The sequence below is a fragment of the Hyaena hyaena genome, unplaced genomic scaffold, assembly GCF_003009895.1.
Source record: "Hyaena hyaena isolate Hyena2069 unplaced genomic scaffold, ASM300989v1 scaffold_874, whole genome shotgun sequence".
Classification (NCBI taxonomy): Eukaryota; Metazoa; Chordata; class Mammalia; order Carnivora; family Hyaenidae; genus Hyaena; species Hyaena hyaena.
In genome coordinates, this window is record NW_024081504.1 from 252,363 (window position 1) to 396,541 (window position 144,179).

The 144,179-nt window shown below is 40.2% G+C and overlaps 2 protein-coding genes across 8 annotated transcripts in view; both read right to left on the minus strand.

Moving 5' to 3' along the window:
* The window catches only part of SDC1 (syndecan 1), a 25,055-nt gene extending 15,183 nt beyond the window's left edge, over positions 1-9,872 (minus strand). Inside the window, exon 1 of the mRNA XM_039220184.1 lies at positions 9,517-9,872. Within this exon, the coding sequence (XP_039076115.1) occupies positions 9,517-9,582 (66 nt within the window). The 5' untranslated portion in view covers positions 9,583-9,872. The remainder of the gene's footprint in view (positions 1-9,516) is intronic.
* Positions 9,873-23,950: 14,078 nt separating this feature from the next.
* PUM2 (pumilio RNA binding family member 2) lies at positions 23,951-120,944 on the minus strand. Of its 7 annotated transcripts, none has more exons than XM_039220187.1 (21): positions 120,835-120,944; positions 101,096-101,164; positions 92,931-93,039; positions 88,525-88,712; positions 87,797-87,966; positions 83,981-84,251; positions 83,171-83,264; positions 78,193-78,318; positions 74,831-74,973; positions 73,461-73,590; positions 61,568-61,711; positions 61,165-61,455; positions 56,748-56,984; positions 40,007-40,274; positions 38,814-38,943; positions 36,620-36,754; positions 31,382-31,519; positions 30,380-30,505; positions 30,017-30,138; positions 29,278-29,470; positions 23,951-27,205 (listed from the first exon to the last, which is right to left on the minus strand). In XM_039220187.1, exons 2-21 carry the CDS (start codon positions 101,144-101,146, stop codon positions 27,074-27,076), a joined length of 3,198 nt encoding a protein of 1,065 aa, XP_039076118.1. In that variant the 5' UTR covers positions 101,147-101,164; positions 120,835-120,944; the 3' UTR covers positions 23,951-27,073. The 7 variants fall into 7 exon arrangements, with proteins under 7 accessions (XP_039076118.1, XP_039076119.1, XP_039076116.1 ...); XM_039220188.1 differs by having other exon boundaries at positions 36,626-36,754; positions 61,165-61,458; XM_039220185.1 differs by having other exon boundaries at positions 61,165-61,458.
* Between the last annotated feature and the right edge of the window lie 23,235 nt (positions 120,945-144,179).

Below are 144,179 nucleotides of genomic sequence, written 5' to 3' on the forward strand. Positions count from 1 at the left end.
AGGGACCTCAATCATACCATGTACATTAGTTCCTGGGATCTTTTAAAAGCCCTCCGAGGCAGATGAAAAGCCCCAATTTACAGAAAAGGAAACTGAGACTTAGGGGCAGGTGAAGAAACATGCCCCAAGGTACACAGGGAGGATGCGATGGAGCCTGGTAACGACTTGGACTGGCCAATCTCCATGTCCTGTGCTCCTCCCGGCCCCCACATGACACCTCTCCAGTCCCCGTGACACCTACCTCTGGATCCCAGCTGGCCTCCCCAGGCCCACAGCTTCAGGACCTCAGACTGGGCCCTAGTACCTATCCCAAAGGTAGGCAGACCCAAGCAATCAGGCTGCCGCCCTCACACTAGGAGGAAAGGTGGGTCAGGGCGTCCCCGGGACACCCAGCCCCTAGATAGCGGTCTTGAAGAATGACCGTGTTCCCAGGCAGGTAGAGGGGAAAGGGATGAGGTCACAGCCTCTCTGCTCCTCCCACTGTTCCAAGGGCACAGGACACCGACCTCAGGACCTTACTACGACAACCAGGAGACCCCAGGGAAACTTTGCAAGGATGCCCCTCCTCCAGGCCCGACCACCCCATACTCACAGCTGCCTGTGAGGGGGCGGGGAGGGGAGGCAGGTGCAGAGCCTGGGGGGCTCCCTCTGCCTAAGTGCAAGTGTGCCCATTCTCCTAGTCTGGCCCACAGCTCGCAGGCCCTGGCCAGCCCGGAGGTCTGGCTGCCCAGACAGTGCCCACACCGCGCCCTGGAGGAGATGTGGTCACCAGAGATGGTGGTGCCGCACCCTAGCAGGTCTCTCTGCGAGAAGGTGGACTGACGTCAGCCTCTACAACAGTCTCAGAGGCTCCTGAAACACCCGCAGCCTGGGGCCCTGCGAGCCCAAACCTGATCACATACCCGTCGGGGACACTCCCCAGAGATGGGGCTCCAAGGCCCCGGATTTCCTGGGCAGCAGGGATGCTGACAAGTTGCAGAGAAAAGAGCCAATGCTGCCTCTGCACCCCCTGCCACGGGACTGAAACAGTCACATCCTTAAGCAGGCAAGCAAGGCCCTGGGCAATAGCGGCCACCATGGTGCGGGTGGCCTGGAAGCAGCAATCAAGTCCCCAAGCGGGCAGGTGAGGACCTGGGCATCAGTGGCCACCGTGGTGCAGGGGGGCCTGGAAGCAGCAGTCAAGTCCCCCAAGGCCCCCCAGTGCCCAGCACATGCTAGGTCTGGGGTCGATGATCACACCTGGCCCCCCAGAAGTTCCCTCCTTACACACCCAGGCCCCATCACCCCACCTCCTTGGTCTGCTATGGGGGCAGAGGGCCGGTGTGGCCACAGAACGGCAGCCCTGGGTGGGAAAGACTAGGAATTCAACATCACTTAGTGGGACAGTTCTCTTAACACCCCGGGAGATTGGTGGGGCCCAAGGGTCCCAAAGCAAAACTGGCAGGCTCTGCCACTCCCACCGCCCCCATCAGGGGACTCCCTTCCCTAACACTTCCCATGGCCAGAAAATCACCCACCTTATGGCCTGAGTTCCTGATTAGAAACTGCTGTACTGTGGGACTGGGATGAACCCTTTCTCAATGAATGACCGTTACAGTCACTGCCCCTCTGGCTTATCTGCATGGACCAACTCTCCTGTCTGGTCCCACTAATGGCCACCGACTCTTATGTGCGCTCCCGGACCAGGTGTGGACCACTCCCCACCTGCACAAGGCAATGCACATGGCAGGCACCTGTCTGGTCCCACTAATGGCCACCGACTCTTATGTGCGCTCCCGGACCAGGTGTGGACCACTCCCCACCTGCACAAGGCAATGCACATGGCAGGCACCTGTCTGGTCCCACTAATGGCCACCGACTCTTATGTGCGCTCCCGGACCAGGTGTGGACCACTCCCCACCTGCACAAGGCAATGCACATGGCAGGCACCAGGCTCTGGGCTTTAGATCCGGTCAAGCCACAGAGGGCTCATGACCCCCAAGGGTTGAAGCAGAACGCTTCCCGGAACAGAGACAGGCCAGGCCCTGATGCCCGTCAGTCCTGTGACACAGCCACAGGATATCACAAACACCCCAAGTGTGTGACTGTCACCTAAGTTCTCTGCTCCCTCCTCCCATTTCATGCGTGGGCTCACTGAGGCCACAAGAGGCCCTTGCACAAAGTCACTGAGCAGCAAGAGGAGGGCCAGGGCTGGAAGGCAGACATCAGAGCCACAGCTAGTCCCACCGGGCTCCCACCACCCTGTGCCCAGCACACAGTGGGCTCATTGTCAAGGCTACTTGGGTGAGTGTCAGGGGAGGATCTGTGGGCCTGGCACCGTGACTCAGCTGACAAGTGGAGTGATAAACACACCTGCCTGCCCCACTGCCCCAACCTGCCAGACACGGCTTCCGCTCCTGCTGATGAGCGGACCTGGGGCAGGTGGCCAGGATGCCTGGGTGTGTGCAGAGAACATCACCAGGCCTGACCTTGCCCAGCGTCCTCTGTCCACCTCTGGTTCCCACACTGAGCTCTGAGTCCACCTCTTCCAAGCAATCTGCCCTGACCCCCACCTCCACGGATGACTCCTCAGGCAGTGAGTGTCCCCTCGAGTCCCCAGAAGAATCACAGTAGAGGACCCTAACCCCGACCAAGTCTCCCATTACCACCTTCACTCTCCCCAGGACAAGGTCTCAGAGCTGAAGAAGAGGAAGGAAGCCCCTTGAACAGATGGGAGAACTGAGGCACAGAGGGACAAAGATCTACCCAAGCCAGTCAGGGGCCAACCTGGGACCAGGAAGGACAAGAGTCCTAGCTGCCCTTCTCTGTAGGAGTAACCTCTATAGACTTCTAATGCCAGGGATGGAGGAGCGTCAGAGTTGCAACTAAAAAGGGGAAAATCCACCAGAAAAGAAGAGAGAGGAAGACCGCTTCCCGGCTTCTGAAGGGGAAGTTGCAGACAGGTAGTGACCAGGTTTCCCAAAACACTCAGGCTGCAGCCTACCCAGCCAGAAGCCCAATGAGGAAACAGAGTCAAGACCACCCAGGCCAAGCTCAGCTGTAGCTGCGACCCGTGCTGGGGGTCTGCCAGCCAGCACACAGCCCCTGGCGGGGGGCAGCCCCAGGTGAGTCACGAGAGCATTCCCAGCATGGGAACAGCCTCTACATAGAGTCAGGCAACCCTTGGAGCCATAAACAAATGCCAGGAGGACAGAGACCCTCAAGGAGTTCCAGAGGCAGAAGGGGATGCATCTGGAAGCCTCCAAGTTCATGTGTCAACAGGAAACATCACGGGGCAGATGACTGAGTCCGGGAGCAGTTCCAGCCACCAGCCTTCCCCTCTCCTGGCCCAAAAGTCTCAGAACTGCCCACGGCACCCTCACCCCCACCCCCACCCCCTGCCATGAGCTTGCCTCCACACACCCGGCCCTTCCAGACGTCCTGGCTCCCCAGAACTGACAGGCAGCAGGACACTTTCCAGAGGGAGCTTAGTCCACCTCCCCTCAGCCCCACACCACCAGCTCATTCTGGGCCCCACAGCACTGAGAACAGGGAAGCTAACTAAGTCCCTCTGTCTCGGGCCTAGAAACGCTATTCTTCTGGGAACGTTCTAGTGCCTACTCAGTGTAAGCTTCCTGAGGATAGGCAGAAGCAGCTCCATCACGCAGACAGAGCCGGCCATCCCAGAGGCCATGCAGACTTCCCATGTCTCCTGGATTCGAAGTTGCAGAGCTGAAGTGACCCCGGAGGCTGGCTCTTGCCTCTGTGGCCTCAGACGTGCCTCCTTGTGTTGAGGGACGCATTCAAGCCTGCCCTCCCCCGGCATCATCAGGGCACTCACGGCCGGCTCCCAGGGAGGTTCCAGAATGCATACTCTCATCTAAAGCCCTGGGACAGCTGACAGGGAAATGACACCATGCTGAATGTGTTCCAGGGCACAGGATCCTGGCGCCAAAAGCCCTCTTTCCACAGACTCCCTTAATCCCATTCCCTTTCTCTAGACACACGTGGGCAGGCCCTCAAGGGGGGGATGGGCTTCCAACCCAAGACTCCAAAACTGGTTGTTGAAAAGAAGGAAGAAATCAGAAAATAGTTTGTTCTGTAAAACTCCCAGGGTTCCAGGACTAGAAATCATTTAATGACCAATTCCTCATGGGCTGTCCTACAGCGGGACCTAGTGCTGGAGAGGGCCAGCGGGGGGAACCCAGCCCTGGCACCAGGAGTACTGGGTATCCGGGCATCTGGTTGATACCATGGTGCCCACCTCCCCGGCTTAAAAAGGGATCTGCTAATTTTGAAAATGTTTCCCCAGTGCCTCAGATGAAAGTCAGTGCAGACTGGCTGCCACCCTGGGGATAAGCATGAAGCCACCATGCAAACGTGGGATGCCCTATCAGGCCTCTTGGCACAAGCCAAGAACATATATATGGTCCCTGCATGGGCATCAGACCTGGGAGCACACCTCACCCTCCCCTCATGGGCCTCACTCTCTCCTGACCTAAGCTCCAGGGAGCACCTCTTGCCTGTCCCTACGCCACTGAGTGAACCCAACCCAAGCCCAGGATGTGGCCAATGCTCAGGGTTCACCTAAAGGCATGGTTCAGGCCAGCTCGGTCCAGCCCAATGCCCTCTCCATCCAAAATATGCACACCCATGGTTCTCCAGGATGGAACAGCAAATACCCATAGGGCCTCACAAGTGTCAGCCAGCCTCACTGGGGAGACTTGACAGCCCATCAATTCATTAATGCCATACACATATGCCCACGCATATGTACAGATCCTGTTTCTTGGACACTGGCCCCTCAGAGGGGCTTACTTCTATAGGCCTCATCCACAAAATGAGGGCAATGACATACAACGTAAAGGTTTGGCTTAAAGATGAGATAAGAATGTAAGAAAAGCACTGAGCACTCAATAATAGGCACTCAATTAAAGGTGCCTCTAATTATATCGATAGCTAACTTTTCCTCTGGCACTTTCGTTTCCAAACACTTTCAAGCACTCATTATGAAATGAATATGCATATGACAAAGGACAAGGAGAACAGGTATGATGTCCGCTTTACAGAGGACATCAAGATTTGGAAGTGAAGTGACTCACTCAAGGTTAAATGGTAAATTAGTGGCAGAGTTGAGACCTGGTCCTGGAGCTCTACTTAATCCAAAGCTGTTTCTGGGCTGCCAAACAGTATGGGCGCACGAGGAAAGATGCACTTCAGCCCAAATAAAACATGGTGAAGCAATGGAGAGAGAACCCAAGCTAAGAGTAAAGGCCCTTCCAAATGGGATTTACAGCAAGTTAGCCTCACCAGGTCCAGGCTACCTGTGACTGGCAAGTCTCTTCCAAGTCAAGCCAGGCAGACAAACTCAGAACACAGGGTCATCAGGGGCCTCCTCGCAGAGGTCATCCACACCTGTTCACTGAGGGAGCCTGTAGGCATGTCCTTTGACAGCCTTGTTATCCTAGGTACTATCAGGGATACTGCTGAGGTTCCAGCATGGTCCATGGAAGCACGACTCCACACAGATCATGAGCATTACTCACAAGTGAAACTCTCACTCAGCACTGAAAACTCTCTTCTTAGGAATCATTCTAACAGATCTGATTAGTTTCTTCGTACTGCTGGAGAGCAGTGCAAATTAGAACAGAAAAGCTGCCTGCTACACTTAGGCCCACAATTGTCATTTTTGGCTACTGTCAGGGATGGGGGGGAGAAACAGAGCAAACCAGAATTCAAAAGATACCAACCTGGGGGCACCCAGCACAGGGGCAAAGTGCCCTTCGGAGCGCAACAAACCCAGGACAGAAATGCTTAACACAGTGACTACCATGAAGAAGACCCTGGCATCTAGAGATTAAATTATGCTTAGTAGTCTTTTTTTTTTTTTTTTTTTTTTTTGGTGGGTTTTTTTTTTTTTTTTTTGAGCCGATATGGGGCTCGAACTCATGAGTCGTGAGATCATGTCCTGGGCCGAAGCCGGACACTTAATCAGCTGAGCCACCCAGGTGCCCCGGTATTNCTTCGGAGCGCAACAAACCCAGGACAGAAATGCTTAACACAGTGACTACCATGAAGAAGACCCTGGCATCTAGAGATTAAATTATGCTTAGTAGTTTTTTTTTTTTTTTTTTTTTTTTTTGGTGGGCTCTGTGCTGACAGCAGAGAGCCGATATGGGGCTCGAACTCATGAGTCGTGAGATCATGTCCTGGGCCGAAGCCGGACACTTAATCAGCTGAGCCACCCAGGTGCCCCGGTATTCTTCTGTTAATATAGGAAAGAAAATAAATATTGTAGAGAGTCCTGCCCAAAGTAAGAATACTTTTGAGGTCAATATGGATTCTTAGCTCACTAAAAAAACCTGGATGCCAAGGATACCTCATTCCCAAGGGATTTCAGAATCCGAAACTCTGCAATAGGAAACATTCCTCTATAAAATACTACAAAACTCAAGCTTTTCACTAATTCTTTCCAGGCCTCCCTCCTTTCTCATCTCTCTCTCCACCAATCTCGGTTAATGAGGTTTTATTGGAACCCACCATGAGCCACAGGTAGAGACTTAAAGCGGCTCCACCCTCCCGGTGGAGCTGAAGCCAGGAGTGACATCACCTCTCAAAGGCTCTGAGCCCAGGAGGAGAGGAGGCACTTAACGCCTCCCCCAACCCCCACCCACCCCACCAGGCCTTAGGGAAATGTCTCCACTGGCCCCCATAATTAGGGCAAAAAGGGATTTTATGCCTTTCAAGAAAGAGAAAAGAGAAGGAGAGGAAAATAGCAAGTAACTATTCCAGAACAAGCAATTTTTCTGGCATGGAAGAAACAAAAGACCACAGGAAACACACACACACACACACAGAAATCTTTTTAGACAAACCTGTTCTTGTCTCTTGGGAGTGGTTTCAAGCAACCTTATGCCCCAGCAGCCTTCCCCTGCCCATTCAGAATCAGGTGCCCAGATCACACCCTACCTCACTGGTCCCCAGGGGGTTTCTGACCTGCTTCCCACTGGGACCAGAGTGAGCTCTGGGAGAGGACCAGATCTCTGCAACCTGTAGACACCGCCTCCTATTTTAGGCAAACCTCATTGCCTAATTTCTTTTAGCAACGGGGGAAGGGACGATGGTACTTTATGCCACCTTATGCCCCCACTTTTAACCCAACATGGACACCCACTGTAAAGAGGGAAAAGGCAGGGCTGGGAGAGAGAAAACAAATGAAACCTGATAAAAGGAAAAAAGAAAACCTAAGCTCCAAGCCAAAGTCTGACCCCAAAGCCTAGTGCTTTCAGGCTCCACTCAGCCACCCCCTCCAGGAAGCCCTCCTACCACCACATTCTAATAAGCCTCTCTCCTTCCCTCCATTCCCCCTTGAGATTCAACTGCCTCCCACCCCTCTGTAACATGCCAAAGTTTTTGGCAACTAATAAGGCTTCTTACTGCAGTATTTGCCCTTACCCGGTACACAGGAAACTCTGGGAAACACAGTCCGCAGAGAACCTCCCATCCCACCTGCCTCCCCCATGTTAACAGGCGCTCTGGGATCCCAGCTCTTAAGAATGCCAGCTTCAACCAAGGCAAGCAAAAGAACCCAAATCCGCACTCCTGATTTTGGCTGGAAATAGGTGGAGAACCCCACCTCAGCAGTCTCTGCTGAGGCCCAATCTTGGGCCTGTAGAGAGTGGAGTGGACAGGTAACCCTAGGTGGACCACCCAATTAAACCACACAGCTCCACTCTCTTCTCCAGAGTATTAACTGTGAGTCAAGGCACAATCTGAGTCCTACCAAGCTGCAACTCTACAGAGAGAAGAAGCCAGATGCGACTTCCTGGATCTGAAAGCCAGGAGTGCACTGGAGATGCAGCTCAGAAATCCCATCTGTCCCCATGGCTCCCCCAGATTTGGCACCCTTCGACCCCCACCTCCAACTCATCAGCAATGCAAGAGGCATCAGGGACCCTGTCCTTGTACTTCAAAATATAGTTCCAAACACAACAGTCGGTTGGAAAGCAGGGCGGGGGTTGGAGGGGCACTTTACAGATAAGCCTGGAAAACACCTCACCTGAGCCAGACCCTATAAAATACCCCAAAGGTCTCAATAGCTGGTAGCTTCTATTATTGTAGAGGGACCCGCTTACAGAGGGTAGGCATTGCTGAGATTTGTGCAGATGCCACATTACCCGCGGAGGACCCGGCACCCCCTCCCCCCCTTCTGCGATCCTTCCCTGCCCACGTGCCTCCCTCACCGAGAGCTGGGGAAGTCGAGCAGTCCAGATGTGGTAGAGAGAGACCGCCACTTCCGGAAGGGAAAGAGCCCCCCGCTCCGTCCACACCTCCCCTCTCCATCCCCGGGGATGGCCGCCCCAGCCCGCGGGGAGGGCTCCGGACTCCAGCAGCGGGTGTGGGGGCTGGGGGTGGACGTGGACACACAGCGGACGGCGCTGACACCTGGCGGCCGCCCAGGTCCCGGCCCACGGCGGGGCCGGCGCCGCGGGGCGGTTCCCAGGAAAGGGTTACAGGGGCTGAGAACAAAGCGCCCCCATTGGGGAAGGCGGGCTGGCGGACGGCGGCGGGGGCGGGAGATCACTTTCTGGGGGCCCTCGGGATGCTCTTTGTCGGCCAGGTCCCTCTTCAGAGGGGACCCACCCCTCGCCAAAGGTAGATGCTGCAGTCCTACCCGAAGGCCTCCCCCAGCCAAGGACTCCACATTCGTCCCTCTTTCCCCCCAGCTCCACTGGGCGGGCCAAGGGACCCGCCTTCCCTCCGCGCGGCTCCAGCACAAAGCCAGGCCGGGGGAGGGGAACAGCCATTCCGGGGTCCACTCGCGTGGAAGCCGCAGCCCTCCCCGGCCGTGCCCAGCCCCGCTCGCACCCCTCCGCGGGCCACACAACTTCAGCAGCCCCAAAGTTGGGTTCCTTCGGGGCTCTGGTGTTCGGGAAGCAACTTCCCGGAACCTCCCGCTGCCAGCTCTGCCTGGCTCCCTTAGGGCAGCCGACGGGAAGCTGAGGACCCCACCTCCGCGGCCACCACGACCCCCGCGCAGCCCTGGCCCGGGCTTCTCTGCCAACGCGCCGACCCCACTGCTCCCAAACTTGTCTCCGCCGAAGGGACCAGGAGCCCGGGCTCGGCGGGTCTGCGGGTGAGCGTTGTGGCCGCGGCCACTGCATCTTCCCGGGTCGCCGGCGGGGACCCCGGCTACTGCGGTTCCCGGGGTGACTGGATGAGAACCGGCAACCCCGGGAGCCGCCGCAGGCTGGTGGGCACCGACGCATGTGAAGCCGATTCACATAATTGAACGCGGAGCCCCGTGTGCCGGGTGCCCCAGCCCCCCGCCCGTAGCGGCGGAACCCGCGCAACGCCCACCGACGGCGGAGGCAATTGGAGCGGGACCCCTGTTTCGCGGTCACGGTCGGGCCCACCGGGCTAGCGCGGGAAGACAAGTCCCCACTTCCCCTCCCCCTCCACGTGCCGCCGGCGGCATCGGCGACTCTGCAAGCACCGGCTTCCCGCCGCTCCCCGCCCGTCCCCAGCCGCACTCACCGGGAGAGCCGGCTGCAGGCGCAGCGCCAGCGCGCAGAGCCAGAGCCAGAGCGCAACGCGCCTCATGCTGCCCGGACCGGCGGCGGGAGCGCTGCGGGCTGCGGGGATCGGGGTGACGCCGCGCGGCACGGACTGCGCGGGGCTCCGGGCGGGCTCCGCCGGGTCTTTGCGCGCTGCACCCTCGGGCAATGCCCCGCGCGCGGCTGTCTCTGGCGAGGGCTGCGGAATCCGCCGGCTACAGTCCGCTCTCTACCTCTGGATTCCTCTCCTCCCGGCTCGGCTCCAGCCCTCACCTCTCCCGCGGAGCTCCGCCTTATCATAAACCCACAGGCCCTTAGCCGTTGCAAAAACTAGCCCCCCACCCCCAGCTCGCCTAGTCTCGGGGCCAGCCCCAGGCCCCACCCCCTAGGACCCCGCCCCCTGAGCCACCCAGCCCGGCCCCTTGGAAAGCCCCACCCCCGGGGTCCTGGCCCCGCCCCCGCCCCGCCCCCTCTCGCACCGCCGCGCGGAACCTCGCCTTCCTCGGGAGCTGTGGTCCCCACAAGCTGTTGTGCCTGGCGTTTCAGCCCCGCTGCTCCCTGGTGGCGGGGTCGGGGCGCACCCCCTTCCGCCCTGCCCCAGTATATTGGAGCGCTGCCCGTGAGAGGGGCGGGAGGACCGGGCGCCGGTCTTCGACTGTGGGCGCCAATCTACAGCGCCCTCTGGGCGCGGGTACCCAGCGTCCTCCAGGTGCGTTCGACTCCCGAGAGCCTGGCGGCGACGGGAACGCTTTCCGGGCGGCGCGGGGCCTCGAGGTGACGGGGCCTCAGACCCGGGGGAGCCCTCCCCCGCCTCTGCGTCGACTGCCTGCCGAAGGGGTCCCTGCGTCCTCACTTCCCCAGGAACAGGTTCCCTCAGGCCCTCGCGTTCTACCTGCACGCCAGAAAGTGCTGGAAACGTGGGGCCTTACTTTGAACAGGGTATATGCTCAGGACGAGCTGTAAAAAAAAAAAGAAAGAAAGAAAGAAAGAAAAGTTTTATGTGCCTTTCGAGGAAAGACTGCCCTCTCTCTTCATGCTCTGAGCTAAAGGGAAAAATAAACGGCTTTCTCCCCAGGGCAGACCTCCTCAGGCCGGCGACCTGAGTGTTTCCTGCTCCTTCGTGATTCCCTCAGACGCCCTAGACCTCAGTGTTTCCAACGCCAGCCAGCCACCTCTGTGCAGAAAGGCTATGGAACGCGTCTGGGTGTCGCGCAAATGGCCTTGAGGGAAAAGGGGAAGAAGCTGCCAGGCCCTGCCTGCAGACTGGTAGGCAGGAGAGGTGGTGCCAAATGACCTTCGTACCTGGGCCTGGAGACCAAAGATGGCGTCCTCCTCACCCACCTTCTGCAGGCACTGGGCAGGGCAGGCCTCAGTTGGCCTGAACTGGGAACCAGGAAGGTGTCCTGGGGTGTTTTGGCCTCTCAGCAGTTTCCAGTGTTTCTCTTTAAATGATTGAAACGTTCCTGGGTCCTGGGCTATACAGGCGGGACCATCCGCTGTGGGCCCTGGGTTTTCCACCCACCCTAAGGTTTGCCAGGAGCTATGCAGCCTCCTTCGTCCCCATCTCAGCCACACTCCCCTGTCAGAGCCCGGAAAGGTGATGCCCCTGAACAGCACTCCGCCCTGTTTTTGCCCCTGCTCTGAATCTCTGTTTGACTTAGGCAACCCCCTGTGTTCCGATCTCAGTTTCTCCACGTTTTTCTTTGGGGGATGAAAGATCTTGATCAGTGTTCTTGGGGTCTACTGTGGGGTCCCCAAGTGCCTTGGCATCGTGGGTCATCCAACAGCACGGCACCAGGCAGGATCTCTCCGGGAGCTCAGCTCACGGAGTCCTGGTGCGTTAAAAGGACTTTTAAATAGAAAATGCATGTATCTCCCAGAGGCTGGCTCCACGGGTCTGAAGTTAGTTCTCTGGTCCTCTCAACCCAATGTGGAGGGGAAATAGGTCAGTTCAGATTCCTGCTTTTCTCTGCTGTACAAAATCAAGAAAGTTGAGGTCTGGGGGGCTCGATGGAGTCTTTTCAAAAATCACCAGTTTAGTGTTTCTTTCCAACAGTACATTTGCCCCAGATCAACGTGTATTTCTTTGGGCAGGCAAGGAAGAGGAGGGACCCAACAGAGGGACCCCAAAGACATGTGCAGAAAGAAGGGAACTGGAAGGTCAGGGCTTGCCTTTGGCCCAGCTGACCCCTGTTTTACTTCTCCTTCAGCTCAAATTCTGCAAGAAAGCCTCTTCCTCAGAGATACAGCCCTTCGGAATGTCACAGCAGCACCAGGACATATACACAGGTATGGTCCTCCATCCCTGCTGTACGCATCAGCCCCTTCCTTGGGACCCCCATCAAGCCTCCATAAATCTAACACCTAAAGGGTTAATGTCTGGCTGAGCAGGGGGCTTCTAAGGCAAGGTCTCCATCCTGACATGGGTTATCAAATATGTTCAGTATCATCCCTGGTGAACCACTAACTGCCTTGAATGTTTTTTCTTTTTGCCACTAAGAGAAAGAAAATTCTGGGAAGCCAGGGCCAGCATCTCACCCACCCCATTTCTCTCATTCTTCCCATGGCACCTGTTGCCACTTAGGGGGCAGGGCAGCCTGTGGCCAGCAGGCAGGAAGAGGCCAGCTCTGCGTGGTGTGTGTGGTACCTCGGGCGCAGGCTGCCCCCTTCACTGCCTTAGGCACCTGAACTGGCCAGCCAGCCTCTGAGCAAGCTGACATCTATCAAAGCTCAAAATGCACTGAGCCTTCAACTCAGCGACTCTGCCCCAGTGAATTTTTTCTTCAGAAGTATTTTCACCAGTGTCCCAGCAGGCATGTTTACATGTTCATCAGTAAAGAAAAGGGGAAATATATGTGGATATTCCCACACGATGGAAAACTATAAAAACACTTTTAAAAACAAAGCAGTCTTGATGTGCGACATTTTTCAAAGCTTAGTTTTAGGTGAACAAGACAAGTTAAAGAGTGATCTCTATATAGTATGGCCACAATTTTCTTAAAACAAAAACGTGTGTAATGTACACAGACTATCATATGTATGTAAAACATTTTTCCTGTAGAGGAGGAAAATGGGATGGGGACAGTTGTAGGAGAATTTTTAACTTTACTCAATAATATTAATTTATTAAATGAGAATACATACATATTACTTGTTTAATTCTTCACATTAGAAATTATTTATTAGGGGCACCTGGGTGGCTTAGTCGGTTAAGCGTCCGACTTTCGCTGAGGTCATGATCTCGCGGTTCATGGGTTCGAGCCCCGCGTCGGGCTCTGTGCTGACTGCCAGCTCAGAGCCTGGAGCCTGTTTCAGTCTGTGACTCCCTCTCTCTCTGGCCCTCCCCTGCTCACGCTGTCTCTCTCTCTCCTAGAAATAAATAAAACATTACAAAAACATATATTTAAAAAAAAAGAAATTATTAAATCAGTGGAAATGCTTTTAACCTCAACGAATAGCTTCCCCTCAAGCAGCTGGAATAATAGGACAGTCTATTGCAAGTCCCCTACCTGCGTGACTCATGGCACAACCCAAACCAGCACACTCCTGCAGCGTAAGCCCCTCCCACCTTTCAGTGCTGCCCTCGGGGTGTGGTTCCTCCCTCAGGCTGGTGACAAGATGGCCGAAGTGTTTCCAGCCATCTCAGCTATCACAGCCACCTCCAGAAATGAGGTCACCTTCTCCTACACTTCTTTTTTTTTTTTCAAGTTTATTTATTTATTTGAGAGCGAAGGTGCAAGCAGGAGAGGAGCAGAGAGAGAGAGAGAGAGAGAGAGAGAGAGAATCCCAAGCAGGCACCACACTGTCAGTGTGGAGCCCAGTGCGGGGCTCTAATCCAAGAACTCTGAGATCATGACCCAGGCTGAAATTAAGAGTGGAATGCTCAACCGGCTGAGCCACCCAGGTGCCCCTCAACATACACACTTCTTTTCCCGTCTCACTGGCCAGAATGGGTTCCACACACACATGAAGCCATGACTGGCAAGTAGAGCTTGAGTATCAGAATGGGTGCAGATTAACCTTCAAGGTGCTATGAATTTGGGGGAACCAATGTCAAGGACTTCCCAAAGAATATCAGATGTGTGTAAGGGCATTCTTACTTCAAGATGGTAGAAAACACAACTTGTTATTAAGAACCTCTTCTCATCATGAAACTTTTTTTTTAATGTTTATTTTTGAAAGAGAGAAAGATAGAGTGCGAGCAAGGGACAGAGAGAGAGGGAGACACAGAATCTGAAGCAGGCTCCAGGCTCTGAGCTCTCAGCACAGAGCCTAATGCGGATCTCAAACCTGAGAACCTCGAGATCATGACCTGAGCCGAAGTCAGACGCTTAACTGACTGAGTCACCCAGGCGCCCCTCATCATGAAACATTTTAAGACAGTTACTTATTTTATTGTGGACCATTTCAAATGTATAATAAAGAATAATATTCCTCAAAAAATTAAAAACAATTACCATATGATCTAGCAATTTCACTTCTGGGTATATACCTAAAAGAATTGAAACTAGGGACTCAAATATTTGCACACCTGTATTCACAGCAGCTTATTCACAACAGCTAAAAGGTGGAAGCCACCCTCGTAGCCACTGACAGATGAGCGGAGGAACAAAATGTGGTGTATACATAAAATGGGAATATTATTTGGCCCTGAAAAGGAAGGAAATTCTGATTGATGCTATAACGTTGATGAACCTTGAAGACTTTATGCTAAGTAAAATAAACCAGTCGGTCAAAAAGGACAAATACTACATGATTCCATTTATGTGAGGTTTCTGAGGTGGTCAAATTTATAGAGACAGAAAATAGAACGGTGGTCGTTGCTTGGGCTTGAAGGGAGGAGGGAACACTCCCTTGCTTACCAGGTATGGTGCCTTAGTTTGGGAAGATGAAAAAAGGTCTAGAGAGGGAAGGTGGTGACGGCTGTACAACACAAATATAATGCCACTGAGTTATACACTTAAAATTGTTAAAATGGTAAATTTTGCATTACGTATATTTTACAATAAAAAAGAATGCAAAAAAAGAAACCCACCTCAGTCGCAATCCCCCCAAAATCATAATATAACAAAGACCTATGCAACTACCACTCTGAGACATATCTAATCTTAACATGATCTTTTTTCTTTTCTTTTTATTATTTTTGTATAAATGTAACATTACAGATTCAGTGGGGTGAGTCTTCTCCATTTATGTTTTGAGCTCTGTCCATGTTGTTACATGTGGCTCTGGGGCACTTAACTTAATTGCTGTAGTATCACTTATAGTGTGCATATACCACAGTTTATTTATCCATGGACGTTTGGTTATTTCCAGTTTTTCAATATTATGCACGACGCTGCAATCAATTCTTGTATTTTGCTCCTTGAGTGCATGCAGAGACTTTCTCTAAGAGTAGATAGAGCTGAGTTTAAGGTGCAAAAATATTGAGCTTTCTTAGAAATTGCTCTAATTTCTCTAAACAAATTGCTCTCCAAAAGGGTCTGTAGCAGTTTATACTCTCAGCAGCAGTTAGGAGAGTGCCTATTCTTCTATATCCTTTGTATGATTTGGCAATTATTGGACCTTTCATATTTTGCCACTCTGATTGCAAGTAAAATATCTTCATTGTCGTTTGATTTTGAATGGCCCTACCATTATGAAACATTTTGCACGAGGCTTTTATTGCTGACTGCCTGGGCAGATACTACTCGTTGCTTCCTGTATTTGTTTTCTTCTCCTTTTTCAGTAAAAGAACCCCTAAATTTCAGCTGGCCCTTCGGCCAACGAAAATAAAGATTCTCTTTTGCAGCATCACTTACAGCTCTATGTAGCTGCCTGGTGAGGGTTTGGCTGGTGGGACGTGAGCAGAGATGGTTGTACATACAGGCAGGGAGTGTCAAATGGAGGAACAGATCCTTCTTTCCTTTTTTCTTTCATACTGGCTGGGATGCAGATCTACAGCTGGAGCAGTCATCTTGGACATGAAATGAACTTGAGAACAGAGACCCTACATAGCAGAAGACCAGGTTAGAAGGAGCGTGGGGTCCCCGGCCAGTGAGGCGGCATACCAGCCCCTCACTGCCCATGCACACGTGCGGATGATGGACCTCCGCGTTGCTTCAGACACTGTTATCCTGGATATTCCACCCCTCGCCAGGGAACCTAACCCTGATAATACTCTGGTCAGTTTGGCCTTCTGCATATAACCCAAGAGAGTGTGGGGAGGACAGTTGTGCACAGGGAGGAGGGAGAGGGGAATGGTTCCGAAGATGTTACCAGGAAGTTCCGAGATGCTGCCAGTGATACAAGCCCACCAGCTCCCCAGTCTTGGACTCTATTAAATTCTGGATTTGACTCAAGCCACCTAACAACCTTGGTCCCCAAAAGAAGTCTTGAGGAGAAGTAGGTTGTTCACATGATGGAGTATTTTCAGAGTCTGAAGCCCATGCGGTCGTCTGCTCTGCTCACGCCGCGGGGGACCACTCTGGGCAGGTGGCAGGAATGCCAAAGGGGCTCCGCAAGAAGCCCTCACCCCAGTCAGCAGTGGGGCTGTGCTGGGGTCCAAGGTGACACAGGAAGAATGAGAGGCCCATGGGAAATGTTTGTTTCTTCCGTGTAACTTACATGTTGTTTTCCTGGATATTGAGAACTGTGTCACTGCCTGTACTGGTGGCACCTTTGTGCTCAGGCGGCTCTAACACATCGGGTGCCTGGGGGCTTGCAAGCGTACTGGACTTTAAATCCTGCTTCTCTGTCGCCATCGCCACACCCTGCCTTTCCCCTGTGCTCCCTGCCCATTTCTGATGTATGGTTTTGCTTGCCATCGAAGTTGCCTCTGATATTTGCTAGGATGTCAGCGGGAGAAAAAGAGAATAATACATTCTCTGTAAATATCAGTGGAGTTTCCACGTCCGAACCAGAGTTCCTTCCCCAAAGCCGTCCCCTTGGGGGACCATGTTGATCATCTGATGCTGCCCACCCACCATGCTAGGGAGACCTGAGGACTCTTTGTCTCTCAAGATAGCTTTTTTTTCTTTTTTTTAGGAAGGTGGACTGTAGTTCATTCATTTGATAAACATGCCCAGAGCTGCAGTGCTGCCCACTACACCTCTGGTCTGGGGCAGCCTTTGTTGGAGGCTTGGACAGGAAGCTCTCCGGCAGGCAGGAATGCCAATGCCGGTCTCACTTTCCCAGGTGCCGCCAGACTGATTCATCCTGAGCCACTTCCTGGGGTGGGGCTGTTCTTCTCTGGCCCACAGCAGCCTGTCCCCGCCTCCCGATGACCTGGCATCTTGAGAAGCCGCAGGGCCTCCTCTGACTCAGCCCCGTGTTGGCAGGGGGCTCGTGCCGATGTTGTTCGGGCAGGGAAGCTGCACGCCACGTCTGTCTCGCTTACCCCCACTGTCTCAGCAGCCACCAGATGCAGTTCCTCCTCTGCATTCTTAGCACCACCTTAGCTGTGTGACCTTGAGCAAGTAACTTAGCCTCTCAGTGCTTTAATTTGCTCCTCTATGAATTGGGAACATGCTAAGTACCTACTCAGAGAGGTGCTGGCAGGGTAAAAGGATAGAAGCACCGTGAAGGATTTAGCATGGTGCCCCGCACACCTGGTGCCTGCATGTTAGCGATGTTGAAGCTGTGATGGTGTGTCTGGGAGAGGTGGGTAGAAACTCATCTTCACACCCCCCTTCCCTGCGACTCAGATCGTTGTGACAGCACTTAGCACTTCCCCTGGCACCAGGCCTGGTAAATAGAACTGTGGAGAAGTTAGGCATTCCGAGGCCCCAGGGGAGATGCTGGGGTGGGCTCTGAAGGGGAAGGAGCTCACAGCAGCCCAGCTGCAGGAGGCAGGGTGTGATGTGGGTGCAGGGACATGCGTGTAGCACCTGCATGTGGCAAGTTCACTCCACAGATAGAAGGTAAACTCTGTACAAATCAGAGATTGCAAACCAAATAGCTCCCAGGCCTGCATTTGGCCTGCAGGAATGTTTTGCCCTCACAGTGTTTTTCTAAAAAAAGAGATTTCCATAAGGAAATCACACATAGGAATCCAGATTTTGGATTTTCTAGCAGAATCAGAAGATTTAGTGACACTTGGGGCACCTGGGTGGCTCAGTCGGTTAAGCGTCTGACTTCGGCTCAGGTCATGATCTCAGGGTTCGTGGGTTCGAGCCCCGTGTCGGGCTCTGTGCTGACAGATCAGAGCCTGGAGCCTGTCTTCGGATTCTGTGTCTCCCTCTTTCTCTGACCCTCCCCTGCTCATGCTGTCTCTTTCTCTCTCTCTCCCTCTCTCTCAGAAATAAATAAAAAACATTAAAAAAACATTAAAAAAAAGAAGAGTTAGTGACACTGGACCCCCATTCCGTCATGGCAAGGACCAGCTAAAGCCAGGACTCATGAAGTGTACACATTTCTAGCGCATCCACCGCCTCCTGAACCCTGCTAGAGTCCGACTTCCAAGAGCCTCTACACAGTCCTGAGGTGTGTTAGCTGTGGCATGAGACTGCAGTTGACCTCTGGCCCTGCCTCCCTGGGCAAGTCATTCACGCCCTGTAAGCCTCAGCTTTGTCATCTGTAAAAGGCATAGAAGACTAGGCCCTTCCTCACACAGATTTTCGGGGGGATGGGATAATATATGACGCCTGGCGCCTAGTAAGTGTTCTATACTTTCCAGCTATTGCTGCTGTCATTGCTTCTGATACCAGCTCATGATTTCAGGATCAAAACTGACCTCTGTGGAGACCGGAAAGGACCTTCCTTAATTTGGACAGCTGCCAGCTGGAAATCCCTAGGCGCCACACTGGGGGAAAATTTTTTAAAATCCCCTCTGTTCCACCTGTTGATTCCTTCCTCCTCGCCCACCCCACCCCCAAAACTCTTGGCAACCTCTTACTTTCTTACGGTCTCCATAGTTTTGCCTTTTCCAGAAAGTCATATAGTTGGAATCATATCGTATGCAGCCTTTTCCAACTGGCTTCTTTCATGGAACAATATGCATCTAAGCTTCCTCCATGTCCTTTCACAGTTTGATAGCTCATTTCTTTTTATCACTGACTAATATTCCATTGTCTGAATGTATCCGTTTGTTTCCCCACCTACTGAGGGACATCTTGTTTGCTCTGACATTTGGGCAGTTATGAATAAAGCTGCTATAAACATCTGTGTCCCATCTTTTGGGTGGACCTGTTTTCAACTTATTTGGGTAAATAGCTAGGAGCGTGGGTCATATGGTAAGACTCCCTTTTAATTTCATGATATATGAATATAATCACATTGGATGAAACTGATTTACATCTGACCTAGGAGTTCTGCATAAATGAATATAGCTCATGGTAATAGCTTTGTGCACTATAGTTCTATTTTGTCTTCAAGGTTTAGTTTTGTAGAATAACTTGGGAAATTTTCATTGTTTTCCACACTCTGTAAAATTTTATATAAGCTAGGAATTCTATGTTCCTTAAAGATTTATAGAACTTGCCCCTTAAACGGTCTTAGCTCATGCCCGTATTTTAAGGGTGTATCATCTTTTTTTTTTTTTAATCTTTATTTTTCTTTGTGAGAGAGAGTGCAAGCAGGGGAGGGGCAGAGAGAGGGAGACACAGAATCCGAAGCAGGCTCTAGGCTCTGAGCTGTCAGCATAGAGCCCGACGAGGGGCTCAAACTCGGGAACTGTGAAATCATAGTTCAGCTATGAAGTTGCACGCCCAATCGACTGAGCCACCCAGGCACCCCTAAGGATATATCTTTGACTCTCTTCTTTTTTCTTTTCTTCCTTTCCCTCTTTGCTTTTTTTCCCCCCATCTTGATCATCTTTAGGTGTACAGTTCAGTAGTAAGTATATTCTCTCATTGTTATGCAGCAGATCTCCAGAACTTTTTCATCCTGCAAAGCTAAAACTCTACACCCATTAAACAGTAACTCTTCATTTACTTGTCCCCCAGTCGCTGGAAACCATTGTTTTGTTTCTACATATTCTATTAGATAACTTCATATAAGGGGAATCAGACAGTGTGTCTTTTTGTGGTTTCACATATCATAATGTCAAGTTCATTCATGTTGCAGCCTGTGTCAAAACCTCTTTCCTGGGGCGCCTGGGTGACTTAATCGGTTGAGCCTGGGACTCTTGATTTTGGCTCAGGTCATGATCCCAAGGTTGTGGGATCCATGCCCCACATGGGTGTGGAGACTGCTTGAGATTTTCTCTTTCCCTCTGCCCCTCTCCCTTGCTCTCTCTCTCCTTCCTTTGTAGGGCTGAACAATATTCCATTGTACGTACACACATTTTGTTTATTCATCTGTCCATTGATAGACACTTAGATTGTTTCTGCCTTTTGTCATTGTGAATGCTGCTGCTATGAACATGGGCATGCAAATAACTCTTCGCAATCCTACTTTCAATTCTTTTTTTTTTTTTAATGCTTATTTTTGAGAGGAGGGAAGGGTCAGGTGTGGGGGTGGGGGGGAGAGGATCTGAAGCAGGTTTTATGCTGACAACAGCAAGCCCGATGTGGGGCTCGAACTCATGGCCTGAGCCCAAGTTGGACTCTTAACCAACTTAGCCACTCTGGCACCCCTACTTTCAATTCTTTTAAATATATAGACCCAGAAGAAGGATTGCTGGGTCATATGGTAATTTTTAATATTTTGCACAATTGCCAAACTGTTTTCAATAGCAGCTGTATCCTTTGACATTCCCAACAGGGCACAAGGCTTCCAGTTTATGCGCATCCTAACACCTGCTATTTTCTGTTTGATAGTAGCCATAAGGAGTGATATCCCATTGTGGTTTTGATTTGCGGTTACCTAATGATTAGCAATGTTGAGCATCTTTTTTCATTAGCTTGCTGGACATTTGTACGTTTTCTTTGGAGAAACTCATTTCCTTTACTGAGTTTTAAATCAGGTTGGTTTTTCTCTTCTTGGGTTGTAGTTCTTTATATGTTCTGGATATTAACCCCTTATCAGATTCGTGATTTTCAAACTTTTTCCCCCATTCTGTGGAGTGCTTTTCTTTACTCTGATTATTCCCTTTGCTGCATAGATATTTTTAATTTGATGCAGCCCCACTATCTATATTGGCTGTGTTGCTTGTTTTTAGTGTCATATGCAAAAAATCATTGCCAAACTCAAAGCCATGAAGCTTTTCTCATGTTTTTTTCCTAGAAGTTTTATAGTTTTAGGTTTTTCATTTAGGACTTAAGTCCATTTTGGCCTTTAATCCAATTATTCTTTTGGTGTGAGGTAAAGGTTCAACTTCATTCCTTTGCAAGATGATATCCTATTTTCCCAACACCATTTCCTTTCTCTATTGCATGGTCTTGGCGTTCAATGTTGAAGATCATTTGACCACATGCAGTGTATAACATGCAGTATTTGTATATATTGCAAAATGATCAATCACAATGTGTAGTTAACATCCAAACACTGTTTTGATTACTGTAGTTAAAAAAAATTTTTTTTGAAACCTTTATTTTTGAGAAAAAGAATGTGAGCAGGGGAGGGGCAGAGAGAGAGGGAGACACAGAATCTGAAGCAGGCCCCAGGCTCTGAGCTGTCAGCACAGAGCCAACCCAGGGCTCGAACTCATGGACCACAAGATCAAGACCTGAGCTGAAGTTGGACGCTTAACCGACTGAGCCTCCCAGGTGCCCCTGGTTACTGTTAAGTTTTGATATTAGGGAATGTGAGAACTTCCTTCAACTTTATTCTTTTTTGGAAGGGTTTTTCCTTTTAATGTTTACTTTGATACAGCACACGAGAGGGCACAAGTAGGGGAGGGTCAGAGAGAGAATTCCAAGCAGGCTCTGTGCCGATGGCAGGACTCGAATTCACAAACCCTGAGATCACAACCTGAGCTGAGGTCAAGAGTCTGATGCTTAACCGACTGTGCCACCCAGGCACCCCAAGCACGTCTCATATTTTAACCAATCAAGTCTATTCCTTTTTAATGAAGTTGATCATTAGTCCTTTCTACATTTTTTTGGTAATTTTGTTACTTTACTAGCTTCTTAAATTATCTTCAGACTTTCTTGGCTAAATATTTTTCTCTGAATGGCTTTTGGCCCAAATCTCCCCGCCCCCAAGTTTTCATATATAGCATTGTTACTCATTTTGAAGTTGGCACAAATGGTTTATTCCAAATTAGATTAGTTCTTTAGCCTAGGAGTTATTAAGAACAGTTATTTTATTTTTTTTAAATATTTTTTTATTTCTAGGAGAGAGAGAGACAGCGTGAGCAGGGGAGGGTCAGAGAGAGAGGGAGACCCAGACTCTGAAATAGGCTCCAGGCTCTGAGCTGGCAGTCAGCACAGAGCCCGACACGGGGCTCGAACCCATGAACCGCGAGATCATGACCTAAGCGAAAGTCGGACGCTTAACCGACTAAGCCACCCAGGCGCCCCAAGAACAGTTATTTTAAACATGTCTAAGATCTATGTCTAGATGTATTTTTAAGATACAGTATTGGCCTTCTTTTCTAATTCTCTAGATTGAAACCTAGTTCATTCTACTCAATTGAATGTGTCCTGGAGGTCAGAACAGGACTTTCAAAGTGGGGACAGGGAAGGCTCCCAAACATCCCCCATTTCCTCCAGGGAGGTCCACACGCTTTCCTCCTAACCCCTGCTGTAAGATGGACCCACCAGGTATTGTGACCAATCCTTTCAAGGCTTCTTCCCATGAAAGGCCTGGAGTGAGACTGAAGTGAGGTGAGAGCTGGCTGTGTGAGGGGAACTCCTAACTAACTCACACTGCTGACATGGCCCTCTCCCCCGTTTCCCACTACTTCTACAGCTCTGCCCAATTTGTGGGCAGGTTCACTAGAGCACTGCATCTTTCACTTCACTCCTCAAAGATGTGACAAGGCCTTATTGTTAACATCCTGGCAGCTGTACATATCACGGGCAAAGCTACTATTAAATCAATCGGGGCACATGGGTGGCTCAGTCGGTTCAGCGCTGACAGTGCAGAGCCGTTTCGGGATTCTATCCCTCTCTCTACCTCTTCCCTGCTTGGACTCTGAAAATAAACTTTAAAAATTCTTAAACATTTCCCCCACCCCAAGTTTTATTAACTCACTAGGAGTCACCCACTGCCTCTGCACAGCACACATCTCATACAATTCTCTGTTTTAGGAGGGAGGTCTCACTTCCATTACCTACACATCAGGAAACAAAGATGAAGTCATTTGCCTAATTATGTAAAGCTAAAGGTATGGAATCTAGGAAACCTAATTCCAGAGTCCAGACCCTAAACCATTAAACTCAGATGCCAAAGAAAACTTGAATTAATCTCAACCTAGCCATTTTCTTCCTTCAACTACCAAATGGGATACAGAGCTATTTCATTTGGTTTAAGTTCCTGGTAAATATTTAGGGGGGAATAAAAAGTTCTGTGACTGAAACCTAGAAGAAATGAAATTGCCTACAGATGGAGGAAATGACGTTCAGTAAACATCCCACCTAATTCTGAGCTTCCTGTAGAAATTGTCCTGGAGTTCTTTTAGGTTCTTAGCCATGCAGCACTCCTCAGATCCAAGGTTCTATGGGCAATCAGGATAGTATTCCTACTTTACAGATAGTAACACAGAGGCCTAAAGGGTTAAGTTTGCCCAAGATCACACAGCCTACACTCACCCCTGGGGACAAAGAAATAGAGACACTCTTATGCCCTATAGCCTCCTAGAAGCCAGCCCTGGGGACACCATGCTCCATGCTTCTCAACTCTCTTCACAGAGGAATTTACCGTCTAGAGCATCCAAATCCCATCAGCTAGGTTGAATTGGTCCTTTAAAGTTAGGCAGATAAGGTAGACTGTTAACACAGCTCCTCTGGGGTTCCTCTGCTCCTCTCCCCCCAAACCCCAATCTTCCAGGGAAATCGCTGTCAAGAGGGCAAATAGAACAACTACTTTTCCAGGTCACTTTTCTTAGGTCACTAAGCTAGTGTGGGAGGATGTTAATATTTATTTCTTCGAAGGTCTTTTAATGTCAACACTAATATGTGGGATAGGTCAACAATTCCAGAAAGGTTGCTTTCAGCTCAGAACAGAACCATACGAAGACAAAATTAAACCTGGCACCATGTGTATGATGAAAATTCCGTTTCCCATGTAGTTTTATGTAGATCTCCAATTTCTATTCTATCAAGTTATCTCTATGGCTTAAAAAAATAGCGATAGAAGGAAAAAGTAAATGGAAACAGTATCAGTATTAGTTGAGAACTGGATTCTATGTATCTAAGATATTCTCAATTCTTAAAATCATTTACCCATTGTATAGATGTGGCATTAAGCTTTAGATAAGTTAACACACCCAAGTTCACAAGGTTTATGAATCATGAGGTAAACTTCAAATCCATGGCTGAACCCAAACTGTACTTCTCCTTTAGACAACAGTTTCTAAAAGTTCATGTGGAAAGGAAACAAACATCTACAGGTAAAGATAAGTGGTTTAATTTAATCCTCAAAACAACCTTGAAGAAGTATCATTTTATCAAGTAAACAGGCTAAAAGTTTCATCCTATTAAGTGTGTAATTGCTCTATGTTATCAGAGATCCTGAATACTAATTGAAAGACAGGAACACCATCAGAGTAATCAGTAGCCCCAGATTATCATCCATGTGATAAAAATATTTTCTTTTCCTTAAATCAAAGTAAACTTGAATGGGCTATCTGAATTATAATTGAGGTACAGAAGGGTATTTTATCTAGAGAAAAACACAAGACCAGGTTTATTTCATACAATGTTATTCACACATTTTTCATTTTCTAATTTATACATAATATACAAAGTGAAGATAACATTATTTCATATGAACCAAGAAGAGCCAGGACTTAGACAAACTGGTCCAGAAACAATCCATATCAAAAGGAGACACTCAAGAGTGAAGTCTAAGTGGTTCTGCCCAATTAAAGTTTCTTTATTGTGAAATGTTATTTTCAGAGTTTGGCAAAACTCCACACCAACTTATTAAATGGTGGAATTGGAGAGGGGGGCACCAAAACGGCAGAGTGTAAAAATCTATAACAACAAATATTTTCGAGAATAGGCCCCGAAGTATTGGGAAGATTGGGTTGTCAACACTGGGATACATGGGAACATCAAAACCCCAAGAGGAAGGTTCAGCTTCCCAGCTATCCCCAGGACTTTCTAAATTTGCAGGACAAAGGAAAGCCAGGAATTCAACTGTGCAAATCCTGGAAAGTCACTGTCAGTCTCCAACAAGGACAACTTGGATTATGATCAGCTCATGACAGTGAGTGGATACTGGGAGCAGAAGTTCAACACAGGGCCAAGACACTCTGAGGCTGGCAAAACAAAGTAGGACAGGAAGACAGCAGCTTCATATGGGGGGGGGGGGGGGGGAAGCACTGCCACTGTTGACTGGGAGATGCTGATGACCAGCAGGGCTACGAGAGAGGACAGTGACACGTGGCTGGATTTCATGGACTCAACATGGAATGCTGGGTTAGAAAACAAGAATAACTCAAAGTCAAACATGAAAAAGTATTCCTGGCACCCCAAACTTTTACACCATTATTTTTAGGTTCATGATATGAACAGCTAAGTGATAAAACCTTTATATTCAATATTGTGCTCAGAAGAATGCTTTTCTTCTACAGACTTCTACTAAAAAAATCCCTTACATGTTCAATCGAGAGATAGCATGGTTCATTAGTTTTCAGCACTAAACATAAGTGGGTCAACATAAATGATTTTATACAAAATACTGACTTCAACAAAATACAAAGCACTTTCTTTATCTTTCAGAAACTGAATATACAAAGCAAGTTTTTTCCAAAATATTTTCATAGGCAAAGGATTAAAAACGATTTTAATTATACACATATGGTCACAATTTTGCCTTAAAAAGATTGTTGGGAAATGTACATAAGGCCGCTTGTAAATGTACATCATGTTACTGTTATGTCCTATGTCCAGAGAAAAAAATGTTATCATACAGATTTGCTCTTACTTGGGAATAGGCTATTCAAAAATACAGTACTCTTCTGTACAAAGAAAAAAGTCACATCACATTTAATAAGATGGAAAAAGCATTGGCCTCCATGGTAACCAAATATCTCAGTCCAATACTTTCTATTATGCACAATACCCTGACTTCTTGAAAGTGATCCAAATCCTAGTATGTCCATATTAACAGAGTCAACAACTATGTTATAAAAGAAAATGTTTCCCACAATAATAAAAAGAAAGCTGGTTCATACTTCTGAAACCATATAAAGATAAAAAATTTTTAAAAAATCACTCTCGATTTGGAGAAATAAATTTACATTATACAACACTATATGCCAGGTCAAAGAGGGCAGGGACATAAATGTACACTAAAATGCAAATGTTTCCCAAAGAGATAAAACAAATTCCATTTACAGCATGAAGGTTTACAAATGTACACCTGTACAACAAAGGAAAGCATCACTACTAAATTAGCATAAGGCTTTTATAATAAACATTGAAACAAGATTTGCTTTTAAAGTGTAAACTTACATCTATTACTACACACACAATGCATATATTTATAGGAAGCAAAAAAAGCTATCTGAATATGTAGTCATGCTTAAATGTTGAGCTATCAAATTTCACTTTTCAGTGGCCCCTTTTCACCTCTATCTGGTTCCTACTTTTGCAAAGTCTACTAAAAAAGGCAAAATAAAGCTCAACACTTCCTCAACATGTCCTTGTAATTCTATAAGCAAAACAATATACAAATTTCCACTCTTTCTCAGATTGCAAACCAAACTGAAAAGTTAAAATGGGACTTAACTTTTCATTTAGTGCACTTAACTGAATGGAAGTGTCACCATGATTTTTTTTTTCCTACCTCGTACAACAATTACATATGTGAGTATATACAATACTTCTGTACATTGCCAGAGACGTTTTAGGGCAGTATTTGTATTAAAATCATATCCACTGTAAATAATGATAGTTCTTTCATCTCAAATCATTAAATTCTTCTCTTACTTGCCGAGATTTTATTTGCATGATAGTTTGTGAATTACCAAAATACAACTTAACTTTCTTTTTAAAATACTAATATTTATGCAGTTGATTGTTAATCGGTTATAAAACACTTCACACAAAGGACAAAAAAAAATAAGGACTATATTTCTATATACATCTCTATAAACCTGTTGTGCTATGGGGTCCGTAGACCTACCAGACTGCAAGCCAGTTTATTAAAAGAATACTGTACTTTTTCCTTTAAAAACTATTTTTTGTGACTTTACAAGGTAAAAATTTACAAAATATGTGACAGCTTTTTTTGATAGTTACATCATATACAGGCATTCTGTGCTTTGCCAGCAATCCAATCTGATAGGTCTCCACTCAGGGCTGAATATAATTTATAATTCACCACCCCCACCCCCCAAATATACACAAGAACCTTAAAAAATTTACAAATGGATGAATAAAGTCAATAAATAGTTTTGCTTTAAAAAAAAATTTGAAGATTCATAGTTGAGTTGTGTTTTGATAATTCACAAAAGAAACATTCTTTTCACATGGTTACATCATCTTCTATCTCTTTTTCCTTTACAACATTCCATTTGGTGGTCCTCCAATAGGCCCTAGATCTGGGCTGTTTTTCAAATAATATTTTTCCAACTTTGCCAGTATATGCTTCCCATATGTGTATTTGCGCAAAGTAGTAATGTGAGGTCGAATCTGAAAAACAAATAATCTGCTTATTAAATCTAAGTTATTTTGGTTTCTGGTTTCTTCTTAAAAGAGCACTCCTAAATCTGGGTGACTTAGAATAACTGAAACTTTAATACTCAAATCCTTTAAAGAAAGTTGTTCTGAAAGCCATTCATGCTACTCAAGATCTCCAATTCTACTCTCAAAACTGAACAATGAGGGGCACCTGGGTGGCTCAGTTGGTTAAACGTCTGACTCTGGCTCAGGTCATGATCTCACGGTTTGTGGGTTGGAGCCCTGTGTCAGGCTTTGTGCCGACAGCCAGCTCAGAGCCTGGAGCCTGTTTCAGATTCTGTATCTCTCTCTCTATGACCCTCCCCCACCCTCTCTCTCAGAAATAAAACATTAAAAAAAAATTTTTTTTTAAGTGTCCAACGAATAAACAAACCAGTACTTCTGAACTATTACATATGCCAACAGTGGAAAGGGCTCCAAAGATAGCAGGGAAGCATCACTAGTGAATTACTGAGTTCTTAAAAAGCTGATGAAGGCAGAATTTTCCAGCTCAAATCTGAGACATAAATTCAATAGAAAATAGATCAAAAGACATGAATGAGCAATCAGATGTGTGATGTGTAACTTTAAATTGTTCACAATCCCATTAATAGTTTTTAAAATGCAAATGAAACTATTCATTAGAGTATCATTATCTTCCACCCAGACTGGAAAAAATTTATAAATAACAGCTGGTATTAATGAGATGATGGCAAAACAGACATTCTTCTTATATCTTAGATAGATGTGCAAACATGCACAGTTTCTTTTAAAGCAACCTGGTGGTGTCTATCAACATGTAAAATGTTTATATGCTTTGCCCCCGCAATTCCACATGTTGTAGGAATTTATCCTAGAAAACAGTTAATCACACAAAGACGTTCACATACAACACTGCTAACGACAGTTAAAAAACTGAAACAATCTAAATGTCATAAATATGACACTGGTTAAATAATGTAATTGTTAAAAAGAAGACTGACAATTTTGAACTATGTATATACTTTTAAGCAGAAATATTAAATTTTTAAAAGGTAAACAAAAATTTATGATCTATTTCTCTATGACAAGAGGTCCAAAGAGGTTATGTATTTGTCTCCTGAATAAAATTTTTGAAAAACATGGAGTATTTAGTGTTTCTTCCAGTATTTTAAGGTTTCTTTGGAGTGAGTGAGCATATATGCAACCAGGGGACCGGGAGAGGGAGAGAGAATCCCAAGCAGGCTCTATGCTGTCAGCACAGAGCCCAATGCGGGACTTGATCCCACGAACCATGAGATCATCACCTGAGCCAAAATAAAGAGTTAGATGCTCAACTGACTAAGCCACACAGAACCCTTCTTCCAGTGTTCATTTTAACAGTTTTCCTACGAAAATAGATGAATTTTTAAAGAATTGCTAGATTCTAGGGAGAAGAATGAGAGAGAAAACTACTTAAAAAAATAAAAAACCCAAATAAATCCTCTTTAGAAAAATGCATTAGGTTAGTGACAAAACTTAATTAGATTTTATTTTTATTTATTTATTTTTTAAATATTTTTATTTATTTCTAGGAGAGAGAGAGAGGGAGAGACAGCATGAGCAGGGGACGGTCAGAGAGAGGGGGAGACACAGACTGTGAAATAGGCTCCAGGCTCTGTGCTGGCTGTCAGCACAGAGCCCGATGCGGGGCTCGAACCCACGAACCGCGAGATCATGACCTAAGCGGACACTTAACCGACTAAGCCACCCAGGCGCCCCTAATTAGATTTTAAAATCAATGTTCAACCTATGTGTCATGGGGCAAATAAAATTGATCTGAATAAGAAGGGGATGAGCAATGCTAAAGGCAGGTTAAACAGATAATAAATGTGATTTTATTGAGATTAGTTTAAGAATTTAATAAAAGGGCACACCATACCTACATTTGTCAAAGGTTATCTATTGATTTTAGTTTTTTTCTCCAGTTACAATACATGAGGAAATTAGAACCTAGGAAGTTAAAATTGTAGCCTGAAAGTCACACAAACTGAATCATCTATTTTAAGTGCTATAAGCTATGTTACCTTATGCATGATTATCTTTCTCTGGGCAGGTTCAGCCATATCAATCATCTTCTGAACCACATAATTGGCATACTGGTCCTTCATCATGGTGTATAAGGCACTGTGAGCACCATCATTCTGGCAGCAAACTTCATCAATCAGTAAAGCTCTCTCGGCACGGGAGGCATGAGTAACACATTTTTCTACTACATTGCTAAAAATTAAAGTACATACATAAAAAATTATCGTTACTGTTTCCTTTAAAGCAAAATATCCTTGTTTTTGAAAGAACTTGCTCAACACATCAGAAAACATAAAAGTGAAGATGGTATTCCCTTGTAATTTTCATACATTTTACTTAAAAAAAAAAAAAAAAGGAATTAGTATTCTTGAGAAACCCCTACTGGATATTCTCCAGCTTAATTACATACCTCTTAAAACTAAAATTACAATTCAAAAAAGAGGAAACTAGGTCATTAGTAAGGTCGGAGACTCTAATTAACAAGCACTATATGAATCTGCATTTATAGGGTTGAGAGACCAATCATTTTTTGCATACCGACTTAAAAAAATGGAATATACATGGGCAGACCAATTTGTCATATAGAGTCTTCAAGAATAAAAAACCGTCTGTATGTGCTTTGTCCCTCTACTAAAATAAAGATTATTCAAATACTATATACTACATGTATTTGTTTACTAATAAAAGCCAAAGAGTTAAAAGAACTGACCCTTGGAGTTAGAAAAATATTAACAATACCTGGCAAATTTGTGTTGACTCAGGGCTAAGACTTTTCCTCTGATTTCAGAAACAATTTTGCTTTTGTCTTCAGGTCGACCATGTTCCAGGACATGCTGAATAACATAATTGCCATACTGATCCTAAGTACAGATATTTAAAAATTACTTTCCTTAAGTCATCCCTTAAGAATAATGATTATTCTTTAAAATGATGTTAATTGTTTGTCTAAATGTCCATTAGTATATAGTCAGGAGAATACACCAAGCTTCTGTATTACTCTGTGTTTTTACAGTGTATAATTTGGGAATAAATTACATTTCCCTTTATTCTGAACCACTGTCAGAAATACATAAACATTTAAAGCTATTAAGGAGTTTATACCTGTACCAACTGCTCTGTATGTTGGTGGAGTTCCTCTAAGATAGGTAAAGTCTGCTCTGCAGTGCAATGCTCCAGGATGCGCTGGATTACTCTGCAGCCATAAGGATGAGTTGAAAGCACAAACACCTTAAAACAATTAGAAAAAATACATTCACTTTATCTGACATTTCTGCAAAGTTCTATGAGGCAGACAGGCTTTTGATGACAGGGTAATTAATTTAAAATACAAGGGTGGGGAGTCACCTTTAATATGACTACCATCCTACTGGCAAGGACTGGACAGTGAAGTGCTCAATTTAGGAGCTAACAGATATTTTGATCAAAAGGAAGTTAACCAAAAGATGGAGGGCATGTGACAATGAAAACAGGCTGCAGACTGAAGGCAATGCCCAATGTTGATAACAGCTGTTAATTAATATGTATTAGTTACTAATTAATACTTATTTTCTGTGTTTTACTATACACTTTTAAGTCGTCTTCCCTCCTTTACTTCTCCCCGAAAATTTGGAAAAGATTGTTAGGTTTCTAATTCTAACAGTTGTGATCCCAAAGTAATACAATTGATGGTGCCCGGGTGGCTCAGTCAGTTAACTGTCCAACTTCGGCTCAGGTCATGAAATCACAGTTTCCAAGTTTGAGCCCCGCATCAGGCTCTGTGCTGATAGCCTGGAGCCTGCTTTGAATTCTGTGTCTCCCTCTCTCTCTGACCCTCCTCTGCTTGTACTCTCTCTCAAAAACAAACATTAAAATTAAAAACACAAAAAACAAAAAACAAAGTAATACAATTGAACTGATATTTCCACATTTTTCATTTTCAAAAACTATGAAGATATCTATTGACACACTCTATGAAAGAGGCAGAAATCACTGCGCATTTAGATTGGTCTCCTATTTCTGTATGACAGTACTGGGTATTACACTCTCGGGAGTTAGGAAACAACGTGTTAACACTCCAATGCGACAAGAATGCCCTGCTAATTAGAAGACAAAAATAAATCTTACTTGTCCTTTGAAAGCATCAATGATGAACTGGAGTGACTGTGGTTGAACACATTCAATACATTTTTGTACAACATGGTTTCCATTCTGGTCTTTCACACATTTGAGTACATGGCCATCAAGCTCCTTTACCATTTCACTCTGAAAAGAGAAGATGACATTTAAAAAATTACCACATCATGAAACACAGACAGACACAGAGTAAAAAGTACATTGAAAAATTTGTTGGTAATTTTTTTAAATATCAAACTTTAAAATCCCCCCCCACACTCCAAACAGAAGTCACTGAAGATGAGAATTACCGAAACATTTCGCAGGATTGCGATGTAAATGACACTTGCTAAAAAAATAACCTAGGGATCCTGAACCTGCCATATTTATTATTATTATTTTTTAATGTTTTATTTACTTTTGAGAGACAGAGAGAGAGAGAGACAGACAGAGACAGAGAGCGCGTGTGCATGAGCAGAGGAGGGTCAGAGAGGGAGACACAGAATCCGAAGACAGGCTCCAGGCTCTGAGCTACCTGTCAGCACAGAGCCTGACGCGGGGCTCAAACCCATGAACCATGATATCATGACCTGAGCCAAAGTCAGAAGCTTCACCGACTGAGCCACCCAGAAGCCCCTGAACCTGCCATATTTAAATGACTCTCTTTACTTTGTACACCTTCCATGCATCTTTTTCAGTTAACTATATATACTAAATTCAGAATTGTAAACTTTTTCTCTGCTTAGCATCCCCTTTCCTTCAAAAAATTATTTTTAATAGCTACATGAGTCTATTAAATGCATGGAAAAAGGTAAGAAATGGAGCTATGAGACTTTTTATATATTATCTCAATGATAGGAAGAAACTGGACATTTTTATTGTTTTTTTAGGAGCTTATATTAAAGAACTCATTTAATATAACTTTTATCATTTGATACTTTCCTCAGGGACAAGTGCTTAGGAAATTTTAGATTTTTGTTCATTTAACCAAGAAAAATGACCCCTTTCATTTTACTTCTTTGACTAAAACTAAGGTATTCATATTTAAAATCTCTCTCAACCAAAGAACGCTCAGCTACCTACTGGCTTAATTCTGTTAAGCCAAAATACAAGAGATGTTTAGCTATAAACTAAGTAACAAAATAAAATGGTCTAAAGAATCCAAACAATACCATTATCCATTAACAAGTTACTCTAAGGATTATTCCCAGTGCTTTATCTTTTCAAGTATTAAAGACATTTAAAATCTTTATAATTTATTAAGCATAACCGACAATGTTCCATTATTTTCAGGTGTGCAACACAGTGATTAAACAATCATACACATTACACAATGTGCACGATAGGTACAGTCACCATACAATGTCATTACATTATTGACTATATTCCCTATGCTGTACTTTGCAACTCTGTTAATTTTAAATTTTATCACTGGAAGTTTATACTTTTTTTTTTTTAACTTTTTTTTTATGTTTTATTTATTTCTAGTAGAGAGAGAGAGAGAGAGAGAGAGAGAGAGACAGCGTGAGCAGGGGAGGGCCAGAGAGAGAGGGAGTCACAGACTGAAACAGGCTCCAGGCTCTGAGCTGGCAGTCAGCACAGAGCCCGACGCAGGGCTCAAACCCACGAACCGCGAGATCATGACCTAAGCGAAAAGTCGGACGCTTAACCGACTAAGCCACCCAGGCGCCCCTATACTTCTTAATCCCTTTCACCTATTGCCTCCCATTCCCAGCATCCACACCCCTCTGGCAACCAAGAGCTTGTTCTCTGTATTTAAGAGTTTGTTGTTTTGTTTAAGCACAGTACTTGTCCTTTTTCTAATTGATTTTACTAATACAAGACCTCTGGGTGTAGCCATGTTATTGCAATTGACAAGATCTCGAATTCTTTAAAGTATCTTCAATCTCTCTCAAAACTGAATGAACATTAAAAAAAATTTAAAAGAGGGGGGTACATGCCTGGGTCGCTCAGTTGAGCAGGAGGCTGACTTAGGCTCAGGTCACAATCTCACAGTTCGTGGGTTTGAGCCCTGCGTCGAGCTCTGTGCTGACAGCTCAGAGCCTGGAGCCTTCTTTGGATTCGGTGTCTCCCTGTGTCTCCCCCTCTCTATTTCTCTCTCAATCGAAAATAAATAAACATTGAAAAAATTTTAATGCAATACCTTCATTTTATTTTTAAAGAATTTATGCTAATTTTTTGAGAGAGAGCGAGAGAGTGCGCGAGAGCGTACAAACATGAGCGAGGGAAGGGCAGAGAGAGGGGCAGACACAGAATCTGAGGCAGGCTCCAGGCTCTGAACTGTCAGCACAGAGTCTGTTGTGGGCCACAGCGAGATCATGACCTGAGCCAAAGTCTGAAGCTCAAAAAGCTGAGCCACCCAAAAGCCCCCAAAATATCTTTAATATCTATATTATCTACATATCTAATATCTATATAAATAATATCTTTTAATATCTATATAAATAAATATCTATACCAGTTTGAGCCTTTTGACCAAGGACTGCTGTAAGCATCTATAATAATCAAAATTTGTTGATCTTTTTCCATTGTGACATATCTTTAATTATTCTAAAACTCAGGATTATCTCCAAAGAAGTAATGCTCTTTTCTCAAAAATGTTCAATGGTGTGATTAATGCAAACATACAGGCATATTCATCCATACATGTTATGCCTTTTCAATTCTGGAGTTTATTATACAGCAATGTATGTGGGTGGAGAGCAGAATCAAAGCTAATCTCTTTCCATATTTATTAATTACTGATACCTTTTAAGAAATAATTATTTCCTTTAGTCTTACCATGTTTCATTGTAATACATAGTTATATAGAAAATAGTTATCTATTTAAGGTTATAAATTTCATTCGTTTTTTAAATCCTTTTTTTTGTTTCTTAAATTTTTGGTAACATTTTATTTATTTCTGAGAGAGGCAGCATAAGCATGGGAGGGTCAGAGAGAGAGGGAGACACAATCTGAAACAGGCTCCAGTCTCCCACCTAGCTGTCAGCACAGAATGACATGGGGCTCAAACCCACGAACTGTGAAATCATGACCTGAGCCGAAGCCCGCCGCCCAACCGACTGAGCCACCCAGGCGCCCCAATAAATTACATTCTTAAAGTCTGCTTAATTTCATGTGAGAACCACACTAATTAGTGGTGCTTCACAATTTATTTTAAAAATCTGGCAGATCAGCATTTATCTTCAATCTCTTAATATTCCTATTTCAAATAAGTCTGAAAATTATTTTGATCAGTTACCAAAAATTTCCCATGAGTATGACTGGAATTACATTAATACTTTTTTTTAACTTAAAATAGACTTTTTGAATCCAAGAATTTGATATATTCCGATTTAATTTATACATGTTCTCTTTTTAAAGAATTGTGAAATCTTGTTAACAGAATTCTTAGGATCCATTTCCTATTGAATAAAAGTTTCAACAACTTTATGTAATTTTTAATTGGTATATAGAATGAAACAGGCTTTAAAATTTTTATCCTTTAGAAAAAACTGATATCTGATTACAGGAAACATCATAAGAAAGAAAACAGTTTTGATGTCACAGAAATGAATTTTTAAATAAAACTGTGGTTTTGTTTCTGTGATTTCATATTTGCTGCTACAATTGCTCAATTTTTACAGAGCTAAGATTTAAATCTGGCTCCATTTAAAGGAGTACTTTCTAGTAACACAGTTTTTGGATGGGTGACTGCTTTATTTAGCCAAATTTTGCATACTTAGTATTTTCCTATAGGCCAACATCAAAGAATTCTGGGGGAAATTCTTTTACCTTGCAGCAGTAGCATTCCTTTTGGGCACTGGAATTTTGTGAATCCTTTGGGGGAGGGTAATCCTGGGGCAGAAATGTGAGTTATGGAGATGGGGGATTTCATGTCTTCAGCCTTCTCTTAGAACCAGTACAGTTCTACCTGTGCCAGTCCCCAGTTCACCAGCTTTGTATCCACTTGTCATCTCAATTGAAATACAACCGTACTTGGTGACAGTAGCCATAGCTAAGTTACTTATGAGCATATCTGACTTTCAACAATAACAAAAACTGTTTGGGATTTTCCTTTATTTCCTAAAAATGAATACAATGTCAGGACTTCACGTTTATATACTAGTACATGGCTAATTAGTATTTTACAGGAACCATAGTTCTTACTGACTTCATACATATACAAATATGTATGTACATAATATTTTGTGTGTCACTTTTTTGTAAACTAAGTGCTGTTTCAATGTTAAAATCATTTTGAAAGTTACTGTAATCAATGTGAATAACATGTTTTTTTCCAATCTGTTCTGAGCCTATAGTGTTTCCTTTGTGAACATATGTGTATCGTATACATTTGTATAGTTAAACACTACATAAATATTAGCATGTTTGTTATAAGGAAAGTATGTACTGAGTACCTTTTAGCTAGCCTATTTATTCTTTCTTTAAAAAGGTTTAAGCTTTTTTTTTTTTTAAATCTTTAAACTGGCCTTTATTACATGTTATGAATAAAGTTGCAGTTAAAAAGGACAGGCAGGGAAAAACTAGTTTTGAGTGTCTTAGAATAGAAACATAAGACTAAGATTTTTTTCTTATTAAAATGTTATTAATGTTTTATGGAAAAAAAATAAAACAAAAATTTCATACTTGTGCTCACTTCAGCAGCATATATACTAAAATTTTAACTGTACAGGGGCACTTGGGTGGCTCAGTTGGTTAAGTACCCAACTTTGGCTCAGGTCATGATCTCATGGTTCATGAGTTCGAGTCCCGCACCAGGCTCTTACGCTGACAGCTCAGAGCCTGGGGAATGTTTCAGATTCTGTGTCTCCCTCTCTCTGCTTCTCATATTCTGTCTTTCAAACATAAACATTAAAAAAAAAAAAAAAAAAAAAAAACTTTATAGAAAAAAGAAAATTCTATTCTTGTGGTTACAAATGTAGTATCCAAATACACTTTGGAAAAAGTAAAAGGTATTCCTGACACTATACAAAATCAAATAACCAAGTGTAGCGTTCTGCTTACCACACACTAGGCACTCAAATTATCTTCATTTAAAGAGGAAGACATGTTGAAGAGAATGAAGAGGACAGATCAAAGATCTACAGTATAATATGTAATTAATAAGGTACTGTTTGAGACATATTTTTAAAAGTTTTATTCTTATCGAGGAAATATTGTAAGATTATGAGAAAAAGGAATAATTTTAAAACTGAATGAAATAACAAAAATTTTGTCTTAACTTACAATTACCTGCTGGTCAGATGAAATAGACTCTAAAGCTTTCTGGATAACACGACAGCCATACATCTGCAAGGCTAACGGCAGAACGTGCCCACGAATACGAGTGGCGAGAGCTAATTTTTGATCCAAACTCCCAAACTGATAGAAAAGAAATAAGTATTAATAAAAATAACCATTACATAAATTTTGTTAAACCTGAATAACCCAGTGTTTGCAGCCTATTTGTTCTAATTTTAAAATAACACATTTTGTAATCATGTAAGGAAGAGGATTTAGGTAAAAGCTAATTAAGATAAATCCAGAACTGCTTGAAATAACGATTACTTTTATCGATGGTTAAGCCTCACTATTTAAAATATCCTTGTTACTAATACATTAACCACCTGTTATTCTTTTAAAGTAAACATCATTACTCTTCATTTTAAACAAATAAAATCCCCTCATCTTTAATGTAATGAACTTCTGAGCCATACATTCAGACCAAATTATATTCAGACCAACCATATTCTGATTTAACTATAGAGGAAACTTAAGTCAAACTACTACACAGATACTTTGCTGTAACCTGAAAATTAGCTAAATTACAAAATGCACGAAACCTAAATATTAATCAGATTAATAGTAATCTCATTTAAAGTAGGCCCATGTATTTTAAAAATATTTTTGTGATAAGATATACACATATATAGCATGTCGTTTTAACCATTTTGAGTGCATATTCAATGGCATTGATTATATTCACAATGTTGTACAATTATCACTACAAACTGTTCCCAAATCATTCCCATTGCCTCAAAGAGAAAACACTGCGTACATTAAGCAGAAACCCCCACCCCACCCTCAGCATCTGGTAAACCCTTATCTACTTTGTGCCCCTAATAGGTTTGGTTGTTCTAGCTATCTCATATAAGAAAACACTATGATGTTTGTCCTTTTGCATCTGGCTGATTTTACTTAGCTTCACCCACGATGTACTAACAGAACTTTATTCCTTACGGCTGAATAACATTCTTATTGTATGCATATACCACCTTTATCCAGTCATTTGTTGGACATATGGGTTGTTTCCACCTTTTGGCTATTGTGAATAATGCTGAAACAAACACTGGTGTCTAAGTCCTTGTTTTCAATTCTTTTCAGTATACAGGAGTAGAATTCCTGGGTTGTAAAATAACTTTATAGCTTTTTAAGAAACTGCCCAGATGCCTGGGTGGCTCAGGTGGTTGGTTAAGTGTGCAGCTCTTGATTTTTGGCTCAGGTCATGATCTCAAGGTCATGAGATGGAGCCTTGTGCTCCCTCGACTGGGTATGAAGTCTGCTTGGGATTTTCTCTCTGTTTCCCTGCTCACAAGTATGCATGCTCCTGCTCTCGCTCGCTTTCTCGCTCGCTCGCTCAAAAAAAAAAAGAAAAAAAAGTTTGAAGGAAGTGCCAAACTTTCTCCCAACGGCTCCACCCACTTTACATTACTGCCAACAATATAGGAGGTTCCAATTTCTCCAAATCTCCACCAACATTTGTTACATCCACTACCACCCCTTTCTGGCCATCCTAGTAGATGTCACATGGAACTTAGCACTGTGGTTTTGATCTGCATTTCCCTAATGACTAAGGATGTTGAGCTTCTTTTCATGTGAGTATTGCCTATTTGTGTATCTTCTGAGGAGAAATGTCTCTTCAGTTCCTCTGTCCATTTTACTTTAAAAAAAAAAATATATATATATATATGTATTTATTTTTCAATTAATCTCTCCAAACACGGCGCTCAAACCTACAACCCTGAGATCAAGAGTCACATGTTCCACCAACAGAACCTGCCAGGTGCTCCTCCTGTTATTTTATTTTAATGTTTATATACTTTTGAGAGAGCGCAAGCTCTCTCTGGAGGGGCACAGAAAGGGGGTCAGAGGATGCAAAGTGGAATGTGAGCTAACGGCACAGAGCCCAACATGGGGCTCAAACTCAAAAACTGCGAGATCATGTCCTGAGCCCAAGTCAGATGCTCAACTGAGCCACCCTGGTGCCCATCTCTGTCCATTTTTTAATAGAGGTGTCTTTCTGTTGAGTTTTAAGAGTTCTTTATAAATATTTTTCCCCAGGTGCATGTATTTTTATATGAAAATGACTCTTACCCAACTTTCTGAACTTTTCTAAGCATTCAGCATATAGTTGGATACGCAAACATGTATATGTGCTTACCTCAAAAAATTTCTGTATGACATAGTTTCCAAAAACATCTGTCATTAACTGATAGGCTGCTTGTAGAATTTCATTAAATACCATCTGTCGCTCAGCTGGAGTAGCTCTCTCTAGTTTTTGTTGTATAAATCTATGTAGAAAACATTTTATATGTCATGACAGCACATTGAGAACAAGCTCCTGCAAAGTCTGTATCTGACTTGAGTATTACATACCATAAGCACATAAAATTACTTCCAGGAATAGTATTAACACATTTAATCCTTTAAACAGCAAATTTAAAGGAAAAAAGATGAAAGCTATGAAGCATTTCTTTATAATGCCTTAATTTAAAATAACTACCAGTTAGGGAGAAGTTTCGATATAAAGATGTTTAATCTTAAGTTCGTTCTGGTTGCATTATGATCAATGAAGAAAACTAGATTTTATTGGTTATTCATAAAGTTTTCATAATATTACTAAATATCTAAGTTTAGAGTATAATGAAAGAGTCCTGAGAAATAAACTCATCAAACACAAATGAATTCCTAGCCACCTTGAGTGATACAAGGTTGATTTGCTACTCTTAAAAAATTTTCAAGTTTAGGGAGATAAAACTGTAAAAGGAAAAATTAAATTCAATAAATGTGTTACAATTCTATTTTCCTTTTTGTGCTCTATCTTGAGAACACTAATTTACATGTACCTCAAGTACTATAGAGAACATGTATTATGTTTAATGTACAAAGGCAGCAAATTTTTCTAAAACAAAAGTTAAATGTTTCAACTGAGGGACACAACACATCAAATAAAATCTGTGAAGGAACACAAAAGCATTTAACTTTCTTTTTCAATTTTTGTTTTTTAGACAAAGACTACATCAGGGTCATTTACATCCACAAATGTAATTCAGAGCTTTTTTTCCCCCCCGCAAAAAATTAAGTGTATTCAGTGTCAATGTAATAAAAACAATCCAAAAAAAAGGGGCAATGCTATATTTGTTTTAAAGTAGTCTCATTATAGAAAACTGGGAAACAAGAAATACTTTAAAAATCTGTATTTTTATCATATGTCCCAATGCCAAAGAAGAAATCCATATTGGGCATTTATTTTGTAAAAACGTCCTTAAATGATCCCAGTCAAGAAAAATTTAGACTCTTACAAGGCAGTAATTTTCAAAGCAAAAATGTAAGTCATAAATCATAATCACCTACCTAGAACCATGCTGATCTTGAGAAAACTCAACTATGTGTCCAATCAAGTCTCTAAGTTGAAGGTTTGGGAAGCGGTTGTTTCTGAAATCTTCTAATAATCTGCTTCGGCCGGAAGGCATAATATCAGACCTATTATACCGAAGCCGGGAAGGAGGAAAGAGCTGGCTGCTGGAGCTGAACAGACTGGAAGTGCTTGAAGCACTCCGATATTTTGCTTCTGCTCCAGGCGCTGCAGAGATATATCGACCACTACCATTTGTCAGGCCTCCTACAACAAAGCAGCTGTGGTCAGCAAATATTTCTGACAAGGCCATTCCTCAAATAAGAGTTACTTACACTAAAAATTCAATCAATAAAAGAAATAACAATTCCACTAACTACTAATTCCTATATATTATAACAGGAAATTAATACTGGAGGGAAAACTTCACACATTGACTTAATGTGTGTGAGGGAAAACAAGACTAGAAAACATGAGAAAAATAAACCTATATTTATCTCTGGCAGTTTAGTTTAAATCATTACATCTAATGTCATACAAAAAACTTGTATTTGTTCCTGGAAGCTTAGTTTAAAACATAATTTTAGCAAGTAATGTCACACATACTAATATTAATACCAGAAAACTAAAAACACCAACAAAATTTCCAGTTTATTAACAAGGTTACAAATAGCTAAGCAAACTCAGATTTGAAGCCACTGAAATACAGTTGGGCTGAAATTTACTTGCAGTGTTACTGAAACATGGAGAGCTAAATCTGTACTTTTTTGGACTATATTTTTAAAAATGCATTAGGTCATAAGATATACCTCTATATAAAGAAAAAACAAGTTTTTTAAAAAAGTGAACTCTGTGTACAACGTGGGGTCAAACTTGACTCAAGACTCAGATCAAGAGTTGCATGCTCTACTGACTGAGCCAGCTAGGAGCCCCAAACACCATTTCTTAAAGAAAAGAAATCCAAATTACATCTTATTTTAAAATACTTTAAAAATCTTAAAGGAATACTCTCCATAAAATACTACTATTTTACTGACAAGAACTAAAATTAAACAATACGTATTTTTCCTAGAGCTTTAATCTTGATCATTTGAGACATATAAAAAGCCTCTTTAACGTATATCCCATTCCAAACAAGAAAATTAAAGGGCAGTCAATAGAAACAAAAACTACAAGCAGAAAATTGTTATTACAATAACCATTTAAAGGTACTTGACAGTGTCCTTTTAAAAAAGAAAAATGTATAGAAAACCATAACATGCAGATTTAGTAGCTCAGATAAACAAAATCTTCCATCAGCTTTATGCTATTGTATACCATCTCTATGTAGAGTAGTGCTATATATACAATCCAGACCACAGGGCAGAGATGATGCCAAGGACACACTGTCAGTGCAAAGTTGCAAAGTTATACAGAGGCATTTAAAGGCAAAAAAGAGTTAAAGGGACAAGGAAAGGTGAGACAGTTGTAATCCTGGAGAGTGAACTGTGTTAGAAAGTTCCTCTTTTTGCTTTCAATCCCCATTGCCCTAGCTTTTCTTTGTGAAATTCCCACCATCCAGAGTATTATACATATAACTCATAGGACTCTCCCCAGTCCCCTCTCCAGAGTAAGTGCCACCAAATTATGTTCACCTACAAGCTAGATACCTGGTACCTAAAAGAATGTCAGACGGTGGGTACACATTAAGATTAGTGAGTATTTTATATAACATTAACTGCCTAAGGTCCAGTTCTATATTATCTTTCTTAAAAGTGTATAATTTAACAAACCACTTTATACACTAAAACCATTAACATCAAATTGTCATATTCATGCCAGGAGTATATAACTATCTCAGTGTTCCTGTACAAAGAATCTAAAATGTGAAAGAATTCGGTGTTTTAATACTGTCTTGATATCCTCAATACTTTTAAACCTCTAGTACCTACTATTATTTCTATTTATACAGTTCTATCAACTGTTCACTACCTCATTCCAATCTCTTAACAATTCTTTAACCTTTATGTCGGTAGAGTAGGGATGCTCTGCATATCATTCCAGTCTGTTTTTACAATTATGAAGTCCCATTCAAAGACCACTTTGGGGTCACTTTACACTAAAGCATCCCGCTAGAGTACATCCTCTCAATTCTTCAGTCTAATTATGGAGTCCTTATTCTGAACCTATTACATAAATTTCCTAGTAGAATCCTAATTATTAGCTTCTATTGTTCATGATTATCTCTGCAGCACTTACATTACCTCAAACATAAGGCCCAATCCCACACTTATTTAATCTTAATGTACTAAAGATTTTCAACACCAAATTCAAAATATATATACTTACCCCTAGAAATGACTAAGCCAATTTTATTTCATACTTTCTAATATCTTAACAGGAATCTCTCCCATGTCTAGATATTTGATTATATACTATCAGCTCCCTAACACGAAACTCCTGATGCACTCATTGCCAGCTTAAAATGTCTCATAATGCACAAATGCCTTTAGTTTAAAAAACAAAAAAAACAAAACAAAACAAAAACAGAAAACCCTCAAAATTTCAGTTCTGGAAGTCTACTTAGTATTTGCATCTACAAAACTAAAAAAAATTCCCTCAGGGCAGGAAACCTTCCTTTCTTTACAAATTAAATAAGATTTAAAACCCAATTGTAATACACATTGAACATTTTAAATCTGATTATATAAATATTGAAAGCATGCCATTCAAAACCTACTTTGGAATTGAGGGACATTTTACAAAATTGGCCTATAGTCCTCAGAAATGTTTAAGTCTTAAAAGACAGAAATAGTGCAGGATTTAAAAAAATAAAGGGCCCTGACAAATGATACCATGTGTGAGTCCCCAAGTCAATCTCTTTCCCAATCCTCACTCTCTCCTGTCCCCCTCTGGCAAAGTTTGAATAAGCTGGCTGGGCTTTTTTATTTTTTTATTGTGGTATTATATCATTGTTAATTTCCTGACTTTGATACTTGTGGTTACATAAAAGAATGTCCTTGTTCTTAGAAAACATACATGGATATGTTTATGGATAAGGGACAGTATGTCTGCAACTTCCTTTAAAAATACCAAGAAAAAAAATGGATGTAAGGGGAAACGAATATGCAGAAACGGGGACAGGAAATGAACGATAAAGCAAATGTGGTAAAATAATATGAAAATCTGGGTAAAGGGTCTGCTGTAAAATTTATTTTTTTTGAGTGTTACAACTTCTCCATTAAGTCTCAAATTATTCCAAAATTAGTGAAAAGCAGCATATGAATGTGCTATCTAGGTTATACCATTGCTAATGGTAGTCTATAAGCAGATGTGTTTCTGCCTCTGTTAGAGGGATGACTATCTTCAATTCATCGCTGACATCCCCCTTAGCATTTACCACTTCTTAATCACTACTTGGATAAGAATGTATTGGACATGGAGATCTGTGCTATAATGTCACAGATGACTGCTCTAAATGCAATATGCAGCTAAGTCGGTCAGGACTCTTGACCAGAGCTTATTACACAATAGTGTGCTACCCCTTACATGCTATTTATATAAGGATTTTTCAAGTTCATTCTTGACAACTGAGCAAAGGCAAACACTTTATAATTATCCTAGTAGAAATGATATGATTTTATAAGTTTTCATTAATTTCCTTAAGAAGTCTGTTGTGTTAGAGACCTTCCCATTATTAATCATAAACAAAAGAGATGATAAAATTACTGCGAAAAACACAGGCCAAGAAAAACAATGTAACAACAGAACAACCACAAAATAAATAAATCTACTTTACTCTTTTCATTCTTTTCTACATCCAGAAAGTTTGGAATGGCAGCTCCTGAACCTCTCAGACCTGTGTATTCTTTCGGAAATATAGATTCCCTGAGACTTACTCAAGACCTACTGAATTACCCCCAGGGAGTAATTTTTATTTAAAAAAAAATCTGAAGGTTGTTTTGATAGAAGAGTTTAGTGGCCAGTGCATTAGAATTCAAGATAATTCAAGGTTTCATTTTACAGCAGGTTTACACTATTACTGTCAAACAGTAATAGTGATCCTAGTAGTTCCGGGGTCCTGAAAAGGGTTCAGCTCCACACAGACTACTAGAAAGCGCTGGTTTCTGAAAACTAGGTTCTAGAAACTAACTCAGGAAATGGTAAGATAACAAGATGGTCAGTTGGAGTCGGCAAAGAATCAAGGATACAGAGTGGTAGAAAAAAGTCTAAAATGAGGGCAGTCTAATTCCTCAAAGGATAATATTGATCTGACCTTCGTCCTGAGTTCTGGAACCTCATTGTAAACAGGGTTTACGTGTTCAAAATAATCAGTTTTTTTCATCTACTTGAGAAAGTCCATTTAATGACTTAATATTCATAAGCGATACTATATGCGAGACATGGAGGGTCCATGAGGGTCCCTTAAAAAAGGCAGGAACTACTTATTAAGCATGCTCTATGAGACACTGAAAGCTGCATAGAATGCTATACCGTATTGAATTGCGATTCCCCAAAAGGTTGTCATTTTAAGTGACTCAGTTGTGGTAATCTGCCATAGCAACCCTAGGAAACTAACACAGATTTTGGTACTCACAGTGACAAGCTACTATAAAAAATGCTTTACAACAACAACAAAAACAACAAAAAAATGCTTAAAAATGAAGAGGTGACTTTGCAGTCGGGTAATGGGAAGAGTTTGAAAATATTTGGAGCTGTTCACAAAAAGCCTAAACTGCCTTGAAGAGAGAGTTGGTAGAAACATGGTTATTAAAGGCAATTCTGGTGACAGGTCAGACAGATGTGAGGAACTTATCAAGAGTGGCTAACATCTTAGAGAATAGGTATGCTGTCATGAGCAATGTTGGCAGAAATATGAATGCTTAAAGATGTTCCAAGTGAGGTCTCAGAAGAAAACAAGAAAGATGTTATTGGAAATGGGGAAACTCAACTGAAATGTATTATGTTGGGCGGACCACAAAACTGGTACAGAGATTTAGCTGAGACTTCCAAGCAACGTGCTGAAGGTGTGGTCTGGTTTCTCCTAGTTGCTTATGGTGCAATAAGTGAAAGATAATTTGAAGAAGGAACTGTTTCATTCATTCATTTTGAGAGAGAGCATGGGTGCACAAATGGGGGAAGAACAATGGGAGAGGGTGAATCCCAAGCAGGGTCCATGCTGGCAGCACAGAGCCTGACATGGGGCTTAAAGTCCTGAACCCTGAGATGATAACCTGAGCTGAAATCAAGAGCTGGATGCTCAACCAACTGAGCCACCCAGACACACCTGAAGAAGCTACTGCTAAGAAAAAGAAAACCAGCCCTTGATGATCTGGAAAGGTCTTAGCTTCTCCAGACAGAATACGGAGGATGCAGAGTCAACAGGTATAGCAGGACAGTCCCTTGACATTAAGGGAAGACCAAAGTTTTTGAGAACGTCATATCTACAGAAACTATCAGCCTGGCTTGAAAGGGGTAAAGATGGGATGAAGTAAAAATGACTTCAGAGCCACAGATGCAAAAGCTAGAGGGATGGGACAGCAGTAGATCCAAAGGACAGAGCATCTAGCCACAGAGGATTATTCTCAGGACTTGAAACAAGTGCAATTGCCCTGCTGGTTTTCAGACTTGCTTGGTACTGTAACTCCTTCATTCCTTCCAATTTCTCCCTTTTGCAGTGGGGAGGTCTATCCTACGCCTGTCCCACAACTGTTATTTTAGAAGCAGATGACTTGTTTTTTGAGTTTCATATGTCTATAGATGGAGAAGAATTCTGTCCCAGGATGGACCATATTTAGGCGTCTCATCTGACAGAGATGATGTGATGAGGTTTGGACTTGGGTTATTTAGATGAGACTTTAGACATTGAACTGATGATAGGCTGGGGTACAATTCTTGGGGATACTGGCTTGGAATGAATGTATCGTGCATGTGGGCCAAACAAACAAGTTTGTTCCATTCATAACTCCTAGTACCTGTGAATTTGATTTTATTTGCAAACACAGTCTTTGAAAATGTAACCAAGTTCAAATGAAGTCATACTGGATTAGGTCAGGCACCTACCCAATGATTGGTGTCCATGTAAGAGAAGGAAATTAGGAGAGACACACACAGGGAGAATGCCACATAATTATGTGGGCAGTGATGGAAGTAATGCATCTATAAGGCAAGGAATGCCAATGATTGCCAGCAACCACTAGAAGCTAGCAAGAGGCAAGAAGGAAAGAATGCCTCTTTGGTCTTCAAAAGGACATGGCCCTGACAACACCTTGATTTTATTTCTAGCCTCAAAGTACGAGACAATAAATTTGTGTTTTAAACCACCTAATTGTAGTACTTTGTTACAGCAGCGTCAGAAAACTAATATACATATGCTATCCTCTTAACAATGGGACAAGGAACAAGGAAATATTATCTCCATTTGACACAACAGGCTTAGAGAAGCTAATTACCTTATTCAAGGATGAATAATTAGTAGACTGAGCTTTTAAAAAACAATTATATCTGAATAATTCACTTAAAGCTTTTAATTATGACCCACTATACCTCATGAAGAGCATTTAATATGATGTATGACATTCTATTTTTAACTTTTATGTTTTATTTTTATTTGAGAAAGAGCAAGTGATCCAGGGAAGAGCAGAGAGATGGAGACAGATATCTGAAGCAGGCTCAAGACTCCCAGCTGTCAACACAGAGCCTGAGGCGGGGCTTGAACTCCCGAGCAGTAAGATCATGACCTGAGCCAAAGTCTGATGCTTAACCGACCTGAGCCACCCAGGTGCCCCTGTCATGTGATTCTTAAATCTGGGATACACTAGAAGTTAGTTTAATGGGTAATAAATCACATAAAAATTTTCTAATGAGGGGCGCCTGGGTGGCTTAGTCGGTTAAGCGTCCAACTTTCGCTTAGGTCATGATCTCGCGGTTCGTGGGTTCGAGCCCCGCGTCGGGCTCTGTGCTGACTGCCAGCTCAGAGCCTGGAGCCTGTTTCAGTCTGTGACTCCCTCTCTCTCTGACCCTCCCCTGCTCACGCTGTCTCTCTCTCTCCTAGAAATAAATAAAACATTAAAAAAAAAAAAAAAGATTTATAAAAAAAAAATTTTCTAATGATTATTAGCTACATATTTGACATATAAAGACACAAAATTTTACTGGAAAAAGACTGAGGTTTCAATGAGTTTAAAAACCAAAGAGATTCTAAATAGAAGTGTATTCTCTCGGGGTGCCTGGATGGCTCATTTCACGATCTCATTGTTGGTAAGTTCGAGCCCCACTTTGGGTTCTGTGCTGAGGGCTCAGAGCCTGGAGCCTGCTTTGGATTCTGTGTCTCCCTCTCTCTTCATTCCCTCCCCCATTCCATACTCTCTCTCAAAAATAAACATTAAAAGTGTAGTCTTCCACATCGTTTCAATAGGCTAATATAAAAAGCAAACAGCATAAACATGTCAGGTGTGTTACCTTAAATTGTACATCTTATGACAAAATGTAAAGCAAATATTAGATGTAAACTATAAACCAAAATAAAAATGTGTTGTTTCCATTTCTATTGCTTGCAGTTTTTTTTCTAAAAGCAATTGAGTAACCTTACCTTTTCTCTAGTTAGGGTTAAACTTCCTAAAAATATAAAGGTAAAGAGGGAGATCATCACAACAGAAGATATTTAATAATCTTCCCTAATTCATCAAAGAGCATTTTAAACAAACTGAGGGGGATGTGGGTGACTCAGTCAGTTGAGCATCTGACTTCGGCTCAAGTCATGATCTCATGGTTCTTCAGTTCAAGCCCTGTATCAGGCTTGCTGCAGTCAGTGCAGAGCCATCTCTGAGTTCCTCTGTCCTCATCTCTTTACCGCCCCCCCCCCCAACTTGTATACTCTCTTTCAAAAATAAATAAACCTTTAAAACTTAAATAACCAGACTGAGTTTTTAACATATGAACCTACAATCTTCAGACTAGTATTATTACATCATTTCTGTTACTAACTCACCTTGGTGAGTCCCATTATTCTAACAAAAAGGCTAGTTTCTGTTTGGTTTCAAAAACTGCCTGAATCTTTAGTGAAAACTACTTCTGTAAGTGCTGAACATGAGGGCTCTTTAAAAAACTATCTACACCCCCAAAATCATAAGTAGTGGGGTGAATTTCATTCACTACCTGATACAGTTATATGGGTTGAAGTATCTTCCCACACATCTCAAACCACTCTCACAGATCTGACCTCATTTCCTCTCTTTGGTTAAAACTTTTGGTGACAGTTAATAAACCACTGAACTACATCTGCATTTCTTTTAAAATATTCCTGCTGCAGTGTCATGGCCAGCTGCCCTGAATGAGGTAAACAAAAACTGTAGGACCTGGGATTTTTTTTTCTCTTAAATCAGGATTACTCAGTGGGTTTATGCAACGTTAAGGTTGCTTCATAAATTTGATTATCAGGGAGCATAACTTTGATCTAGACAAACATTATACGCACACTAATTTTCTCCTGATGGGTCTGTTACAGTGGTGGGAAGAGAGCTGAAGCACAAAGGTACTGTGAAAGATACATTTAACCCAGGCAAACCTAAACCTAACCCCATGTCCAAACACCAACCCAAACCGAATGTGCACATGCAAAAATAAAAACTCTACAACCAACTATCATAAACTGTTTCACAGTGAAGTATTCTAAAGAGTATGATCCTATGTAACACACTAATCAGAGAACACACTGACTGGAACAGCTAAATAATGTTTTAATGTAGAAATCTAAGTAGAATGTAAAATAATTTTTTGATCAAGAAAGTGGCCAGTGGCCTAGAATAGATTCACCAATAAAACACAAAGAAACAAAACCTCTCAAATTCAATTACCTAAACATCTGTTGAGATTTGAACATTTTTATAGTTGTAGAGAAAGGTCTGGGCTTTCTTGCTTCTAATCTAAAATAAACAACAAGTAAACTCTAATATAAATCCAATGTGTGGTAAATTTGGTACCAAAAAAACCATGAAGGAAAGATGGCCATTCTAATAGAGAGACTATGTTATTACAAAATGGAATTAAAGAGCAATAAGGCAACAGCATTACAATGATTACACTGTAACTGCTGTTAGAGAGGTCTATGTTCAACACAAAACTACCATTTCCATGATGGTGGATAGGGACGGTGTTTCTTGACTCAGTACAGTATCTCGAGTCAGAGGTGGGCATGTAGGTATTCATTACTAGCTGAATAAATTAATAAGAAAAAATTCTGCTCAGAACCAAAAATTCTAAAAAGTCAATGAAACTACTCACAAAAAATAAACATAAGGATGAATCTCAGCATAAGCTTATTGCTATTGCATTTAAAATATCACACAAAGAACTTATCTGATCTGTTTTAATTTAAAAATTAGTAATAAAATACTTGAAGAGATTACTGAAGTAAAAATTTAATTTGAATTAAAGGCCAATTGTCAGCCAAGTATCTAAAGCAGCCAATATGGTGACATTCAAAATCCGTTTTCCCATCAATTCACAATAGGCTGTTATATTCTACCACAATTTTATATATGAAGTTCACAAAAATTCTAAAGTTAGGGAATACAGATGTATTTATTCAGAGAGGTATTAGACAGAAATATAAAAGCATTCTTTGAGTAGCAGTGCAGCATCTTGGACTAAGCCAGAAAAATCTTGAGCCCAAGACTTTTCTTCTTTACTAACTTCATGACTATAAGCCAGTTACTTAATTTCTTTGATAATAAAATTTGTATGTGTGCATGTGTGTATGGTATCAAAGAGAAGTCAAAGTTCATTTTTCTCTGTTTGAATATTTAATTGCTCCAGTCCCATTTACTGACAAGACCACACTTCCCCAAATATACCAGAGTGGCACACTGATCACAAATCAGGTAAACCTAAAGGAGGAGGTCTATTTCTGGATCCTCTTATTCTATTCCACTGGCTTATTCATCCTTGTGTCAATACCACAATTTTAGTTGCCATAAGTTTATAAAAAATTATGGTTTCAACTTGGATCTGTAAGACTGGAGTCTCCTCACCTGTCTTCCCATTTATATTTAAATCAGCTTGTCAATTTCTTGAAAAATCCTGACAAATTCTTGAGACTGTGCTAAACCTATGCATGAACTAGAAGAAAAGTGATGTTGTTATAATAGTCTTTCCACCCCCACACACGGTATGTCATCGATTTATTTATCTTAACTTCTGCCAGTGTTTTACAGTTTGTAAACATCTTCATCTTCTTCCATTAGACCTGTTCCTGGGCACATTGTAAGGACACAATCACACATGAAAATATTCTCCATGTAAGTTAATTTTCAATGTCACCCCATGAGATGTATGTTGCTTTCATTTTCAAAGATTATTTGGCTAAAACTACAAAATCTCTTGTGGAGCACATTTACATATATTTTTAAGAGCTATATTTTTGATCCTACATTTACTTAATGGACATTGCTTAGTGTATAAACAGTGGAATGATGTAAATTCTAGATGACACTTTGACAGATCAAAATAATTTTTAAGGTGCATAAAGACTTATTTGCTTCCTCAGTAAAAAGAAAAGAAGGTACAGAACTCACTGAGTGGGGAGGTGAGATGCAAATGTGAAGGTAGGGCTGACAAAAAGGAAAGCCTTAAAAGGACAGTAAACAGTGATACACAATCAGCAAAATTAAAGAAAAGGTTCCAATTTGGAAAATATCAAAGGGGGAAAAAGCGTTTAAAAACATATACAAAAAGAAATCTGCCATTTCTGTCTGTCATCTATAAACTTATCTCCCTCTCCCAAACTTTTAAGTATGCAATAGCCAGCAGGGTTGAGATAAATGGAAGGAAAGCAGGTAGGAAGGGGGGGAAAAGGCATCAGGGAGATGATAGAGGGGACAAAGTCAAAGGTTCATATGAACGAACCCCCAAGGGATCCAGGAACTATGAGTTAAAAATAAAGTGTGAACTGGAATAAGATCATAGGCAAATTAAAAAATTTTCTTTTCAAGGTGTGTCTCTCCCTGTGGGCACTATTGGAAATTTCAGTGGGATAAAATCCCCTCACCTTTTTTTGTCAGGAGAAGATAGGTTTCTGCATATTTAATGTCAATAGAATTCCTACAATCATTGTGATAAGTAACAATTGTTGCCAGATATTTCCAAATTGGTTCACCTCCTCATACCTGGTACTTTAACAAGCACTAAACAAGCACTCCCAAATTATTCTGATGCTGAACCACAGATTCAGATCACGTGACTGCTAGTTCTAAACCTGATATTATCTTAACTGAATTAACTGTTGAAAATATTCTCAGTCATAAGAACCACAAAATCAAAGATAATGTTATTAAAGGATAATGAATAAAATATAAAGACAAAAATTACCGTGATCCCAAATTAGAACTAAGATCAATAAAACTGTATACAGAAATGAAACAAAATAAACTCTTCCATACAAGTAGTAATTTTGGAAATTTCTTCATAGCATACTTCATACCCATCAACGAATAAAAATGACTTTTAGACACACCAAAGGTTTGAAGCAATGCTTTAATTTACATCACCATTAACACGTGAAATGCTCTGTTGAGAGCTGCATTTGCTGTTCTGTAGCCAGATGCCTGCCTTATAATTAACACATAGTCTTATTTCATGAAGTAGATAATATATTTGGACATTCTCAAGAATAACTAAAATGAGAAAGAAAGAACTTAGAAGTTTAGTAATCTTATATACAACTTTAAAAAATAAAACGTATGCCACTGTGAGGTACACACTTTGAGAGACTGATTAGAATGCTGTTATTTATATACTCTGTAAAACTGCTCAGTTTATTATAGAATAGCCTAACAGAAAAAGCAAGGATAGCATCAGGTTTCAGAATGCTGTTGCTCTAGCCTCAATTCCATCATTTACTGGTTTGGGCAAGTCTCTTGGGCTGATAAGACCTATGCATATCTTTAATGGGCATATCGCTCAGCCAGTCTAACTTAACAATCAGGATGAAATGAAATAATGAGTATGGAGGTGCTTTAGAAAACTATTCAAATGCTATTCAGTTACAGGCAACTTCTTACTTAGAGGATAACAATATTTTCAATGAAAGCTTCAAAATAACTTACATTGTTTTCTGCTTTAAGGACCACATACAAAACTCAGAAAAATTGCACACAGGCTTTAAACCAATTTGGTCACGCTTGTTTTAATTTTTATTTAAACATTTCATTCTAAGAGAAGAAGCTACAAAGTCTGCCAAAGTTTGCAGTGTTCATAGATATTAACTTCTACTTACTAGGAAAAATGATCCTAACAGTTAATTTTATTCTGCCTATTTTTGGTATCAAAATCTTCTGTGATAAGCAAATAGGTTGTAAAATTTTGTGATCCATAACAAGCTAACATGTTTTAGGTCAATGTAACATGAGAAAATAATTAATGTTGAACACTTAACCTAAAACTCAGAATATGACACTACTCTTTGCATTTCAAGATAAAAACCATTAATTTTAAACTTTTTTCCTTGTTCTTTCCTGCTTGTTTCTCTGACTCCTAGTCTTTTAAGTCCTGCTTTTAAAAAGTTGTCTTAAAAAAATAATAAGTTCTTGTCAAGTGGGAGCCAACCTGAAGGGCTCCATATGGCCAATATAAAATTTTAGGATTCAAAAAAAAGGTATAAAATTGATGTCTCTCAGACTACAGTGGATTAAAATCCTAAAAGCTATCAACTTACAGGTAGCAATGATGCTTAAAAGAATACAAGTTAGTTGCTGGGTATCAACTCATTCTCAAAGTTAGAAAATAAAGTTAATGAATCCAAGCATTACCTGACTTCTATATGAACTATATATTTCAGTGGAACCTCACAAGTCATGAGGGAAAATTCTTTTTTAATATTCTTTAAAATGTTTATTTTTGAGAGACCTAGCAAGCGACAGAGAGCAGGGGAGGGACAGAGAAAGGAAGATACAGAATCTGAAGCAGGCTCCAGGCTCTGAGCTGTCAGCACAGAGCCTGACGCAAAGCTCGAACTCACAAACCACAATGTCATGACCTGTGATGAAGTCAGACGCTTTACTGACTGAGCCACCCAGGCGCCCCAGAGATATTTTTTATACAAAACTTCCAGCTAATAAACAGGGGAGGTATGCGAGAATTCGAGAATCACCATTTTGCAACCTCTGATAAAACAGACAACTATCTAAGGCTGCTTTTTTTTTTTCCATCAGGTGGATCAGGCAGACAAGCTCACAATGGAGATGATAAGACACATGTCTCAGATACGGTGCAACACTAAGAATACAGAGCCCCTATCTTGCCCAAACTAGCAAACAACAAATCAGACCATGCTTCTAGATTTAATTCCGTTTTATAAGAAATACAAAATAGAGAAACACAATAAATACTACGGGGGGGGGGGGATCAGCAAAGTTAGGGGATATTGGGATATTTAACAGGACAAAGTTTCTTCAACAAATGGAAATAAAAAGACAATGAGGGGAAAATAATTCTATATTAAACAAATGCAATGTGTAGGACCTTATTTGGACCTGTAAAAAGACAGTTAAGTCAATTAGGGAAAATAGAATGAGAAATTATTAATTTTAAAAGATATGATGAGGGGCGCCTGGGTGGCTCAGTAGGTTAAGCGTCCGACTTCAGGTCAGGTCATGATTTCGTGGTTTGTGGGTTCAAGCCCCGCGTCGGGCTCTGTGCTGACAGGTAGTTCAGAGCCTGTTTCATTCTGTTATCTCTCTCTCTCTCCCTCTCTCTCTCAGAAATAAATAAAACATTAAAAAAATTAAAATAGAAGATATGATATTGTAGTTATACTTTTCAAAAAAGAAATTTTTATCTTAAAAATTTCGTACTAGAATTTGTAAAAAAAATATTTAAAAAAAAATAAAATAAATAAAAAAGCTAATTTGACAACAAACTATTTGTAAAAAAAATATTTAAAAAAATAATAATAAAATAAAAAAAATTTCGTACTAGGAAATGAAAGAATATAATATTTTCATGTTTCTGGCTTTCAATATATTAAAAAGGTTAACAAGGTTGCAAATCAAAAACACTTTAGTTTATAAAAAGTAAACAATCAAAACCTATCAACTGAAATACTTATTAGTTATAAGCCAAAATTACTTATGTTGATCAAATGATTAACAATTTTTAAAAAAGAAACATCTCTTTTAGAAAGACGGCAGCAGACAACGTTGCTATTAGGACTTTTCTGTGAATCAAATAAGTAGAAAAGGGAAAGCTGGTTTTTTTCAAAAAAGTGTCATTCAATGCTTTAAAAAAATGGAGATATCAGGAGGGCCTATCAATAACTATAATGGTTACCTGTCTTAAAATCTCACAAGAAAATAATCTGGAACTAATTAATTTCCAAGCAATTCTAATGAAACTAACTCCCACCTCATGATGTTATATTCTTAATATGTGAGCTAAGATTATTTCTAGAAATGGATATGCAAATTCTTTCCATAGGCATTTCCTAAATCATCTGCCTTGATAACTTGATTCATGAAGAAATCCATCTGAAGGATATACAATTTAAATATTTTTAGACCAGAAAGCATGTTAAGTCTTGCATTGTGATTCAATCAGATTAAAACAAAAGATAGATTACTTCCATGAACACTGTATAAAGAGCAAGTTTATGAAATCTATTAAATTATTTCATCCTGGCAGGTTCTATATACAGTCCTGATTAACACTGCCATACTACAACTAAAACTAAAGGAGATCACAAAAGAAAATCATCTACAGATAATTCCAACTAGAGGTGTGTTAAAAAATATCAGATTTCCAGCTGAAGCTAAACCTAATGAGTTTAACTTTGGATACAAAAGTATCGGGCTATATAATATAGAAATGCTGGCCCAAGTGATGATTACTTCTCATAACTGATGAGAATTTCGTCCCTAAGCATCTACACAGCTGGGTTCTTTATAATCTAAAGAAAAATATCTTGATTGCTGTTTAATTATAGAGACAGTTCTAAAATTTATATTTTATTTTTTAAATATTTTCTTCTTTTTTGGAACAGCACAAGCAGAAGAGGGGCAAAGAGAGGGGGACAGAGGGCCTGAAGCAGGCTCTTCAGTGATAGACTGATAGCAGTGAACCCAATGTGGGGCTTGCATTCATGAACCGAAATAACATGACATAAGCCAAAGTTCAACACTGAGCCAACTGAGCCACGCAAGTGCCCCCAAATTTTATGTTCTAATTTTTAAGCAAGCTATCTAAAATAGCCAATGCCATTTTTATAAGCTCTAAAGCACAACATAAGCAGTAACGGTTGACAAGAATCTGATCTGAAACTTACCTATAAAAAAAATGACAGGACATGACAAATATAATCTTAACAAATAAAACACAAAACTAGTATGAAGGTCCTATTCTTAGGTTTGTTACATTTCAAAACTTCAAAGGCATATCGTACATGGGCGTGGTGGGAGTGGGTGGGTCTTAGTAGCAAAAACAGAAATCAGGAACTGAGCAGCCCTTATGACCAAGAAAAGATGATAAATGTAGGAAGGTGTCAGGCTAAAAACTGGTAGATTTACGCAGTGAAAGCAGATCTTAGGACACCTCCCAAATAAACTAATCAGCTGTATATATTTAATATCCACAAAAGAGCAAGAGACTTAGAATTTGGAGTCACAGGACCAGTCTTTAAAAAAAACTAGGCCACATCACACTGACATATATTTAAATGATGATTACTACAAAAGATCCCTTTGTTCCATGAACATTTATGTGTTAATAAGCTTTAGGGAAAACTAGATCTAGCTTTATGGTGGGGGTGGGGGTCAAATATAATCACTAACTTATATCTGCTAATAGCAGCAATATTACTTTTAAAATCACAAGCTGATTTAAATCTTTCAAAGCACATGAAAATCAAAAAAGGAATCTCTCAGTTTTAATGAAGAGAATTAAATTGCAAAAAACAAAAAACCAAAAAAACAAAAAACCAAAAAAAACCCCACAAAATCTACTTTCAATGAAATACTTTCTTTGAAGAGACCAGGATTCATACACAACCTGATACTCAAAATCTCTTCAAATATATGCTATTAACTACATGAATAAATACTTCCTAGAGAGGAAAGAGGGTAACCACCAACTCAATAATCTTGGGGTGGGGGCAATTTTAATATAAAGATATAAACAAAAGTTCTAAATACTCCAAATTCAAGAATATATCAAACCTAAAACATTTTTTTTCTTAAACTAACTAAATATTCAAACGTATATGGACCAAACCATTAAGATTTTCTAACTCACAAACATACTAAATTCATATACCCTAATACACCCTTTGGTAAAATGGCCAGGCATTCAAAAGCCAAAGCAAAAACCATTGTACTAAACTATTTGAAGTTCGAGAATTAAGTGGCTAATGTTTTCTTTTAGGTGTGCAAAAACTTTCACAGTGAAATTTCTTTTACTATCATGTTTAAACAGTTGACTTTTCAGATGATCTAAAACACACACAAATCAAAAGCACAGACAAGAAAAAACACACCACTGTATTTCATTAAAGAAACATAAGATACATTACGGGTCTTTACCTTACTGTACATTAGACCCTCGCTTTGAATTTTCACAAAAGTAGAACTTTTTCAAAAGGCTAATATCTAAAAGCAAAAGCAATTTGGCATGTTTTATCCAACATCAAATATTTTACATATATTATAAACACACACACAAACACACTTACATGTATACATACAAATAAAAAGGGTTTTGTTTTTTTTTTTTTACCTAAATGCAAACTGGATGAGGATCCATGTGATGAAAGTGATGGCGGTGGCGTAAGTGAATGTCCTGGAGTTTGGCTTGGCAGAGGCATGCCTATTGGACTTGGAGAGGAGGAAAATCCCAGACTATTGTAAAATGGTTGCCCTATGGGTGCTAGGCTGCTACTAGATCTTTTGTACAAGTCAGAGCTAGTAGATAGAGACTCTCTCCTTGTGGCACTACTACTTGCAGAACTGCCAACTGAAGAAGAAATAAAAAAAACCCTAATTACATACAGTGTTAACTGAATAAAACCTATCCCCAACTCTTGCTGGGAAATAACAGAAGTGATCACAATAATTATTTTTAGAAAACATTATGGAGAAGATAATTACTGTGATAACTACATAAACTACCTTATTAATCATAAAAGGGTATAAATGCACCCCAATAAAGTAACCAAATACTTAACAGAGCACTCATATGTTTATTATCTCACACATATTTACCACTAACACATATGATTACTGTGCTTTAATACCCTGGTATGATTTATAAACCCTAAAATTGTAAGGTGTCTGCTTTCGGAGACGCTAGAGATTAAATTCCAATAAAATTCCAGTTAAATTTTGGTAGTGCCCTAATCTCTGGAATCAGGTCTTCAACTCAATGCCAAGAAAGTATTACACTGATAAATAGTTTATTAGTACATTTCCCTCACCATTCACATTTAATTTGGCTTCTAGCTTATGTTCAAACCATAGTCCTTTAAGTCCATATTGGCCCGAATATCGGTCAGTTGTGAAGTACAGATGGCAATTAACTTCTCAGTACTTTTCAAATTATACTTTTTCCCTATCCTTCAGCAACTAAGTTATAAAATATATATGAAAAAGTAAACTTCCTTTTAGAAAGTTGATGGTTTTCATTACTGTCATCACACCAAAGATGTGCTTTCACTTACCCCTCAGGATCTCCTATTCCTGAGATTGTACTAATGGTCTAGTGAGCCCTTTACTCAAGTGAAGACTACTCAGCCTTTCTTCCCCCCTTAAATATGCAATTATCTTGTATCACATACCTTCCTGAACTACATACTAAATTCTTTTTATTTAATCCCAAATTCAACCTTCTAGTCTTTTTTTTCCTTAAGCACTCTACAAAATTATAAAAAAAAAAATGGCAGAACCACATTACCATGTAGCCATGCATTATCAAAAAAGTACCCCAAGATCTGTTAATTAACATACCTAGATAATCAAACTCTTTACCAAGTGTTTAAAAGGGCTGTCCAAAACTCGCAAATCGTTAAGTCTTGCTTATAGCCTCCATTTTCAAGTGCTTCTTTCTTCTTTCTAAACACTAGCCTTTGTTTGTTTGTATTTTTACTGCATTATTTTATATCTAAGGGAATTTCATATCAGATTTCTTAACCTTGTCAAGTTTTTAAAGAACAAGCTCTATATTCGGACCAATATGGTAACATTTTTAAAGAGAATTTTCAAGTTTCTATTAGGTCTTGGTTTTCTAATCACAAGTCAATTATAAACAGGTCATTAGAGCATAATGAAAAATTAAGAGAAAAATTAAGCAGAGCACATAATGGGTAGACCAAGTTAAGCTTATAATACAGATAGCAAACAATTACATTGGTTTTGCCAAATTCAAGACTCTTATAAAGGAAAAACACCAGGCTCACACTACTGTATGAGGCAAAATATTAAAACACTAGTCAACCTTTAATACCAACCAGTCTGGTTTCTGAAAGACTGATATGTTTTATTGAAAACTGCACATTTTAAGATATCATACAGTAAGAAAATACTGTGTAGCTACATGTATTTTAATAGCAAAACCAAACATAAACACTAATGTAATAACCACCTCTTCTACAGTTGCTTTTTGCAAAATTGTCAACATATGCTACATTAACTATACTAATTTAAAAGGACACTGTCAAAGTGATTGTTCTAAGAACACGGCTACACTTAAAATTCCTATTTATTTCAGAAAACAATTTGACTGACAAGGAAAAAGACAAGAGCTCTCTAATGAGAGCAATAGCACATCATTCCCCTGGCAAATAACCAAAGAAACCATAGTTCTAACACATGAAATATTATTTTCCTCCAAAAAGGAAAAGCCAAGCCAAACATTTAAAAGTAATTCAGAAATAACTTTAATTCTAAACAAGCTGACTCCTTAACTTTTACTATATGCCTAAATTATCTGCAGTAGTGTGACTATGAAATATGAAACAAAGGACACCTAAAAAGATCTAAAAGGCTAGACCAACAGTGGAGTCGCTAATCATTTATCAACTGTATATAAAATGTTAAATTACTATCAATTGTAACAACACTTTCTAACTAATGGGTCATAGAACAGTTGGTCTGATTACCATATTACAATGGCTAAGCTTCCCAGCTGTGTTATAAGGTGGGGTATAACGCTGGTAAGTGTTAATAACTACATCATACAGGTAAGAGAATAACTGTGTATAGGATTCCGTATGTGTATATGTGCACATAACCCTACTATCATTGTAGATTTCATATAGGTATGGAATTGCCATAATGTCAAACGGCAATGGGTAGGGTTGTTTTAAGGGTACACTTGTGTAGCACTTGACTGAACTTTCACAAAATGTCCAAGAGGAAGGGGAAGATGGTAAGACTATTTACTGGCATCCAGGGTTGACAACTGCCAATGACCTCTGATGCAAGGTAAAACAGAGGTATACAGATCAGTAGTCAGAACTGAGTAAGCAATGTTTATGAATAAGGGAGGCATGAAGAAGATTAGTTCTTGGGAAGGAGGCATCTAGAGGAAATATTTGTAGGGAACAAAATGCTCACGCCAACCAGTTCCTGAATGCTGGGAGGATCTTAATAACTAAGAGACAAATGGGAATTTGAAAGAAGTGGATAAGGGGGCCTACAAATCCATCCCAGACCCTCAGTGACATATATTATTACAAAAGGGAAAATGAGGTTTATCAAAGCTCGTCTCTATTTTTCCTGGATTATTTAGAATCTATAATCTCTAATTTAGAAGCTAGTCATTCCTACCAAGTTTATCTTTTAAGTTATGTGTTCTTTCAATTTTCTTCAGCCTGTTGGATATTTAGAGAAAATACTCGTCAACTGTGTTAAGAAAGAAAAAATGAGTCCGATGGGAGTGCTTGGGTAGAGATAAAAATACCGAACTCCAAAAGGAATGAAAAATTCAAGTAGGAAAATTAAAAGATTGAAGACTCTTCAAGTACATTAGATTTTTCCCTCAGAAGTTCTTGTGCCCATCCTTTAGGTAGTTTGGTATTAGGAAAGTATAATATTTCCCTATTGTATTTCATTGTAACAAAAAAAGCATTCTGAGATTTTAGATCATTCCTCTTACAAATATGAATGTTGAAAAGTTCAGAAGTTATTATTTCCTTAGAAAACCAGCAAACATACTTCGTAACAACTGGCCCATGTTAGTTTTGCCATTTTCCACACCAGAAAAGAGAATAATTTAATGTGGTGGGAAAACAGATGAGAAGCAGGTATTAAAGGTTCTAGGACTTCACAAAAATAGAAAACCTCTTGAGATCTGAATAAACTGCTCTGCCCCTCATGAAGAAAAGGCTGCCAATTAACTGCACCAACAGAACTAGGGTAGGCCATTTTTTCCCTAATGTTTCCTGAATACTCTGGAAACTTCAGAGAATGGGAACACAGGTATGTCAACAGGAAGTCAATGTGGGCCTCTTCTGATTTCATCTGGTCATACCTCAGTTACAAAATCAGTTTGTGTAAAATTATTTTTATCTTAAGCCATTTGGAATTTAAAATTGTTAAGTATTATATATATAATTGGGATAGGGGAAGAAATCTTTTAAATGAATTTTTAATGATAAAGGCTAAATTTTTTAGTCTAAAAGATGAGCATATTGGTTGTTTTGTAGGGGCTTCTGAATAGAACATTTCTTGTATTTTAATTTTACATATTATACCAAATAAAACCATTATGAACCACTAGGATTTAATAAGAATAAACCATCTGATAAGCACAAAAAGACATTATTTTAAAACACTAGAAATTTAAGGTGGCAAAATATTTACTTCCTCAAAGATTATTTTGTACATAATAAGGAAGAACTAGTAATTAAAATCCACTGCTCCAAACAAATCTTACTAAAACGAAAATTACAATTCTTAAAGCCAGGGGAAAATGTATTATATCTGAGTAAAAGATGGGCTGCTTGAAATGAGCTAAACATTCATAAATGCTTAAAGATTTGCAGGTGGTAGGGTTTTTTCCCCCCACAAAATTAAATAAACTGGTATTTTATTCCTGTCCTTCCTACACTAAAGCTATTATTTACCTTAATATGAAAAACATACATATCCCTCATGTCCAGTTAGCAGAGTACACTCATCCTAAAAAGGCAACTTACCTGATGAACCAAATCCACTGAGAGCTGAGCCTATAGCAGCACCCAAAGAACTGCTGCTTCCAAAGCCAAGTGACGTACTTCCCGGCTGGCCAGGTCCGTGAGAAAATAAAGAACTGCTCTGGGAGCTACTAGTCAAAGAAGTGCTCCCATAAAATGAATTAGACTGCAGATTCGTACTTGGCGGCTGCTGCTGCTGCTGCTGCTGCTGTGGTGGTTGAGTGCCAATTGGCCGAAAGAGACCGTTTGTGCTGCCTGTAAGACTATTTGCAGTTCCTCCAGCTGCTGCGGCTGCTGCTGGAAAATAAATTTCAGATACTTCTTAAAACCAGCAAAAAGACTATTTTTAAAATATATCAAACAACACCAGAAAAATATTATCCCTGAAAACAGCAGTTACACTTACCAGCTTGTGCTGCTGCTGAACTAATTAAAACAGGTGTCGGAGCCATTAAACGAACTGGAGCTCCAAGGCCAGTTCTTGCTCCAGGGCCAACCACTAAGGCACCAGTCTGATCATAATAGGCAGTTGGAGCTAGTACTTGATAGCCTAGATGATATTAAAATAAATGTTTACTAAAGAAAACATTTAACATAGAAAACATGCATAGTTATCTTCCCCTGCATTTTTTTTATCAACCAGAAAATAGGATTATATACTATTAATATAAAATCCTTAATCATGATATGAAAAGCTAACACATTTGAGAAGGTATTACTTACTCAATGTATGAAACCGGAATAGTGTGTAAGTAAAGCTGTTTTCTCTAAATTGTAAGAGATGCCTTTCCATTTACAAACTACATAATGACAAGGAACCTTCTTTGATATATAAGCTATAGGCTATCAAGCACTAATCTTTGAAAAATATTACCTATTAGTTCTGAGAGGAGAATGGAAAAGACTAAGGGATGTGAGGTAGAACACTAGAAGAATGGATTATTGTGTAATTTTAATAAAGTTCTAAACCAAGGGCTTCATTAGCAACATTCCCTTAGCTTTTCATTTGTAAGCATCCATTTAAAAATCATGATATAGGGGCGCCTGGGTGGCTCAGTCGGGTAAGCGTCCGACTTCAGCTCAGGTCATGATCTTGTGGTTCGTGGGTTTGAGCCCTCCATGGGGCTCTGTGCTGACAGCTCAGAGATTCTGTGATTCATTCTCTTTGCCCCTCCCCCTCTTGTAGTCTGCCTCTCTCTGTCCCTCAAAAATAAATGAATGTAGGGGCGCCTGGGTAGCTTAGTCAGTTAAGCGTCTGACTTTCACTTAGGTCATGATCTCGCGGCTCGTGGGTTCGAGCCCCACGTCGGGCTCTGTGCTGACTGCCAGCTCAGAGCCTGGAGCCTATTCAGAGTCTCTATCTCCCTCTCTTTCTGACCCTTCCCTGCTCACGCTGTCTCTCTCTCTCTCCTAGAAATAAATAAAAATATTTTTTAAAAATTAATTAATGTAAAAAAATTTTTAATCATGATATAAACATACCTTAAAATCCTAAGGTAACACTCTTTTGTAAAGGTTCTCATGCTAACATTTGAATAAAAACCATACAAGCATTAGTTTTTTATAGCCTTAACCACAAGGCAGGTGACAATCTGCACTATTCAGAACTACAGAAGCTTTTCTCAGGGGGGATTCCTTATCTTAACTGTAGAACAGAAAGTAACTATTTTGAACAGAAAAGTGATTATTTTGCTAATTCTTCCAAAGATAGTATATAACAAGTACCACTCCAGATGCACAGGAGAGAAGTTAACTACACTTTGAGGTAGGAAACCTTACTTTCCTCCCAGAGGTCAGGTTAAAAAAGTCTCTCTTGGGGCGCCTGGGTGGCTCAGCTGGTTGGGCAGCTGACTTCACCTCAGATCATGATCTCACAGCCTATGGGTTCGAGCCCCACATCGGTCTCTTAACAGCTCAGAGCCTGGAGGCTGCTTCAGATTCTGTGTCTCCCTCTCTCTCTCTGTACCTCCCCTGCTACCACTCTCTCTCTCAAAAGATAAACACTAAAATAAAGTCTGCCTTACACAGGACAAGAACTCAGGTTCAGGATCAACATTCTGACAACCATTTGCAAAAATGTACTGAACAGTATTTCTTTAAATGTTTTATTTATATTTGAGAGAGAGACAGAGCACGAGTGGGGGAGGTGCCGAGAGAGAAGGAATCACAGAATCCGAAGCAGGATCCAGGATCCAAGCTGTCAGCACAGAGCTGGAACTGGGACTTGAACTCACCAAATGCAAGATCATGACCTGAGCTGAAGTCTGACACTCAACCAACTGAGCCACTCAGGTGCCCCAGGTACTGATAGTTTTAAATTTAAACACTACCTTCACTACCAAGATGAACACTTTCACATGCAAAGGTTGTTTTTAGTTAAATATGGTTAATTCTGACTATTTTTGCAATGAGTTTCATTATAAATGGATATAATTTAGAAGAACCAACCAAACAGAAAGACATATAAGGCAAAATCTAGAGGGGAATACAGAGCTTTCAAGCTGTCTCCTCACAGAACTAATGTTAAAAATCTGAGATTATATCCTATCCAACCAGAGATGCCCAATAGGATATACAAGTCTCAAGTTTATTTATTTTTAAAATATTTTTTAATTTATTTCTAGGAGGGAGGGGGAGAGAGAGAGCGAGAGAGAGAGAGAGAGAGAGAGAGAGCGCAAGCGTGAGCAGGGGAGGGTCAGAGACAGAGGGAGATACAGACTCTGAAATAGGCTCCAGGCTCTGAGCTGGCAGTCAGCACAGAGCCCGACGCAGGGCTCGAACCCACGAACCGCGAGATCATGACCTAAGCGAAAGTCGGACGCTTAACTGACTAAGCCACCCAGGCGCCCCAACAAGTCTCAGGTTTAATGGAGAGGTCCAGGCTGCAGTTACAAAGAATAAAATCAACAAGAAAAATTAAAAAGGGATCTATGGACAGAGTACTTCACATTAAGAGGATGGAGAGAGAAGGAACCAGGAAGAGATGAAGAAGAAATATCCAGGGGGATGCCTGGGTGGCGCAGTTGGTTGACCATCTGACTTTGGCACAGACCATGATCTTGCAGTCTGGGAGTTCGAGGCCCATGTCGGTCTCAGTACAGACAGCGTGGAGCCTGGAGCCTGCTTCAAATTCTGCATCTCTCTCTCTCTCTCTCTGCCCTGGCCCTACTCATGCTTTATCTCTCTCTCAAAAATAAAACTCAACAACAAAAAAGAAGAATAGCTGGTAAAAAAAAAAAAAATTAGGACAATGTGGTCTCTTGCAGGCCAAAGAAGAAATAATTCCAATGAAGACTGAGTGATGAACAATGTTAAATGATGCTAAAAGCAATTAAAAGCTGAGAACTGACAAATGATTTAGCAACATGGAAGTCATTATGGCAAGGGATACTAACCAAACTATGGTGAGTTCAGTCAAGAATGGAAGAACCACAAAAACGTACAGACAATGCTTCTAAGGAGTTCCAATGTAAAAAGGGCCAGAGGGGAGCTAAAGAAAAGGGGATGCTGAGACTAATATTTTCTTAACCAGACAATGTACTTTATTAGCAAAGCACAATACTGTTTAAAATTTTGTTATTGTGAGGGGCGCCTGGGTGGCTTAGTCGGTTAAGCGTCCGACTTTCGCTTAGGTCATGATCTCACGGTTCGTGGGTTCGAGCCCCGCGTCGGGCTCTGTGCTGACTGCCAGCTCGGAGCCTGGAGCCTGTTTCAGATTCTGTGTCCCCCTCTCTCTCTGACCCTCCCCTGCTCACTCTCTCTGTCTCTCTCCTAGAAATAAATAAAAATATTAAAAACAAAAGATTTTAAAATTTTGTTATTGTGAAATAAAACACATGAACACAAGAATGTAAACCCAAAAGTACAGTATAATGACAGCATGCTACCTCTGTCTCTGCTCCACCACAATCTTCTCAGTTATATACCACTCTACTACCCAAGAATGTCTCCTTCCTTAATCATTTGGACTGAATGATGTAAAAATTTTCACATATAGTTGTATATACCTATACATTTCTATTCTTTCCATTAGTGTAGCAGCTCATTGGATAGATGCCAAAATACATTTGTGTGTTCTGTATTTACACTGCTCCCCTCATTTAGGGACACTGCTGCCATGAGTACTGCTTATCAACTTTTTAGTGCATGTATCCTGGTGTGTAATGTGTGACTATGTCTCTACCCCAACGTATGTATCTAAGCAACTGACACACTGGGGAAATTAACATTCTTTCTACCTTGGTATTAGAGTTCCCACTTCTCTACAACTTTAATAACACTTTATATTCTCAGACTTTTATATTTGACTGATATGGAGGGAAGGCAGAAATATTTTGTTGTGGTTTTTAGTTTCCTTTTCCTACATTAAAAGAGGCTGAGCGTCTTTTCATATGCTATTCTTACAAGAAGCTTTTACCAAGTCTTTTACTCATTTTCCAGAGGCTAATAACTATGTATGTTGTATCTAAAGTTTTTCACTGTCTTAATACATTACAATTATCTTTTTCCATCCCTAGCCACACATTCTATTATCTTTATGGTGAATTTCGGGGTAACAGTGTCAAATTTATTATTTCCTTTATTCTTATAACAAAATTTCCCTATATTATCTTCTAATAGCCTTAAAAGTCCATTTTCCACATTTAGGTCTAAAATCCAAATCAAGTTGATTATTGAACACAAGACAGGGCAAGGGTTCAATTTCATTTTGTTTCCGAAACAACCAATTTTATTTCATCTTATTTGTAAATCAAGTCATTTCCTCCCTACTGCTTTGTTTTGTTTCTTTGCTATTAGGTATCTTTTCTCTGGGGATTTCATTTTTGAGGGTTGCTATTTGGTCCCACTGGTTTCTCTCTCCAGGCAATAATTTAAAATTTTTTAGTGTTTAGTTAGGCTCAGAGCCTGGAGCCGGCTTCAGATTCTGTGTCTACTCTCTCTGCCCCTCCCCTGCTCTCTCAAGAATAAAAACATTAAACAAAATGCTGAGCGAAATAAGTCAGGCAGAGAAGGACAAAAATCATATGTTTGCACCTATAGGAGGATTAGGAGGAACTTAATGGAGGACCATGGGGGAGAAGAAGGGGGGAAATGGTGGGGGAAAGGGGGAGAGGCAAACCATGAGAGACTCTTGTATGCTGACAAAAACTGACGACTGATGGATGTAGGGGGGAGTGGGGGAATAGGCCCGGAGGGGGGCACTTGTGGGGATGAGCACTGGGTGTTATATGGAAACCAACTTGTCAGTAAACTATTTGTAAAAAATATATATATATAAAATAAAATTATGCAAAATCAAAAAAAATTAATAAAAAATAAAAATATAAACTAGCAAAAAAAAAACATTAAACATAAAAACATTTTTAAAAGTTTAAATGCTGAGCTGTCCAAATGTATTTGGTCTCCTTTAATGTATAAACATTATATGTATATGTATTATATGTATAAACATTTAATGTATAAACACAGATGTTTCCCATAGAAATCATGTATACATTTAGTTAGGTTTAGTCTTAAGTACTTGCTACTACTAGAAGTATCTTTAAAATTTTTCATTATCAAACAGTATGCTGTTAACAGAAGAGACTTTTTTATTTTTTTTTTATTTTGAAGGAGACAGTATGAGCAGGGGAAGGGCAGGGATAGACAGACAAAACCCACAGCCACCTCCAGGCTCTGAGCAGTCAGCCCAGAGCCCGATGTGGGGTTCAAACTCCCCAACTGCGAGACCGCCCAGGCGCCCACAACAAATATTTTTAAATTGATTTTCATATCCAAAACCCATAAAAAGAATGTTAATTCTAATACTTTACCTAAAGATTCATTTAATACACAATCACATTTTCTCACGACAGTTTTAATTCTTTATAGGATTTTCTCATTTCTCTCTCATGATATAGTACTGGCTAGGATCTCTAACATGCTGAAGTGTTAATAGGAATCCTTGCATTATTCCAAAATTACCCATAAAGCACAAGTTTGTTATCCATTTAGGGGTGCGGGTGTGTCAATTCCCACCTTAGCATATTTAAGAAAATTATCTTCTAATCCTAATTTCCTAAAGTGACTTAGTATTAGATTCAGTACATAAATTTCTTATGCTTTTCTTGCATCTTTTGATAAGTTCTTGTGATTGCTTTCTTTTAATCTCTGAATGTAGCAATTACACTATGTGACTTCGTAAACTTCTTGAATTCTTGGGGAAAAAACCAACTTGTTCTTCATTTATTATTATCCTGCTTATATACTGCTACATCTGGCTGTGTTAATATTTAATTTAGAATTTAGTAATCAATGTATAATTTCCCTTTCCTGTACAGTCTTTGACAGGTTTTATTATTTTTTTAAATGTTTATTTTTGAGAGACAGAGAACCCTCAGGAGGTCAGAGAGAGAGGGAGCCAGAGGAAATGAAGGCTCTGTGCTGACAGCAGACAGCTTGGTATGGGGCTCGAACTCATGAACTGTGAGATCATGACCTTAGCCAAAGTTGGATACAACCAACTGAGCCACTCAGGAGCCCCAGCTATGATTTTTGATATTTAAGTTTTTTACCTTCTTTTTCTGAATGTTTCAAGTTTAAAAAACAATCTAGGTAACTAGGCATATAGCGTAATACTGGTTTCAGAAGTAAAATTTAGTGACTCACCACTTACATATAACACCCACTGCTCATCACAAGCGCCCTCCTTAATTTCCATCACCCATTTAACCCATCCTCCCACCCACCACCCCTCCAGCAGACCTCAGTTTGTTCTCATAATTAAGAATCTCTTTTATGGTTGGCTCCCTTCTCCTTTGATTTCTCTTTCATCTATGTTCATCTGTTTTGTTTCTTAAATTCCATATATGAGTGAAGCCATATGGTATTTATCTTTCAGATTTATTTTGCCTGCTATAACACACTCTAGCTCCATCTATGTTATTATGAATGGGAAGGTTTCATCTTTTTTGATGGTTGAGTAATATTCCATTCTGTGTATGTATGTATGTATTTACAGACACACACACACACACACACACGTTCTTTACCTATTAGTCGATGGACATTTAGGCTCTTCTCATCATTTGGCTATCAAAGAGGTTGCTGCTGTGTTCTCTAGGATTTTGATGGGGTACCGTCTCACATTTAGGTCTCTCATCGATTTTGAGTATCTTTTTGTGTATGGTATATGAAAGTGGTCCAGGTTCATTCATCTGCATGTTTCCCAACACCATTTGTGGATTTCTCTTTTTTCCACTAAATAGTCTTTCCTGCTTTGTTGAAGATTAATTGAGCATACAATTATGGGTTCATTTCAGGGTTTTCTATTGTGTTCCACTGCTCTATGTGTCTGTTTTTGCCAGTACTATACTGTCTTGATGAATAAAGATTTGTAAGATAGCTTAAAGCCTGGAATTCTGATGCCTCCAGCTTTACCTTTCTTTTTCAACATTGCTTTGGCTATCCGGGGTCTTTTCTGATTCCATACAAATTTTAGGACTGTTTGTCCTAGCTCTGTGAAAAATATTGGTAGTATTTTGATAAGGATAGCACTGAATGTCACAGAAAGTATTTAGATTACACTAATATCATAAAATAACCTGCGATGCATATCATCTTTTTCTATTTTCTAGGATCTTAAAAATTGGAATTATTTCCTCCTGGAATACCTGGTATCACCAATGAAGTTTTATGTTAGCCTAAAATTTTCTTCCAGGAAAAGTTTTATTTCTTTAATGTTAACAGACCTCTGATTTTTTTTTTTTTTACATCCTCAAGTCTGTTTGGTTACATTTTTCTAGTTATTTATCCATTTTACTAAATTTTTCTAATTTGTTAATGTGAGATTATTCCTAATAGCCACCAGTGATAATTTACTTTTTCTGTGTTGGTTATTTCTGCCTTAAAAATGTTTTGAGGAGTCAGAGGTTTATCAATTTTATTAGTCTTTTCAAAGAAATAACTTTAGGGATATTTTAAATCTTTTAATTGTACATTTGCCATCAGCTCCCATCTTTATTATTTGGTTTCCTTTTACAAATTCTTTGGGTTTATTCTCTTTCTTTTATAGTTCCTAGGTAGAAACTTGCTTCCTGATGTATGCATTTGAGCCTATTATATTCTCCTTGTAGGTCATTTTTGGTGTAGTCGACAAGCTTAAATTTGTGGCATTTTCATAATCATTTAGTTCAAAAGCTTCTAACTTCTACCTTATCTTTCTTTACTGAGAGAGTGTGATAATACAACAGGGGCTTTAAAAAAAAAAAAAGACACGGTCCCCATACTCAAGAACTATACAGTCTAGTAGAGGAGGTAATGTATTACACGTCCTTAAATATGTACTTTTGAGAGAACAAGCGGGCATGCATGCATGCGAAGGGACAAAGTGGGAGAACAGGACACAGGATTTAAAGCAGGCTCTACTGACAGAGAGCCCGATACAGGGCTTGACCTCCCAAACCATGGAATTACCACCTGAGTCAAAGTCAAACACCTAACCAATGGAGCCACCCAGGCCCTCCCTAATTCTAACATGTCACTTTGTTTTAAGATAAGACACTGATCTACAAACTTCCCTTCAAGGAGAACTAGAAAATACTGTTCTACTTTAATACATTTTCTACCTTTAACTTGGTAAAACAAGGGCAGAATTGAGAAAATAAATCACAAATAGCTAAATGAAATGCAATGCCGACAGAAGTCGTAAAGAAAGGTACAAGAAGAGTAGTTACTGATGAAAACACACAGGGAAAGAAAAGATCAGGAAGGCTTCATGCAAAGGATATTGAAGGACGAGAAAGAAACCTAATTACAAAATGTTTAGAAATCAGGGTTAAAAGAAGAAAAATGTTTAGCTAAGGGTAGAAGCATAAAAAGTCCAAGTATTTTTGACCAGCAGTATATGATCCAGTGTGTTAAAGGATAGGACTATTGAAAGATACTATCAATTAGGTAGTTTGGGACTAGATCATTTAATATATTAAGGGGCATCTGGGTGGCTCCATGGGTTGGGTGTCCAACTTGGCTCAAGTCATGATCTCGCAGTTTCTGAGTTTGAGCCCCATGCTGGACAGCTCAGAGCCTTCAGGCTGTTTTGGATCCTGTGTCTCCCTCTCCCCGCCCCTCCCACACTCACACTCTAAAATAAACATTAAGGGGCGCCTGGGTAGCTTAGTCGGTTAAGCATCCGACTTTCGCTTAGGTCATGATCTCGCAGTTCGTGGATTCGAGCCCCGCGTCGGGCTCTGTGCTGACTGCCAGCTCAGAGCCTGGAGCCTATTTCAGAGTCTGTATCTCCCTCTGTCTCTGACCCTCCCCTGCTCACGCTGTCTGTCTGTGTGTCTCTCTCTCTCCTAGAAATAAATAAAAATATTAAAAAAATATATTTAAACTAAATTAAAAAATTATTTTAAAGAAAATATTAAGAACCAGTGTGGTATATAACTAACCTGTTATTTTTGAAAGATTAACTGAAATGAGAAAATAAGATAAAATGGAGGGCACCTGATGGCTCAGTTGGTTAAGCATTTGACTCTTGATTTTGGCTCAGGTCATGATCTCATGATTTTTGAGATTCAGCCCCTTGTCAGGCTGTGTGCTGACAGTGCAGGGCTTGTTTAGGATTCCATCTCTCTCAAGATAAATAAATAAACAAAAAAAGATGCAATGAGGGGCGGCTTAGTCGGTTAAGCCTCCGACTTTTGCTTAGGTCATGATCTCGCGGTTCGTAGGTTCGAGCCCCGCGTCGGGCTCTGTGCTGACAGCTACCTCAGAGCCTGGAGCCTGTTTCAGTCTGTGACTCCCTCTCTCTCTGACCCTCCCCTGCTCACGCTGTCTCTCTCTCTCTCCTAGAAATAAATAAAAAAACAAAATAACAAACAAAAATAAAAAAGATGAAATGAACAGAAGAGATTGGAGGCAGCGAGAATTAGTGGGAGGACCAGAAAGAGGCTGAGCAGCAAGAGCACAGATGAAAAAGAAATGGAATATGAGATAGAATGAATAGAAACTGACAAATTATTGAATGTGAAGCACAGAAGAAAATGAAGAGTTGAACAAGATTCTGAGGCTGAAGCCAAAAGTTTCTAATTCAAAAGGACAGTGGAATCAATAGTGAACAGTAAGACAAGTAAATCTGGGAGAGAAGAGTTCTTTTTTTTTTCTTTTGGACACTATGAGTTTTGAGGAGTGGGTGAAACATACACATGGTTATGTCTGATACAAAGGCAGAAATGTTAGGTGTTCAAAAAAGAATCCGAGATGTAGATGTAAACTTATTAGTTTACTGGAATAGGAATGATAGCTGAAATGATGAAAGTAGATGGATATGCCCACCCCCCATCCCCCAAAAGTATCTACTGTTCCAATATTGAAACTGAAGTTCAAAGAGAAAAGTTGGCCAACATCACACCATTAGGTTACACAGAATTATGTGCTCGCTTCAGCAGCACATATACTAAAAATTGGAAGGTTATACAGAATTATGGCATACTTGATTCCAAAGTACCTAGTCACTAAGATACATGGTCTTCCATGTTTAAGGATACACATGGAGAAAAGGGAAACTGATCAAAGCAATGAAAAAGGGAGAAGAGGCAGGAAAATAAAATATCACAGAATGTAGTATAACAACAGAGAGAAATTGTAGAGAGTTGGACATAGTCAGTATGGTGAATTACACCAAGAATTGAGAAAAATGGGGATGGAAATAGGAGGTCTTACTTTGCATTTGTTACTGAGTTAATATTAGAGTTACTGCAAAGGAATCATGGAGGTGGGACTTAAAAGATGTGTGGGGGCAGACAGAGGAACCCAGAGCCGTTTTTGCATTCTTTCATAAACTTTCAGCTCAGTTCCTTTCAGCCCTGTCGTCATGTCCCTCCACGGGTCTACAACTCCAGCTTAACGGCTCCAGGAAAGCAGCTTCCCTGAAGCAAGTACACAGCTGGGGTAAAAAAGAAAATAATGATAACACGCCCATTCTATTATCATTTGTACTTCAGTGACTGTAGGATTAACATCTTCTCTTTACCCAGCAGGCTAGACAAGCCTTAGAATCTCAGAGAACAGAATGAATGCAATCGATATAGAAATTCTCAAAATAACATACAGAAGCATTCAGCTGCACATTAACACATAAAAGAAACCCTCAAGCATATATATTTTGATACATTAAATGTTTCTTAATGATTCAAATAAAAAATTTAACTACATTACAATTAAACGGAAACTGAAACTCACATTAATAAGTAATCTACATAGTTATAGGAATAATTACTCCTATACCAACAGTGAAAAAATAGCATACTTGAGAAAGTGAGTCTTCAGGAGAGAATAGAATAGGAAATGATGCATTATCTGATATTAAAATGTAGCTTCAAATTTCATTTTAGAAACATAAGTGCTGCTTTTATTGGTTTAAGAAAATTATCATCCTGAGGTGCCTGGGTGGCTCTGTCAGTTGAGCAGCCGACTTTAGCTCAGGTCATGATCTCACAGTTCGTGGGTTTGAGCCTTGCGTCGGGCTCTGTGCTGACAGCAAGCTCAGAGCCTGGAGCCTGTTTCAGACTCTGTACCTCCCTCTCGCTCTGACCCTCCCCTGCTCACACTGACTGACTGCCTGCCTCCCTCCCTCCCTCCCTCCCTCAGAAATAAAAACATTTTAAAAAATTGAAGATATTTAAAAAAGAAAATTATCGTCCTTCCGTTATTTTTAAAATCGTAGTTTTCTATCTACTGTCATGAAAATCTACTTCACAAAAAAATGTATTTTGCTGTCCCTTTCTAAATGTTGTACTGTGTTAATGGGAAAAACGTTTTAGAATTTTCTTTGTGTTAGGCTTTCATAGGCATATTTTAGCAGACACTTGCTATCAGGTGATAAATACCAATAGTTTATACTACTAGAAATGACCAGAATACAATGGAACAGTGAAAATTTTAGCTGCAAACTTCTCCACATTAACTAAATGACTTTGTATTCAACAGCAATGGTACATACAGGTTTTGTCTTAACATGCCAGCTCTAACCAATTGCTTTTATTTCGTGAAGCATGTTTCAAGAATTCTGGACTATGTTGAAGAAATGCTATGGTTTATGCCATACACAGTAAGAAAAAATGGATGTATTGAGAATTCTGGTACGTTTGCCATCCCTGTCTCACAAAAAATATAGATTTCAACTATTGGCATCTAAGTAACTTATAGCAGGGAAGCAAGACTTTAAAGGGATTTGATGTTTTCACTCTTCAATGTGAGTGAATACATTTAACATTTCAAACATATGCAAATTTCTAAAATTAACTGACTATATATACCTGGCATGCCGGTAGCAAGACCCTGACCAAAAGCCAAAGTTGGATTTGCTGCTGCAAGTGATTCTGCCTGTTGCCCTTGCTGGCCCTGATTGGGAGTAAGAGGGCGTTGACCTGCTCCAGCTCGGAGAACCTACAAAGGATAAATGATTTCCTTAAAAACGGAATTATAAAATAACAGATAAATAAATTTATCCCGGACAACTCTGTACATGTGGTAAATTGCCTTTGGATATTCTCGCAATGTATTTATATGCAACAAAATGTTGATTTAGCATGAAAAAATACAAAATACTTAAAGTCAAAAACACAATCACTGGCCCTTGACAACTAGAACAATCTATCAAGTAACATCTGGAGATTCTAGAAGGCCTTTATGAAAAATTATTTCTAGTATTTGTCCTCTTTAACTTAATAAATCTGTATTGAAATAAGAAATTTATTTTGGGGAATGGCAAAATTTTAGATCATATTAATTTCACAAGCATACATGAACAATTCGGGACAAGGGGGATTCACTCTAGTACCACCTGTGTAAGTAAGGCTCACACTCTGGTGTATTGTTCAAGTAGTATATTTTCATGTTTGCACAAAGAAAATATAGATTGAAAAATAATTTATTAAATGGTGCCATGGTCTTATCTGCAAGGACTGAGTCAAAACACAGCTTCAACAGAACACCAATACAATATTAAACTATGTAAAGGAAATTTAGAATAAAATTTAACTGTCAAGTAACACTGTACTTTTCATTAAGCCGTTTCTGTGGTATAATTGTGAAGAATTTGACAATCAGAATTCTGAAATCATCAATAGTGTTTGTGCGTTTATCAGAATAGTTCTAAGAAAGCAGCTGAGATTTAAAAAACCCAAAACCAACCAAAACCGTTATAATGAACATTTTACATTTTAAGAAATTACATCTAATCGTTAGTGAAAATATTTCATCTTTAAAACTTTTCCCAGCTTGATTAAAAATATAAAGCCCCATAATCTTTTTCTGGTCAGAAACGTATTAAAGTTAATATTTAAAATAGTAATTTAAATACCTAGAAGAAAATGAAATGACAATTACTTTAATAGAAACATGAGCACACTTGAAAGGTAGTGAAAAGAAAATTAAAATCTGCCACAGAGATTTCAAGACAGCTTCAGTAACAAAAATGTAAAAATGAAATAAACCTTTAAATATATCTTTAAATTCATATAATACCAATTAGGAAAAAAATATGGACTCAATACTTGTATAGCAATTATATACTAGGTGCTGTATCATATACAGAGGAAGATGAAAAGGCACAGATCTTGAAAACAAGGAACTCATTGAATTTCAAGGACTCTTCAGGTACAATTTAATGAAGGCAGGCCTATACCTGTTGCTGTCCAGGCTGGGCTTGTGATGCTGCTTGCTGATTTGCTGTGTTGTTTGCCGCAGCTGCAGCTTGTTGCTGAAATAAATTGGCTGGATACACCCCCCACGGAACACCATAATACTGAGGTGGAACCACTGCTGGACCTAAACCCCACACCCCACCCCGCCCCCCCAAAAAAAAAGTTACTTACATTTTATAGATAAATCAGTTACCATTAGATCATAAAAAGGAACAGTGTATATATGACTTAAAGCATGTGCTTATAATCCTCAACCCACTTAACAGCTGCTATATTTCCTTTCGCTTTCTTCCTGATTCTAGTAGGGAAGTCTCGTTCAGGTTATATTTGAAGAGAAAATATTTAGGAGTGACAGCAGTGGCCTTAATGGAGATGGTAAAGCTGAAGCCAAAAGAACCAATCAACAGGATGCTTAACCATCTCTGCAACAGTTACTGAATGCCAGTTTATGGGTTTGATACTGGCAAACACAGATAATATATTCAGGGAACATTAGACTTCATAAAACTGTAAGATTTATGATGTTCAATTCAAATACTCTTAAAATTAGGCTATTTTCTGAATATTGAAAAAAATTACAAAAATAAAACTAAACACTTTTATCTGTTTATTTGTAATCTATAACATAAAACTGTGTAACATTCTTGTACCAAGCTTGCTAAACTGTATTTGAATTGTAAACCTTGAATTTTAAAATATTTTTAATATTTTTATTAAAAATATTCTTCACATTTGAAAGAGAATTAGTCACAATTCTTACAAAACTGAAAATTGCATGAAAACAAATAAAACATCAGTGTTTATGTGGTTATGAAAATGGAACTAGTGAGTCAAGACAAGAAAGAACCAGGTAATATAAAAGCACAGAGGAATAGAGACATATGAAAGCAAACTAGGAAAAACAGAATGAATTGTTCTTGCTGTAGTCTATGTTATTCAAGGTAACATTTGCTTCTATAAGAGTTAAATAGCATTATGCACAGTAAGTCCCACCATTAAGTTGATGAGTTAAGATGTCACAATTTCTGATATAAAAAGGTGGCCTAAAATACCACTGTTAAAATTTTAATATATCTATTTAATATTTTAAAAAGTCAAATTCTTGTTTTCACTTTGTTTTTTGGAGGAAAATAAAGCCCAGTACAATTGACTGAATCACTAAAGTGAAAACCATTAAAAAATTTAAAAGTAAAGTATTATTTCTGAAAATAGTTTAGGCACAATCTACAATGATAATTGTTAACAGGATTTATGAAGAACACACTATCAAAACAAGAGCCAGATATCTATCTATCTAGAACCTCTTTGTCCAAAACAGTAGCCAGGAGCCACTTGTGACTACTGAAGAACTAAAAAGTTGGATAGACCAAATGGAGAAGTGGTCTTAAGTATGATATACACAGATTTTGAAAACTTTGCATGAAAAAAAGTACAATATCTATTAGTAATTTTAAAAATATTAATTATATTACAATAACATGTTGGTTGTGTTGGGCTAAATCAAACATTGAAATTAATATCATCTGTTTTTACTTTTATAATGTAGCTACTAGAAAATTTTTAATTACATTTTCTGGCTCACAGTATATTTCTATTGGACAGCACTGGTCTTAGAAAGCCTGAGTCAAGAATGCCTAGAATGCTTAATCTGAAAACAATTTATTCAAGTTTCTTTTGAGTCCATAGATTGTCGGTATGGATACGCCAGAATTTTATATACGAACATCCAGTTAAATACCACTGAGAAAGCTCATCCTCTCCTTATGGAATCACAGGCAAATCTATACTAATACTAAAAACTACTGAATGTGACAGGTTAGTTTCAGCCTGCTAAGTTCAAACTAGAATTTGAAATTAAAGTGGTTTTTTTCCACTTTTTTTTTTAAATTTTTTAATTTTTTTAATTTACTTCTTAGAGAGAGAGAGCATGAACAGAGAGACAGACAGACACAGAATCAGAAACAGGCTCCAGGCTCTGAGCTAGCTGTCAGCACAGAGCACGACATGGGGCTCGAACCCACAAACCATGAGATCATGACCTGAGCCGAAGTGGAATGCTTAACCGACTGAGTGACCCAGGCATCCCTTTTTTCATTTCTTAAAACAGTCTTGAGTATTAAAAAAGTCCCCTCACTCCAAGGAAAAGACTGTTTTATAGTCATGATAATAACTACCAGGAGTGGAGTTTAAAATTGTCTAATTCCTCAGTGAACAAAGTTTAGAAATCATGACAGTCTAGTTATGAAAGTCAGTAACTGGCAGACTCACTCCAGTGAACACACATTTGTGGCTGACATGACCATGTCTCTGAAACCAATATAACCCATGCCTAAAACGAATTCATTTGTCTCTGTAACCAACTCGACCTAAAACTTTTTCGTCAAAACCCTACAGAAGATCAGCAAATTGTTTGCCTGGCTCAACTGGATGGTGCCTGACCAGCACACAACTCTCCTTACTACATAAATAAGCAAGAAATACAGATCTGGGTTTAAAAACATCTTTCACCAGGGCCGCCTGGGTGGCTCAGTCTGTTGGGTGTCCGACTTCGGCTCAGGACATGATCTCACAGTTTGTGGGTTTGAGCCCCACATCAGGCTCTGTGCTGACAGCTAGCTCAGAGCCTGGAGCCTGTTTGGGATTCTATGTCTCCCTCTTTCTCTGACCCTCCCCTACTCACACTGTCTCTTTCTCTCTCTCAGAAATAACTAAAACATTAAAAAACAAAAACAAAAACCCCATCTTTCACCAGCATTACTGCCAATACTACTGACGTGTAACATTGTGTAGTTTTGGTTTTCGTTTTAGATTTTGAGTGGCAGTTTCTGGTTTTAACAGTAAGTTCTTTCTAGCTCTATGCCACCCACCTTTTTGCCCCTCAGTCTGCTTGTGTATTTTAACACTGCTAAATAAACTTTACTTTTTAGATACTCCTGCTCTCAAGATTCCTGAAGCTCCTGACCTCATACTCTCCCTGACCTGGCTATCTATAGTACCAACGCCAATTTACTGCATGAGAAGTAACTTTACTTTGCATTGTCTTTGTGGGTAATGGAATTGGTCAGGAAAATGAAGGATCTGTGGTTGACAATGTAAGATTCCTGAAACTACAAAATTGAAATGGAAATCAACTATGTCCACACAGAGAGTTATTAAGCTTAGGTTTTTTCCTACAGCATTATATTTGACAAATAGTAAACTAACTCTCTGGAAACTTCATTCTAGGTAACTGTTTCAGATTTTCGTAGGAAATCCAAAATGCCCACAAAATAGACATTAATAAAGCTTGTAAGAAAATTAAAACTAAATCCATAAATAAGCAACGAGATAAACATTAAGTTACCTGCTAATGTTGCTGCTGCAGCCAATCCTGCTGCAGTATATGGATCAGTCCCTGGAGGAGCAGCACTAATAATATACGGATTTGGCACAAATGCAGCTGGAGCAAGGCCTGCTGAGAATACACCAGCTGTATTTTAAAAAGGGGAGAAATGATAAATGAAGATGTAAACTGTAATTTTCTTCATTAAGTAAAATAATTTCGACACTAAATGTGGAGTGGGGAAGGAGAGTGTGTATAATGGTTCAAGTTCAGATTACCTACGTGACCTTGAACATATAATACAACTTGACTCTAAGATTATTCATTTATGAAATAGGTGTATGACCACTCAGGATTTTTGTGAGAGTTAAACGTGATACCAAATATGAAAGGAATGTATAGAACTAGCTGGACAGGCACACAATAAATTTTTCGATCCAGAACTACTATTTTTTTTCTTTTGTTTAATGATTATTTATTTTTGAGAGAAAGAGAAACAGTGAAGGGTTAGAGAGAGAGGAAGTCACAGAACCTGAAGCAAGCTCCAGGCTCTGAGCAGTCAGGACAGACCCCAACGTGATCATGGCCTGAGCCAAACTCGGATGCCCAACCGACTGAGCCACCCAGATGCCCTAGTATTTTTCATTGAATCTTTATTAAGCTATACTATGAGCTAGAAATTCAATAATGAAGAAGGCATAGTCTGCCCTCACAAATCAATCCATCTAATGAGAAAAACAAATTGACTATTAGAATACAGTATAGTAAGTGCTACGGGCTATAGAGAGAAGGGGCACCTAATGAGCTTCAGAAGGTGTGGGTAGGATAATGCGGGGTTGTAGGGCAAGACAAGACAAAACTGGAGCTATAATCAGAATGAAGACCTGCCTGGGTCAGGTTAAGCAGTTGGACTTTACCCAGAAAGCAACAGAATAACAATGAAGAGCTTTAAGCAGAACTATGACTTTAAGACCACTTCTGCATCTAATGGATGCCAATGTAAAATTTAGTAAAGGATAGGGAAGATTTTTTAAATATTCATTTGTAGTACTTATTAGAAAAGAAAACCACTGTTATCAAGAAAGCAGCGTGTATACAAGTGATGACGGTATGGACTTTCTAGAGTTGTCTCTTCTGGAAAACAACTGAAACAAGTGTAAGGTGAGGAAATAAAGATGAAAGAGCTCAAAATGGTTCAATTTACACGACTAATGGGGTGCCTGGCTGGCCACGTTGGTAGAGCACATGATTCTTGACATTGGGGTTCAGATTTTACGCCCCACATGGGTGTAGAGATTAATCAAAAATACTTAAAAATAAGTAAAAGATTATTAAGAAGGGAGGGAATAGGAGTATAAGAGCATGTTACATAAATAACTTTTTCTAAAAAAAGTATTCAAAAGCACTTAAACTCTAGATGTTAAAATCAAGATTCAGAAATTTCACTGTAATTATATTATAGCAGTTTTTAAACGTGTTGAATGTGACCCATAATCTGAAATATATTTCAAATCAACCTAGTGACCATATATACATATACATGCTACAAACAAAAATATCCTAAGAATTTATCCTTATAAAGTTCTAATGTAACCTATTTTCTACTTAATTTTTTTAATTAATTCCTATAACCTATTTAATTTCTAAAACTAGTAGCCATACCCCACAACAGATTTCATACATGGGCACAAAACAACCATTTGAATAATCTGGGCTTTAAAATTTTTTTTTATTTGAGAGAGAAAGAGAATGCACGCTATCTTATGGGAGAGATTCTCTTACATGCACTTGTCCATCAGGTGGTATCATGACTACCAACTACACATCATAAGGGCCTCAAGCCAAGGTCTTATTTATATTTGTGCCTTGTGTGCTCTTACTACACATGGTTAGCATGACTCAAACTCCAATCCTGGTAATGTGTAGGCCCTTGTGTGTCTGACTCTCTTGTAGCCCTCTGTAGGCTATCTGGTTTATTTCCAATTTACTCCTATGAATTGTCTCTCAATTTCCTATACCACAGAAATTTCCCAAACATCTAAACAATCCTGCACTTTTCTCTTTCTCTATGGAGATGCCTATTTTTAAAACATAAAAATATACTATCTATTATCTCCTTCTGGACCAGTTCATGAGCCAAAGCAAGGCTGCTACCTATTTTTGTATAAACAAGCTAGTAACAATTTTAACATTTCTTAATGGTTGAAAATAGTAATTTGTAACACATGAAAATTATATGAAATTAAAATTACAGTGTCCGTAGTAAAATTTTATAGGAATATAGCCATATTTCTTCATGTATCATCTAACACTGATTTAGTGCTGTAACAGCAGGGTTGATTAGTTGTGACTGAACTCCTAGGACTTGCAAAACTTAAAATATATACAATCTGGTCCTTTATTAAAAGAAGTTTATCGGGGCACTTGGGTAGCTCAACTGGTTAAATATCCGACTTGTGATTCCTGCTCAGATCATGATCTCATGGTTGTGGGATTGAGCCCCATGTTGGGCTGTGCACTAGGTATGGAGCCTGCTTGGGATTCTCACTCTCTCTAGATCACACATGCATGTGTTCTCTTTCTCTCAAAAACACAAAACAAACAAACAAACAAAACACACACACACACACACTTAAAAAAAACACTAGTTACTACCTCACATAGCTACTGAGCATTTGAAATGTGACTAGTCTAGTGAGATAGTTGAAAATGGAAAATCACATCCCTAATTTGAAAGGTTTCATCAGAAGAATGTAAAAATTTCATCAGAAGAATGTAAGTTTTATATTGATCACATTTAAAATGATATTTTGGACATAATGAGTTAAATAAAGTATTGTTCAAATTAATTTTACCATTTCTTTTTACTTTTTTTAAATGTGGCTACAAAAGAATTTAAAACAATATATGGCACATAATATATTCCTATTGCAAAGTGCTGTTCTACTAATTAGGCTATCAGCCAGTCAAGAAATTACTAAGCAAACTTGGATAAAGAGTGATGATCAACTATAGGTACATTTAACTGTGCAACAAAGATTAAAAGGTGGGATCTGTGCACCTGGGTGGCTCAGTTAAATATCTGGCTCTTTGTTTCAGCTCAAGTCGTGATCTGGTTTCCAAGTTTGAACCCTGTGTCAGGCTCCATGCTGACAGTGCTAAGCCTGCTTCGGATTCTCTCCTCTCCACCCCTCTCTTCCTCTACCCCTCTCCTACTCATGCACCTTCTCTCTGTCAAAATAAACTTTTTGTAAAAGATGGGATCAATTTTAGTATATTACGCTTAGAAATATTTCCATTTTATTCAGATTTTCAAATTTAATTGCAGTCTTCCAGATGGCTTCACAAAGAAGTTCTGGCAAATTTTAAAAAAACCATTAAGTCCAATGTTACTTGAAATACTCCAAGGCATTTTAAAAAGGGAGGTATTTCTAAATTCTTTTTATGACAAATCTGACAAAAAATGAATATATATATATATATAAAGCCTTGTTTCATATAGACATTATTGATGCAAACACCCTAAACAAAACATTAGCAAATTGAAAGAGCTCATTAAGAGAATTGTACATACATTTTTATTCCATGAACACAAGAATGATTCAATTTTTAGAAAATATTCATAAAACTCAGTATTTACAAATCAAGAGCTTTCAAAGATACAGACTGAAAGATATAAGGTAAAATGTCTAAAAATAAACTTATTAAGAAATATGCAAACTTATATGATAAAAATGTTAAAGAACTCATAACACATAAACAGACTTCAACAAAAATTAAAATACACCATATCCTGGTTAAAATACTTAATGTCATAAAGATGTCAATTTTCCAAAGTTAATTTAAAAATTTAACCCAATCTTCTGTCAGTAAATAAACAAAGTCTAAAGTTCGTATTAAAAAAGCAAATAAAGAAAATTTCAGAAAGGAAGAGCAGTAACGAGTATACTAGTAGCCTGTCACATATTAAAACATACCATAAAGCCTCAAGAAATAAAAGTGTTATAGTAGTCCCTTTGTAGACAGGAATCACTACTGTTTCTAACAACAGAAGGAAGGATTAAGTATAGGAATAAAGAATGCTGGGGGCAAAGAATGCATGTTGCTATTAGAAGTCATCTAGAAATGTGTGGTCACCTTGGATAAAAACCAAAAAGAAAATTTGGGACCTAGTAGACAAACAAAAATACAAATGCTAAGGGAAAAGAATCAACTTAAATGTATTAAATTATAATGTTGAGAGTATTTACAACTTTGCCAACCAGGAAATAAATCAAGGTTAGCTAAACGCAGGCATAAAAATGGTTATATAAATCTACACACGTGATACAGTGATGTAATACTACACATATACATTTACCAATGTCATATTCCTTATTTTGGTACTATACTATGATTATATAAGATGTAGCCATTTATAGAAAGATGGGTGGAGGAACCTCTCTGTACTCTTTGCAAATCCATGTGAATCTATAATTGCTTCAAAAAGTTAAAAATAAACAAAAAACCCCAGATAGACAACATGTACCACTGCTTTAACTCTAGCAATAACAAGGGTATAATTTATAATGATTCATGTTAAAAGCTAAAGGTCAAAGACCATATGACTTAATGAAGAAAATATTTTTAGGAATTCTCTTGGAATTCTGATTCCCAAATCATTTTTAAAATAAGCATTTTGACTTAATAATAGACACAAATAACTACATTTGAATTTCCAAGTGTTTGACTCTCTTAACTTTACACTGACTGAAAACCTCATGTCCTGACAGCTTTCATCACATTATAGATTTTTATTTAACGATACAAAAATCAAAGAGTTCTTCCCCAGTTAATCTTTACTCCTGCCACATAATCTATTACTCATTGATCTTAATGAGATATTTTTAAAACAATGAAATAACACCATACAATAAAAGAAAAATGAAACATTCTAATAAACACTGTAATACAAGAGTTTCTAACAGTCCAATCAAAACGATAACTTATAAAGACTCACCTATATGTGGTTGCTGAGCTGCAGCTAATGCATATTGCTGCTGCTGAGCTGCAGTTAACTGCTGAACTGTTAGTGCATTAGTCCTCTGAAAGAGCTGTTAAGGAAAATATTTATAACAAAGATTAGTCTCAAAGCATTTCATTTCTGTTTAGAAAGCTGTAAATAGATTATTTTAAACACATATTTCAGTCACTTTTTCAACTACAAAAACATTTTACTCATAAAATATTAAGTATTTAAGAACACTCCTATTAGCCATGTCCATGCCTCATAGCACTACAGGCTACACCAGGACATCTTTTAGAGGACCTTCCTTAAAGGGGCATGCTTGGGGCACCTGGATGGCTCAGTCAGTTGAGCGGTCGACTTCGGCTCTGGTCATGACCTTGCTGTTGCTGAGTTTGAGCCCTGCTTCAGGCTCTGTACTGACAGCTCAGAGCCTGGAGCCTGCTTCCAATTCTGTGTCTCCCTCACTCTCTGCCCTTACCCCAGTCGCGAGCGTGCGCTCTTGCTCCCTCTCTCTCACTCAAAAATAAATATTTAATTTTTTTTTTTAATTTTTTTAATGTTTTATTTATTTCTAGGAGAGAGAGAGAGAGACAGCGTGAGCAGGGGAGGGTCAGAGAGAGAGGGAGTCACAGCCTGAAACAGGCTCCAGGCTCTGAGCTGGCTGTCAGCACAGAGCCCGACGCAGGGCTCGAACCCACGAACCGCGAGGTCATGACCCAAGCGAAAGTCGGACGCTTAACGACTAAGCCACCCAGGCGCCCCTTTTTTTTTTTTTTTTTTTAAAGAAGGGGCATGCTTTACCTGCTGCTGGGGATTGTAGTCAAAAAGGCCTACAGTAGCTCCTGAAGAGTCCATGGGTACCTGATTACCAGGATAGTCAAACTGTAAGGAATCCAGACCAACTTGTTCCATGGCATCCAGATTCTGAGTTTCAGGATTTGAAAATTCTTCAACAAGTGGTTTATTAGTTGTAGGGTTAGGAAGAGGCCCCAGTCCTTCTGGGGGATTAGTATTGGGGCCAAGGCGTTCAACTACTTCAGTTGGAGAGGCTTGACGACTTCCAGGAGTACGACTACATAAAGAAAACAGAAAGGCATTATGAGTAAAAGTAGGAGATCAAATCTGGAATGGGAAAGGAGGAAAATCATGTAAAACAAATGGTGGTAAAATACAGAAGGCAAATCAGACACCCCCAGTTCACTAATTATTCCACTTTATTACATTTCCCCCCCTCCGTCTGTCTTCTTAAGAACTCCCAGTTTCATTTTTTCATATTATTAATGATTATCTTCTCCATGGTGAACTGCATAAAGACATAATTCATAATTCAATTTTACAGACAAGAAAATTGGCCAAAATCACAATTTAGGCTCAGACTACGTGAAACTTTTGTCTCAAATCACAGACAAAATTAATTTTTGTCAAATGACAAACACGGAAGTCTCAAAACCAAAACCCACCTACCATATGCTGCTCTTGCCCAAAAGCACAGAATTTTGCCGTAAAATCTTGCTTACTATTGGGGGGGGGGGGGGGGGAAGGGGGGAGNCAAATGACAAACACGGAAGTCTCAAAACCAAAACCCACCTACCATATGCTGCTCTTGCCCAAAAGCACAGAATTTTGCCGTAAAATCTTGCTTACTGGGGGGGGGGGGGGGGAGGGAAGTGGGGGGAGAGAGAGAAATGGCCAGAAAGGATGGTCTTCATGACGTCTGAGTGTAAAACGTGAGATACAACAAAAAAGGACATGAACCAAGACAAAGGCCGACTCGGTCTTATATTAAATATGATTTTGAGGAAATCATTTCATCTTCCAGGCCTCAATTCCTTAAGTGAAGAGACCAAAGACACAATCTTCTAGTACTTGTCTAGTTTTTTTTTCCAAATAAGGACAAAAAAGGAATTGTGAAATACCTGACAGATCTCCAAAAACCATCTTTATCACACTAAATTATTTCAGATTAAATCATCAGAAAAAAATGAAAATGTGTAACATTTAAGTATGTCCATCAATTAAAAGTATACTTTCAAATACAAAAAAGCAAATTCTCTACTATCTAGCCTCTTTTAATTTCCCAAAAAATTTATTTAGACTTCGTATTAAGTATCAACTATTTTTTTAATCAACATCCTTCATGGTCTAAACTTTATTTTTACTTTATTTCTAGATACAATCTATTCTCATTTACCAATGTCTTTTCTTCTATAGAAATATTTTATGCAAGATCCTTTCCCTCATAAAAAATAAGTTTGTTCTGAGGAATCATAAGTTCAGAGGATATTCAACAATAAGTACATTAAATAAATGGCATTATTTTACCTGGCTTTCATTGCCAACTGTTAACACTACGTAACTCTGCCTCCACCTTCAGGAGCTTCACATTGAGATAAATTTACTAAAATGTACAGAGCATTTTATGAGTAATTACCTATGAGAATTTGTCTCCAGATATTTAGGTGAACTTATATTTAAAATTCAACCACTACACTATCCTTGCAACATTTAGAAGAAATTTTTTTCTTTTTTAATTTTTTTTTTTATTTATTTCTGAGAGAGAGACAGCATGAGCAGGGGAGGGTCAGAGAGAAAAGGAGACACAGAATCTGAAACAGGCTCTAGGCTCTGAGCTGGCAGCACAAAGCCTGATGCGGGGCTCAAATCTATGAGCCATGAGATCATGACCTGAGCCAAAGTTGGACGCTTAACAGACTAAACCACCCAGGTGCCCCTAGAAGAAATTTCTAACTACTTTCCCCTTTAACAATACATAATTTTTCATGTGAATATTCCAAAGGTTTGTTTTTCATTCAGAATACATTGGCGGGGGGGAGGGGGGAATAAAACTTAAAGGGTCTTCTTTAAAATCAGCTGGAGGGGCACCTGGGTGGCTTAGTCAGTTAACCATCCGACTTCAGCTCAGGTCATGATCTCACGGTTTGTGGGTTTGAGTCTCACTTCAGGCTCTGTGCTGACAGCTAGCTCAGAGCCTGGAGCTCGCTTCAGATTCTGTGTCTCCCTCTCTCTCACTCTCTCTCTGAGCCTACCCTGCTCACGCTGTCTCTCTCTCTCTCAGAAATAAATAAAACATTTTTTAAAAGTTTAAAATCAGCTGGAAAAAAAAAATAAAGCCTGATATAGTTTTTTCCTTCCTTTCGGTTCTACACTCCAGTGGTTATATACTGACGATGTATCAATTAATGTACATATTAATGATGTGTTAGCATAGTTGTGGCCATATGGTCACTATGAGTCTGACACATTCGTATACTATCAAATACAATACTGTATTTAAAATATTTTGTAAGCAATTTTAAATACATACCCCAAACTTAATGGAATAAAATTATTTTAATTTTAATAAATGTAAAAGTCCGTATTAACACGGAGAAGCATAGCCTTTCATACAAACAACTCTAATATAGCAATAGATAGAGAATATAATAGAAAAAGGAATTGTGCTATCAAGTGGTGCTATTTTCTTGCTATAGTTAATGGTGTATTAACACTTCAATTATAAATGCATATTCTGAAGGGCCCATAATCAACTCAGTTTTAAATACATACCCTTAACTAAATCTCAGATTAGGTATTTGTAGAAAAGCAAAATCAGGATAAGGTTCTAAAACAAATTGAAAAGCATTAAATTTTCTTCTTGTCAAAGAGGTTTACTTGGTTCTGGATGCTGTTTTGCACTTAGAACAGATACAAATGACACTTTTTAAGAAGCATTTTTACTCTGCTTTAGACAATTAAAGGCAATAAATGTAAACACAAACCACCCACATATATGATTACACTCAGTTAAGGGAGATTCTATGGTTCACAAGACCTCAAAGAAACCACTCATTTTCAGGTTTAAGCCCCAAAGCATCTGATTATTGCAGTATAAAGTATAGGAATTCAGTATGAAGAAACAACTCCCTAATATCTAGGTAGATATACACTGCCTAATTTGAGACAAAGGCTAGAAGAAAATATTTACTGGCATAAAGACACAAACAAAAAGTTACAACTTAAAGAATTCTAAGCTTGAAACTAACTTTTGAGATCTCTAATATGTTCCTTGCTTCCTAATTTTAAGAATATTAAGTATTAGCACAAATTCATATTTATAGAGAAGAAAGATTACAACCCCTAAGCTAATTATGTTTCCTCATTTCCAAGATTAAGAGTTAAATGGGGGAGAGGGGATATAATACAGGGATAGAAGACAGAGGAAACTCCACAAAAAGGTCCTCAAGAGCAACCCCAAGAGAAGCTTTTCAAGAAAAGTCACAGATTAAACCTAAAATTCACTAAATTTTAGCAGACAGGAAAAAGTTAAAATTTAGACTACCATATTAGGAGAAAGGTAATAGCAACATCTAACATTACTCCTTTAATGCAAGGTACTGTTTCAGAGACTATTCTACTGAATTATTTTTAAAAAAATCGTTCATAATCAACTAATATTCCTCATGAAAAAATTAATCATTTTCCTGGATTAACGCAAGGTACAAAGGGAAATAAAATAAACCAAAATTTGAAGTGTCTAAATCAATCACATCAGCTAATAAAGTAGTACTCATCCCTAAAGAGATATGCTTTTCTTCTTGAGAAAGTTTAAAGTCTTACTTAAAATCTTTGCAATCGGCATCCATTCCATTTGGCAAACCTCTGCCATTTATTTTAGAATCATCATCATCTCCTTGTTTAAGATCTCTGCTTTGGTCCTCCTCAAATGGAGAAGCCTTGCCTTTTTGATCTCCTTTCTCAGGTCCATCTGTTTCAGCATCTCTAGTGCCCTGAGGAAAAAGAATCTGTTTGATTCTGAATATGTAATAAAACACCAAAAAAAGGCACCGTAAGGTGACCTTATGCTATGCTATAGTGCATGTAAACAATAAAAGCATTGAATCTTATTTTAGTTTTATAATCAACTAATTTATCAAAGGCCAAAAAACTGAGCACAAATCAGTAATTTATAACAGAAGGGCTAAGGCAACCTTAACTATAGCGGTGCTGGAAAAGCAGTTAACACCACAGAGGAGATTAATATTTTACTTAATGCATAGATAATTTTGTTCGGTTACTTTCACATCAAGCACTTCCACGAGTAAACAAATTTAATCTTGCAAATTCTTCATTCATATGATTTGATTTTTATAACATGGCTAAGATTATATTCCCAGTGGTTCTACTATTTCATGTATTTGAAGAAGTAGCGAAGAGAAGAAAACAAGAGCTCCAATAGTCATAAAATTTCCATTAGCTCTTGGAAAAACCAGAAAAATAAACTGACTTAAAGATAACCAGATAACCATTGAGTAATTATTAAATATTTCTTTATTCAAAATACTTACAAAAGTTCCCTTCCTAAATCGAGAATCCAATTTATCAGCAGGAGAAGAACTTAATACATATTCTACCATGCTCACACCAAGGCCTCCACTTTCTGATCGCGGAGACAGTATTGCATTTACTTCACTGTTTCCATGAAAACCCTGTCCAGATCTTCTCTGTACCATAATAGGCTGGGACATTGAATGGTCTGTTGTTTGGAAGAAAGAACATGATTATACATTTGTACTTTTAAGCTAACCAAAATTTATTTACATTTACATATTGAATTTTTTAACAATCAGCATATTGTTTTTATAATCTTTATAAAAAGCTCTTCAAGGGCGCCTGTAGTGGATCACGTCATGATCTCACAATTCTCGTGTTTGAGCCCCACATTCATCTCTGTGCTGACAACTCGGAGCTTGGAGCCTTCTTCAGATTCTGTGTCTCCCTCTCTCTGCCCCTCCTCCCTCACGCTTGTGCACTCACGTTCTTGCTCTCTCAAAATTAAACAAACATTTAAAAAAAAAAAAAAAGAAGGCTCTTCATGCCATTGAGACTCACCAGCCTAGGCACATTTCTTGGGAATACAGATAAAAAGAGCCATTTGGTTAAAAAAATAATAAAAGCTAATGTGAACAGTCAAACCAGAAAGGTTAGTGGAGACAAACATTAACCTGAAGGCTCAGCTGCCTTTAAGCATCTCATTAAAATGTTAAAGCTCTCTTTGTGATTCATAATAATTCAAAACAAATTATTAAAGTAAAACCTAGAAGAATAAAAAATAACTCCTAAATTGGCAGAGGTACTCCTTAAAAGAGTTATATACTGGGCAGATTTAGAACACATGGTTGTGCCACTATAAACACAAACAAATGAGTTTGAAAAATTCAGTTTTAAGGGGTGCCTGGGTGGCTCAGTTGGTTAAGCATCCAACTCAGTTTCAGCTCAGGTCATGATCTCATGGTTTCATGGGTTTCAGCCCTGTGTCCAGCTCTGCCCAGAGGGTGCAGAGTCCGCTTGGGATTCTCTCTCCCTCTCTAACCCTCTCATGCTCACAGTGTCTCTGTCTCTCTCAAAATAAGTAAAACTTAAAAAAAAAAAAAATCAGTTAATATCACAGAATTTTCACCTCTTGGTGTACAAACTGTCATCTGAAGATTAATATTTACCTGACATAAGTGCCTTTTCTACACTGTTTGTTTTTATGACAAAAAGAAAAGGCAGTATTTAAGATTAGAGAACAAATGAGATACAAATATAATGAAACACTTGAAAGAACATTTTAGATATGCCAAAAAAAATTTTTCCAAAGAAACCAATAAGCTGCCTCTGGTTCATTTGTGACCACACACAATATTCAAAATTAGTCCTTAAAGTGCTGAACTATACTGGAGGTACTCAGTCATCACTTCATTAACGGTAGGTTTCTGAAATGACTGCTACTTTTGTTAAAGCATATTAAAACATTTGCATTACAGGATCTTTATCCAAGAGATCAGTCATCATATTTTTTCGTTCAATCATTCACTCATTCATTCACATAGTTCAAATGTTGATTTACAGCCTCCTGTATGTTAGGCGTTGTGCTATGTATGGGGAATCTAAGAACAAACAAGAAAGTCCCTGCCCTCAAAGAGATTATAGGTTTAATAGAAGGTAATCATAATAAAGTAAAAGAGCAGCAGTAAAAAATAATCAAGGAAACTATGAAAACAGAAAAAAGGGGCATCAATCCTTGTCAGTCTTAGAGTGAATCCCAAAGGAAGTGATAGGGAGAATAAAGAGTTAAAGTGAGCAAAAAATAGGTAAACATGAAGGTGGAAAAGACAGTTTCAGAGAAATCAACTATATGATAAAGTCTCCTGCAGTCATATAAAGAATCTTTAGTAACGACTGCTTTAGGACATTATTCTTGTAATTCCTGTAATTCCTTTATTCATATTTGTACATATCTGGTATTCAGGAAATGTTTTATTCTAAATTGTTATTTTTGAGAGACAGAACATGAGCGAGGGAGGGGCAGAGAGAGAGGGAGACACAGAATCCAAGCAGGCTCCAGACTCTGAGCTCATCAACCGTAAGATCATGACCTGACCAAAGTCGGACACTTAACTGGCTGAACCACCCAGGCGCCCCTCAATAAATGTTCTATAAACAAAATAATTTCTGAACTTTTCGTGCTATTCCCAATTTTCACATGTCTCCAGGTAAAGACTAATATTCATCTTCAAAATTTTATCCATACAGCTTAAAAACAAGTTTCAAGAGGAAGTGATACAGAAATTAAAAATACAAACCTGACACTAAAAGAAATGTATCAATATGTTGCTTAAATGTTTTATTGCCGGTACAAGTTGTCCTCCAAATATAACATACCAAAAATATTCCCCAACCATCCATCTTGAAAATTATCTTTCATTACCATGTTGTGCTCAAGATGCTTTGCTTTGGAATGCTTTAAAAAACTATTTGAGGGGCGCCTGGGTGGCTTAGTCGGTTAAGCGTCCGACTTTCGCTTAGGTCATGATCTCACAGTTCATGGGTTCGAACCCCGCGTCTGGCTCTGTGCTGACTGCCAGCTCAGAGCCTGGAGCCTGTTTCGGATTCTGTGACTCCCTCTCTCTGTGACCCTCCCCTGCTCACGCTGTCTCTCTCTCTCTCCTAAAAATAAATAAAACATTAAAAAAAAAAAAAAAACTATTTGATTCTGGTAAATAAAGTAATTAACCACTCAATCTTCAAAACAAAAATCAAAACAGGTCTACCATTCAACTTTTCAAACACATGTACTTTTAGCACAGAAAGTGGTCTTTGTGGGAAAAATGTGTCCCACTCTAAATAACGGAATACTTTAAATTATGAGAATGATGTGTAATATAGGTTAATTCAAATCCTGAAAAAAAAAAAAATTCTTTGAGGGCAAGGATATCTCATTTACCCTTATATTCTCCAAACCTGGCATATTATATTACATACTGACTGACTTCAAAGAAAATTCCCAGTATTTTAAGAAAATTTCAGTCTAAATTAGTAGCTACCAAAGTTTTCAAACTTTCTCAATTTTTACTATAAGAGTATTTGTTAATCACTAGAATTTCCTAGTACTACCTAACGTTTTGGCAATTATTTAAATTTAAATACAAAAGACTTTTGCAATCTTTTATTGTATTTTAATGACTGTAGAATAAAGAAACATCTAGTTATTTACTTACACTCAAAATTTAAGGTTATTTTGATAACTATCCAGAAATTTGTTCAGATCTTAATGTGGTAATTTTGTACAGCTTTCACAAGCTGCAATGAATTGTTATAAAAAGAGAAAACTTATTTGTAAAATACATGCTGACAGTTGCATGTGTATATATTGCAAATTTTATGAGTGAGAAACATTTCAAAATATAATCAATACTACTTTAAGAATAAGGCTATGCTTGGGGCGCCTGGGTGGCTTAGTCGGTTAAGTGTACGACTTTCGCTTAGGTCACGATCTCGCGGTTCGTGGGTTCGGGCCCCGCGTCGGGCTCTGTGCTGACTCCCAGCTCAGAGCCTGGAGCCTGTTTCAGTCTGTGACTCCCTCTCTCTCTGTTCACGCTCTCTCTCCTAGAAATAAATAAAACATTTAAAAAAAAAAAAAAAAGAATAAGGCTATGCTCTTTAATTTTCCTATAAACATGGTTACTTCTGCGAGTTGTACTCCTTACATACCAGTTCCTTCTCAAAGTTCTTGGTTTCTTTTTTTTTTTTTTTTGAACCAAAAGAAAGATATAAATTTAAATTATGTACAAAATCAAAGTTCTTGGTTTCTAAATTTCTCTCCATTACTTGTGGATATCAAAAACATTCAAAGTCTGCAAAGTCTGCTTCCTTTCTAGGAATTTACCTTACAGGGAGTTTATTTCCTTTCTGGGTATGGCAAATGTCAACTAAAGCTAGACTGAGCTGCAAATTAGATAAATTAGTCACTGTTCTAATACAATTGAAAATTGAAAATTCCTGTTAATGTGTCCTCTTTTAATGAACACTCAGAATTTTATAATCAGAGTTAACTTCATTTTCTTTTAAAGATTTTATCTTCAAGCAATCTCTACTCCCAAAAAGGGGCTTAAACTCACAACCCTGAGATCAAGAGTTGCACATTCCACAGAGTAGGCCAACCAGGCACCCCAAAGTGCCTGGGGCTGAAGTTTATTTAACTTCAAATAAAACTTAGTAACATACTTTACTCTGACAACACTTCCAATTATTAAGTAGATTAGATAAGGGTTAATAAAAAATGTGCATTAATAAAAAATGTACATTACAATGACTTATAAAATCTGAAACAAAGACATCAGAAATTTGCTCCAAATATTGTCTGGGTGTTAACACGGTTTAAAAAAATTCTAGTAAGCTAAGAATTCTTACACATACACCAATAACTTACGAGAAGTTCCCCATGCAGTCTCTCTCCATTCATCATCCCCAAGAAATATGCCTTTTTGTCCATCTTTTGTTGAATCATCAGGTTCCCAAAACTTTTTGGTAGGCAAAAGCTATTTGGGAGGGAAAAAGTGATTAAGTATCATTCTGATTACAAATTTATTCTAATTCTACATGGGTGAAAGCAAACTTACCACTGGTATGTACAAGTTAGTTTTCAATGCTAAGGAAAATTCAGAATGAAGTATTTTCTAATTTGTATTTTTAATGATAAAATAACTCCTCACTTATGTTTGGGTACCGGCTCTAATAATTCTAGACATGAACACTAAACAAAATCCACCTTGGACTTTTCTATATTTTTTCAAATGGCTTTACTATCATGTGATTTTCTTTATACATAAATTTTTTCAAAAAAAAGTACTAAATTTCTTATTCAATATAGATAATGTGATAAAAAATTCTATACAAAAAATGGAAACTTTTCCTTTACTTCCAAATACTCCCCTCGAATCACCTCTTATCCCACAGCTGCCATGGCAGAAAATGTATGTTCACTTTTACTTCACTTATTCAATGGAAGTGAACTTCACAACTCTTCCTAGGTCTGGAATGCTAGCCAGCTATCAATTCCAAATCAGGAACCTATGGATGGTGGAAGACACATAGAAAGGAACCTCAAACACTTCTGAGATAATCTCGAAGCTCCATGCTCTACCAGATATATGACACATACAGCACATAAAAATTGTGTTGATACAATGATTCACAGATTATTCAATATGTATATTTTGGCTAACTCCTAATGATACTTTATTACTCATCCAAACCTCTACTTTCTACCTTCCCTGAAACTCAGGGAAGATGGACTGGGGATATGTTTGAAAAGTACAGACTGGTTTTCTAAGACATGCTCGTAGCATTTAGTAAGTATTCCTAAGTGATCTCCTCCCTCTCAGCCCATGATCAGGTACCCATTCTTCTAGGGCTCATAATTAAACCTGTATATACTTCTATCACTAATCTTTTACCTGTGTTGGTCTCCTTAAGGCATGGTAACCTCATTTTCAGAGAGCTCAAAAACATACAAACTAAATGTAATACAAAGAACTTAGTAAAACCTGAATGGAGTCTGAGAAATAAAACGGGGGAGAGGGGTTGAAAGTGTTGAGTGGAAGGGGAGGAAAATACAGTAAATCATGAACAAAGGCACAACCTGATAAACTGCACTGTGTGTACAAGGTATGAGATGGATGACCAGATGTGGGAATGTCAAAACTGATACTGGTAAAAACTTTCTAGGTCAGCTTCTCAAGAGCCATCAAAATAAGTTAAAGAAATAGCACATTTCATCAAAGTAAAGGGAATCCAGAGAGGTTGTTTGTTTTAGAAAACAACTCAAGTTATAAGCTTTAAGAAAATGGATACTCTAGACTACAGACAAAGAAATCAGTTTAGCAGAATTACAACAGGGCAAGATGGTAGACTATAAGAGGATACTGACCAAAAGAACTGAAAAAATAATATGGTGTGAGAGACATTTAGGGGAATCAATAGGAGTATGATTACAAATGAGGAGGGGATTAATAAAAAGGGTAAAAATTTTTAATTTGGGTAATGAGGTAAATGGTAGTACTATTAACCAAAATAAAAAGCCAGAAGCAGCTTTGAAGACAGGGGGGAAAAGTTCAATTTGGGCATGTTCCCAATCTACAGATTTTTTTGCTAAATTAAATATATTTAATTTTAAAGGAAACCAACTTGTACTGTTTTTAAAAGAAAAGTTTTTCCATGTTAGGATTATTCTGGGCTGCAAATGATTTTTATTTAAAGCACATTCTAAATAATCTGCTGACAAAAATCCCAGCAAAATGCAACCTCTGTTCCTTTATAACCTTTTTTAATCTCATTATAAATGGTTTTTAAATATTTAAACAGAATGTAAAGCTGATAATACTAAAACACTGTACTTAATATACTTAAATAACATTTATGCATAGTAAAACCCAAGTTAATACTTAAAAATACCATTAAAAAATGGTTCCTGAGAGAATAAAGAAATGTTTTTATTCCATATATCATGAAAAAAGTTTCAATATCAAAATATAAGTAACAAATAAACTGAGAATAAAGTTTTAGAAACTTAATAGAAGCAGTCATCCCTGACACAGAAGTGGCTAAAACTAACCTTCTAAAGTAACAGAAATAACAGAACTCTTTAAGGAAGTCTTTGTGATAAAGTTCCATGTAGTGCTTTAGTAGAGAAGCTCATAAATGACTGCTTTAAAAACACAGTAGTGGGGTGCCTGGGTGGCTCAGTTGGTTAAGCGGCCTACTTTGCCTCAGGTCATGATCTCGCAGTTTGTGAGTTCGAGCCCCGTGTCCAGCTCTGTGCTGACAGCTCAGAGCCTGGAGCCTGCTTCAGATTCTGTGTCTCCCTCTCTCTCTGCCCCTCCCCGACTCACACTCTGTCTCTCTCTCTCTCTCTCAAAAATAAATTTTAAAAAGTTAAAAAAAATTTTTAAGTAAAATTAAAAAAAAAAAATACAACTAGAGGGGTGCCTGGCTGGCTCAGTCAGTTGGGCATCAGACTTCAGCTCAGGTCATGATCTCACAGCTCTTGGGTTCAAGCCCCAAGTCAGGCTGTGCTGACACTCTGTATAGGGAGCCTGCTTCAGATTGTGTCTCCCTCTCTCTCTGCCCTTCTCCTGCTCCTGCTTTATCTCTCTCTCTCAAAAATAAACATTAAAAAAAAGTTTTTTTTACAGCTAGAAAAAAACTATATTAAGCACTTATCCAATGTGCCTACTTTTTGTGCTATGAATATCTTCATTTTGCAAACATTTATTAACAGGCACAGGAGTTAGTAAAATTAATACTTCTAACAAAGGCCTACACCAACATTCTAGAAACAACTTTTTGCGATAGTTTAGACACTGATTCCAAATACTTTCAGAGAAACTACTAGCTTGTGACCAAGAAAAGTTAAAATGAACTAAACACATGGGAAGGCAACAATTCAAGATAGACCATTTAGGGGGAAAAAATGTGTGCAGTACACTGGCTGGAATAGCAATAAAAATGGAGATTTATCCCTAGAGACTCTTTTTATGGTAACAGAAATGGGGAAGCATGGGGGCGCCTGGGTGGCTTAGTCGGTTAAGCGTCCGACTTTTGCTTAGGTCATGATCTCACAGTTCGTGGGTTCGAGCCCCGCGTCGGGCTCTATGCTAACTGCCAGCTCAGGGCCTGGAGCCTATTTCAGAGTCTGTGTCTCCCTCTCTCCCTGACCCTTCCCTGCTCATGCTGTCTCTCTCTCTCTCTCCTAGAAATAAATAAAAAAAAAAGAAAGAAAGAAAGAAAGAAAGAAATGGGGAAGCATGTTACAGAAAACAAGGGCTAAGAGATCTTAAAGATCTATATATATAAAATATACTATCCAGTACTACTTCGTATTAGTTCCCAATTTCACAAAAAATTTAAACCAAGGTCAAGCAACTCAGTATTTCTTGTTAACCTGCACCTTTATCTTTCCAACTCAGAAATGATTGCATGAACATACAAATTCATCCCCTAACTGTCCACCATTTTATTAGTTCTTTCTTTCAAAAAGATTTATGGATTGCCCTCCCCATCTTCAAAGATATCAGTCAACACTTTAGCATACTGCCTGATAGTATTCCCTACAGGAATCTATACTATGAGGTACACTTACATTTCAGATTAATACAAATTATTACATAAAATCACAAAACCAAATTAACATAATCCCAAGAATTAAAAGGATGTAAAGGCTTTGTATCTACGATATAGTGTTTTACATTAAGATGTTCATATAATATCCAAACTGGGACACTTCTGAGGATAGGGGTGCTATTAAAATTTATGCCATGACAACAAATATGTATCTGGACTATCTGGGCAAATTAGGATATTAAGGTGACTCTCTTTATAAGGGAAGTTCATAAAAGACAGGCATAGACGCTAATAACTAAATGTGTAGGAAACAAAAGACAGGGTAATTCCCTTGAACCCCACAATGGTGCTTTTCCAGACTTTAATTTCTTTCTATTAATATAAGATATCAGTACTTCATTTTTTCAAATTATATCACTTCCCCAAATCTTTTCCATTCCTAACATCCTTTAATATCACCAGAAACATTAGATATCATCACTTTCAATAGGAAGGAGTACTGTAAAGAGTCAAGCCACTCATGAGTTTATGCTATTCAATCACCACTATATATGATCTATATATAATGGCCAGTTAACCATTGTGAGCTTCAGTTTCCTCAACTGTTAAGGATAATAATAAAAATACTCTTATAGTTTCTATGAGGCAAGAATGAAATAGCATAAGTAAACTGCTTAGAATAGTACCAAGCATATAACAGACACATAATTAATCTATCTCTTTGCCACCAAAAATAGGAACCTTTTAATACTTATTATAAAACATAAGTAACAAATTGGCCAGCAACATTTAACTGGCTGATTATTTTAAAGGACTATGGTATTATTATTCAATACAAAACTTGTCTATAGCTATTTGCCTCTTTTTCCAATTTATTTATTTGAGTTATCATAGGAGGAACATGAAACAAAGAGCAGATGCCTAGCACCATTTCATTCTGCACAAGGACTCAGAAGCAAGGCTACACATATGACTAGTAAATGGCAGCAACAGGATTTGAACCCATCACCTGTATAATTCTAAGGTCCATTCTCTTTACACTTAACTACTATAGAAGATGGGTCTTTTCAATCAGTCTAATTCATCAATATTTCTGAAAATTACCAGTATTAGAACACCACTAGATATAATTAAAAAGCTTAGGGGTGCCAGAGTGGCTCAGTCAGTTAACTGCCCGAATCTTGACATCAGCTCAGATCATGATCTCATGGTTCATGGGATAGAGCCCCATGTTGGGCTCTGCACTAAGCCTACTTGGGATTCCCTCTCTCTGCCTCTCCCCCACTTACACATGCATGGCACACTCTGTCAAAACTCAACATTTTAAAAACTTTATATTATCATGATATTCACCCCATATAATGTGGGTAATCATTACAGTGGACAAAGTTTAAGAATTAAGATAAAGATGTATGTAGACAGAACTACAATTGTTGTTTAAACATTATTTCAAATAGCTGGCTTCTATTCCAGTTATCCCTAAAAGCTCAGATCAGACCTAGAACACGAGAGCTTTATGTAACTCATACAAAAGTTATTCTTAATACTCTCTTCAAAGAATGTCAGTCTTACTCGGAGTCATAATGATAGTGATAGATCGGAGAGAAAACATAAGTCTACTTTCTCCTCTATCCAGCATTCCACTTTACTACACCACCTGGGATCTCTGTACATAATACTTAAATATTACTATGTCAGAAAACAAAAGAGGGGACATTATTTATCATACTAAGCTATGACTAATCCATACTAAGCTATGACTAATCCCCAAATAGTATACATTAACACAGTGATTTAAAGTTAAATTCTAGGTTCCCTAAAGAATTTCAGACAGGGGTCTCTTTCCCCCTAATTATAAAATAAACAGGAATATACTGTGTGTGTATATAATAATACACTGTAGTTTTAAAATACTATACTAAGGAAGCTAGGTCCAACCTACTATGAATTAGCTTTGTTCTTTTTAAGCCATATGACACAATACAAATCAGTAAGTCTTTTGCAAAAACATGCTATGGAAAAACATGGAAAGAGTGAGTTTATGAATGGATGAACACACATCTGTCCCCATTTCTGGATGACCAAGTAGAAAAGACTGCCCTTCTGGCGATGGGTCAATAAAGACATCATGATCTGCAAAACCCAGTGCATTTGAAATTAGCCCTATATGTAATGCAGTGCTTTGTACATGAGAAATTTATGACAACTTAAGACATAATAAAGAAAATTTGATTTTTGAAGAAAAATTCAAGAATAGGGCAATCCATTAAAAAAGGATGTCATATTAAAAAATAAACAAGCAATTTTAGAAAACTCAAGAGCCAAAAACTCAGGGCTACTTTTAATTTATTAAAATGAATGAATTCTGGGATAAAACAAAAACAAAAAACCTCACCTGTCAGGAAAGGAGGAGAAGACTGGTGAGAGAGAGACAGGCAAAGAAGGAAATCCCAGAAGGTTCCCTGCTGCCTGTGAGATGAGGAAAGATAGAAAGGCTTGTGGGAGAGAGAACCCAGAGGCTGAAACCTGAGTAGGTTTCTTAGCTATCTCTTAGAGGTAACAGAATTAGTTGGTAAACTGTTAAGAAAAAAAAAAAACTTAATTAGTGAATAACAAGCTTATTTAAAAATACATTTCTACTGAAGGTCATAGAAGCAGTGACCTATTGCTATCTGCCCAAAAGAGCAGTCAGTCTAAACCCTAGCCACTTTTATTCTGTGTATCTGAAATTTCCATTAAGAAGGCCTAGATTTAAGTTTAGATTAACATACTATTCAATCCAGCTTGTCTTTTTTCCAAAAACCTCAAATATACCTCCTCCACCCCCAAATAACTAACCAAACTCTTCCAACTACTATTTCTGATCATGACATTTTTTTTTAACTGCAAAGATGTCTTTACATTTATCAAGTATTATTTAGAAGGGGAGGACAATGAGCCAATCTGTAAATACACGCACGCGCACACACACACACACACACACACACACACAATGTAGATCTAGGAAGTAAAGTGCTGGGGGTCTGAAGAGAATGAAGTTAATGGTATAGCTTTACTTGCCCTTAAAGAAATCACTGAGTTCAAGTTTGTCACAGACCAGGCCAAAACACTGTTCAAACCTGGATTACTCTGCTTTCTAAAGACCAAAGAAAACAAGCAGCAGGGAACAAAACAGAAGCATTTTTCAACTGTTTCGTTTTATTCACCCACAGTGTAAATAATGTCTAAGCAGCCACTGCACTGCAGTGAAGCTGTGGGGTTTTTTTGTTTTTTAACTAAAAAATCATTCCTTCTTTCAAATCTTTCTTAGGGACCAGAATTTTACCTTATACACTCGACTAACAAGTGTACTTTCGCAATACTTATGCTTAAGCACCTTAACTCACCCTTAAATCAGTCCTCTGAAAATGACAAACTCTTTGGAAAACGCTGTTCTGGAGAAGGGAAGGGTTAGCTAGCTGCAGGGTGCCCTCTTGTGGCCCAGAGGAGTGACTGGACTCTTTTTCTGCATCTGAAGAGCACAGCATTGGATGGAGTGAGTCTCATGAAGGTCGCTATCTACCAAAGTAAAATAATCTCCAGGAGCAAGCAGTTAATTACACATCTCATGTCTGTTCACTGTTATGTTCTATTACCAAAGTCCACACTATGTTAGTATTATAGAACATGACAAAATAAAGATGTGACCACAAGGGTTTTCATAATCAATTAAAGTTTTCTAAATATTCTTTATGTATATGGAAAACTCAATCATTTTTGATGTCTTAATTTATGTGATGGTGTAGTTAAATGGGATGCCCCAACAAAAAATTTTTTTTTCTAAAATCATATATTAACAGGACTGATAAAATTTATTAAAAAACTCAGAGTGCTAACTGTGTGCCAGTTATTCAAAGCGAACAATCTATAGAAAAGACTAATATAAAACAAACTGTAACAAGTAATATAATAAAAGTATAAATAAAGATCTATGAGAAGTCAGAAGAGGAAGTAATTAATTCTACTGCAGATAGCAATGGGACAACAGATTAAGAGTCTTTCTCAGTACAGTCTTGTAGAGGATTAGAAGTTTATTAAGCAAACAGTGAATAAGGAGAAATTTTTGGAAGAGAGAATAGTGAACAATTAAGTGTGGCTAAAGCAAACAGCATACATATATAAAACAGCAGGACAAGGATCAAGAAAGGCTCTTTTCTAATCAAAGTAATTATGGCTCATTACCAAAATATAAAACATTATCTAAACCAAGTCAATCAAATCAATTAGATACAATCTCACTTAAAATTACTGCTAGAGGTTAAAAAAAAAAAGCTGAAAATCACTACAGAACTGTATAATCTGAGATTTAAAAAACCCACATCATGTAGAAGACATAACCACCATTTTCAAGAATATTTATGGCTAAAAAAAAGTAAATCTTAAGAGCTCAAATAAAGTAAGGTATATACATTCTTAGTATTCGTAAGTATTTACCTCTCCCATTCCCCGAGATTCTAATGCAAGAGCTTGAAAATCATGATTCATTTCATCCACAGATCAAACCTGTTGAACAAAAACAAAAATCAGGATGAAAAATTTAATAGACTGCATCAAATATTTTTATATGATACTGCTATTAATGCCATTACCATGAGCTGAGATGGGCAAAAACCAATTTCTCTATGAAGACAGATTTTCCTATACAGAGCACATAACAGCAATCCACGTTAAAATAAAACCCTGTGGGGGTCAAAGGTTCTTGAGTTATTCTGTGTGCCCAGAGAAACCACTACTGGTTGAACAAAATAGAAAGAATAAAGGAAACAAGCTCAAATAAAAGTATAGTTAGCCTGTTCTTATGTTGTTCCAATTACAAAATTACTGTTTTACATTATTTCAGTTAATATTTTTCAGAATTTCTCAACATTTGTAGATCTCCTACCACTGATTTAAAATTTTCACTGAAAATATGTAAATGGTGATCCAGTTCAACCTCAAAGAAACAATCAGCTGTGAGAGCAATTAAATATTGAAATTTCCTTAAGAGTAACTCCTTTCCCTTCTCCTTCAACTAAAACATATTTTTTTAATCTTTTCATTTCTAAGTTTAAATTGTTTATCATTCATATGAGAATTAATGTGTTCTTGAGTTAGAGGGCCCTTTGCCTTCTAAGGTTAACTACTGCTGGAGAACACCATACAATACTGAGGCCACTACAAACTCACAGCCTTCAGCTTTTGGGTTTTGCAATACAATCCTATTAATTTCCCCAACAGGTTCTCTCTTTCTTTAAAACTCTGTAGTATTTGACATTACAAGGCACCCCTCCCTTCCAGTAATAATGTTCTCTGCTGCCACTTTGTCTCTTAGAATTTTTCCTTCTACTTTCCAATGTGTCCTGCTGCTTTTTCTCAGGCTTGACAGATCCCCACTGGTCTCTTCAACTCTAGTGTTCCTTTAGTAATCTATCCAAGGCAGTCTATCCCTCATCCTGAGGAATCTCATCCACTCTCATCGCTCTGAAAACTATAGATATGCCTGGGACCCTCGCTCTAACATTTATATTTATAAACCCAATTTCTCTCTTAAACAATTCCAATTATCTCTTTCCTATTCCCTGGGTAAAATTCCAACTTTACTCTCCTTTATTCCCCATTTATAGCTTAATTCTTTCTTCTCTTACACCAATATCCAATCACTAATAGCAATCTCCTACACCTGCACCTCACTCAAATCTAACCTTTTTCCATCTGTCCGGTTGTTCAGACTACCACCATCTCTTACCTAGAATACTGCAATTCTCTCCTGTCTTCAAATCATACAATCCCAAATGTAATCAGTCATCTTTCTTAACTGTACTCTGTTCACGCAACTCCTATATTTTAGTCCTTGAATAAAGTGCAAACTCCTTAATGTGGCTTACTAGGAAATAGAATTGAATTCAAATTATAGTCTGGCAGCTTAGTAGCTCTACAACTCTGAACAAGTAAGCTAAACTGTTTTCTTCTCAATTTCTTCAGGAACACCTGCCACACGGCTTACTGGTGAATTATAGGAAACAGCAGGGTACACAAGTATTCAAAAGTTAGCTATTTAAAGGTCACCTGGCTGGTTCAGTTGCTAAAGTATCCAACTCTATTTTTTTTTAATATTTTTATTTACTTTTGAGAGAGCACAAATAGGGGAGGGGCAGAAAGAGGTGGACAATCTGAGGTGCTCTCTATGCTGACAACAGCTAGCCCAATGTGGGGCTTGAACTCATGAAGCAAAAGATCATGACCTGAGCTGAAGTTTAAATGAGTCACAGACACTTCCAGGTAATTAGAGGTGTAGGTCCTATTAACCTAAATCCTCTGGCAGATAACTACAAATTCTGGCAAATAGGAAAGAATTTGAAGGCAATGAAAACAACTAAAAAAACAAACTGGAAGATTGTCTACACTTACAAGAAAGGACTGGCACAGAGTTTTTTAAATGGCTTTTTCTCCTGAGGACAGGCCCAGGGTGGGAGCCAAAAGATGCTGGAAACTGAGGAAGGAAGTCTCAGAAAGGAGACAACCAAATTCTGTATATAAATTGTACTCAGATTTTTAGACAATCCCTGAACTACATATCTGTGGAGCAGACTTTGGGCAGCCTAATTAAGGCTAAGAGAACAAAGCAGCAATGTCTGCTACAGACTATCACAGAAGTCACAGGAATTTGGAGTTTGAGCCCCATGAAAACAAAAACAATTCTCCATAGGAACATAACAGAACCTAGAATACTTTCAATGTATCAATCATAAAGTCTGGAACACAATCCAAAATTACTAGCCATGTAGACACAGGAAAATGAGATACACACTAAAGGGAAAAATCAAATAATAAAGACCAACCCCAAGATGACCCAACGGTTAGAATTAGCAAAGATCTTAAAGCAACTATCGTTAACTTTGCTCAAAGATGAAAGAAAAAATATGCTAATAAATTTTAAAAATACAAAATTACAGTGCAGCCCCTCTGGAAAACAGTGTGGAGGTTCCTCAAAAAATTAACAACAGAACTCTCCTATGACCCAGCAATAGCACTGCTAAGAATTTACCCAAGGGATACAGGAGTGCTAATGCACAGGGGCCCATGAACCCCAATGTTCACAGCAGCACTCTCAACAATAGCCAAAACATGGAAAGAGCCTAAGTGTCCATCAACAGACGAATGGATCAAGAAGATGTGGTTTATCTATACCATGGAATACTACATGGCAATGAGAAAGAATGAAATCTGGCCATGTGTAGCAACATGGATGGACCTTGAGGGTGTTATGCTGAGTGAAATAAGTCAGGCAGAGGACAGCTACCATATGTTTGCACGTATAGGAGGATTAGGAGGAACTTAACATAGGACCATCAGGGAGAAGAGGCGGGGCGAGGGAGGGAGGCAAACCATGAGAGACACTTGAATGCTGAGAATAAACAGAGGACTGATGGGTGTGGAGGGGAGGGGGGTGATGGGCATGGAGGAGGGCGCTTGTTGGGATGAGCACTGGGTGTTATATGGAAACCAATTTGACAATAAACTATTTAAAAAAAACAAAATTACAGCCAGGAAAGCAAAACTATAAAAATAAACAAATGGAAATTGTGTAATTAAAAATATCTTTTAAAATTTTCATGGATGCGGGGCGCCTGGGTGGCTTAGTCCGTTGAGCGTCCGACTTTCACTTAGGTCATGATCTCGTGATTCGTGGGTTCAAGCCCCGCGTCGGGCTCTGTGCTGACTGCCAGCTCAGAGCCTGGAGCCTGTTTCAGAGTCTGTGACTCCCTCTCTCTGACCCTCCCCTGCTCACGCTGTCTCTCTCTCTCTCTTCTAGAAATAAATAAAACATTAAAAAAAAATTTTTTTTTTAAATTTCATGGATGCATTTAATAATAGATTGGAAATAAGAGGTCAGTGAATTTAAACATAGATGAACAGAGATTTCTAATCTGGAGAGAGGGAAAAAAATAATACAGGAGAAAATGAGGTGGTAAAATTATTTAAAGAAACAATAACCAGAAAGAAATTCCGTCAAGTCTGATGAAAACAAAATTAATAGATTCAAGATATTCAGTGAACCCAAGGCAAAATAGGAAAAAGAAAATAAAACCCATACCCACCATAAAAATCAAAGAGAAAGTCCTGAAAGCAGCTAGAAGAAAAAGGTTACATAAAGGGGAAAAGATAGTATGACTGGCCACTAACTTTGCACTTCAAACAATGGGGACCAGAAAGAATATAAAGGAACATACTATAAAGTGCTGAAATAAGAAAAAAAAATGCCAACCTAGAAGTTTTTAGCTGGTAGAAATATCCTTTGGGTAAAAAAAAGAGGGTTTTGGATAAAAAATTTTGTGCAACAGACTTCCACCTCAAGAAATACTGAAATAACAGACGGAAACTCAGATCCTCAAGGAATGAAGGGCACCAGAAATGGTTAGTATGCGCTTATGTATTAAGAATTGTTTTTTTCCTCTTAATTTCTCTAAAATTCATATGCCCATTTAAAGTAAAAATTTCACGGGTGCCTGGGTGCCTCAGTCGGTTAAGTGTCCGACTTCGGCTCAGGTCATGATCTCACGGTTCATGGGTTCGGGCGGGTTCGGGCCCCACATCAGGCTCTGTGCTGACAGCTAGCTCAGAGCCTGAAGCCTGTTTCAGATTCTCTATCTCCCTCTCTCTGACCCTCCCCTGCTCATGCTGTCTCTCTCAGAAATAAATAAAACAGTAAAAATAAATAAATAAATAAATAAAAGGTTTTTTTTACTAAATAAATAAATAAATGTATGTATGTATGTATGTATGTATGTGACTGGGTAGGTGAAGAGGAAAAGCCTTTAACAAACCAAACAAAATCAAACTCAGCTTTTCAGTTTAGGGTGTTACCATTTATCTCAATCACGAAGAGAGAAAGTGGACAAAACAACAGGACAGGAAGTAAACACGGTTATGCTCTCAAACCAATAATCTCCATTTTAGTAATAATAAAGTTGAGGGGGCAGGGGTCACTGTTAAGTGGGACTCCAAAATTTTTGCAAAATGCCAATCTACTATCCTACACGGTTACAAATGTTGATACCACCTGATGGTAAGGGAAAAGAATCTAGACAGGAATTTAACATCTTTATCCAGAATCGTTAGATCTTAGAAAAAACAGTATCTTCTCCTAACAAGCAACAAGAGTATCTAGCATGCATTACAGAATATTGAATTGATTACTTGAAGAAAATGCATCCAAGAGTTATGGTGCATAGTACTGCTTGGGGTTCTTCAAATTTTGTTTACATTATTAAACCATGAAACTCCTCCAAAACTATTTCCCTTAATAAACAATTGGAATTGGCTCATATAGAAGATACATGATAGACACTTTTCTATGGCCAAGACTCTGCGAAATACTGAGGTAAGTGTGAATTAAAGTTTTTGTGGTTCTTTGTTTCCTAACAAAAGAAAACAACGTTATCAAATTCTAAAATTTAAGAGCATTAGGAGCACCTGGGTGGCTCAGTTGGTTAGGCGTCGAACTCTTGATTTTGATTTAGGTCATGATCTCATAGCTCAGTCCGTATCGGGCTGGTACTGTCAGTGGGGAGCTTGGGATTATCTCATTCTCCCTATCTTTCTGCCCCGTCCCCATGCTTGCACTGGTGTGCACTCTCTCAAAATAAGCTTAAAAAAAAAAATTTAACAAGCATTGGTCAACTTTTTGTAGGCAACATTATTGCTAATTACATGAGAAAAACAGACAAAGCACCTCAAACAATATATTGGTTAAGTTCTAAGTTTTCATATTTACTAACACATAATTCAAAAGTTTAACAAGTTTGTATAAAGAACCAAGAATATACATTAATAAGTACATTTATATCATTAAGAATAATTTTTCAGGGCACCTGGGTGGCTCAGTTAAGCTTCTGACTTTGGCTCAGGTCATGATCTCACAGTTCATGGGTTCAGGTGCTGACAGCTCAGAGCCTGCTGTCTGCTTCAAATTCTGTTATCTCCCTCTCTCTGTCTGCCCCCCCCACACACACACACACTTGTGCTCTCTCTCAAAAAAAAAAAAAAGTTTAAAAAAATGTACTAATTTTTCTCAGATAACATCTGATCCAATTCCTCACCATATGCATACTATAAAAAATAAGTTGGAGGGAAACCACTTAGAGCTACAATAAATGGTACTACAGCACTTTCTGCTATGATATGATGCTAATTCACAGTATATAATTAGTCCTATTTCAAGGCCATAGTAGAAATTAAGCTCTGGAGTCAAAGGGACTAGGAACTGTGTCTTAGCCATCTGAATGCTCAATATACATATTGAATGAAAAAGAACTGTATGAAACGTAAACTCAAATCATGAAATCAGCTAGTATCTGGATAGTAACTGTATATAGATGTCTTCATACTTATTAATACATAATGCTCATTTTATATTTTTTAAATTTGTTTTAACGTTTATTCATTTTTGAGACAGAGAGAGACAAAAGCATGTGTGGGGAAGGGCCAGAGAGAGGAGGAGACAGAACCGAAGCAGGCACCAGGCTCTGAGCTGACAGCAGGGAGCCCGATGCGGGCTCAAACTCACAGACTCTGAGATCATGACCCGAACCAAAGTTGGATGCTTAACCAACTGAGCCACCAGGAGTCCCCAAAATGCTCATTTTAATGGAGAGACCTTGAACAACGCTCTTCCTCAGACTTTCTATACCAATGAAGACATTCAACATAAAATAACTGATAACAACTTCCCATTGGCACTACTTTTCCACAGTAGTTCCATATTACCTGATAGCTAGTGCTATCTTGTGCGTCAATTACAAAAACAACAGAATTACATGAAAACTGAATTAAATATAAGCCAATATAAAGAGTAACTTAGGCTGCTTATGAAATATTCTTGGTAGTCATCCTCCTTGGATAGTTTTTAATGCAGATAATTACAGAGCATTAGGGGTATCCACTGCAAACATGAAGGAACTAAATAAAATCCTTAAGAATATCTTCATTTTGGGGCAGCTGTGTGGTTGAGTGTCTGACTTCAGCTCAGGTCTTACATGATCTTGCGGTTCCTGAGTTCCAGGCCCACGTGAGACTTGCTGCTGTTGGCCCAGAGCCTGCTTTCTGATCCTCTCTTCCCCCTCTCTTCTGCCCCTCCCCTGCACATGCATGCAGAACTCAACAGGGGGTCAATTCCACAAAATGCTAGATCATGACCTGAAATCAAGAGTCAAATTCCTAGGGGACTGAGCCACCCAGTGCCCCTGTAAAGCCTCTTCTTATCCATGAAAAAGGTATACCTATATCCAAGCTTAAGTATTTGTAGTAGACCCTTAGCCTTCAAATATTAAGCATTATAAATTTCTACTAATCACTGTCAACATCTAGTAATTTATTTTTCCTGGGGGTATAAATTTAATCACACACTTTTCTAGTGATATTAGACAGGTCACTTAGCTAGCAGTCGAGCCAAGAACCACATGAACCTTTTTGGATATTTACTACTTATTTGTCCACATACTTCATGGGATAATTATATATGCTTCTTTTACCAGCATCAAGAACAGTATTACTGACTCAACTATACTAAGGAAAAGTCAAGTTTTACATTTTGCATGAAATTTGCTCAAAAAAATTATCAATAGAGATCCCCAGAAATCTTCAAAGACCCTACCTCAAATCTTCTGATAAGATCAGAAATTAGGTTACAGCATTTAGACATACAAATTTACCACATATTTCTGGGCAAGACTGCTTTAGCTCTTTGACGATCTCACAGAGAATATATTCTCAAAAAGACAAAATAGGATAAATATTTAATTTACATACATGCAAATGTGAGGCAAGATATTTTTTCCTTAAAATTCTCTCAAAAGAGAATCATGATATATTTGAGCCTTTATGAAGTCTCCTCAATTCATCTGGGAAATGAAATACTGCTTAAGGAAATTCCTTTATTTTGAAAAACAAAATATTGCTTAGAGAAGATGTTCACAATCAACCTCAATCAATCCTAGGTTTTGATATTTTTACATAACACTTGAGAGGTCAAGTAACTTGGATGGAAATGAAGACGACATACTTGAAGAAAAAAACTGTTAAATAATGCAAAGTGACTCTAATGAGTCTAAGAGACATGTGAAATGTCAAAGATACATTATGAAATGAGTCCCCCCAAAAAAGCATACTGTTTTAACGTATGTTTATTTTTGAGAGAGAGGCAGAGTGTGAGTAGTGGCGTGGGGGGGGGGGGAGGAGTGGGCAGAGAGAGAGGGGGAGACACAGAATCTGAAGCAGGTTCCAGGCTCTGAGCTGTCAGCACAGAGCCCGATACAGGGCTCAAACTCAGGAACCACAAGATCATGACCTGAGCAGAAGTCGGAGGCTCAACGGACTGAGCCACCCAGGTGCCCCCAAAAGGCGTATTTCTAAATTAACATTATTCTGTGATTTAATATGCTATCATCTTAAAAGTAGAAACAGCAGACATTATACTACTCCTAATAAAATGAAATCTGAAACAGCACCACCAATGGTGGTGCCTTTACTGCCTCAAAAAAAAAAAAAAAAAAAAACCCCACAAAACCCCACTAAACTTGAATCTAATAAAGGTGCTAGATCTAAATACTGTTTTATCAGAAATATGAGCAACATAAAAGAACAGTCTATAGATAACACAAGTACCTGTCTAATCCAGAACATGGAAAAAAGGAAAACCACCTGGCTTCACTAAACATATGTGTGACGTGAAATTTAAATGGGGAGGACAAAAAGAAGAATACTATTCAGAAGAGGCTTAAAGGTCAAATATAGTGTAAACCCTGTCTGAATCATGATGTTAACAAACCAATTATAAAAAAAGACTTTTTTGGGGCGCCTGGGTGGCTTAGTCGGTTAAGCGTCCGACTTTCGCTTAGGTCATGATCCTGCGGTTCATGGGTTCGAGCCCCGCGTCAGGCTCTGTGCTGACTGCCAGCTCAGAGCCTGGAGCCTGTTTCAGGCTGTGACTCCCTCTCTCTCTGACCCTCCCCTGCTCACGCTGTCTCTCACTCTCCTAGAAATAAATAAAAACATTAAAAAAAAAAAAGACTTTTTTGAGAAAATCGGGGAAATCCAAATATGGAAGGAGTATTATAGGATATCCTGGAATTTTGTTAGTGATAATAATAGCAAGAGGATTGCATATTTTAATAAGTCCTCATCAGTAAGAGAACTTATGCTTAAACTGGTCTGCTGTGTGGGATTTGCTGTGAAATATTTGTTTAAAAAGTAAAATATCAAATTTCACACAAGGTTGAGTATGGATGACAGATACCTGAGGATACAATGCATTATTGTACTTCTGTGTTTGAAACTCTCCATAATAAAAGATATGTTAATAAGATATGTAATAATATGACAGAAGGCCATGGGAAGCAGGCAGTATTCAAGCTGGACCCAGAGGATTTGTACAATTTGAATCCATCCCCCTTAAAAAAAAAATAATTTATAAACTACAGCTTGTAAAGAGAGTCACCCTACACAAGGTTAACTGACTTAGGGTCCAAGCTACTACATAAACTTAGTATAACTTACTACTTCCTCAACCATATTTTTGACGAGACATAAATTTCCCCAAAAACAGATTCCCAAATGAGCATAAATATCTTTGGACTTAATTTTATCAGACATCACCCCCCCCCCCAAAGAGAACAAAATTTAACACTCAATGTCATGCCAGAGATCATACTAGGCACATTGTATCTAATTCTTAATGCAATACTACAATTGTAGCCAATTTCCATATCCTAATAGACAAAACTACTAAAATGGCAGAGGATTTGATACTGTCAAGACTCCAAAGGCTCCATGCTGCTCTTTAAGTCCATACCAACCAAACATATACCATCAGTCAGATTATATGTAAATTATACAACTCTCTAAAAGCTTTCCCCCAATCATCCTTTTGCTATCCTATTCCAGTCCCCTGGACAGCTCTTTGCCACTTAACTATTCATATGCAAATTCTACAAACTTAAATGTGGCTCAAATGCCACATTCTTGATCAAAACCTATCCCCAGGAATCTTTTTCTTAATTCTCGTCGTATTTAATTGGTATTTTCAGTGTATTAATATCATATTAACTGTTAGACTTTAAAACTTCTCTAAGTCAAAATTAGGATAGAAAAAACACAGAACACAATCATGCAAACTATTCTGGTTATACCAGTTTTCCATGAAATGTTAACAGTTATGAGGGAGAGGATCAACAGAATACTAAGGATAATGTAATAAGAGATGGAAACCAGTAACATTATCAAGTATGAATCCACTAAAAAGCAGGGGATAAATGTATTTATGCATATATAGAAAAAAATCCAGGGTCACCTGGGTGGCTCTGTCAGTTAAACATCCGACTTTGGCTCAGGTCATGATCTCACCATTTGCAGGTTCAAGGGTTCAAGCCCCACACTGAGCTCTGTACTGACAATCTGGAGTCTGGACCTTCCTTCAGATTCTGTCTCCCTCTCTCCTTCCTTCCCCTGCTCAGCCTCTGTCTCTCTGTTTCTCCGTCTTCTGTCTGGTCTCTAAGTTCCCACTTATCTAAAACTACTTAAATCAGTCTGGGCAGGGAAACAGGGATATATTTTTATTAGTACTTTTTTTAAGCTCTCCAGATGATGCTTCCCTGTGGAGATAGGACTGAGACCCTTACACATCACCATATCACCTATAGCCAAGGAATACATCTACAAACACCCTACTGGTTTTAAAAAAATAAAAAAATTCTGCATCATTAACCGTGATGTAACAGATGAATCTGAATCAAAAGATCTAGAATATAGTTCCATGTTTGTCCCGAACTAGGTGAATGAACTCAGAACACTTGGATACTCTGATCCTGTATCCCCATTTGCCAATGAGAATATGGCCCCCTCACAGGATTACTGTGAATAAATGAAATAATACATAAAATTAAAACATAAGTGTTTTCTAGAGTAGTAATGACCTGCTCTAACGAGTGAATAATTTTCTTACTTAAAAAAAACAATATAGGGGCACCTGGGTGGCTCAGCCATTTAAGCATCCAACTTCGGCTCAGGTCATGATCTCAGAGCTCATGGGTTTGAGCCCCACGTCAGGCTCTGTGCTGACAGCTCAGAGCCTGGAGCCTGTTTCGGATTCTGTGTGTGTGTGTCTCTCTCTCTGACCCTCCCCTGTTTATGCTGTCTCTCTCTCTCAGAAATAAATAAAACATTAAAAAAAATTGTTTTAATCAATATCAAAAATATATATATATAAATCCTTTAACTCAGGAATTTCTTTTCTGTGAATTTACCTTACATAAACAGCATCAACATAAAAAAAAAATAAACTGCATAACAACATTTACTGCAGCACCACTTCCAGTGCTTCAAAAATAAGAATTGAACAAAATAAACTCAACAACAGAAAAATGGTCTGGCAAAATAAAAATCTATGATTCATGATAGATATTCATGATATTAAATAATAATAGCAAGTTGGCTAAGGTGTATCATACAATTCCATTTTTATTTGAGAGGAGCAATATATATATGACCATATGTTTGTGTAGAGTATGACCAAATAAACACCTAACTCTGGTAGGAGAGGAGGTAGTATTGGCTTTATCTTTGCATTTTTTGTGTTCTAAGACTCACTGAATTTCACAAGATTGTTTTTTCCTTTAAAGGAATATATATGTGTGTGTATATATATGCTTAAAGAAACATTTAATTATATAAAAGTAGGCTTCACACTCCATGCAGGGCCCAATGTGGGGCTTGAACTTATGACTCTGAGATCAAGACCTGAGGTGAGATTAAGAGTTGGATGCTTAATCAAATGACCCACGCAGGAGCCCTAAAAGGTCCTGTATTAATACAGTTTAAATGTATTACGGTTTAGAGGCTTTATCACAGAATATAGTACAAGTGATCTTGTGGTATTTTCAGTTCATTTTAGTACTAGGCCAAATGCACAACTGAAGACTTGTCTCAAATGGGTATCCAGTAATTTTTTTTTAATGTTTTATTTATTTCTAGGAGACAGAGAGAGAGACAGCATGAGCGGGGGAGGGTCAGAGAGAGGGGGGGTCACAGACTGAAACAGGCTCCAGGCTCCGAGCCGGCAGTCAGCACAGAGCCCGACGCGGGGCTCGAACCCACGAACCGCGAGATCATGACCTAAGCGAAAGTCGGACGCTTAACCGACTAAGCCACCCAGGCACCCCGGGTATCCAGTAATTTTCAATTGTTACACATGATCAATTGGAATCAATATAGCACCAAGGAGAAATAACTTAAAAAATGTTAGGTTGTAACAGAACTAAAGAAAGTCATTTCAATGCATGGTCTGAGACAACTGAGGAAAAAAAAACCATTTTAAGCAGCAAACTCTAATGCAGTTTTAAAAGGGCTTTTTTATTTTTTTTTATAATTTTTTTTTAAATGTTTTATTTATTTCTAGGAGAGAGAGAGAGAGAGACAGCGTGAGCAGGGGAGGGTCAGAGAGAGAGGGAGTCACAGACTGAAACAGGCTCCAGGCTCTGAGCTGGCAGTCAGCACAGAGCCCGATGCGGGGCTCGAACCCACTAACCGCGAGATCATGACCTAAGCGAAAGTCGGACGCTCAACCAACTAAGCCACCCAGGCGCCCCAAGGACTTTTTTCTTTAGACTAGAATTTTCCAAAGTGTTTTTTCTCAATCACCAACTCAATTCACAGTGTTATTTGAAATAAGAGGTTCCGTGTCCAATACATTTAGGATATGCTGCTCCCTGTTACCCATTTGTTCTTTTGCAAGCTGAGCACTTGGTCATTTCGGAACTCAATGTCACATAGTAAGTCCTACAGTTGAAACTTAACTTTGGGGCGCCTGGGTGGTTCAGTCGGTTAAGCGTCCAACTTCGACTCAGGTCATGATCTCATGGTTTGTGGGTTCGAGCCCCACGTCGGGCTCTGTGCTGACAGCCAGCTCAGAGCTTGGAGCCTGTTTCAGATTCTGTCTCCCTCCCTCTTTCTCTCTCTGACCATGGCCCCCACACACTGTCTCTTTCTCTCTCTCTCTCTCAGAAATAAAACATTAAAACAATAAAAAAAAAAACCCAACTGCTTAACTTTAAGCCAGTATTACCCTAACTTTTTCCTATAAATATTAACAAAAAATAAGCTATTTTAAGCAGTATTTCTAGTCATTTCCAAGAAAAGAAAGCTTAGTCAATTATATAACATATTTCAACTTTCTTAACTATTATCTAGGAAAAGGCACAACTTATGACAGTTAAGTTTTAAGATACATTTGGTTTACTATGATTACTCTGAATAGTCTAAGAACAAATATATGAGCTGTACAAACCTTTGAAATAAATAAGAATAATCTTTTAGGTGATTAAGTATGAATTGTGGTTTTTTTTTAAGTTCCTCAAATATTAATTGATGATCACCTATGTCTCAATTAACTTTAAGTTAGATGACCCAACCAATTTCTTAAAGATGTTGTAAAAAACCTTTCATAAGTTGCTGCACAGAAAAAAAAAAACAACACTGCCTATGGTGCCCCTGGTTGGCTCAGTCAGAATAGCATGTGACTCTTCATCTCTGGGTTGTGGGCTTGAGCCCCACATTAGGTATAGAGACTACTAAGAAAAATTAAAACTTACACACGCCTGCACTGCAGTGTCTAAAAAGAGAAACCAAATCTGTTAGTTTCCAGGACTATTAAGTTACATACCAAAAAAGGGTCTGTGTAGAAATATTGAGCATAATTTCAATGAAATCTGCTTTCTATTTAAGTAAATAAAAAGTTTTTAAAAGGTGCATAAGTATTTCATAGGAAGAAATAGAATAAAACAAAAACTAATATTAGGAAAATAACAAAGCAAATATCAGTAACAAATTAATAAGTAAACTGTAACTTCTAAAGATAGAAAGAGAAAAGGGGAGAAAACACAATAAATTATATACAATTCTCATTATCCATGAAAAAAAGAAATACCAATTACTAACAGACAACCTTATTTCTAGCACTAAGTTTTCAAAGAAATTTCTTATATGGAATATTATAGAGGACACAGAACTGTAACAGAAAATGTCAACAATAACACTGTCATAAGAGATGCAAGATTTCAGGGTGCCTGGGCAGCTCAGTCGGTTAAGTGTCGGACTTCAGTGCAGGTCATGATCTTGTGGTTCGCAGATTTGGGCCCTGCATTTGGGCTCTGTGCCGACAGCTCAGAGCCCTGAGCCTGCTTCACATTCCGTCTCTCAGTCTGCTCTCCTCTCTCTCTGCCCCTCCCCTGCTCTGGCTCTGTCTCTATCTCTGAACAATCAATAAACATTAAAAAAAAAAATTAAAAAAAAAACAGATGCAAGGTTTCACAATGTTTTTATAGTAAGCTTTCCTCAAGGAAAACCATGCACCTAACTTGTAACACAATCCAGGGAGCGCAATTCCACAAAAATTCTTTAAGGGCTCCTGCACAGTATGGTCTAAATCTTCCCAGGTTATAATCTTGGATTTCCAAAGTCTTTCAGGAATGACTGAATTAGAAAAAGCTGTTAAATCTGATGGGCCCCTACTTCTCTCTCCAGGTCCTATCTTTTCAACGTTCCCTACCTCTACTTCAAGTTCTGCTATTCTCCCCTATCAGGGTCACTATCCATACTAATCCCTCTGGCTGAATGCCAGTTCACCCATCTCTTGAGCAAGTTAATTTCTCGAAGTCTTTTTTTTTTTTTTTTCCAAATCTTAATTTTAAGTAGGCTCCAAGCCCAACATGGGATTTGAACTCATGATCCTGAGATCAGGAACTGCATGCTCTACTGACTGACTCAGCCAGGTGCCCCTCTCCAATTTTGTTTAAATTCAACTTTACCTCGCGTAGAAAGCTATTCCTGACCCCTGTGCAATGTCTACCTATGTAAGGCCATGACACATTTGTGACACCACTTGCATGTGTTACTTAGTACACTTAGTGTACTGCACTGTAATCACAAGTTTAATCAACTTCCTCTTCACTTTATTTAAACTTATTTAGAGAGAGAGACCTTGCAAGCGCAAGCCAAGCAGAGGGAGAGCCACGTGTGTGGGGTAGGGGAAGAGAGGGAAGGGGACAGAATCCCAAGCAGTCCCCATTCTGTCAGCAGGGAGCCTGAGGAGGTGCTCAAACCCCTGAACCTTGAGATGACACGAGCTGAAATCAAGAGTCAGACACTTAACCGACTGAGCCACCCACACACCCCCTCTTTGCACTGTATTAGAAACTCTCTAATAACAAGGATCTGATACCACCAACATCTAAAGTCTGGCATATCAGAGTCCTGCAAATCTCAAGATATGTGTTCAAGTTTCTGGCAGTCTAGTTTGATGAGAGGATACAACTTAAGATATCCAGAGTAACATAACAAATGGGATCGAATGTTCCTCAAATAATACTCCTTGAGGATCTTCTCAACCAGACTTACAATAATAATTAGCAAACAATTTATCTTTGGCAAGTTCCTAGAGTACTCCCATTTCTGCTAGTGTAGGAGCCACATCATTTAGAGAATAAATGAAGGTACCAAAGACATTCCCTTGGATACCTTTTCAGCGATCAATTACACTTCAACTGTAGGGTGGTCCAAGAAAACATCTACAGACAAAACTGGCAGCTATCATCTTCTCAAAACTTCAAATCTTAATGTTGTTTATGTTAAATCAGTTTTAAAGACTTAGATATTACTACAGAAAACTTAGTATTTTACATTTAGTAAAGCTAAAAGTATTGATAAAATACTAAATAGAGGTTAATAAATGACCTGGTCACCAAAACGGAAGACACAAGTAGCTCTTATCTGTATATAATTCTTGGCATTTGACGAAACCAGACAATACTACCCATATTTTTCTCTACCTACAATTTGCCTTATTTGACTACCCAGCAAACCTATACTTAGGGTTAGCTTGTCTCTAACACTCATTTACCCTTCTTTAATGTCTGAATGGATAAAACCAGTTGCCTCTAACACAGTGAAGACAATATTCCATTGATCCCTAATAAGTCTTTCAGAAACAGTGCCTAAAACCACAGATCACCACTTTGAGATCTAAAACTGGCACTCTTGATATGAGATGTCCACTATAATAGAAATCACAAAGGTCTATCCTCAAATTAGGTTCTCTACATATTTATTGGTATTTTTTAACGACAAAAAAAAAAAGCGTGAGGAAAAAAATGCCTTCTCTACCCCCTTCCCCTGCCACACACCAATTTTTATGTACTCTGGCAGTCAGTTGCAGGTTTTATTCTCCTAAGCAGGTATTGCTCCTAATAGGTGGTTTTGCAGTGTCATTTTATAGTCAATTTCACCAAATCCCTTCCAGGAAGTAGATTTTTGGAGGCTTTGTGGTTCAAATATTTGCCTTAAGTAAGTGATAATGACCGCCTTTTTTTTTTCCTGTCCCATTTACAGTCAAAAGTTTTCTTACATTCCAAATACCCCTTCTCCCTACACACTTCTTTTCCCTTTTTTGTACCTGGCAGCTACAGTGAAATCCTGGGATATGCACATAAGGTGTACACATTTGTATGTTTTCTGGTACTCTACAACATCTTTTCTCTCTACAAAGAGAATATAAGTGAATACGAAGTGAAAATCTGAGGGGCACCTGGGTGGCTCAGTCGATTGAGCATCTGATTTCGTGTCAGGTCATGATCTCACCGTGGGTTCGAGCACCGCGCCAGGGCCTGGAGCCTCCTTCTGTGTCTCCCTCTCTCCCTGACCCTCCCCTGCTCAAGCTGCCGCTGCCTCTGTCTCTGTGTGTGTGTGTCTCTCTCTCTCTCTCCCTCCCTCCCTCTTCTCTCTCTCTCAGAAATAAGTAAAACATTAAAAAAAATTTTTTTAAAGAGTGAAAATCTGTGATATGTAAACTAAAAATGGATGGGACTAGAGCAGCTAAATTTGCAGAGGTAAAATACACTAAACTATGATTTTGTCAACATGCCTGAATAACCAATACTTTTTCAATATTTTAAAGCACTTTAGAAAAGTACAGAAAAAAGCCAGGCAAGGGTCAAATAAAATTTTTCATTTAAGAAAAAAGTCAATGATAAGACAAAAAATTCCACAATTTTACTAAGAATTAAAATGACTCCCTAGAAGGTGGCACTGTATTAATTAGGCAAATCTTAATTTTTCATTTATAAAGAAGTTGGATCTTTTGAGTTGTTGGACAAAAAAGTCACCAAGAAAAAATACATTAACCTTATATATGAACATACGGATACCAGAAACTGAGAAGAAAAAAGCATTTACCATGAACCTACCTACATAACAGTTTCACTGGAAAGGCTCGAAAATAGCAGCTCTGAAAATTCACTTCTCCCACCCCAAAAGCAATACATTTTAAGTGAAAAATGTCTTCCATCTATATTGTTAAATATAAAAATTAAAACATTAGCTTCTAAATAACAAGATTTGAAGGAAACCTTTCTCCACCACTTCAGAATTCAGAAGTGAGAGACACAGAAAGTAGACTGCTCGCAATCCAGTATCTGATCAAGCTACAATGCAAAGCATAATTCAGACCTAGGCTAAAGGGGCTCCCACCACCACACCCCTTAATTATCCTAACCCAGTCACAGGCAGCATTGGACAACTGATGGTCCTCCAAAAAAATGCAGAGTCTATCATGGTCACCTCAAGAAACAGCAGATCAAGGTGCTTTCTGCAGGGGGCAGCCTTCCAAAGAGAGAGGAAGGAGGCTGTAAGACATACTTGATCAGTTCCTTCTTATAAATTCATCAAAGGCAACAGTGAAGAAGTAGGACAACAGAAGCAAGTCATACTGTTTTTATGCCTTCTTAAAAACAGCAAGAAATCTATCACCAACCAATTTACCCAGTTATAAGTACAATTTTTTTTTACTAACCATACACCTATCAGTAAAACAGCCACAAACCGAATGCAAGCCAGAGAAGCCATGAGAGACACTCAAATATTTAAAATAATCACAAATCTTAAGAACATTAAAAAAAGAATATTTTCCCATGTTAGAAACCCAACAAATTTAAGTCACTGAATTATGAAATAATTCAGGAGACAGGCACCAACTTCCACTCAAAATTATGAATATCTTGGGGGCGTCTGGGTGACTCAATCGGTATAAGTGTCTGACTCTTGGTTTCAACTCCCGTCATGATCTCAAGGTTCCTGAGCTCGAGCCCCGAATAGAGCTCTGCTCTGAGAGTGAGAAGCCTGCTTAAGATTCCTTCCCTCCCCTCCCACCCCTCCCTCACGTGAGCTTGCTCTCTCTCAAAAATAAATAAACTTAGAAAAATTATGAAGATCTTGTCAATGTCTATAAAAAGCAGTCTGATCACCGACCAAATTGGCTTTGGACGTCACCCTCTGGCCCAAATCTTTGATCACAGGTACCTCTGCTAACTAGAATAAGTACCTACACAGGAAGACAAATGATATTTCAACACCAGATATCTCAATACCAGACAAATGATATTTCAAAACCATGGAAGGTTTAAGACAATCAAAATCATAACATTACCTTTGTTAAGACTACATAGTTTGGTTTATATACTTGTAACTCTTAAGAATTGGCCTATTAAAGTGGACAACCTTGTAAGAGCAATTTACATACGGCAGTAATTTTTACTTTTAACTTGAAATCTTACTAAATATGGAAATACCTGAGAATTTTGCACTCAAAACTTTTTTAAATGTATAAAAATTAAACAGCTAAAATTCCCTTGAAGATGTTTCAGTTTAATAGCAAATCTAACCTGAAGATTAAATAGCCAGACTTGTACAAACAAGAAAAAAGAACTTAAAAGCTGAAGATCTAAGATTCTAAAATACGCCTAATTTTTTAAATCAGTGTAAACCTTTACTGGATACAAAACCTGCCTTTGGGACACCAAAAGACAATCCAAATAACTTAATTTCACCAAAAATTGGACTTTAAACGACATTCAGGCAAAAAGGAAATGACTATGATGCCTATGCAGATGAAGCAAATCAGCTTTAAAAAGTGGGATATTAAAAGACTAAAGACAGAAACTTAAGCCAATTAAAAATATTTGTCCTTGTATTTTAAACAGCATTCCGAGCCAGAATTCCTTAAATCATCCTCTGATACTCCCAGTCACATGGTGAAGAGTCACCTATTAAACATGAAATCTAAGCAGTAAACAAGCTTTTAAAATCCTTAGGTAACTTCCTTTATTAAAGTTGCTTTGATATACCTTTACAGATATTACATTTCTCATAAGCGTTTAAAACTATTCGTCTAATAAAGCTTTCCCCAAAAACCTTTCCCAAAATAAAATCTGTCAGTTTTCTTAAGTTAAAAATCTCACAAAATCCTAAATTCCTGACTTTAACATGATTCTTCTATTACACCTAATGTGTCCGTAATACTATCCCATAAAATGTTTAAATTGTGTTTTAATAAGAGACTAAGGAAAAAAAATGGGTTTTCCCTAGCTATGTTTTCAGAAGTAGCCTAACTTTTACACGCGCTTGGGAACAATTCATTACCGCAAAATCTGGCCCAATTCAGACACAAAACTACTGCTAAAATGTCTGAAGCCTCCAAGCTTTTCTTTCCTTTTAATGTATGTATCTTCCTCCGGGTCGAAATCTGTCCCAGTAACAAAAACGTAACATTCCTTAATAATGGCACCTAGCGAGCCTAAGCCAGGTCGCTGTTTCTTTCATACCCACACCTGTCTGCTGCAAGCTTTTCCTGGATACACTCGGGCCCACGAGCTTTCCCACACTTGTTTTCATAAACCCACTCCTTCCTCTTCGCCCACTTCCAACTCGCACACTTCTCTGGATCCACCGGCCTCTCCCCTCTTTCCGAATCCAAAGGGTGAGCGGACAGCTCGGCCCCTAACCCCAGGCGCCGAAACACCGGGGACTAGCGGGGTGGGCGCCCCAGCGCCGCGAGGCTGTGGCGTGGGGGAGGAAAGGAAGAAGAACCGAGGGGGGCCCCCCCCCGCCGCCGCCGGGCGCACACCCCCTTCCGGCACCCCTCCCCCCGCATTGTGCGAGCGGGCCCGAGGCCGCTGTCGTCCCGGGCTGCCCGCAGGCCGCGTCCGTCCTCCCGCCTGCGGGCTGCCCCCGCGGAGGCCGCCACACAAAGCCCGGGGAGCCAGCCCCTGCGGCGCCCGCGCACGGGGAGAGGGAGCAAGCGCTGGCTGACTTACGGGGCTGCTGCGGCCGCGCTGCCTCAGCCGGGGACACCGACCGTTGGGCACACGGCGGTGTTGCTCTTGACCGTCCTTCCCTCGTCCGCCTTCGGTGGCGGCAATATCTTCTTTCTCCACCTACCTCCCTCCCCCCCACCCCACCTCCTTCTTCTCCTCCCCCTCCTCCTCCGAACCACCGAAGTACCGAGGGTGAGACACAGAGACTCACAACAACATGGCTGCCACCGCCGCCTCCCCTCCCCTCCCCCCCCCGCCCACCGGGCGAGCGCAAGGCACTCCGGGAGAAAGGGGAGGGGGAGCACTCACCGAGGTGCGCCTCCTTTCTGTGGCTTCCGTCGCTTCTCCCGCGCTCTGGGCGCCGGCCGGCAGGAGCTCTGCGCGTGCGCACGCTCTGGGCGCTCGCGCATTTCGGCCGTCCCTCAGGCGTGCACTCCCCCGCCCTCACCTTGCGGGCTCGCAGCTGGTTCTGGGCGCAGAGGTGGCACCAGGGGACGCGCGCCCAGGCTCGGGCGGCGCAGGCGTGGTGTTGCCGAGCGCGGCGTTCGCGTCTGTCTTCCCGCGGGGGGCCTCGACTTCCGAATTCGCTTACCCTCCGCTTCCTCCCTGGTAGCTCATTGTTCTCCGCCAACTGCCTGTGCGGGTGTTAGCGCCTGCGACCGCGCGGTACTCCCCGCACTTAGCTTCTGGGGGGCTGCCACCCACAGGAGCCGGACAGTAATCCAGGCCCTTAGGGTTCATCCTCGTCCTCTCCCCGCAGCAAGACGACGGAGACGCAGTTTGGGTGGGAAAACGAACCTCTTCGTAGACTGTCCTTCTAGTCGTTTCTTTCTGGGCAAGTGGAACCAGCTCAGCACATTGCCCGCCCGCAACGCTTGGCCGCGGGAAAATACAGGAGACTCAGGTCGTTTACTAGGCCGGTGATTCTCGCTTATCGCCAGTTTTCATCACCCGCGCTCGCCAAACTACCTCCCTCCTTCCCACGGTTAGAGGCCGGACCCGCGCCCATCCTGGTTCCGTGGCTTTGGTAGTGGTGATCCCAGGCTTGAGACCCACCCGGAGTCAGCCCCTGTCACAGCTGTAATGTAGGGGCACCGGCACTGTGTCCAGCTTGTTCTCCGTGGTTTGCACAGCTCCTCTCCGACATTCTGTACTTCTGAAACGAAGTGCCTTGAAATAATTGTATATTCCTGGACGGCTGTAAGCTACCCAAGAGGCTGCACGGACCGTGGGTATTTTGCCCATGCGTGTGTGTTTTGTCCCCCAGTGCCTGGGCCGTGGTAGAGTGCTAACAGTCCTGTCCTGAATGCATCAGCTTTTCAGTTTTTTAATTATTACCAAGAAGTGTGTGACATTTAAATCCATCTCAAGTCTTTGCCTGTGGCCCAAATTTCAGGCTTCTAGATATTTCCACCTGAATGTTCTTCCTGGCACCAAAGGTACAAAAAACAATTTACACCACCCCCAGTTCGTGTATTGTCTCCGCAGATGGCAGTGCCACGACCTATTCAGTACCCCTGAGTTCATTCCTTGAACCATTCTTGTCTCATACCCCTCCCCCCATGTAGGTACCTTGTCAATCCTTTCAGATTTTCACTGCCCAAATATTTCTGGTTTTCCCCCTGTGTCCCCATTAATACTAGCTTTGCTTCCCAGGTCTGAACTTCTGTAGCAGGGTCTTAATTAATGAGCCTTCTTGGGGCGCCTGGGTGGCTTAGTCGGTTAAGCGTCCGACTTTCGCTTAGGTCATGATCTCACGGTTCGTGGGTTCGAGCCCCGCGTCGGGCTCTGTGCTGACTGCCACCTCGGAGCCTGGAGCCTATTTCAGAGTCTGTGTCTCCCTCTCTCTCTGACCCTCCCCTGCTCACGCTGTCTCTCTCTCTCTCTCTCTCTCTCTCTCTCCTAGAAATACATAAAAATATTTAAATATAGGGGCGCCTGGGTGGCTCAGTCGGTTAAGCGTCCGACTTTCGCTTAGGTCATGATCTCGCGGTTCGTGGGTTCGAGCCCCGCGTCGGGCTCTGTGCTGACTGCCAGCTCAGAGCCTGGAGCCTGTTTCAGAGTCTGTATCTCCCTCCCTCTCTGACCCTCCCCTGCTCACGCTGTCTCTCTCTCTCTCTCTCTCTCTCCTAGAAATAAATAAAAATTTAAAAAATTTAAAAATATGTATTTATGTATAAAAAAAATTAATGAGCCTTCTTGTGTTCAGTCTTGTTCCCTCCAGTCACTTCTGCTCCCTGCCATCTGCAATGAAAATCTGATTCCTAGCTCTCCTGCCTTTCTCGCCATTCCATTGCTTCATGTTACCCACAACTGCATTTCTCAAGTATGGTCTGTCAATACTAACAAGTATTCCTTTGAAAACTGTCTCATGATCAGTTAAGTATGGGAGATACTGGGATGGACATATGTTGCCTTCTTCCTCCCCTCCATTGGGCCAATAATAGCCGAGGAGTTGTTACATACAGTTAGCTACTCTAGGCGAAACTAGATGGACTCATCAGAAGCCTTTCCTCAGAATGTAGAATTGGGACAAACAGACCCCACTCTCCTTCTGGAAAGTCTCTTGAACCTGGTATCCCTGGGCTGATTTGTCCCACGGTGTGGACAGGAAACCCATAGAGAAGACTGGAGTTGATGCGCCCAAGGAAAGATTAAAAGAAGTAAAAGGAACTTGGCAAACAGAGAGAAAAAAGAGAGTCCTGATAATGCTCTTTCCCTTTGTTCCTGTACCTTGCTGGCTACTTCTCCCCTTGAATTCTGAAACACATACCTGGATCCTGAACAATAAATCCTGCTTTTTTTTTTTGCTTAGGTTAGATAAAGTTGAGTTTCTGCTACAACCAAGAGTCTTAATTAAAAGCTATGTATTCATTCACCATAGTTATTATTTATTTAATGCTTACAGGGTGCAAGCATTAAAGCATTTTTCATACCTTGTTTCATTTAATGCTCCTAATCAATATCTCCATGAGCAGGGCAACTTCATGGGCATGTGAACTGCATACTCCCACAAGGCCTGAAGCTTTAGAAGATTTCCACAATTAGTTTAATGCTCTGTCACTGCCATCTAGAAAATCTTAATAGTTCTTGGAAAAGATAAATTTTCATTTTGCACTGGGCTCCACAAATTATATAACCAGTATTGGTTATGAGGTATTATCTCTATTTGACAAAAGACTTCTTAGCATCTTTAAAATAAAATTATGCGTTGTAAATAACCAAGTGAGGGACATAGAGTGCAATGCTTCCCCCCAAAAAATGACTCTAAGAGATTTTTTTTCCCATGGAAAATCTTGTAGAAGCTTTGGGATCAGCAGAACACAGATCAAAGCCCAGCCTTTCAGTGATTTGTCTCCGCCCAACTCCAGCTCCTGATTCACAATGCACGTGAGCAGTTTCTTGCTTCTGTGCCTTCACGTATGCTTTGCAATCTGGCTTTGCTCATTAAGCACCTTCTGATTATAATTGGCTTCTCCTGTATATTCACCTACAAGGAAAGAATGCAGTCCTCAGCTACTGTAAATATCAGGTGTGCTTGATAGTTAAGGTAAAAGATGTAATTGATGCCTGACAGCCATTCTAATCACCTGGAATCTTGTAAGGGATGCAGTATCTTGGCCCTACTCCAGACCTACTGAATCAGAGTCTGCATTTAGCAAGGTTCCAGGGCAATTCCTCTACATAATAAAGCTTAAAAAGCATTGGTAAACCAATCACAATAATTCCATCTTACTTGATAGGAACTGGTTCTATAGTGGGTGTGTCATTCATTTAGAGTCTGTGAGACACCAAGAGGTACCAACTCAGAGCATCTAGAGAGGAAAAAAAAGCCAAGCTCTCTCTCCTAGATGTAAACAAGAAAGCATCTTGCCCCCAGTTCCTGCCGACAGGCATCCTATGCTGCTAGTAGCCTACCCAGAATATTCATTCTTGTCTTCTTCAGTAACAGATCCTCTGGGTGTCCTTGTGGACTGGAAGAGGCATAGGGTGGAATGAGTGGCCTGATTATTCAGCAACACACATTACATCTTAGGAATGTGTCTGTCTGGCCTGTTGAGACCAGTGATTCTCAAGCAGAGTTGCACATCAGAATCACCTGGGGGAAAATTTGAACCATATCATTCGCAGGCACCATCCCAGAGATTTTGACTGAATGGCTCTGGTCTGGCTGAAGCCTGGATATTGATATTTTTAAAAATATTCCTCAGTGGTTATAGTGGGTAGCCATTGAGAACCACCAATTTAGACAGACCACATCTTAGAGCATAATGTCCATTTAATATTCCCTATGAAAATGCCCTTTCCACTGGGACTGCTAATGAAACTTCTTATAAACTCTTTTTACAACTTTGTTGTTTTTATAAAACCATAACCCCTTTATAAAAATTTCAAGAAATAAAAGTTCAGAGGCGCCTGGGTGGCTCAGTCAGTTAGGTGTCCAACTTCGGCTCAGGCCATGATCTCACGGTTCGTGGGTTCAAGCCCCACGTTGGGCTCTGTGCTGACAGCTAGCTCAGAGCCTGGAGCCTGTTTCGGATTCTGTGTGTCTCTCTCTCAGAAATAAATAAAACATTAAAAATTTTTAAAAAAAGAAATAAAAAGTTCAAACCATCCCAATTTTAATATCACAGAAATACTAACATCCACAAGTGAACACTGTTGTTACAAGCATAAATACATATAGAAGGATGGAAAGAAGAGCTGCATAGAGTAATGGACAGAAATAGGCTCAATCAGGACATGGTATTTTTCTTAAAATACAGTGTTGAACTTAGTCTTACTTGAATTTAACAAAAGAACTGAAGGAACTGCTCAGATGCGTGTTTCTTCCTTGTAAGAGATTGATTCATAAAAAGTTTCTCAAAGGTTAAACAAAATGACAAAAAATCAAAATAGGACAGAGGGACTTTTTCAAACTATGTGCTTCATTATTGGTCAGTACTGAGTTCCCTGCTATGAGAGACAGATTAACACTCTTTCACTTCCCCCATCTCTTCCGCGTACTTCCTAAATTTTGGTGCATATTATTTTTCACTTTGTCAGGGTTTATAATATTTATATTCTATTCTTATCCATCACTTTCCTCTTGATTTTTCTTAACTTCAGTATTTAAATGTATTTATCATTTAATGCATTGCTTCATTTCCGACTTCATTTTGGTTTGGTTATGTGGATTTCATCATGTATCAGTTAGCCTTCATTTATGTGCTTTACAAACCACCCCCAACAATCATTTCCTAGCTCCCAGTTTTGTGGGATGGTCATTTGGGCTGGGTTTAACTGGGAGGTTCAGCTGATCTCTTCTGGACTTAACCTGTGCAAATGGTCATCTGGTATGAGCCTAGGGCTGCATCAGTCAGGTCTGGTGGTCAGCCTAAGTACCAGCAAGCTTGCTTTGTCTTGTTCACGTGGTGGCAGAGTGAGAATGTAAGCTGCAGGCTTGGAATTCAAGTAATGTCCCTTCTGCTGCAAGTCATTGGCCAAAGCAAGTCAGAAGGCCAGCCCATATTTAAAAGATGAAGAAACAGGCTTTATCTTTTGATGGGAGCAGCTACAAAGAAATTGTGTGTATTCGCAATCCTTCAACAGCCTCATATTCCCTAAGTTTTGAAATGCCTTTCTGTTTTATTTAAACTTAAACAACTGTTCTTGAGTCTTGCTGTCCTATACCCATGCCATGTCCCAGGACTTTGTGGACACTGCTCTTAGGAAAGAATCTGGAAAAGTCTGAGGCTGATTTGATTTTAACCTACGAAGAATTTTTTTCTCTCCTTTTGAAGTTTGATGTCTTAACCACAATATATCTCACTGTCCATCAGTTTCTAACAGATTTTCCTGATATTACAATATAACCCTGATATTTGAAATTAAGTTCTTTAATCATTTTGGGAAATTTTTCTGTATGATAGCCGTGAATATTTTTTCTGTGAACTTTTTTTTTAAATGTTTATTTATTTATTTTTGAGAGAGAGAGACTGTGAGCTACTCAGGTGCCCCTTTTTCTGTGACCTTTAATAGATTTTCTACTTCAGGGGCAAGAATTATTCTTTTTTGAAACATCTTGTACAGCTTAAAGCTAATGAGAAGATCACTATTAAAAAGAAGTTTTTGGGGGGGTGCCTGGGTGGCTCAGTTGGTTAAGCGTCTTACTTCGGGTCAGGTCATGATCTCACGCTTCATGAGTTTGAATACTGGGCTTTCTGCTATCAGCACAGAGCCAGCTTTGGATCCTCTGTCTTGTCCCCAACCCCTCTCAAAAATAAACATTAAAAAAAAAAATTTTTTTGGAAAAAAAAAGAAATATCTATGTCCTTCACATGTATCATCTCCTTGTTAATTGCCTCACAATCTTTGTCTGTTTCTTCTGAATTCGTTAACAATTAAACCAAGCCTTTTCTCCATGTTATTAATTCAGTTTTCAGCCAAACTGTCAATGGTGCAGTGTAATCGTCAGTATTGATGATTCCTTAGTTCTTCAATCATCTTTTTCATCTCATTTTGATGTTTCCTCATCAGCTGTGCTGTTAATCTGTTGTGTCCCAACTCCAAACTTTGTGGTGCTGAGGTTAGGACTCTGTAACTGACACTTTACCAGCAGGCTAACTGCTAGACATTGCCAACAGTGGGCACCTGGAAAGAGCTAGGAAGGTAGGAGAGAGGAGAAGCCTCTGGCTCTTTCCACTTGTTATTCCTGTCGAAATGATCCCAAGGCAGCACATCAGCTCAACTGTAGCAGTGGGTTCCCGTTGCTAACTTCTTGTACCCTCCCAGAACCAGCCTGCTGGTACCTCCTTGAAGGAATGAGCAGTGGCTGGACAGCACCCCTCCTCTGAGGAGTAAGACTTTGTTCCTCTGGAGACTCTTCTCCAAATCCCTGAGGTCCTAGGAGCAACCAAGTTGTCCCCCTCCTCAGATGTCCAAGTCCCAATTCTGTGGGGGCTCTTCCTTTGCATCTAAGTTCAGCTGATGTCCCCGTCTTTTCTGTATTTCCCCAGGGGTGGTAGCTGCAGCTACTACCTCTACTGCCTCATCATGGTTCTCCTTCAGTGTAACCAATTCCCCACATTCTCTCCATTTATACAACCAATATTTTCCTGACTGATCCTGAACTGATGCATCATCTTCTAGAACTTACTGAATTATTGTTGTTATTTATACTGAATAACATAAATACTGAATTATTTATGTTATTAAATATTACAGCATAAGTATTTGCAGAAAATGTGACTTAAAAAAAATCTTTTCCCATGCTTGTATTGTCATTTTTTTCTACATCTATTGTTTTGTTTACAAGAGTCTCTTAGACAACATTGCTGGCTCCTATTTTTTAAACAGACTTATTGAGCTATATAATTCACATGCCATACAACTTACCCATTTAATGTGTACAGTTCAGTGGGTTTTAGGCTATCCACAGATGTGTACAACCATTAGCACAGTCAATTGTAGAATACTTTCATCACTTCAAAAAAAAAAAAAAAAAACATTCCCTTAGGGTAGTACACTGCTGAAATCCTAAACCCTAGTCCTAAACAGCCACTAATCCACTTTAAAAAATTATTTATTTATTTTGAGAGAGAGGAGGGGCAGAGAGAGAGAGAGAGAGAGAGAAAATCCCAAGCAGTCTCTGCATTGACAGTGTAGAGCCCAACTCAAGGCTCAATCTCATGACTGTGAGACTATGACCTTTGCCCAAATCAAGAGTTGGACCCTTAACCCACTGAGCCACCCCGGAGCCCCACTAACTGACTTTTTGTCTGTATAGATGGTTTGCCTGTTCTGGACATTTCATATAAGTGGAATCATACAACATGTGTCTTTTGTGACTGGCTTCTTTCACTCAGCATAATGCTTTCAAGTTCCATCTATGCTGTGACTTGGATTAGTCTCTCATTGATTTTTATGGCCAAATAATATTTATTGCATGTATATACCACATTTTTTTTCTGAGAGAGAGAGATAAGCGTGAGCAGGGGAGGGTCAGAGAGAGAGGGAGACACAAAATCTGAAACAGGCTCCCGGCTCTGAGCTAGCTGTCAGCACAGAACCTGACACAGGGCTCGAACCCGCGAACCGCGAGATCATGACCTGAGCTGAAGTCGGACACTTAACCAACTGACCCACCCAGGTGCCCCAATATACCGCATTTTGTTTACCCATTCATCAAATAATGGGCATTTGGGTTGTTTCCACCTCTTAGCTATTATGAATATGCTTCTGTGAACATTCATGATCAAATTTTTGGGTAGAATGTCTTTGTTCTTAGACTGTGGTTTCCCTCAGACTGGGTTCTCGGTATTTTGTATGAGGTGTGGTTTGTTCGTTTGTTTGTTTTCTTTGACCCTTGTAGTTTGTTTGCTTAATTACCTAGTGGAAAGGCCTTTTTTCCCCCTTGCTCTTTTGCTTTGAGCAAATGTGAGCTTTCTCTCTCATCAAGAGCCAATGTGTCTTCCCTTCAGAGCTACAGTTTGAGTACAAGGTATAGTTTTAAGCCACTTCTCCATAGCCTGAGGAAACCCTGGAGGAGGAGGCAACAAGCTTATCTGGCACTAAATTAGATACTTGCTGGAGGACCTAGATTCTGGTCACTCAGTAGAGATCCTCCTGAACATTCTCTGCCAGGGCCCATGCCACTCACTCAAGGATTTATTCCACTCTCATGAGGTTCAGCTTGTTCTGTCAACTAAAAGTGTCCTAGAAGGTGGCTAACCATGGTGATATCCACTTTGCTTCCTGTCCTGTTCCATCCTAACAGTCTGGTCTGTGAGAGCCCTATCTCAGTACTACAGCCAGGCAGGAGCCCTGACCAGCTTGTACATAGCTACCGTAAGCTTCCTTTCCTTCCTTTTCCCCTTCCAGGATGGAGCCCAATTTCTTTTCTTTCTTCTTCTTCTTCTTCTTCTTCTTCTTCTTCTTCTTCCCCTTTTCTTTTAGTGTTTGTCTTGAGAGAGAGAGACACACACAGAGACAGAGAGCAAGAAGAGGAGGAGCAGAGAGAGAGGGAGACACAGAATCTGAAGCAGGCTCCAGGCTCTGAGCTGTCAGCACAGAGCCCATCATGGGACTCAGACCCATAAAACGTGAGATCACGACCTGAGCCAAAGTCGGATGCTTAGCCACCTGAGCCACCCGGGCACTCCCAGACATAGCCCAATTTCTTAAGAAATTATAAATTTGTGGAAGATTGGTTTATATCAATTGTGCATTTTCAAATTTATGAGAAAGGTTTCCTTAGATATCCTTTTTTCAAATAGTTTATTGTCAAATTGGTTTCCAACAACACCCAGTGCTCATCCCAACAAGTGCCCTCCTCCATGCCCATCACCCCCCTCCCCCCCCACACCCATCAGTCCTCAGTTTGTTCTCAGCATTCAAGAGTCTCTCATGGTTTGCCTCTCTCCCTCTCCTCCCCTGTTTCCCCCCTTCTTCTCCCCCACAGTCCTCTGTTAAGTTCCTCCTAATCCACCTATACGTCCAAACATATGGTAGCTGTCCTTCTCTGCCTGTCTTATTTCGCTCAGCATAACACCCTCAAGGTCCATCCATGTTGCTACACGTGGCCAGATTTCATTCTTTCTCAGTGCCATGTAGTATTCCATTGTATAGATAAACCACATCTTCTTGATCCATTCGTCCGTTGATGGACACTTAGGCTCTTTCCATGTTTTCGCTATTGTTGAGAGTGCTGCTATGAACTTAGATATTCTTTTTTTTTTAATTTTTTTTATTTCTAGAAGAGAGAGAGAGACAGCGTGAGCAGGGGAGGGTCAGAGAGAGAGGGAGACACAGACTCTGAAATAGGCTCCAGACTCTGAAATAGGCTCCAGGCTCTGAGCTGGCAGTCAGCACAGAGCCCGACACGGGGCTCGAACCCACGAACTGCGAGATCATGACCTAAGTGAAAGTCGGACACTTAACCAACTAAGCCACCCAGGCGCCCCTGAACTTAGATATTCTTATATGGTGACCTTGCAAAACGTGAAAGACTCCCTTGTTCTCCAAGTCAGACATCCAGCCTCACATAAAGCATTTCGCCAAAGCTTCTATTTCCCACCTCAAAATAGTTTCCAAAGTACCTTCTGTCATTCTGGTGGTATTGTCAGAAACAGCATGGCTAGTGCAGGCCTGAATCCCTACCTTTTCCCTAAAGCTTATACAAAATAAAGACCCTACTATTAGCTAAACCTTAACTACCTATTGTTCCATGATAGGCAATAAAACAGTGCAGATCTGGATCACGGTATATTTTGGGTTCTGGGAACAGTTGTTCTAGGAAGCTGTGGTAGCTGTGGGTTTGTTTGCTTATATTCTCTGAATATTTGTGCATGAGGCCAGTGGTGTCATAGCCTTGTGTGTCCTATTTTCCCTGAAGGAGAAGCTTACTGAATATGAGAGAAAGAGCCAAAGGCATTTCCCTGAAAGGGAATGGGGTTTTCCCGGCTTGTAACAAGTTTTGGGCGGGAGACCTGGCTAGTCCTCCCATTTGGACACAGGAGAGAGTAGGGCTTTCCTTGATTTAAAAGAAGGATAGGTCCTGGATACAGGGAGCTCCAGGACTTTGTCCTATGTCTCTAAGGCAAGAGAAAAACTGGACCAGGAGACTTTGTATTATCAGAGACATGCCACACCTCCATAGTTCCCAGAGAATGAGTTGCATGCCATTGGGGTGATTCTGAGGCTGCGTGGTGAGTCAGGGACCCAAATAATGCTCATAAATTCAAAATTAAATTACTACCAGTCCATGATGTCAAGGAAAATCTACTGATATCTTCTACTTTATACACTGCCAGGAACAGAGATTTTCAAAGTAGATTATAGTTTCTCATTCATCATTCAACTAGAGATGCTTTCCCATAGGAAAAATATCCACAAAATATTATTGAAAACCTGGTAGTACAGCAGGCTCAGTGCAATCATGTGATTTATGATAAAAAATATATTTTTGGTCTTCATCTGCATTCCTGGCACAGAAAGAACAGAAAATCCTTGGAATTTTAGAAGAGATGAGAGATAGAAGTATCTTCTGTTATTCAGAACAAGTCCCATTCAATCCTTTCTAAGTTTATGTTAATGAGGTGACTTTTGGAAAGCCTCTAACCTGGGAGCTGGTTGCCAGGGGAACCATCGAGGTAATTAGATGGGTGGAACTTTCATCCCCCCCCCCCCCCCCCCCCCCCCCCGCCACCCCGACCTCTGGGGGAGGGGAGAGGGAGACGGGTTGGAGGCTGATCTAATCACCAATGGCCAATGATTTCATCAATTGTGCCTGCATAATGAAGCCTACATAAGCACCCTAAACAATGGGGTTCAGAGAGCATCTCAGCTGGTGAACATGTCGAGGTGCTTGGGGGAGGATAGAAACTCCACATCTCTTCTCCATACCTAGTCCTATGCAGCTCTCCCATCTGGCTATTCTGAATTGTATACTTTTTTTTATTTTTAAGTAGGTTCCATGCCCAATGTGGGACTTGAACTCACGACTCTGGGATCAAGAGTCAGATACTCTACTGACTGAGCCAGCCAGGTGCCCCTAAGTTGTGTCCTTTTTTTTTTTTTTTTAATGTTTATTTATTTTTGAGAGAGACACACAGAGCATGAGCGGGGGAGGGGCAGAGAGAAAGGGAGAGAGAATCCAAAACAGACTACAGACTCTGAGCTGTCTTCACAGAGCCCACTATGGGGCTCAAACCCACAAACTGTGAGATCATGACCTGAACTGAAGTCTGACGCTTACGTGACTGAGCCACCCAGGAGCCCCAGTTGTGTCCTTTCATAATAAGTAAACCAATAATCTAGTTAGTAAACTATTGCCATAAGTTCTGTGAGCTGCTCTAGCAAATCATCAAACATAGGTGGGTGTCCTGGGAACCTGGGAACCTCTGATTTATATCCAGTAGTGTCACAAGCACATGTGATAGCTTAGACTTGTAATTGGTGCCTGAAGTGGGAGAGGAGGTGACGTCTTCTGGGATTAGTCCTTAACCAATGGGGTCTGCTCTAATCCCAGGTAGACCGTGTCAAAATTGAATTGTATGACACCCAGTTGTTGTATACAGAGAATTGGAGAATTGCTTTGTGTGGGAACCCTCTCCCCTCGTATTTGGTGACCAGAATGAAGTATTGAGAGCAGTAGATGAAGAAACAGAGATTTTTCCTCTAGCTGATGTAGAAGAGGAAATGAGTCTTTCCTACTCATTCATCCTCAGTGTTCATGGTCTCAGGTGTGCTGCATGTGTCAAAGGGCTTTAAAATACCCCACCCATTGCAGAAGTTCACTAAAAAAGTTGATCCTAGAGAGAAAACACAGCCTGGCAGGGAAAACAGAACTGCCCCATCATGTAGCCTTCTTGGGTTAACAAGTAAAGCCAACATTAAATATTTTATAGAGCATATTAGAGAGAAGCAAATCCTCCCTTGAAATGCAGACATAAGCCAAAACTATGAATCCTAGACCGTGAATAGTAACAAATGTATGAGGCAAGAAGTGAACATCCCAGAGCAAACTACACCATGTGGGACAATGTCAGGGTGATACCCACAAAGGAAGATATGGAAGAATTCTTGGATAGAAAAAACCTGAAGGGAAGAGACCATTCTCTTGGCTATAGTAGTTATGGATCTTCAGCAAGATCAGAACCTTCTGCACAGCATTTATATTGTGTTGTCTTCAAGAATTTAGAGTAAATTGATTGTAGTTCTCATTAGAGTATGTGCTCCTTATTCTCAACTAGTCCTTTGACGTCTACACAAAGTCCCAAATAAAGCCTCAAGGTTTTGTTTTGGATGATATTAGAGCTGGATAAATCTTCTTGGATTATTCAAGTCAAAGGTCTAGTACATAGTCAAAACAAGGTAAGTAACTGTCCTTCACGCTTCTCCTTTTACAAGATGCTGTCCGGGTTTACCTTATGATCCACAACTATCCCAGTGCACACCTAATGTCCTCCACATATGCCCTGGGCTCACTTGCATTTGCACCCACATGCCCACCATCAGTGTCATGTCCTTATATATCCATCAGCATGCACATGTGCAGGGTCACCCTCTTTAGTGGACCATGAGCATTGCCTCTGGGTCCTTGGCATGTCCCTTTCTTGATTCCTGCTTTTCATTTTCTTTTCAGAGACACACAAAACCCCAGAGTTGAAAGCATTTCCTAGTGATAGCTTCATTCTTCCTGCTTGTTCAAATCAACATTCTGAGTCACCCCTGGAGTCATCTTTGACTTTTATCTTTCTCTGTTAATGCACATACAATCCATCAGAAAATCTTGTTGGCTGTTCTTTTGAAAATATCCAGATTCTGCCTATTTGCTGCTATTTCCACCATGCCCACTCTAGTCTGGGCTACAATCATCCCTTAACTGGACTACTGCATAGCCTTGTCTCCCTGTCCCCCATCCTTGCCCAGCTCTGATTTATTCTGCACCCAGCAGCCAGTGTGTTCCTTTTATAATTCACGTTGGATCATGTCTCTCCTCTGCTCAGAACCCTGTAAGGCCTTCCCTTGTCACATGGAATAAATCTAAAATCTTTATTTACCATGACATTTATCTTTTGGCTCTCTGCTACCTTTCAAATCTACCCTTCTTGCCTACTCTTAAGCCACACTGGACCGTTGGCTGTTCCTCACACGTACCAGACACTCTTTGCGTCTGGGTCTTTGTGCTTTTAATTCCTCTGCTAGACCATTTCCTCCCAGATACATAGGCACATTCACTTCCTCACTTCCTCCAGGTGTCTGCTCAAATTCACTTAATCCGGAAGAGCTTCTCTGGAGATTCTTCCTCAGATAACACAAATACCCATGTGTTCCCAGCCATTCTGTATCTATCTCCTTACTCTGATTTTTCTTCTTGCCACTTCGCACCACACTGAGGTATTATTTATCTATTGTTCCTCTTAATGCATTAGAATGTAAGCTTCACGAGGACAGGGACTTGGTTATGCTCTCTGCTCTACCCCAGCTCCTGGGCAACGCCTGACATGGGGAAGGCAGCGTGAGAAATATGTGTGGAGTGAATGAATGAACTCTTCACAGGAGGTATCTACTCATACTTGCCTAAGTATTTTTTGGGGGAAAAAAAGCTTTTATAAGGGTTTCCTCCTGAACCTCTGAGGAGATGTAGTCAAGGAGGACACTGCCCCTCTCACGTGCTATGGTTCTGCCTCAGGACAATGAGGTTGGACTGTGAGCGGGGTGACATTATGAAGTGTTTATGACGCTGTTTTTTAGAAGGGCAGGCTCCGTGAAATGGAGCCTTCCAAACCAGTCCAACAGGAGTGAGGGCAGGATTCTGCCCAGACTAGTAAAGGAGAGAGTCATGGGGGCCTCCCAAGCCCTGATTCTGCCCATGCCGAAGGAGAGTGGTGAAGGGGGCACTGTGGCAGTCATCCATGGAGCTCTCTCTGAGGAACAGGGGCTGAGACAGTGAGGGGGCAGGGCGTTGCCCCACCACACACAGGATATGGAAACGGCAACTTGTTTTGCCGTGAAACCAGTCGCTGCAGGTAAGCAGGCCTCACTTCCAGACTCATCCATTTTGGCACGTGTGTACTGAGCATACGCTATGTGCCAAGCACCATTTTAGGCCCTAGAGGACAGTTCTAGGAGCTGCAGGTGTCTGGGAGCTGGGCCTCAGGCCACAAGGAGGGGTCCACGTTGGCTCAGGAGAGTGCCACGGTCTCTCTCCCCTTCAGTGCAGTCTTTTTTTTCCTCCCTGGATGCTGACGCTGGGCTGCCTCTCTATCTCCTCACAGGGATCCGTGCCACCTGTGTCACCGGGACTGCTGTTGACTCAGGGAGGCACTGGGCAGCCTCCAGAGGTTCCTACCACCTCTGCAGGCTCCTCACTATGAGGGTTCCCAGCCCCTTCTCCTAACTGCTGCCAACTCCCAAGGGACCGAGGGTCCTGTCCCTCGTCTGCTGTTCTGTGCTCCTGACTCCCGCCCCCAGCTGCCCTGGAGCCTGCCCCTGGCACTGGCTTTGTGGCTTGCTGGGGGCAAGGAAGCCAGCTGTGCCTGGGGAAGAAGCAGGAAATGGAGCAATATACGTTTCTGGAGGGCATACCTTTAGGGGTGTTTCCTCAGGGATGTTGGTCAGGGCTGTGGGCGAAGAGCTGTCAGGTAGAGATAAGAGAGGGCCAAGCTCTAAGCTAGTCGGTCACGTTGCAAGTTTAGAATGGACCTCAGTCCTGGACATTGGCACCCAGGCACTGATTTCCAGGGCAAGTTTTTACCCTGCCAAGGCCTAGGGGTGGGAGGTAGGGGAGGCATCCGGAGATCCACCCAATACTCTGTGGGACATGCTAGCCCCGAAGTCTTACTGGCTGGCCTAATCCATTAAAAAAAAAACCCCCAGGCAAGGCCTGCAAGGCCAGCTCAGACTTCCTCTGGGACTCTGGGAGCGGCCAGCCTGTTGATGTCCTCTTCCTGGCAGCTGCAGGGGTGAAGTCACCTGTAAACACTCGGGTGTACATCTGAAACAGCTGGGTGAGGCTAACAACGCAAAGGCTGACGTGAGCTGGTTTCCCGCATTTGGCGCTCCCTCCCTGGACCACGCAGGGAGTTCTGGTCATGACCAGGCAGTGGGGCTGGGGCTGTCCTCACAAGTATAACGACTTTGGGTCATCTCTAGGGATCCGTCCAGCACTGCTGTTGTCTGATTCAGAGGAGAAGAGATGTGGCTACGGGCTCATGGATTTTTCGGCTTTTGCGTAAGAACACCCCGAGCTCTGAGTCCGTACAGCACTTTGTATTTTTCAGGGTGTATTTGTACAAGACCCTTCCGAGAGAACCCAGGCCTGCCGCAGGACTGGCCAGAGCATTTGCAGAGTCTGGACACTAGGGATGTGACTGAACACTAGCTCCCCAGGCAGGGAAAGCCAGCGAGTGACAAGGAAGATTAAATCACAGACAGCACGAGCATTCCCAAGGGCCGCCAAATACCTGACGTGAGGTACTGCCGAACTGGGCTTCGACCTCATAAAGAGGGAGGTGGGAGACCGAAGGGGACCTCATTTATGATTATTATTAAAACTTAAGGTTGTGGGCGCCTGGGTGGCTCAGTATTTAAACATCAGACTTCGGCTCAGGTCATGATCTCATGGTTTGTGAGTTTGAGCCCCGCATCGGGCTCTGTGCTGACAACTTGGAGCCTGGAGCCTGCTTGGGATTCTATGTCTCCCTCTCTCTCTCTGCCCATCTCCCGCTCACATCCTGTCTGTCTGTCTCTCCCTCAAAAAACATTTTTTTAATTAAAAAAATAAAAATTAAGGTTTTTTTGTTTGTTTGATTTTTCTTCTTAAATGAATCTGGCAGCCACAGTTTGCTGAGGTCTGGTCATTTGGGTGAAACGAACAGCATTGTTTCAAGATGGAGGCAGTACAGTGTTTCATAAAATCCGAGAAATTGCTGCCTAGAGCCGAGCCCCTTTCGTCACAGCTCTGGAAACAGGAGAGAGCATTCCTGGGACAGACACTGCATTTTCACAAATGGTACTTGTGGTGAGGCAGAGATGAGGTCCCCTCGCTGCAGGACCGTGAACGGGGATGCTGGCAGATAGATGGAGGGCAGGAGGGCAGAGGGGGTGAAAACACCTGATCCTGACTGTAGCTGGCAGATGGGTTTCTGAGCACACAGGACACTGCCTCCTGAGAACTACCCAAAATACTTGAGGGAAATGTGTTGGGCCCTGGAGCCTAGAGTGGCAAGTGGGGACAAGAGCAGGAAATCCGACTCACTGATGCAAAGGGAACTGTGTGTGCGTCCGCAGGCTGACTGATGTGTGCACTTTGGGGCTGTGCTGACCGGCTTCCTAGGAAGCACTCAGGGTTTCTGTTATAGACGGGGAAGCAGCCGTAAGGCACCCTCGGGTGCTCCTCGTCATCCCACTGCTGAAAGCAGACAGGGCCACAGGCAGGGTCTGCCCCCTCCCACAGGCGATTGAGACCCAGCCATGGCCCCCCAGGATTCCACTGCAGCTGCAGGACAACTCAGGTATGACAGGCGGGAGACAATGGGAGGATAGGCCTCAGCCTTCCCTGTCCCTTTCCACCAAGAAAACCCTGGGCTGACTCCTTCCCCTTCCCTGTTATCTTCTTGGCCATGCTAAGCCCTAACCTTACGTTCTCCCTGCATCTTCAGGGCACAGGCCCTACTGGCCTATGGGCTCAGCCCACCTCAAAGCCCCATTTTCCTGCAGGCTTACAGGTCCCAGAAGACTTCTGAGTCTTTGGGGTTCAAAGGGGACCATGTTGTTTACACATTAATAAATCCTCACCAAGGGGTCTTTTTTTTTTTTTTTTTAATGTTTATTTTTGAGACAGAGAAAGACAGAGTGTGAGCAGGGCAGGGGCAGAGAGAGAGAAAGGGAAACACAGAATCCGAAGCAGGCTCCAGGCTCTGAGCTGTTAGCTCTGAGCCCCAGTACAGGGCTCGAACCACAAATTGTGAGATCATGACCCGAGCCGAAGTCTGATACTTAATCTACTTAACCGACAGAGCCGTCCAGGTGCCCTCTCACCAAGGGGTCTTAAAAATAGTTGGTTTCTTACCTCAGACCCCATTCTACCCCCTCATTTCCCATCTATTTTCTCCTTTCCCCATCTTTGTCACCCTCCCTGGGTTACATCCCATGCATAAGAAACCATTTGGGGCTGATCTGAAGAAACCCACGCTGCTGCTTCTGGAGTGTGTCTGCTGGACTTTTGTGGAGGAGATTTAGGTAGGAATGGACTCACCGGGGAATCCTCCCGCCCTGGGAAATCTCCATGACGCTTTACCCATTTACAAACTCCTTCATAACACCGAGATAGTAACTGGTCATTATCATGCTCTGGTAATGCCTATCTGTGAGTGCCTTGCCCACCCTGGGCACCACTACTGGAACCACAACTAGCAGCTGAGTGCACTTAGCTTGCCCAAACATGACTCCAGAGCCCTGCAAATTTGACTCACATGAATTAAGAAGGGTTCTGTAACTCAGCATTTTATTTATACAAAAGAATAATGCTTTTAGATTATTTGAGACAATTGAAAACTACCAGAATTGGGGCACCGGGGTGGCTCAGTAGGTTAAGCTTCTGACTTTTGATTTTGGCTCAGGCTCTGATCTCAGGGTCCGTGAATTCGAGCCCAGCATCAGGCTCCTCGCTGACAGTGCAGAGCCTGCTTGGGATTTTCTTCCTCTCTCTGACCCTCTCCTGTTTCATGGTCTCTCTCAAAATATCACAGTACACTAGCAGTCAATTATACACTGACCACAAGTTCCGTACAACTGCACTGTTCAGCATGGGAGCCACTAGCCACAAGTGCCGATTTAAATATTGTAATTAATGACAATCAGGTGAAATTAAAAATGCAGTTCTTCAGTTGCACTAGCCACATCCCCAGTGCTCTGTGGCCACATGTAGCTACTGCTGCTATATTTGTCAGCACAGGTAAAGAATGTTTCCACCACGGCCAAAAGTTTTACTACAGCTGTCTTCAAGAGTGTCATGCTGGCATTAAATCCAACCTCTTCACGCTATGGAATTGGTGAGACCCTTATGGAGGAGGGTCTGATGAAAACATCGCTGTCCGTTCCTGTCTGTATCTCCCTCATCCTTGATTCTGAGGCTTTCTTATCTGTGTCCCTCACTGCATGCTGTCGGACCTGGAAGGACATCTTTTATATCTTTGCTGATCTGCCTATTACAGAGAATTCTGCCTTCTCATCTGCAATTGCTTGGAGTTTACATTTTAAGTACAGAATCTTTGTCTATTAGTTCTACACTAAGTTAAAGAGTGAGTGCCAGGAGTTTGGATTGAAGCCTCTCCTTATTGGCGCGGGGCTGAGTTGTCCTGGGCTGGGCATCTCTGCATTTACGCAAGCCTGAGTCAGTGAGATACCAGACACAGGGTCAAGGACAGAACCAAGGTCTTTAGAGCAGTCTGCTTGTCCTTTGGTTCGAATGTTCCATGGCTGCTGTAATCATTAACTCTTGCAGGAGGCTCCCTCTGATCTGCCTCTGATCAACCGCTTCTATTGAAGTCCTGAGATGGGAGAAGTAAAGAATGGAAGCGACAGAGGGTCAGGCCAAGAATCTGGTGGTGGGGCAGCGGGGAGGGACAGAAATGGCCTGCAGAGCGCCGTGTCCCCGATCTGTTCTGACACCTTCATGTGTTCGCTGTTGTGTTGCTTCCCACGAACAGCTCTGAGGCCTGCCTCGTGGTCTGGGCAGGCTGGTCATGCTGGACACAGTGTGATATGCTGACCTGAGCACTGGTTCCTGAGTCCAAGGGCGGTGCCTGCCTTTCTTGTCACTTACATGTTTGTCCTGATAGCCTGCTCTCTCTCCAAGCTGTGCTGATTATGGACTCACTGACCCCTGTGCTCTGGCTGCTCCTTGTGGCCGCAGATCACAGTCAGGATGCTGCACTTCATGCTGGACTGCCTCCCTTCTTGCACTGATGCCATTTGCACACTGCCTAGGCTCTGCCACCCTGTGCCTAGATGTCCCTCTGTGCAGAGGCCCTTTCCACCCATATGGGCTCCAACACCCCAGGCCAGGCTGCCCTCCAGCATGGACACTCTCCTTACCCCGCTTGGGTTGTGACACCCTGTGCCAGCCAGCTCTTCCCCACGTGGTACCCTCTTTACCCTACTGAAGCGGCACCCCAGGACAGGTCACTCTTCGTCTTAGTCACTGCAGGCTTATAACCAAGTACCACGGATGAGGTTGTGCATAAACAATAAAAATTTACTTCCCACGGTTCTGGAGACCAGATGTCTGAGATCATAGCACAAACATGGCCGGGGTGTGGTGAGACCCTCTCCCAGGGTTCTGACTCCTTGTGCCCTCACAGGTTTAAAGAGAGAGAGGGAGATCTGAAGTTCCTTGTTTACCAGGGCACTGATTGCATTCATGAAGGCTTCACCCTGGTGACCTAATCACCTCTAAAAGTCCCATCTCCTAATACCATCGCATCGGATGTTAGGGTTTCAGCGTCCGAATTCCAGGGGGACACAAATCTGCAGTCCATTGTATTCCTGTACCTGCACGTCCTCCTTTCTCTGACAGGCTCCAACACTGTTACTTCTGGGGCTGCCACCGCCCTTTCTCTCCCTCCCTGATGCATGCCAATTTTGCCTGGTGCCACCAAGTGACTTTTGTCTAAATTGATCAGAAGGGAGAGGACAAAGAGGAAGTGAAAGAGGAAGAGGACTGTTCCTTTATTTTTAACATCAAATATGTCTGTGCAGTGACCACGCTGTGTCCATTTCCTTTGGTACACAGCACATCAAGCTGCTGCTGCTTGTGCTCCCTGTTCAGTTCCTTGGGTTTGCTGTCTTTTTTGAGGTGATTCCACTCATGCACTTCTTACATCTCCACTGCCTGTCTTCCATATCTATCAATGTCTTCATGATTTATTTTATTAAATTTTCTTTTAATGTTTATTTTTTTGAGAAAGACTGAGCGCAAGTTGGGGAGGGGCAGAGAGAGGGAGACACAGAATCTGAAGCAGGCTCCAGGCTCCGAGCTGTCAGCACAGAGCCCAGGGTGGGGTCTGAACCCACGAACCACGGAACATCATGACCTGAACTGAACTCAGACAATTAACCAACAGAGTCACCCAGGCATCGCCGTCTTTATGATTTATTTTAAAACTGTATTTCCATTTCATCATCAACACTATTTCATTTCAATGCTCCAGTTTTTGTGTTTTGTTTTGTTTTGTTTTTTACTACGTTTTCAGCTGTGTTAACATTCTCTAGTGCTGCTCTGCTTCTGCTTTGAATTCTGTGATGTTTCTCTTTTCCCTTGTACCTGTGTTTCCCTGGAGTCCACAGATGTATCAGATCAAGTTTTATCTTCTCTTTTTTTTTTCTCACAATGTCTTCTCTGGGACTATATATTTTTCTTTTGTATTTTTTTTCATCATTAAGTCTGTTTTTTCATTAAGTCTTTTTAAGTCATGACCAAATATTTGGTCAGAATTTTCATCTATTTCATGGCTGCTTTGTTGGGTGGTTCCTTGTACTTGGTAAATTTTACTGCAATTTCCTGCTTCCTCCCTCCCTCCCTCCCTCCCTCCCTCACTCCCTTTTTCCATCCCTTCCTCTCTTCCTTCCTTTCTTCCTTTTCCTTTTGTATTACTGCTGGCTGCCTTTGAATTTCCCTGGTTTACCTTATTGTTAGAGGATGCTCCACAGTCCAGATTTTTGCTAATGTTTTTCTTTCATTGATTGTTACTGGTTGCTTTATTTCCCCAATGAGACATCTTTGCTGTCCTCCTTCGCTGCTATAGCCCTTACCATATGCAAGGGATATTGATTTATCATCTCAGGCTGGGCCTCTTACCTAAAGGAGGTCTTCATGCTGGTGGTTTCTTAGATCTGTTGCTCTTGGGCTGTTTTGCATTGTACTTCCTTATTCTACCCTCTGCCCCAAGGGGCTTCCATAACTTATTCCCTTTGTAAAGATTATGAAGGGAACTCAGCAGCTTTTGGTAGCCTTTATGCATATTTGGAGTCTATAGATCTTATGTCTCCTAGTTGGGCTGAAAAGAAGTTTCGATATTTCCCATTATTTATTAAACTCCTGTTTACTAACACACACACAACTTCTGACACTATGTGTGTGGGACACATAATTCTCCAGTTTTTTGGAGGATACCAAGTAGGTTCCTACAATTTAACTTAATTCTGACACTAACTGCCTGGAGTTAACACAAGCCACACAGGTCAAGGTCAAGGGCTCAGTCCTGCAAGACCATCCCTATTTCAGATGCCAGGTGCAAGTCACTTATACTTCAGACCAGCTAGCTATGTATTGAGGGTTTCCATGATCCTCTCCTTGTATTTCACAAATTGCTAGAACAGCTCCCAGAAGAGAGGAAAACACTTTATGTTTACTGGTTTATAATAAAGGATAGAATAAAGTGTACAAATGAACAGCTCGACGAGGAGGTACATAAGGCAAGACCCAGAAGAGTTCTGTGTGCAGGAGCTCCTCCATGCGTGGAGCTGGAGTGCTCCCCTCTCCCGACATGTTGGTGTTTGTTCTCGGCATTCAAGAGTCTCTCATGGTTTGCCTCCCACTCTCTTCCCCACTATTTCCCCCCTTCTTCTCCCCCATGGTCCTCTGTTAAATTCCTCCTAATCCTCCTATACATGCAAACATGTGGTAGCTGTCCTCTGCCTGACTTATTTCGCTCAGCATAACACCCTCAAGTTCCATCCAGAAGCTCCTTGAAGCTCCTACTTTAGGGGTTTTTATGGAGGCTTCATCACATAGGTGTGTTCAATTATTAACTCAGTCTCTAGTCCCTACCCTCTAGTGGGAAGATGGGGGTGGGCTGGAATTTCCAAGCTCCTAATCCTGTTCGGTCTTTCTGGTGACCTGTCCCCAGCCAGATGCCCCAGGGTCATCACAGTTGAACAAAAGATGTGGATTTAGGAGTTCTTGGTAAGACTGCTATCACCCTGTCACTTAGGAAATGACAAGATTTTAGTAGCTCTCAGTCAGGAACCAGGGTCAAAGACTAAATATTAGCAGGAACTGAGGGCCAACACCGGTATAGATATTTCATATAATTTCACACAAATCATTCTTCTTTTGCCATTTCAATGTTTTTGTGTAGTTGACAATTCTTTATATTAACTTCCTCCTGTTAATAAAATTTCTGTGTGGTTTTTGTCACCTGATTAGACTCAGACAGATGTATGTATATGGCTTTTGGGTTTTGTGATATGAAAACAAGTTTTTCCATTCTTCTTATATTCCTTTGAGGGTTTTTCTATGTACATTTATTATTTTTTTTAATATTTTTTTAAATTATTTATTTCTAGGGGAGAGAGAGAGAGAGAGAGAGAGACAGCGTGAGCAGGGGAGTGTCAGAGAGAGAGGGAGATACAGACTCCGAAATAGGCTCCAGGCTCCGAGCTGGCAGTCAGCACAGAGCCCGACGCGGGGCTCGAACCCACGAACCGCGAGATTATGACCCAAGCGTAAGTCGGACGCTTAACCGACTAAGCCATCCAGGCACCCCTATGTACATTTAAATACTTGATTAGTTTGTTATTTATCTTGGTATAAGTCATAGAATATAGAGCTATGTTAATTTTTAAAAAATGGCTACCTAGATGTTTCAACCGTATTTATAAAACTTATTTATTTATTTATTTATATGTTTTTATTTATTTCTTTTTTTTTAATGTTTTTATTTATTTCTAGGAGATAGACAGCGTGAGCAGGGGAGGGCCAGAGAGAGAGGGAGTCACAGACTGAAGCAGGCTCCAGGCTCTGAGCTGGCAGTCAGCACAGAGCCCGACGCGGGGCTCGAACCCACGAACCGCGA

What these genes read in the sequence shown, in the direction of transcription:
- PUM2 (XM_039220185.1), bottom strand. Translation starts at nt 101,146, where the DNA reads ATGAATCATGATTTTCAAGCTCTTGCATTAGAATCTCGGGGAATGGGA. An exon ending in CAGTGGATTTGGTTCATCAG is followed by an intron (nt 56,985 to 61,164) that starts GTAAGTTGCCTT and finishes TTTCTTCTTCAG; the next exon opens with TTGGCAGTTCTGCAAGTAGT. An exon ending in ATACAGAGCAGTTGGTACAG is followed by an intron (nt 30,139 to 30,379) that starts GTATAAACTCCT and finishes ATCTGTACTTAG; the next exon opens with GATCAGTATGGCAATTATGT.